Genomic DNA, 134218 nt, shown 5'->3' with positions numbered 1-134218 from the left:
AGGAAAAAAGACTTACTATACAGTGCGTGGTTGTCCGTCTCCTTGTACCCTAAGATCGTCTGGCCACCGATTCAGGATGTCCCCCGCCTCTGGCCTGGAGACAAATGGGATTGGCTCCAGCATCCCCCGCTACCCTAATGAGGATAAAGCAGTTCAGAAAATGAGATGAGGCTTACTATACATGGTCATTTTTTTTTTAAAAGCCTTACTATACTATGTCGTTTTTTTTAGGGAAAAAAGCCTTACTATACTATGTCGTTTTTTAGGAAAAAAAGCCTTACTATACTATGTCGTTTTTTGGGGAAAAAAGCCTTACTATACTATGTCGTTTTTTTAAGAAAAAAAGCCTTACTATACTATGTCGTTTTTTAGGGTAAAAACCTTACAATACTATGCTGTTTTTTTTTGGGGGGGGGGGGAAGGCTTACTATACTATGTCGTTTTTTAGGGAAAAGACCCTTTGTATACTATGTCGTTTTTTAAGAAAAAAAAGCCTTACTATACTATGTCGTTTTTTAGGGAAAAAACCCTTTGTATACTATGTCGTTTTTTGAGAAAAAAAACCCTTACTATTCTATGTCGTTTTTTAGGAAAAAAAGCCTTACTATACTATGTCGTTTTTTAGGGAAAAAAAGCCTTACTATACCATGTCGTTTTTAAGGAAAAAAGACTTACTATACAGTGCGTGGTTGTCCGTCTCCTTGTACCCTAAGATCGTCTGGCCACCGATTCAGGATGTCCCCCGCCTCTGGCCTGGAGACAAATGGGATTGGCTCCAGCATCCCCCGCTACCCTAATGAGGATAAAGCAGTTCAGAAAATGAGATGAGGCTTACTATACATGGTCATTTTTTTTTTTTAAAGCCTTACTATACTATGTCGTTTTTTTTAGGGAAAAAAGCCTTACTATACTATGTCGTTTTTTAGGAAGAAAAGCCTTACTATACTATGTCGTTTTTGGGGGAAAAAAGCCTTACTATACTATGTCGTTTTTTTAAGAAAAAAAGCCTTACTATACTATGTCGTTTTTTAGGGTAAAAACCTTACAATACTATGCTGTTTTTTTTGGGGGGGGGGGAAAGGCTTACTATACTATGTCGTTTTTTAGGGAAAAGACCCTTTGTATACTATGTCGTTTTTTAAGAAAAAAAAGCCTTACTATACTATGTCGTTTTTTAGGGAAAAAACCCTTTGTATACTATGTCGTTTTTTGAGAAAAAAACCCTTACTATTCTATGTCGTTTTTTAGGAAAAAAAGCCTTACTATACTATGTCGTTTTTTAGGGAAAAAAAGCCTTACTATACCATGTCGTTTTTAAGGAAAAAAGACTTACTATACAGTGCGTGGTTGTCCGTCTCCTTGTACCCTAAGATCGTCTGGCCACCGATTCAGGATGTCCCCCGCCTCTGGCCTGGAGACAAATGGGATTGGCTCCAGCATCCCCCGCTACCCTAATGAGGATAAAGCAGTTCAGAAAATGAGATGAGGCTTACTATACATGGTCATTTTTTTTAAAAGCCTTACTATACTATATCGTTTTTTTAAGAAAAAAAGCCTTACTATACTATGTCGTTTTTTTAAGAAAAAAAGCCTTACTATACTATGTCGTTTTTTTAAGAAAAAAAGCCTTACTATACTATGTCGTTTTTTTAAGAAAAAAGCCTTACTATACTATGTCGTTTTTTAGGGAAAAATAGCCTTACTATACTATGTCGTTTTTTTAGGGAAAAATAGCCTTACTATACTATGTCGTTTTTTAAGAAAAAAAAAAGCCTTACTATACTATGTCGTTTTTTAGGGGAAAATAGCCTTACTATACAAATGTCGTTTTTTAAGAAAAAAAGCCTTACTATACTATGTCGTTTTTTAGGGAAAAAAGCCTTACTATACTATGTCATTTTTTAGGGAAAAATAGCCTTACTGTACTATGTCGTTTTTTTAAGAAAAAAGCCTTACTATACTATGTCGTTTTTTAGGGAAAAATAGCCTTACTATACTATGTCGTTTTTTTTTTAAGAAAAGAGCCTTACTATACTATGTCGTTTTTTAGGGAAAAATAGCCTTACTATACTATGTCGTTTTTTTAAGAAAAAAAGCCTTACTATACTATGTCGTTTTTTTAAGAAAAAAGCCTTACTATACTATGTCGTTTTTTTAAGAAAAAAAGCCTTACTGTACTATGTCGTTTTTTTAAGAAAAAAGCCTTACTATACTATGTCGTTTTTTAGGGAAAAATAGCCTTACTATACTATGTCGTTTTTTTTTTAAGAAAAAAGCCTTACTATACTATGTCGTTTTTTAGGGAAAAAACCCTTTGTATACTATGTCGTTTTTAAAGAAAAAAAAGCCTTACTATACTATGTCGTTTTTTAAGAAAAAAAAAGCCTTACTATACTATGTCGTTTTTTTAGGGAAAAAACCCTTTGTATACTATGTCGTTTACTGAGAAAAAAAACCTTACTATTCTATGTCGTTTTTTAGGAAAAAAAGCCTTACTATACTATGTCGTTTTTTTAAGAAAAAAAGCCTTACTATACTATGTCGTTTTTTAGGGAAAAAACCCTTTGTATACTATGTCGTTTTTAAAGAAAAAAAAGCCTTACTATACTATGTCGTTTTCTAAGAAAAAAAAAAGCCTTACTATACTATGTCGTTTTTTAGGGAAAAGACCCTTTGTATACTATGTCGTTTTTTAAGAAAAAAAAGCCTTACTATACTATGTCGTTTTTTAGGGAAAAAACCCTTTGTATACTATGTCGTTTTTTGAGAAAAAAACCCTTACTATTTTATGTCGTTTTTTAGGGAAAAAAGCCTTACTATACTATGTCGTTTTTTAGGGAAAAAAAGCCTTACTATACCATGTCGTTTTTAAGGAAAAAAGACTTACTATACAGTGCGTGGTTGTCCGTCTCCTTGTACCCTAAGATCGTCTGGCCACCGATTCAGGATGTCCCCCGCCTCTGGCCTGGAGACAAATGGGATTGGCTCCAGCATCCCCCGCTACCCTAATGAGGATAAAGCAGTTCAGAAAATGAGATGAGGCTACTATACATGGTCATTTTTTTTAAAAGCCTTACTATACTATGTCGTTTTTTTTAGGGAAAAAAGCCTTACTATACTATGTCGTTTTTTTAAGAAAAAAAGCCTTACTATACTATGTCGTTTTTTTAAGAAAAAAGCCTTACTATACTATGTCGTTTTTTAGGGAAAAATAGCCTTACTATACTATGTCGTTTTTTTAGGGAAAAATAGCCTTACTATACTATGTCGTTTTTTAAGAAAAAAAAAAGCCTTACTATACTATGTCGTTTTTTAGGGGAAAATAGCCTTACTATACAAATGTCGTTTTTTAAGAAAAAAAGCCTTACTATACTATGTCGTTTTTTAGGGAAAAAAGCCTTACTATACTATGTCGTTTTTTTAGGGAAAAATAGCCTTACTGTACTATGTCGTTTTTTTAAGAAAAAAGCCTTACTATACTATGTCGTTTTTTAGGGAAAAATAGCCTTACTATACTATGTCGTTTTTTTTTTAAGAAAAAAGCCTTACTATACTATGTCGTTTTTTAGGGAAAAATAGCCTTACTATACTATGTCGTTTTTTTAAGAAAAAAAGCCTTACTATACTATGTCGTTTTTTTAAGAAAAAAGCCTTACTATACTATGTCGTTTTTTAGGAAAACCTTACTATACTGTGTCGTTTTTTAATTTAAAAAAGCCTTACTATCTGTCGTTTTTTAATTTTAAAAAAAAGCCTTACTATCTGTCTTTTTTTAAAGCCTTACTAAAATATGTCGTTTTTTAATTTAAAAAAAAAAAGCCTTACTATACTGTCGTTTTTTCTTAAGAAAAAAAGCCTTACTATATACTATGTCATTTTTTTAAAGAAAAAAGCCTTACTATACTATGTCGTTTCTAGGGGGAAAACGCCTTACTGTGCTATGTCCTTTTTTTAGGAAAAAAAGCCTTACTATACCATGTCGTTTTTAAAGAAAAAAGCCTTACCATACTTTGTCGTTTTTTTTAAGAAAAAAAGCCTTACTATACTATGTCGTTTTTTTAGGGAAAAATAGCCTTACTGTACTATGTCGTTTTTTTAAGAAAAAAGCCTTACTATACTATGTCGTTTTTTAGGGAAAAATAGCCTTACTATACTATGTCGTTTTTTTTTTAAGAAAAAAGCCTTACTATACTATGTCGTTTTTTAGGGAAAAATAGCCTTACTATACTATGTCGTTTTTTTAAGAAAAAAAGCCTTACTATACTATGTCGTTTTTTTAAGAAAAAAGCCTTACTATACTATGTCGTTTTTTAGGAAAACCTTACTATACTGTGTCGTTTTTTAATTTAAAAAAGCCTTACTATCTGTCGTTTTTTAATTTAAAAAAAAAGCCTTACTATCTGTCTTTTTTTAAAGCCTTACTAAAATATGTCGTTTTTTAATTTAAAAAAAAAGCCTTACTATACTGTCGTTTTTTCTTAAGAAAAAAAGCCTTACTCTATACTATGTCATTTTTTTAAAGAAAAAAGCCTTACTATACTATGTCGTTTTTAGGGGGAAAACGCCTTACTATGCTATGTCCTTTTTTAGGAAAAAAAGCCTTACTATACTATGTCGTTTTTTAAGAAAAAAGCCTTACCATACTTTGTCGTTTTTTTTAAAGAAAAAAAGCCTTACTATACTATGTCGTTTTTTTTTTTTTAAAGCCTTACTATATTATGTTATTTTTTAGGAAAAAAAGCCTTACTATATATACTATATATTTTTTTAAGAATAAAGCTTTACTATACATGGTCATTTTTAAGGCTTTTTTTTGTAAGGCTTTAAAACAAAAACAATGTATAAGGCTTTAAAAAAAAAAAAAAACGACCATCTATTGTAAGCCTTCTTTCCAAAAAAATGACTATGTATACGTTGTCATTTTTTAGGGGAAAAAAAAGCCTAACGATGGACAGATAAAAGCCTTTTTTCCCCCCGACCAAAAGCCGGCCAAATCTCTTGTGGCTACCCACCGTAACAGATGACGCAGTTCTTCACCTTCCTCAATTCAGCGGCCACGTCCCCCCACAGAACAGTGAAGACCGACTTCCCGCTCTCGTCCAGCTGAAAGCAAAGACCCGATTAAGCGGACGGACGGCCAAATTCCATCCCTGGGGGGGCGGGGCTTGCCTGCATGGGGCGACCGATGCGCACGGAACTCCATGACAGCCGCCAGCACGTCTTCCCCGTCTTGTGAATTTGAATTATTTTCTATAATATTTTTTCCAACAACCCTATCTTTTTTTTAATGTGAGTGATGCGATCAATTCCCTCAAAATCAAGAGGAAGTGGCGCAAAAATATCCCCAAAGCAACAGAAAATGAGAGATTGCTAACTGTTCAGACATGGGCTTGATCATCATCATCGAATCATCAAAAGCCTAATTGTCATCATACACAGCAGCGTATGACGAAATTGGTCGTCTCGAGATGTCCTCGGGGACATGCGGCAGGTTCGTTGGCAATCTGCTCTGATGGATTTATGGCATCTCCTCCCGAGAGCAACCAAATCCTGGCGACTGTAGAAAAGGTTTGCCTGGCAGATGTTAGCAAACAACGACAAGACTGAGGAAACAAAACACCAAACTGGAGAGCAAGAGCCAGCTGCATCCACCCGCGCCGCCATCTTGGATCACTTACCTCCTTCCAACCAAAACGTTTGAAGAATTGAGCCAATTCAGAGTGTCTGTCGTAAGATGGCCGCCAGTCACTAACACCAATGACAGGGCCTCAAGACTCCTAGTTTACACGTACCCGTGAAGCACGCTGAAAGAGAGCAAACACGGGTGGAATGGGCTCGGCTTGCGATTGGACGACGGCACGGGCCGGCGGGCGTGGCCGACTCACCGCAGTTGTCTCTGTCCCTGTCGTCCATCAGTCCGTGCCGTCCGTCCACGCCAAAAAGTCCGCAGGGGGTGGAAAGTTATAGCTTTTGGAAATTTCCAATAATTTAAGGAATTTTTTTTTGCAAAGTGTGTTGAATTTTGCACTCACCTTGATCCCTCTGTCTGTCCCTGCCGTCCGTCCCTGCCGTCCGTCCATGCCCAAAAGTCCGCAGAGGAGAAAAAAAGTTCAAGTCTTTGAACATTTTCCAATATTTTTTTTTTGGCAAAGTGTGTTGAATTTTGCACTCACCTTGATCCCTCCGTCTGTCCCTGCCGTCCGTCCCTGCCGTCCGTCCCTGCCGTCCGTCCGTCCCTGCCGTCCGTCCGTCCCTGCCGTCCATCTTTGCCGTCCGTTCATGCCCAAAAGTCCACGGGGGAAAAAAAGGTTCAAGTCTTTGAAATTTTTCCAATAAATTAATTACATTTTTTTAGCAAGGTGTGCTGAATTTTGCACTCACCTTGATCCCTCTGTCCGTCCGTGCCGTCCGTGCCGTCCGTGCCGTCCGTGCCGTCCGTGCCGTCCGTGCCGTCCGTGCCGTCCGTGCCGTCCGTGCCGTGCCGTCCGTCCGTGCCGTCCGTGCCGTCCGTCCGTGCCGTCCGTCCGTGCCGTCCGTCCGTGCCGTCCGTCCGTGCCGTCCGTCCGTGCCGTCCGTCCGTCCCTGCCGTCCGTCCCTGCCGTCCGTCCCTGCCGTCCGTCCCTGCCGTCCGTCCCTGCCGTCCGTCCCTGCCGTCCGTCCCTGCCGTCCGTCCCTGCCGTCCGTCCCCAAAACTCAGCAGGGGAGAAAAGTGTCCAAACCTCCACTGGGGAGAAAAAGTGTCCAAACCTCCACTGGGGAGAAAAAGTGTCCAAAACTCCACTGGAGAGAAAAGTGTCCAAAAACCTGCGGGGAGAAAAGTGTCCAAAACTCCACTGGGGAGAAAAGTGTCCAAAAAGTGTCCAAAACTCCACTGGGGAGAAAAAGTGTCCAAAACTCCACTGGGGAGAAAAAGTGTCCAAAACTCCACTGGGGAGAAAAAGTGTCCAAAAAGTGTCCAAAACTCCACTGGGGAGAAAAGTGTCCAAAAAGTGTCCAAAACTCCACTAGGGAGAAAAGTGTCCACAAATCAAAACTCAAAGACCAAAATACTTACCTGCACCGGTAAAAAAGTGTCCATAAATCCACGGGTAAAAAAGTGTCCAAAACTCCACTGGGGAGAAAAAGTGTCCAAAACTCCACTGGGGAGAAAAAGTGTCCAAAAAGTGTCCAAAACTCCACTGGGGAGAAAAAGTGTCCAAAAAGTGTCCAAAACTCCACTGGGGAGAAAAAGTGTCCAAAAAGTGTCCAAAACTCCACTGGGGAGAAAAAGTGTCCAAAACTCCACTGGGGAGAAAAAGTGTCCAAAACTCCACTGGGGAGAAAAAGTGTCCAAAAAGTGTCCAAAACTCCACTGGGGAGAAAAAGTGTCCAAAACTCCACTGGGGAGAAAAAGTGTCCAAAACTCCACTGGGGAGAAAAAGTGTCCAAAACTCCACTGGGGAGAAAAAGTGTCCAAAACTCCACTGGGGAGAAAAAGTGTTCAAAAAGTGTCCAAAACTCCACTGGGGAGAAAAAGTGTCCAAAAAGTGTCCAAAACTCCACTGGGGAGAAAAAGTGTCCAAAAAGTGTCCAAAACTCCACTGGGGAGAAAAAGTGTCCAAAAAGTGTCCAAAACTCCACTGGGGAGAAAAAGTGTCCAAAAAGTGTCCAAAACTCCACTGGGGAGAAAAAGTGTCCAAAAAGTGTCCAAAACTCCACTGGGGAGAAAAAGTGTCCAAAAAGTGTCCAAAACTCCACCGGGGAGAAAAAGTGTCCAAAAAGTGTCCAAAACTCCACTGGGGAGAAGTGTCCAAAAAGTGTCCAAAACTCCACTGGGGAGAAGTGTCCAAAAAGTGTCCAAAACTCCACTAGGGAGAAAAGTGTCCACAAATCAAAACTCAAAAGACCAAAATACATACCTGCACCGGTAAAAAAGTGTCCATAAATCCACGGGTAAAAAAGTGTCCATTAATCCACGGGTAAAAAAAGTGTCCAAAACTCCACTGGGGAGAAAAAGTGTCCAAAACTCCACTGGGGAGAAAAAGTGTCCAAAACTCCACTGGGGAGAAAAAAAGTGTCCAAAACTCCACTGGGGAGAAAAAGTGTCCAAAAAGTGTCCAAAACTCCACTGGGGAGAAAAGTGTCCAAAAAGTGTCCAAAACTCCACTGGGGAGAAAAAGTGTCCAAAAAGTGTCCAAAACTCCACTGGGGAGAAAAGTGTCCAAAAAGTGTCCAAAACTCCACTGGGGAGAAAAGTGTCCAAAACTCCACTAGGGAGAAAAGTGTCCACAAATCAAAACTCAAAGACCAAAATACTTACCTGCACCGGTAAAAAAGTGTCCAAAAGTCCACCGGTAAAAAAGTGTCCATAAATCCACGGGTAAAAAAGTGTCCAAAACTCCACCGGGGAGAAAAAAAGTGTCCAAAACTCCACCGGGGAGAAAAAAAGTGTCCAAAACTCCACCGGGGAGAAAAAAAGTGTCCAAAACTCCACCGGGGAGAAAAAAAGTGTCCAAAACTCCACTGGGGAGAAAAAAAGTGTCCAAAACTCCACTGGGGAGAAAAAAAGTGTCCAAAACTCCACTGGGGAGAAAAAAAGTGTCCAAAACTCCACTGGGGAGAAAAAGTGTCCAAAACTCCACTGGGGAGAAAAAGTGTCCAAAACTCCACTGGGGAGAAAAAGTGTCCAAAACTCCACTGGGGAGAAAAAGTGTCCAAAACTCCACTGGGGAGAAAAAGTGTCCAAAACTCCACTGGGGAGAAAAAGTGTCCAAAACTCCACTGGGGAGAAAAAGTGTCCAAAACTCCACTGGGGAGAAAAAGTGTCCAAAACTCCACTGGGGAGAAAAAGTGTCCAAAACTCCACTGGGGAGAAAAAGTGTCCAAAACTCCACTGGGGAGAAAAAGTGTCCAAAAAGTGTCCAAAACTCCACTGGGGAGAAAAAGTGTCCAAAACTCCACTGGGGAGAAAAAGTGTCCAAAACTCCACTGGGGAGAAAAAGTGTCCAAAACTCCACTGGGGAGAAAAAGTGTCCAAAACTCCACTGGGGAGAAAAAGTGTCCAAAACTCCACTGGGGAGAAAAAGTGTCCAAAAAGTGTCCAAAACTCCACTGGGGAGAAAAGTGTCCAAAAAGTGTCCAAAACTCCACTAGGGAGAAAAGTGTCCACAAATCAAAACTCAAAAGACCAAAATACTTACCTGCACCGGTAAAAAAAAGTGTCCAAAAGTCCACGGGTAAAAAAAGTGTCCAAAAGTCCACGGGTAAAAAAGTGTCCAAAACTCCACTGGGGAGAAAAGTGTCCAAAAAGTGTCCAAAACTCCACTGGGGAGAAAAGTGTCCAAAAAGTGTCCAAAACTCCACTGGGGAGAAAAGTGTCCAAAACTCCGCTGGGGAGAAGTGTCCATAAATCCATGGGTAAAAAAAGTGTCCAAAACTCCACTGTGAAGAAGTATCCATAAATCCGCCGTCCATCCGTCTGTGCCGTCCATCCATGCCGTCCGTCCCTGCCGTCTGTCCCTGCCGTCCGTCCCTGCCGTCCGTCCATGCCGTCCGTCCGTCCGTCCATGCCGTCCGTCCATGCCGTCCGTCCATGCCGTCCGTCCATCCATGCCGTCCAGGTTGAACTTCACTTTAGTGTCCCGGAGGTACTGAGCCAGGCCGGCGTGGTGCAGTCAGACCAGGTGGCCCCAGGCCTTTTAGAACTCAAGCCGCTGTCCAGGAAGATGTCCGTCAACTTAAAAAAGCCACACAGGGACAGAGTTTAGTCTGCTTTCTAAACAAACATTTATAGCCTTAATTCCATCGTGTACATACACTACAACAAGTGCATGCCATACAATGTGTGTCAATCAATCACATTTGCATTTAACATCATTAACCAAAACTTTGAGCCCATTCGCACCGACAAATAAGTGTATTTTTACAAACAAAATCATAGGAGTATGAACATTAGCTTAACTAACGCTCATTTAGCATCCACAATAAAGTACAGTTAGAAGTACTACGTGGACTCCCTGCTAGCGTAGCGATTAGCCATTCGCGGCTAGCGCTAGCCTCGTGCTAATCGCTCATTAGCATGATATTTCCACACAAAAAAAGACAGTTGGAATCCCGTAACAATAACCACCGCGTTAAGAACACCGCTCGGTTCTTATGAATACTTGCCCAATACATAATTTAGCAAAATAACATTAAAATTTAAGCTTGAGGTTTAACCTTAACCCATGCTTGCTTAGCGGAGCTCAACATGGCGATCTTCAGCTCAAACTAAAGGCACACTTGTTCACTATAACAAGTAAGTAACTCGTAAGACATCAAAATAAACGCACACTTGTTCATTATAACAAGCAACTAACTCGTAAGACATTAAAATAAATGTTATAATTATTGTTATACCTGACTGGCGTGCAATAGGTCTGAGATACAGTGTGCCTAGCCCCACCACCTGAAGTCATTTGAAGTTAATCAGCGTGTTTTCGTCTCAGTGCCCTGTGATTGGCTGGCAAGCCATAGTTGGCCGTGATAGGCTCCAGCATCCCTGCAACCCCTGCGAAGTAAAGCGGTGCGGAAAACTATTGAATCAATGAATGATTTATTTTGAAAAACGGAATTATATCGGCACCATAAGATGGACCAGAGCTATTTTGCATAGCTACCAAAGAGATGTGTATTCTCAAATCAATAAAACTGAATACAGTATAAACCATTATATATATATATATATATATATATATATATATATATATATATATATATATATATATATATATATATACATATATATACATATATATATATATATATATATATATATATATATATATATATATATATATATATGTGTGTGTGTAATGGTTTATTTTGAAACTGCTGTATTCAGTTTTATTGAACCCATTTATATATATATATATATATTCTCGTCCTTAAAAGCCAAAAGTCAATATGTACTTGACTATTTGACTGTGGTTTCAAAGTAAACCATTACACGCGTATCTGTGTCTGTGCGCGTGTCTGTGTCTGTGCGCGCGTGTGTCTGTGCGCACGCGCGTCTGTGTGCGCGGGTCTGTGCGCGCGTCTGTGCGCGCGTGTGTGTGTGTATGTGTGTGTGTGTGTGTGATGGTTTACTTTGAAACCGCAATCAAATAGTCAAATACATATTAACTTTTGGATTTTTAGGAAGAGAAAATGACTAGAGTCCAACCATTATGACTAATTTGTGGCATCCAGGAGCTAAAATCTGTCATCGCCGCTGGCTAAAACTGCCAGATGGATTTACAAACAGTGGAAACTCCCAGAAAACAAACACACTGTATAGTAAGGCTTTTTTTTCCTTGAAACATTTTTAAAGTTGTTTAACAATCGCCGCCAGTGTCTCCGTCAAGGCAAAAAAAATAATTTCTGCGTCATCATACATTTTTCCCTGACCATTTATTTAACCGTATGTCCGCAATATGTATGGATTGGAGATCTGTCACGTAAAGTTAAATTGAAAAAGGTCCTTGGCGGAGGCGATTGTTTTTTTTTTTTGGAAGAGGTCACTCTAAAAGTATTCATCCTGAAATGTTCCATGATATTTTTCTTCCCGGCTGGGTTTAAGTCGGGGGATAATCGTTTAGCGTTTACATAGTGCTTTTTCATTTGCCATTTTTTGGGACGGATCGTAACGATCACCTCCTCGCCGTCACCAATTAGCTGGGGGGTGGGCAAAGGGTTCGTAGAAGCAACGGGGGTTGGGCAAGAGAAGCACCTGACGGCAATCCACTGATTGCACTTGTAGGACACTAGTATTGTGGAAAGCTTGCTCTTTATGAAAACCTACATTTTGTGGAATAGTTTGAAATGAAAGCTTAGTTTTATGGGATGCTATGCCTTTACATCAAATCAAAAGCCTTTAGTGTCATCATACACCGCTGCATATAATGAAATGGGTAAAATATCATTCAACAAAGGTGCTCTTAAATGAGTCAAAATGGTCAAAAGTCTGCATTTTGATGGCCAACATTTACAATAGGTCCAGAAAAAGACTTGGACTGGCTTGGAGAGTCTGCAACAGGGGTCCTCGAGGGCCGCTGTGGGTTGGGCCAGCATTTTGTTCCGAAACATCCAGCACAGACTCGGTCGGACTCAGTTGAAGCAACGGGGGTTGGGCTGCAAGAAGCACCTGACGCCGATCCACTGATTGCACTTGTAGGACACTAGTATTGTGGAAAGCTTTGCTCTTTATGAAAACCTACATTTTGTGGAATAGTTTGAAATGAAAGCTTAGTTTTATGGGATGCTATGCCTTTAAATCAAATGAAAAGCCTTTAGTGTCATCATACACCGCTGCATATAATGAAATGGGTAAAATATCATTCAACAAAGGTGCTCTTAAATGAGTCAAAATGGTCAAAAGTCTGCATTTTGATGGCCAACGTTTACAATAGGTCCAGAAAAAGACTTGGACTGGCTTGGAGAGTCTGCAACAGGGGTCCTCGAGGGCCGCTGTGGGTTGGGCCAGCATTTTTTTTCGAAACATCCAGCACAGACTCGGTCGGACTCAGTTGAAGCAACGGGGGTTGGGCTGCAAGAAGCACCTGACGCCGATCCACTGATTGCACTTGTAGGACACTAGTATTGTGGAAAGCTTTGCTCTTTATGAAAACCTACATTTTGTGGAATAGTTTGAAATGAAAGCTTAGTTTTATGGGATGCTATGCCTTTACATCAAATCAAAAGCCTTTAGTGTCATCATACACCGCTGCATATAATGAAATGGGTAAAATATCATTCAACAAAGGTGCTCTTAAATGAGTCAAAATGGTCAAAAGTCTGCATTTTGATGGCCAACGTTTACAATAGGTCCAGAAAAAGACTTGGACTGGCTTGGAGAGTCTGCAACAGGGGTCCTCGAGGGCCGCTGTGGGTTGGGCCAGCATTTTTTTTTTCGAAACATCCAGGACAGACTCGGACTCAGTTGAAGCAACGGGGGTTGGGCTGCAAGAAGCACCTGACGCCGATCCACTGATTGCACTTGTAGGACACTAGTATTGTGGAAAGCTTTGCTCTTTATGAAAACCTACATTTTGTGGAATAGTTTGAAATGAAAGCTTAGTTTTATGGGATGCTATGCCTTTACATCAAATCAAAAGCCTTTAGTGTCATCATACACCGCTGCATATAATGAAATGGGTCAAATATCATTCAACAAAGGTGCTCTTAAATGAGTCAAAATGGTCAAAAGTCTGCATTTTGATGGCCAACATTTACAATAGGTCCAGAAAAAGACTTGGACTGGCTTGGAGAGTCTGCAACAGGGGTCCTCGAGGGCCGCTGTGGGTTGGGCCAGCATTTTGTTCCGAAACATCCAGCACAGACTCGGTCGGACTCAGTTGAAGCAACGGGGGTTGGGCTGCAAGAAGCACCTGACGCCAATCCACTGATTGCACTTGTAGGACACTAGTATTGTGGAAAGCTTGCTCTTTAGGAAAACCTACATTTTCTGGAATAGTTTGAAATGAAAGCCTAGTCTTATGGGATGCTACGCCTTTATATCAAATCAAATCAAATGTACGTATGTATCAAAAATACGACCAAGTAAGGCTTTTTTCTTTAAAAAAACAACAACAAATTATAGTAAGGCTTTTTTCTTAAAAAAACGACATAGTATAGTCAGGCTTTTTTTCTAAAAATACGACCATGTATAGTAAGGCTTTTTCTCCTAAAAAACGACCATGTATAATAAGGCTTTTTTCCTTAAAAAAACAACAACATAGTATAGTAAGGCTTTTTTTCAACAACAACAAAAAACCGAACGTGTATATATAGTAAGGCTTTTTTATTTAAAAAAATGCCCATGTTTAGTAAGACATTTTTACATTAGCACACACAGTAGAGCATATGCCTACCGTCGAATGGATGCCGGTTCGCGTCCCGCAGACGTATTCTTGGTGCCTCTCCCTACCTGCGACAAAAGACTCATTACCTTTTACTAAGAAAAACTTTAAAAATTAAATTTTCCATTTAAACATTACATAAAAATTAGTTAAAAGAATTGGCCTAAAAAAAACAAAAGACACTGGCTATTAGCTATGATTTCAAATAAGCCCCCCAAACTTTTATTGGTTGGCATTCCCAACACAACCGCCGGCTGTCGAAGAACCGCATGGTGGCGTTGCTCTGCCAGTCGCCCTCGTCCACATCCACGTCGGCCGAATGACGGAGACACAGCTCAAACCCACGGCTGTCACGGGGTGAGGCAAGCAGGACTTGACTTGTCGATCGGTCGGCTGCACCCGTTCTTCTCCTCCCGCTCCTCTTCCACGTTGTCCAATGCATCTGTCATGACACAAAGACAATTATTTCTCAACAGGGAAAAAACCCTTTGTATACTATGTCGTTTTTTGAGAAAAAAAAAACCTTACTATACTATGTCGTTTTTTAGGAAAAAAAGCCTTACTATACTATGTCGTTTTTTAGGGAAAAAAGCCTTACTATACCATGTCGTTTTTAAGGAAAAAAGACTTACTATACAGTGCGTGGTTGTCCGTCTCCTTGTACCCTAAGATCGTCTGGCCACCGATTCAGGATGTCCCCCGCCTCTGGCGTGGAGACAAATGGGATTGGCTCCAGCATCCCCCGCTACCCTAATGAGGATAAAGCAGTTCAGAAAATGAGATGAGGCTTACTATACATGGTCTTTTTTTTTTAAAAGCCTTACTATACTATGTCGTTTTTTTAGGAAAAAAAGCCTTACTATATTATGTCGTTTTTTTAGGGAAAAAAAGCCTTACTATACTATGCTGTTTTTTGGGGGGGGAAAAAGCCTTACTATACTATGTCGTTTTTTTTAAAGAAAAAAAGCCTTACTATACTATGTCGTTTTTTAGGGAAAAAAACCTTACTATACTATGCTGGTTTTTTTTTTAGGAAAAAAAGGCTTACTATACCATGTCGTTTTTTTTTGAAAAAAAGCCTTACCATACTATGTCGTTTTTTAGGGAAAAAACCCTTTGTATACTATGTCGTTTTTTGAGAAAAAAAACCCTTACTATACTATGTCGTTTTTTTAGGGAAAAAAACCTTACTATACTATGTCGTTTTTTAGGGAAAAAAAGCCTTACTATACCATGTCGTTTTTTAGGAAAAAAACCCTTTGTATACTATGTCGTTTTTTAAGAAAAAAGCCTTACTATACTATGTCGTTTTTTAGGGAAAAGACCCTTTGTATACTATGTCGTTTTTTAAGAAAAAAAAGCCTTACTATACTATGTCGTTTTTTAGGGAAAAAACCCTTTGTATACTATGTCGTTTTTTGAGAAAAAAAACCCTTACTATTCTATGTCGTTTTTTAGGAAAAAAAGCCTTACTATACTATGTCGTTTTTTAGGGAAAAAAAGCCTTACTATACCATGTCGTTTTTAAGGAAAAAAGACTTACTATACAGTGCGTGGTTGTCCGTCTCCTTGTACCCTAAGATCGTCTGGCCACCGATTCAGGATGTCCCCCGCCTCTGGCCTGGAGACAAATGGGATTGGCTCCAGCATCCCCCGCTACCCTAATGAGGATAAAGCAGTTCAGAAAATGAGATGAGGCTTACTATACATGGTCATTTTTTTTAAAAGCCTTACTATACTTTCGTTTTTTTTAGGGAAAAAAGCCTTACTATACTATGTCGTTTTTTAAGAAAAAAAGCCTTACTATACTATGTTGTTTTTTAGGGAAAAAAAGCATTACTATACTATGTCATTTTTTAAGAAAAAAAAACCCTTAATATATCATGTCATTTTTAGGGAAAAAACCTTACTATACTATGTCGTTTTTAGGGAAAAAAAGCCTTACTATACTATGTCGTTTTTTTTTGGAAAAAAAGCCTTACTATATTATGTCGTATTTTTTAGGGAAAAAAGCCTTACTATACGTTATGTGGCCCGACAGGAAAAAGTTTGGGGACCCCTGCTTTAGACAAAAGTAATCTTTCTAGATGACTGCTGTTCACATCACTTGTAGTAAAGAATGAATGGATTTTGCTGTTGCAAAACAACAAAACAACCAATGTTGTCATCAACTTCATCTCATATTCTATTGTATTTTTTTGCAATAAAATCCCCCTGATTAATGGCTAAATTGGACAAAAGAAATCAATTTCATGGCATATTTGTCTTGCTTGGGTGCTAAAACTCTCCAAATGCTCAAGCTAATCATCGGAGAAAGCCAACAGCCGACTGTTTGTTCTTCAAAAGGGAATATACTATGGTTACTTTTTAAATAAATATTTATAAACCTGAAATGATGTTTTATGTTTCTGTACATCAAAATATAACTTTTGTGCATTTTCTGCACTATAAGGTGCAACTAAAAGACCTTTTCTCAATAGTGTGCCTACACAACAACCACTACTACTACTACAAAACAACCACTACTACTACACAACCACTGATACTACTACACAACAACAACAACCACTACTACTACACAACCACTGCTACTACTACACAACAACAACAACCACTACTACACAACGACAACCACTACTACTACTACACAACATCAACAACAACCACTACTACTACTACTATACAACAACAACAACAACCACTACTACTACTACTACACAACAACAACCACTACTACTACTACTACTACACAACAACAACCACTACTACTACTACTACTATACAACAACCACTACTACTACTACTACTACTACTACTACTACTACTACTACACAACAACAACCACTACTACTACTACTACTACTACTACACAACAACAACCACTACTACTACACAACAACAACCACTACTACTACTACAACACAACAACAACCACTACTACTACTACTACACAACAACAACCACTACTACTACTACTACACAACAACAACCACTACTACTACTACTACACAACAACAACCACTACTACTACTACTACACAACAACAACCACTACTACTACACAACAACCACTACTACTACTACTACTACTACACAACAACAACAACAACAACTACTACTACACAACAACTACTACTACACAACAACAACTACTACTACTACACAACAACAACTACTACTACTACTACTACTACACAACAACTACTACTACACAACTACTACTACTACTATTACACAACAACAACAACTACTACTACACCTCCATAGAAGCCCAATCCTTTTGAATTCAAATGGTTTGGGCATTCATAAACAAATCAACAGTTAATAATAAAGAGTTCTGTCTATTTTATGAGAGTCGACAGGAATGCGATTCGGGCCGCGTTGTCATTTTAATCCACGACACCCTTCTGTCGCGCTTCCTTCCTTCCTTCCTTCCTTCCTTCCTCTGGGCCCAAAGAGTAAAACCAATGGACAAGAGAAAGATGCACGTGTGTGCGTGCCTGAGTGGGTGTGTTGGAAGGCGAAAGAAGCTCGAAAAGCAAATAGGCGTGGCGCTTTCACACAGTTTCAGTCAAGTTGCGCCACTTCAAGTCTACATTGGACTTCTCGGTGGCATGATCAACAGCGGAGGCCCGCAGAGCTGACAACGACTCATCGAAGCCAGGAAATAAGACGACACGAGGGAGTCAAAGTAAGTACGGCGCTAAGGAAGCTTTTTAGAATAGTCTTGACCGTTCTGGGTGAGAAAAAGGGCACGAAAGACAAATGATTAACAAGGCCCGTGTGCTATTACACACGAGGAAAGCACTTTGATTGTGGATTTGTTGTCATGTTCTTCGTGGGAAAAATAGCCTTTCGAACACAACCTCAACTGGCCTGACCACATTCTTGCTTTGCTATTGAACGCACTCAATACATCAGTCAAACAGAGATCCATGGCCATACATTTTTGATTACGGAACGGCCCTAAAGACAACATTTAAGAAAAATGACAACTTTAATGTATTCATTAAATATTAAGGTTTATAGACAGACCCTTCCAACTATTCCTGAAGGCAGATTTCTGTATGTTAGACTATCGCTTAGGGCAGCAGGGGGGAAAAATTAAAACAATAAAATCAACAGCTTTGTCAAGATTTTTGCTTTCGTTTTGTTCAAGCCAACTGTGGGAAATAAAGCGAATTGCAGCACTCCACTTCATCAGAACTGAAGCAAGCTGAACGTGTCGAGGCAGGTCAAATAAAATGTGGCAGGAGAAGCAGCAATGTCTGCCTGGCCATGTATAGTAAGGCTTTTTTCTTTTAAAAAAACGACATAGTATAGTAAGGCTTTTTTTCTTTAAAAAAACGACATAGTATTTCTTTTAAAAACGACATAGTATAGTAAGGCTTTTTTCTTTAAAAAAACGACATAGTATTTCTTTTAAAAATGACATAGTATAGTAAGGCTTTTTTCTTTAAAAAAAACGATATAGTATTGTAAGGCTTTTTTCTTTAAAAAACGGTATAGTATAGTAAGGCTTTTTTCTTAAAAAAAACGGCATAGTATAGTAAGGCATTTTTTCTTAAAAAATGACATAGTATAGTAAGGCTTTTTTGATTTAAAAAACGACATTGTATAGTAAGGCTTTTTTTCTTAAAAAACGACATAGTATAGTAAGGCTTTTTTTTCTTAAAAAACGACATAGTATAGTAAGGCTTTTTTTCTTAAAAAACGACACAGTATAGAAAGACTTTTTTCTTAAAAAATGACTTAGTATAGTAAAGCTTTTTTTCTTAAAAAATGACATAGTATGGTAAGGCTTTTTTGATTTAAAAAAACGACATAATATAGTAAGGCTTTTTTTTTCTTAAAAAGCGACATAAGGCTTTTTTATATCAAAAATGACAACGTATAGTAAGGCTTTTTTATCCATAAATAATGACCATGTATAGTAAGGCTTTTTTTCCATAAAAATGACCACGTATAGTAAGGCTTTTTTCCTAACTGCAAATGGGGACACCACTAATAAACGGACCGAATGTATGTTCATATCTGTTTTTGATTTAGAAACACTAAACATATGTCAATGTCTTTATTTTCTGCTCAAAGATGTCCCACTCACCTGACACTACCATTAAAGTAGACGAAGACACACCGTTGAACACCACGCCAGGCTCGGCGGAAACGCACAAAACCCAGGCGGCGAAGAAAAATGGTTGCGTTGCGACCGCCTGCTGCCAAGACCATCATCACCGGAAGCTGGCCATCGGCAGCATCATCTGTGGCATCTCCTGCTTCGGAATCATGGCGCTCATCAACTCGGTCAAGGTACGTTTTATGAAGAGAATAATGAAACACCCCCCGCCAAGCCTATTCCTGTTTATTTTGGGACATCCTGTTGATTTTGGGGGCATTTTGGTCACTTCCCGTTGATACTGGGTTACTTCCTATTGCTTTAGGAGTATGTCAAACAATGTTCCCTCTAGTTTTACATAAATCTGGGCATACAAACACCCTCCCTCAGGACATTGAAGGACCATCCGAGTAGCATCAGAAGTGCACCAGTATCACAGCTGCCATCAGCAGGTGTATTTTTACTACCCCATACCTGTCAACCTCTGCCGATAACTGCCCTTATAAATGATTGATTCCCCTTACAAACCCCCAAAAAACCTTACAAACACCGTACGACTCGTACGGTGTTTGTAAGGTTTTTGGGGGGTTTGTAAGGGGAATCATAATCATTTATAAGGGCAGTTATCGGCAGAGGTTGACAGGTATGCTACCCATAAATTAGCTGGCCATAGCATTTAGTAATTAATATCCATACATAAAACATCTTAACAAATGGCACTAGAATTTGCACAAATCTGACTTAAATTTTACCTTTTTATCCACATCTGTCCTTCTTACTTGTCGCTTGAGGCAGTTCATATTTTTCAATGGGGAAAGCCACTCACAACTTTAGCTTAGCGTCGCTGCATGTTTTGCAAAAACAGACCTTTTTCACTCGAAAAACAAAATCTGTCCTTAAGTTTGACCACTTGTTCATCCTATTTGCACAGCCATTCCAACTTAAAAGATACATAGTAGGTTTATTTTTACTCTGGTTTGGTGAGTCCACGCATCCATTCACTTTAGCACGGTGAAGCCTCTAGCCACATGCGCAAGCACTGCTGTGATTGGCTGCGCAGGATGATTACGTCATAGCCAATGTTTGGCTGCGTAGCATGATAGCACCGTCTCCAATGATTGGCTTGACACCTGTCGCTGAATGAAAGCAAAATGACACAGAATTTTTTATTTATATATTTAATTAATTTGCAGCGCGTTCACTGCGCTGGATCGCTTTTCTTGTGTGCCGAGTGTACAATTGCACAGCTTAGAGGGAACGTTGGTTACTTCCTATTGCTTTAGGGCACAGGTGTCAAAGTGGCGGCCCGTGGGCCAAATCTGGCCCACTTCATCATTTTGTGTGGCCCGAGAAAGTAAATGATGAGTGCCAACTGTCTGTTTTATGATGAAATTCAAATGAAGATTGTAGATTATTTCCTGTTTCCTCATTTTAAATCAATAATTGCAAAAAAATGTACTAATTTGAGTGTCCAAAAATGATCTATCGATTAGCACGATCGAGAAAGCGGTCAATTTATTAATTGATTAATTTTGGCAGCCTAGTTGGAAGACATAACGGCCCTCCGGATGTAATCGAAACTACCATGTGGCCCGCGACAAAAAATGAGTTTGACACCCCTGCTTTGGGGTATGTCAAGGTCACTTTGTGTTCAATTATGAGCGCTCTGACGTCACTTCCTGTTCACTCTGAAGCATTTGAGCCTCATCCTGACTGTGTTGGGATGTTTTGTCTTTCCCCAACAGGCAGAAAAGGAGTCGGACGCAGAGGAGTCGTCACGGTTTTCCCAACGGTCCAAAAGACTGGCCATCATCGCCATCCTCCTTTGGCTCGCCCTTTTGGCCCTGGCGCCGGCACTGATGGCGCTCATCTCCTACTTGATCACGTTGAAAGACTGAGCCGGCGGCGGCAAAGGAAACAAACTCCACTTCCACGTTTACAAGCTGATATTTATTTCCCAGCGCTTGCAAATCCACATGTATAAAAACCAAATACACAAAACTACATGAAAAATACAATACCAAATACTGTAGAAAACATAACTTAGCCACCATGGTTTAAAAAAAAAAAAACACATTATTGCCTTCTTACTTTATTGATGCTTTTTGTGCTTTTTATACAGAGTGAAGAAATAAAAAATAATATAAACAACTTTTGGATACAAAGCGAATACTAACAATAGGTTTAAGGCCACCTGATTCAACGACGACACGCACACAATAATAAGAGCGCCACGCCATTAAGTAGCAATAAATAAGAGCTGCCGTTACCGTTGTACGAGGGCGTTCGTCGGTCGCCGTGGCGGGCGAACTACGAGCGCCAAGGCAACGCGTTTGAGAAAAGCACAAAGTTAACTCGCGGCGGCGTCCGCCTGGTCGCCGGCGAGCCACAAGTCCAGCTGCTTCAGCTTGGCGCACAGGAGCGCGTCAGGGTCGGGCGGCGGCGGGACGGACGCGGCGGTTCCGACGCCGCCCTTGGCGAAGCGCACCCGCCGGGGGCGGGACGACACCATCCCCGCCTTTCCTCCGCCGCCCACTACCTTCTTGGGCTTCCGGACGGCGCCCGTTTCGGGGAAGACCAGGGAGCGCTTGAGGCGGCGCTGGCCGAAGAAGGACTCGGCGCCGTCGCGGCGGTTGAGCGGCAACTCTAAGATGGTCTCCAGTCGTCTGAGGCACAAAAGAATCCACATTTCAGCGCCGCTACGAGACAAAACCTTTAGCCCAAGCGTGTCAAACTCGGGTTGGTTCGCGGGTCGCATTAACGTCAACTCCATTTCATGTGGGCCGGACCATTTTTAGATCTAATATCTAGATTTTTTTGATTTTTTAAAAATGGATTAAAAGAACTGGATCAAAAGCCCTAAATAGTCAGTTTTTAGAGATCTAAAGCAATGTTTATTTGATGTTTTTTTTCTTAGTAATGGAAAATGTCTTTTAATCATGTTTTTTTTTATTTCAAATGGGAACAAAATATTTTTTAAAGTGGAAAACGGAAAATATTTGTATATTTATTTTTAGATTTTACAAAAAACGAAAAAAATGGATTAAAAAAATTCCAGTGATTGTTTTTAAAAAGGGGAAAATCAGGAAATGTAATGGACATCTATAATCATTTGAATTTGATTCTAAAACAGAAAGTCGGCACTCATGATTTACTTTCTAGGGCCGCACAAAATGATGCAGCGGGCCAGATTTGGCCCCCGGGCCGCCACTTTGACACCTGTGCTTAAGCCAATAGAAAGACTGACAGCGGGAATTTATTGAAAAGGCCAATAGTGATTTCTCGCCTATTCGCACTTTTAAGTCGTGTTTCACGTTAGTCTTCTTTGTTTTTATGTTTGATTAAAAAAATGGGAAAATACCTTTATTGTGCCTTTTTTAAATTGAATTGTATAAAGACTATTTTAATGTAATATTTTATTAAAAGAAATGAACGAATTTGAAGTTGAAGAAAATTTAAAAAAAAAACTCAATTTTTTTATTCATTCATTTATCACTTAGTGACTAAGTGATAAATGAATGAATAAATTGCCGTAAAAATTTGGATTTTGAACTCATTCCAATTAAGAAAATTTTGACAATTGGCCTCTGATCCATTTGGAGAAGAAGAATTGGCAGAAATCATTAGATCAATGCTCCCAGTAAAAATAGAATGGATGTCTAGTCTAACACAGCCTCATTCTCTGCCACTCCTCCTAGGCCAAAAGGATTGGACGCATGCATGTCCTTGCCAATTGCATTTGATCTCACCTCTCTGGGGGTGTGCTAAAGTTTTTGTTGGTGTAAATTTCCTCCAAGCTGAACTGCTTCTTCTTTAACCTGTTTAAAAAGTAGGAGAGAAAAATCAAATGAAACCAAAGAACGACATGGTCGACGGCACCCCCGTGCGTCCGCACCCACCTGACGGCTTTGGGGAGGCCCATGGGGGTCAGGTTGTTCTGAGGTTTAGGGAGCTTCCTCCGGATGCGAATGGACGACACCTTGCCACCTCGCTCGTGTTTCTGCGAGCTCTGCGACGCCAGCGTGTCCGTTAGCCTAGCTGCCGCGGAAACGGCGCCGCTGCACCCACCTTCAGCTCTGAGTCGGAGAGAGATTTTTCCTCTCGCAGCTCCGCCGCCGCTGCCGCTTTGTCAAACTCCCCACCGGACGAAACGGCGTCCTCGTCGTCATCTTCGCCACGCGTGTTTCCGTCGAGCTCGCCCCCCAACTGACTCGTTCTGTCGGGGAACGCCCATATTGAAGCATCAATTGATTTTTTGAGGGGGAGATTTTGCCATTAATGATCATGTTTTAGCATCATAGACATTCAATCTATTTTTAGACAGTGAGGGACTGGCAGCAATGGCTGCCAACCGGCCCACTCCAAATGGATTGGACATCTATCGCAGTCACTGAGTTCAATTAAAAATAATTGAAGTACATTAAGTAGGAAGGTTGCCTGTGTGTTCCCAGGGTTTGGTCATTTTGTGTTACGGATAACCCAAGAACGAATTAAGGGGTTTAACAAACTATGTTTGTAATAGGAAAGGACATGACAAAAGTTAAGGTCAAAGGTCAAAAAAGAAAATGATATCCTGAGTTTGAAATCCATTTTTTTTTCATTTTGGAGTTATCGTTGAACACCAACGTACGGAATGTTGGCTTGCCGAAAACAGGCTCCGCCTACTATTGGTAGTAATAATAATACTTAACTTATTTATCCCCATGTGGGGAAAAGCCAAGAAAAATGCTGACCTGGTGCAGGCATCCGGGACTCCGACGGGAATTTCTGTTCTTGTGAGAGGCGCAGCGGAAGAGCCGGCAGTTGCCACTCTGCCCTCATCTTTCTTGGACAAAAAAGCCAGCGGGCTGGACAGGAAGCAGGAAACTAGCGCCGACAGCGAAGAGGCGGGCCCCAGGGTGGACGACGGGTTGGGCCCGTCGCACGGGAAGGAGCGACGTGCCGGGTACACCTCCTTGCGCAGGCACGGCGGGGCGATCTCTCTCTCCACCTCCATCCCGCTCACCGTGTGACGGCGGGCGCGGTGCGAGTCTCCGCGAAGCCACACCGGGACGGACGCGGGCGGCGACTGGCGAGCGAGCGGGGAAAAGAGCGAGGGGATCTCCGGGCACGAAGAGCTGCGCGACAGGCGCGAGGCCCAAACGCCTCGGCCCGGGAGATCCTCCGCGGGGGTCGAGGTGGTCCCGTCGGGCACGGGGGGCCAACTAAAGCGGGGAACCCTACCGTGGAGTAAACTGGAGGCACTGGAACCCGGATCGCTTCTTTGGTACGGCTCGGCACATTGGGACGGATTCCCTTCGAAGGGAGACATTTCAAAATAAAGTGGTTCTGAGGACTTTTGAAGTTTGGCTTCAGTGTTATTCCCGTCTCGGCAAGCCTTCTTGGACTTCTTTGGGGGTCTCGCGCACCCAACGTCGGGGGCGCCGTCACCCTGAGCGACCGTCGGCGGGTGGACGGAAGAGGTTTTCTTCTCAGTCTCATTTTTTGGCTCGCTTTTTGCGTCCCTCTTGACGCTGCGACATTTCGCGGCAGGTCGCCGAGCGTTTTGCCCGCCCGTGAGCGCAGACGCTGCTTTCTTTTCTCGGGCTACGGGATTAGCGACATCGCTGTCCGATTTTAATCTTTTCCTCTCCACGCGGACTTTGGCGCTCGCCGTCCTTTTGGATCGTACTGAACTGGACGCAGGCTGAAGGCGAACGCTGTCGACGTGGTCGGTTTGAAGAGCGCTAGCGCCGTGAGACGCGTGAGGAAAACATTCCAGCTGCACATTGAAGGAGTACAATGGCGGGTGACTATCCACGCCGGGCATGGTTGTTAGCAGCGTTGGCACTTCTGTCTCCATAATAACGTTGTCAATACTTAAGGAGGGGTTTTGTAAATGTTGCACCTCCTGGCTTGATGACACTTGGACTTCTTCAGGCAGAGGATTATGTAATGTCTGAGAATGAGGAGAGCTGCTCCTAGGTTGGAGAACCTGGGTGCACAGAATAGGATTTTCTTCCCCGTCGCCATTTTCCCGAGGCTCCCGTTCGGTTTCCGAAGACCCGTCCGTCTCATCTGGTTCATGTCCGGGAACGGGTAGATTTTTGCCCTTGAAGATCTTAGCGGGACTCATGACTATGTCGGTGAAGCTGGCCATCTTGGATTTGAAGGACTGGATGAAGGGGCCCAGCAGCCAGCCGGGAGGGGCCAAAGTGCTTCCGTTCAGGACGTGGCTCGGCGGCTCGCGGGTCGGCGTCGGGTCCGACGAATCCAGAGGACGCTCGTCTTGCTCCTCTGCAAAGTCCTTCTCTCTGGAAAAAAATAGGAGACATGAAGCACAGCAGAGAAGCTGGCGAGCTAACTAACCTCTGACGGCACTTACGCATTTTGGGTGGGGGCGAGATCACAGCCATCCTGCAAAATGGATACGCAGTCACCTGATTAAAAAAATATTTTGTTGCCTAGAACACGCGGTTCATTTGGTCTCAATGGAAAATCCGTTAAAAAAATTACTGGCCATCTACCCATGGCAAACTCACTTAAATTCACGATAGAAGAATGAAAAGACCTCTATTATCATCAATGGCAATAATTTGAAAACAAAACGTTTCCATTGTTTTCATAAGGCTAAATTAAAATTGTCATTAGTGGGTCAAACACAAAAAAGCGTTCAATGATTGGTCCTGATGGGATGCAGCAGACCGTAAAGGAGGATTACACCCCCACATCCAACTACACTGTACGGGTCAGCCACATTGACAGGCTTAGCCGTCAAATGACAACAAAAATGTAAAAGCAGTTTAAAAAGAAGAAAAGCTAAAGCTGACCTCCTTGTGCTTGTCAGCTTCATTTGGGCATTCAACTCTCGGCTGCTTGGCCTGTGAGAATCGCACCTAAAAAAAAGAAAGCATGTTAATTACTATATTCATCACACGTCATACAGAAAAAAAGCATTTGGTGCAGCACCATGTTGTGACTCTGTGTCCTGAAGGAAGACGGCTTGTTCGTGGACGGCGTCGCCACCTTTTGCTCCACCTGAGGTACAACTGTTCGGACCCGACCTCTCTTCCGGGGGACTGAAGTTCCATCTTTCGCTCTGCAGGGGAAGATTCAGAGTTAGAGAGCCGAAAGTGTTCTCATTTGGTCGCATTGACAAGTGTAGCAAAGGAGTATATTTCATGCATTGTTGTAGAAAGTTGTTCATTGCGCCCTTATCTGTAGACATCTGATAAGAATGTATTTTTTACACTTTACCGCAGCGAGGCTAGAATGAATTTGCTCACGTGGATAAGAACAATATAAACGCTGGCTCGGTCGTGACTCGACAGGGAGAAGATTTTTTTTTTAACATTCTCCTCACAAATAAAAGCAACAAGACAAAAAGGAAGGGATGTCGTGAGGAGCGACTATACCTGGGAGTGATGGAGGGGAGGGGGAGGAGAGAAGGTAGTGGAGGTGGAGGCTCACTGTGGGGGGGTGCACTACAAAAAGGGTGAGGGGGCATTGCATCGCCATCCATCGGGATAACAAGGTGGGGGAGCAAGTCGGGGGGGAAGGTCAACATGGCCTGGATCACTCTTGCTCCACTGCAAACAACAAAAGACTTCATGTCAAATCATCTTCATTAGGTTAAAGTCTGGATATTTTTTATCATTCCAGAATGTCAATTATATTTGTGTTTTAGCCAACTTCTGACATTTCACCACTTATTATTGTACGATTTCAAATGGCTCTCGGACTTGAACTGTTTACCTTTGAATTTAAAATACAAAAAAGGGAATGCTGGTGTGTTCTAGAGAATCTCTAACATATGTCTGCAGTGTGTTTGTGACGTCATTGTATGGTTGGGGATGGTTATAGATCGCCCAAATATGGTGATAACATTTTCTCCATATGTTTTGATTGAGACTGACGATTATTATGAATAATGGTGACTAAACTAGCAAATATTCAGGATTATTTTTCCATGTTATTCAAGTGCTGCTGTGTGTCTGTTGACCCATTTGCTTTTCCAGTTGTGAATCGTGAATCACGAATGTTCAGACATAAATGCAACAATAGACCAGTCTTCGCATACCTTTGCCAAATTGTATATGTTGTGGTATTGGTTATCTCTAATTTAAACACCCAATATTGTTTACATAACGAATCTGCGGCGCGTCGCTAATAGAAGAGACCCGTCTATTTGCTGGAATGGACCCCGTGTCAAATCGAAACTTTGAAGGTCGAAGCGAGCCTTTGAGGTCTTGCTTAGTTCAGCGTGGAAAGGGAAATAAAATCCGGTATACACTTGAAACAGACCCGTATTTGGGTTTAGTCAGAAATGCATTTTTTCGATTACATTACGATCTCGACCAGAGAATAGCTGCATCCGGGAGCGGTCGGTATGTATGTATGTTTACTCCGTGACGAGGAACCACAACACCTTTTACGATTTGCACAGATTGCCCAATAGACTTGCATTTAAAATGAAACAAAATCTTACCAAAAATGTCGAGCGCGACCACGGCGGACAAGGCTTAAAACCTCATCGTAAACAAGACGCACCGGAGGGTGACCAGCGACTACAGCGAATCAAATCTTTTTCTTTTTTTTAATAAACAACACACACGTTTCGGCCAATCCGAGTCGAGCTTGTAGGTCGGCCGGAAAGCGCCACTTGCGTCGAGCCAATAGGAGTTCTTGATACATGCTTCGGTGCAGGGTGACCAATTAACATTTGGATGTGACTCGTATTGAATACGTGTATTTTCGTAAATAAATAGTGTAATTTGTAGCAGTGATAAATATAGTAATGTTTGTACATATACTCATACATATATAAATGCATTAGTGATATTGTGAGAAAAAAAATGACCACGTATATAAACAAAAAAATGTTTTATTCTGCAAAATGGATGGCCAAGCTAATGCATGAATTATGTTCAAGAAATACACAACAATACAGTATATATGGGATTTATTTAAAAACAGTGGGAAAACAAGAAAAGACCCACTATTGTCGGGTGCCTGTTTGCGATCACGTGTAGAGCTCGAAGTCTAGTCGCTTGGAGTTGTAGAATTGCGATCCTTCCTGGTCCAAGCGTCTGCAGTAAACACCACTGCTGAAGTAGCCTTCGTCCACCCAGTCCTGACCACAAAACCAGTGCCATAGCATATGAGAAAGGTGAGCAAATAACCATGTTTCATTGTCGTCATAGGGTTAATATAAATATAAAAAAGGTGACAATTTAAACGCTTCTATTTTGTTTTGCTGTGTCATTTTCATTTGCAATTACCAGCAGCATTTTATCAGTAGTATACTAGTAGTAGTGCAGCATTAATCCAATTATAATGTATTCTTATGGGGAAATCTGTCTCAACATACAAACCAGGTCCTGGAGTGAAATAAATTTGTATGTAGAGGTACTATTGGCATTGTTATGCTGCGTCTACCTGCATCTGCTGACTGGTGAACGGTCCGTAGACCTCCGACTTGTCCTCGTTCTCCCATCTGTACTCCCACATGACTTCCTCAGTCACTGCCGAGACGAGAGGAGATTAAATAAGAGGGTCACGCACACACGACCTCGCCGACCCAAGCGAGCGAGCATCAAACCTCTTTTGTCCTCATCGTCCTTCTCTTGGTCTCCGGTGGCGTGCTTCTCGTCAAACTCCTCTCCGAACATGTCCAGCTCGTCTTTGTCCCCCTCTTCTCCCTGCTTCTTCTTAGCGGGTGGCTTGCCGCTGGCGCTCTTGAGCGTGTAGGCCAGCTTCTCTTTGCTTTGCTGGTAGATGCCGTACATGCCCGACGCCACCAGCCGGTCGGCGATGGACGTGAGGCGGTCCAGCTTCTCCGTGTCGCGCTGGTTCTCCACTGCCTGCTGGCCGCCGTCTCGCAGTTTCCCTCTCTTGCGACCGCCGAGGCCCCCCAGCCGCCGCAGCGCCGCCGTGACCGTCTCCCCCGGCAACAAGAGTTCCAGCAGGGCTTCTGTCAGCTGCTGCTGCGTGAGCGAGGCCAAGGGGTCCTCGGCGGGTTCGGCCTCCTCTTCTTCCCCGTCCTCGTCTTCGCCGCCTTCCTTGTTTTCCCGTTGCTCCTCTCGCTTCTTCTCCTCCTCTGCCTCGTCTTCATCGCCTACCCTGCGCTTGCGTTTGGCGCCGAGTCCTTTCTTCTTTTGTTTGAATGGTTGCTCTTTGATTCTCACCTGAAAAATAAGGCGAATTATAATATTATAGTATCATGGCAGCACGATGAGAGTGGAAAAAAAGGCTCCTTGAAACAGTTACCCAGTCGATGTTGTCGAGCCAGTTATCTCGGATCAACTCTTCCTTTTTGATAAAATAGTTGCCTTCCGAGTCAAAGTGTCCCTCCTGCATCTCCTCCTCCAGGTTGAAGGGCGTGATGGAAACACCCTCATCGTAGTCGATGGTGGCGTTCTCTTGGCCTGGGAAGCGACACTTAGACTGATGGAGCAAACAATTGGCGATCCCGCAGTTAGCAGGCAACACGAAAGACTAACCGTCCACGTCGTCGCTGGCCAAAATGTCGTATTTGCTATTCTGGGTTTCCTCCCCTTCGTCCTCCTCGTCACTGTCGAGAGAATGCTTTCCCTTGAACCTTGACCCTGGGCCACTCGCCACCTCATTGGTCGGCTAAAAGTACACACATAAATTCATATTTATTTTTTCATTCAAATATTAATGATGAAAAACATTCCTTAAATAAAACAAATACACCCCTACAGCCAACTGAATATTGCAAAATGATCATTTTGAAATAGAATCAAATGCAATTATTATAATTCTAATCTGTTTACAAACACAAAAAGAAAACAAGTGGACCTTTTTCTCTGGAATCTCGTCGTCCAGATCCATGTTTCCACCGTCACCATCCGCAAACGTGACTTTCCTTTTAGACATTTTGATGCTTGGGAAAACAACCCTTTTATTCCCCAAAACAGAAGAGTAGTGGTGTAAGGGGGAAAAGTGCGTGGATGATGGCACAACAATCACGTTAGCGCGGTTGCTAACATGTTAGCTCGCAGCAGCAAGTAGCACATGCACAAACATAAAGTATTGTGAGCTTATTGGCGTTAAGCTCAAGCCTTGTTCGACTAATGAGTAAAATACAGACGTCTTTTAGTCGCTTTGGAGTTTTAAATAGTTGTGTAAAACCACAAAAGCTACGAAATGTAACCTGATAACAATTTAAACGACGTTCGTCTTTGGCCTGTTCTTCTTCCTCTATGCAGACGTTAAGCTTTCCCAAATGCACAGCGACACCAGGTGTACGGAGGGCGAATTTTTGCGCAAAATTTATTTTGTTTAGTGTTACAAAGGGTGGAAGAAATAAAAATATTTTTCGTCTATGTGACAAATAAAAACATTATGAGTCATCTTGTGCTTTACTGAAATGTTCCTGTTAGATAAAACGGATCAGCAAACAAAAAAAGAAGCAATAAACCAAAAAACAAGAAAGGCAAGCAAGGTAACGTCTACATGGTTGTTGTTCATTGTTATTAAACACTGAGGGATCAAACCCTCGACCCCAGAACTGCGAGGCAGACGCACTAACCACTTAACCACCGGACTGTTTTGCACCGCTTCCAGGTGATGCTTTATTGCTGGGCGATGACTCCGCGAGAGCATCTGTGACACCGCGGCGAACACAATGTGTCTGGTTTCTGTTACAAAGAAGTGGGTCGAGTTATTTATATTTCAGCACTCGCCCTCGAGGTCCTGCACTCTCAGGAAGTAACCTGAAACTTTGAGATTCAAACATTTTTAGATTGCCCATGTCTCAGCCTACGCGGGAAGAAGAAGAGGAGAGACAAGAAAATATATTGAAATGTTAAAAAACAAAGAGCTATGAGAAGAAAGTTGGATGGTGAGCGATTCAGCATTGGCAGAGGTGAGTGAGTCACTTATGTCATTGTCATTGTATCCTATCAAAACCAAAGGATGTTCTCTTCCATTCAGGTTTATTATGAAGCTGCACAAGAAGATTTTGACTCGTTACCAATCCTGCACATCACCGGTTGACAAAGAAGGCTATCTCTACAAAAAGGTTCCCAACCTAACACATGATATTAAGATAAACGCGCAGCCAAACACTCCCGTAATTCTTGCAGAAACAGATAAACGACTCTTACCATCGGCGCTGGTTCGTCTTGAAAGCCAACCTGCTCTTCTACCAGGAGCGGCCCGGGGACCGTCACTTATTGGGTGTCATCGTTTTGGAAGGGTGCGCGGTGCGAAGAGTCGACGCGGACGGACGCTTCTGCTTCTGTTTGGTCTTCAAGTGCCCTCAGGCGAAAAGCTACCGCTTTGCGGCGGGGGACGAGGACACGCTGGAAAGCTGGGTGCGGACTTTGTTGTCGGCCAGCCACTGCTATCTCTCGCTGCTCCTACGAGACCTGCAAATGCAGTACCAAGGTAGCAAAATCCCATAACTGCAATTTGCTGGTTACAATTAAAAATAAATACAAATTCTAATGAGCCCATTTGTCGTTTTTTTTTTGCAGTGGTAAAGCAGGATCAGGGTTCTGGTCAGTCGCCCCCCAGCACGTTAAACTTTGGACCATCACCGTTTTCGTATGTATTCGTATCAGGCGTAGGCGTCCAAAAATCACGGAAGCCGTGGCAGAGGTGGAACACTCAGGTGACCCCCTTGAATGGGCCGACACCCCCATTGTACGCCGAGTGGCCCCTGGTGGGTTCCGATCCGCGGGATGGATTCTGTAAGCTGCACGAGTATTTCGGCCAAGAGGTCAAGAAGGCCCGCGAAGAGTGGCTGGCGAGACGACAACCTCCGGAAATGATCGTGCGAGATCTCGTCGATCTGGGTGAAAATTAAATGACTCTTTAAGAGGAACTGAGAAATAAGAACTTGCCGTGGTATCTAGTATATAAAAAATTAAGTTTAGGTCACATAATAACGATAAGACTGAGAAAACAAAACACCAAACTGGAGAGCAAAGAGCCACTGCACCCGTGCGTGGCGCCATCTTGGATCTCAGAGGCCATGCTAAAATCCCCAATTTTGTTATACGCAGCTATGTATGATGACAATAGAGGCTTTTGATTTGACATAATAGTGTTAATGGTAGGTCATAGGCAGGTGGAATTTGAAAAAAAAACATAAACATGTATCTAGGATGATAAATTTAATTATCTAATAACATTGCATTCTAATTCTCCTCATTTTATTTCTTATATTCAATTTCCTGTAATTATTGTTTGTTGTATCAAAGGATTAGCCACAGCAAAAAAAAACAGGGGTCGTCTATTTTTTAACCAACAGAGGGCGCCAGAGACTATCTACTCAACTCAAGTGAAATACGTATTTAGGAAGTACACATTGCAAGAGATCAAAACAAATAAATAACAAGTTCAGGATCCATATCAAGTTAGATATAGTGTATTGGCGGCCCAAACTCAACTTACAGTGGCAACAATATGACTTTATATCTATATTCTATTGCTTTATGGCTATATTTTAAGGCTTTGATTATATATACTATACACAGCTAGACAGGCAGGCAGGAATGCCAATCAAATTTTGGCAGACGCATGCCAAAAGCTGGCGTCAGCTTGCATATGGCAACATGCACACGTGTGTCATCACAAGTATGATGTGCCGGGTGAGCAAGGTCAGTAAAAGGAGACCGTTTATTGTTATATTCCCAGCCATCATAATCTAAGATGGCTGCTGCCTGTTTCAAACCAAAATAGCAGACTTACTCTGATGAACATGGACACTACTATACTACTACTACTATGTCTTCAATGCTTTTTTTTGGGACATCTTCTGTTCCTCTGCTATGTGGGCCCAGCCAAACATGAGCCAGTGGCCAGCAACGGGCCCCCCAGCCACACTTTGCATAGCCTATGCTTCAGCAGCGTAAAGAACTAAAGTTCTATAATGAGCAAATCTTAGTGTATCGTCGCAAATCAATCGCCCGACAAGGTGGGGACAGTTTCCTATGGCCAGGGTCAAAGGTCAACCGAGACAGGGTCAGGGGAGGCTAAGGACAAGGACGCGACGCCGTACGATAAATAAACGCTCTTCGACGGTAAGTGCTTACGAACGAGCACAGCAGGTGAGAAAAGATCAGCGGAAACATAAACAGTCAATAATAGCTCCCGGCCACGTTTGGTTTATTAATGAAATGAGAGCGGATTAAGGATGGGTAAATTTGGACGCAAAAACACAAACACGGGCGGGCAAACGTTTTGTGAGGGTTGGAGCTCCCCACCCCCCTCGGGGTCTTTATTTTGCTATTTTGGTCACCCCCAGCTGTCCCCCTTTCCCCGCGAACGTCTGCTGCCGTCACCAGCGACATGCCGAGTAATCCCCTTATGTTTCGGCTAGGGGAGGGGCCTGAGACTGAGGGGGGGGTTCAAAAGTGGCGGTGGTCCAGATTGGCAAACAGGTGCAAAAAAATGGCCGGCAGCAAAGTCAAATCTTTAACGGTGTGTTCATGTATCTGACACATTGTCGTTCATTTTCACACGCCGATAAAGGGTCATAAATTTTATAATGATAGATACGTTAGACAGACAGACAATATTTCGACAAATTAGCAATATTAGCCCTTAGCGGCAGACCGGACAGGCATTCACTTCTTTCAAATTAAACAGGAATGAGATACGTTTTGTATGTAAAATAACCAAATCAGTTTGGCTTAAGAGCTACCGCTAGCTTAATGCTAACAAACAAAATAGAAAACGCTATAGATTAGTACCTTTCTTACAACCCACTGTCTGAACACAAATGGTGGTGCACCCCTTATAGACAGGCGATAATCACGCGCATATTCTTTATCCTCAGCAAAAAAATGGTGATTATTATCGAGTCACCAAAACAAGTGATAACTCTTTTCCGCTTTATGTTATATTGCCTCCTCGTGGCTCAAAATGAATTGAACTCCTTCATTCTCTGTACCGCTTATCCTCACAAGAGTCGCGGGGGGTGCTGGAGCCTATCCCAGCTGACCCTGAATCAGTTTCCAGCCAATCGCAGGGCACGAAAAGACGGACAACCATTAAGAAAATACTGTAAACTACTTTTCGTTCGATTTAATCCTGTTATTTTTCATCATTGAAACCAATAACGGACCATTTCCTTTTCAGTGTAACTTCATTAAAGAAGTACATACTACCGTCCAATAATTTGCCGATCGTCATTGAATGCGACACGATCCCGTCAAGAGACCCGGGAGCCGTGCACATACACGGTCAAGGCAGCTCGGATGGCACATTCGCCACGATCTCCTCGCCAGTGGCCAAAAATAAAGGCCTCCACCGTCGGCGTGCAACACAAGGAGCGAGAATGGGAGTGCTCGGACCTCCGGTCCTCGGAGCATCCGTGTCCTCAATGTCCTTATTAGTCCACGTGGGGCGGAGGACCCGCTCCCGGGTCCCTCCAATTTAATTCCAAGACTCGCCGCGGCTATTTCGGCCCTCCTGTAAGCGGATACGGCGCGGCCGCCGTTCTGTCTCATCGGCTATTGCCATCCGCTCGTCGCTAAGCATCCTCCCCTCCCGCGCTCTTTTTTATCCCCCATCCAAACTTGAGGCTGTGGCTAAAGTTAGACGAGGGGGCCAGGGGCTATATAAGCCCCCCGGGGGCAAAGGACTAACGCGGTTTCACCCTCTCCTCTCTTTCTTCATCGTCCCAAACCTCTGCTCTCAGCATCTCGAGATGGTGAGTAGCTGCTCAGCCGACGTGGACTCGCTGGCTTCGGCCCGCATTCTGGAATTATTTGGTTTTTTTCCTTGTTGTCGCTTACCTGGGAACAAGACCCCCCCTTTGAGGACGCAAAATATGTCATTAATGTGACCGTATTGTGGCGGACTAATGGGGATTAGGACCGTAATTGAATTAGTCTGAGTTAGCATGAGAAAGTAAATTATAGGTAGGGAGTTAAGAAATGGAATTTGATCACAACTTGGCAAAGTAGATTGTTCATTATTGAGGTATGCAAAAGTACGGTAAAAAGCTACTTTATGTGGAAGTTGGGAAAAAGAAACAAAGTATAGAATAATTGTTCCTTGGCAAACAAGGCGGTGCATGTAAAAATGAAGGGAGAATGTAGTATTATGTTAAAGTAAGTCATTATTTAAAAGTAAAAGGAAGAAGTAAAAGACGGTCAGTTGGTCAAGCAAGCAAAAGCCTAAGAGTAAAAAAGTAAATAAGTCTGAAATTAGATAGGCAAGTTGGGTGTAGCATTAAAAGTTTGCTCAGCATTTATATTTGTGTTTGGCTGAATTTTTTAATTCAAGTGAGAGCCAGCCTAACAACACCATAAGAATGTAAACAGCAAAAAAATGCTATTGGGGAAAGGCAATTGCTAAAAAGTATACTTGACTGGAAAAAGTGACCTAAGTGAGATTGTGGCTGAGCATGAAAGTGAGCGACTAAGTATTAAAGAAGTTAGAAAGTGTGCATGTAAGCAAAAGTAAGTGAAACAAAGCAAATACTCGGAAGAATTGTTTGTTAAAGACAGTAACGACGTAACTTTTCCCCTGAATTTGCCTGGCAGGCACCCAAGAAGGCCAAGAGGAGGCAGGCAGCCGGAGATGGCGGCTCCTCCAACGTCTTCTCCATGTTTGAGCAGAGTCAGATTCAGGAGTACAAAGAGGTGAGACCCCAGCACCCCCCAAAAAAAAATTCAACGGCTTGTTGGACCCACTTGCACTTGACTTCCTCCACGCCTGCACCTCCTAAACACCAGCAAACCACTCACTCACATCGTTTGAACCCAACTAAAATATCCGACGCCTCCTTCACGTTTAACTGACCCTTGACCTCCGGCATCCAGCTGTCCCCCCCAATCCTCGAATTACACACCACCCCTCAACGCCGCAACATAAATCCTCCCCAGATAAGGGCCGTCGCATACACGGCTATCTTTAATCATGAGGCCATCTTGCGGGAAACCAAGATCCAAATCAAAGATCTTAAGTTTCAGCCGAGGGGAGTAATCACGCAGCTGCTCCGCGCCGTCCCAATTTAACCGTAAGGAAAGCCGGCGCGGGCGCTCTTAGGAATGCGACGACTGTACTGCAAGGACTTTGCTCAGTAAGGGGAAACTCTTATTGACAAGGATATAGAAAGTTTTACCTTGTAAATGGAGGAGGCAATTTTGCTTGGGCGTCCTTCACGTCTTAATCCATTTTTTTCTTCTGGCAGGCCTTCACAATCATCGACCAGAACAGAGACGGCATCATCAGCAAAGATGATCTCAGGGACGTTCTGGCCTCTTTGGGTAAGGTTTAAAAAAAAATGTTTTAACAAAACTTATTTAGCAAGCCCTTAAACACAAAAGTTAAAAGGCAGTTCATAAAAATCAACACCAACAACATAAAGGCACGTGAAAAAAAAGTTGTTAAAACAACCAAAAGACTTGATTTAGAAATAACACTGCTAGCTTAACGCTAAGATAAAATGGACCACACCATAGAGAGGCTGACAAATAACATTGGTTATACCTCCTGGCAGCAACTGATATTTGAACAAAAACTGTGGGGCAATTCTGGGTATTTATGACTGACTACAAGGCCATCTTTTATCCTGGTTTCAGGCCAGCTGAATGTGAAGAACGAAGAGCTGGAGGCCATGATCAAGGAGGCCAGTGGCCCCATCAACTTCACCGTCTTCCTCACCATGTTCGGCGAGAAGCTGAAGGGTAGCTTATTATTTTCAATTAAAAATAATAATAATTTTAGGAATTTGATTCCTAGATGACTTGGAATTCCACCTTGATTGACACTAAATTCTTTTCACAGGCGCTGACCCCGAGGACGTCATCCTCAGCGCCTTCAAGGTCCTGGACCCCGAGGGTACCGGATCCATCAAGAAGCAGTTGTGAGTTTGACCTTCCAATGGTTTAAACGGAGATGACCACCATTGAATGCTCATCTTTGTCCTTTTATGCCCTCAGCTTGGAGGAGCTCCTGACCACCCAGTGTGACAGGTTCTCCAAGGAGGAGGTAAAACAGTCTATTTCTACTCGATGATTGGTCCTCAAAAGGTGCTACACCAAAATGAGGACTGTCCTATAACTATCTTCTTGCCGCCGCCCTCAGATCAAGAACATGTGGGCCGCCTTCCCCCCCGACGTCGCGGGCAACGTTGACTACAAGAACATCTGCTACGTCATCACACACGGAGAGGAGAAAGAAGAGTAAGAAGACCGACGGGAAGAAAGACGACAAATCCCTTCGCTTTTTCCTGCCTACCTTCTCCTTCCTTCTCCCCCCCGCCTGCTTCCCCTCCCTCCGTGTGTACCCGTGGGGTCACCCCCTCTCGCCCCATCTCCCCTTTTCTATCGCGGGGTTTCACGGGACGTATGTGTGGGCTTACCGGGGACTGGGGGACGCTTTTCGATAAAATGCCACGTCATCATTGGCATACGCCGGCCATCTTCTTTCCACGCGTCCTGTTGAGACGACCTGGGGCCGCCCTCATTCCCATTGCGAAGAGGGGCTCTGGGGTGGGGAGGGGATGACACGTAAAGAGGGGAGGAGGGACGTCAACGAAAGAAAACATTCAAATCTTCGGCGATGTTTTCACCTCTGCTCTCGGCGGCGTAGTCGACGGCCTCCTCGTTCTTTGTAAAATTGCTCCGCAACGCCCCAATTCATTTCGCCTTTCCTCTGTACTGAATAAAAAGGGACAAACTGTGAATAAAACCTCTTTCCTTTTGTACAAGAGTGTCTGTGTTCAGTGGATCTTTTTTCTGGAGGGGGTTTCATATGCAGGGATTCTGAATATGAAGATGTCTGCAGTCTTTTTACAAACGCACTTAAAAAACTAACGGGGAATCTGACAATACGTGTTTGGCGACACCCAGTGGCCTATTATGTAACTGCACGACAAACCCAATACGTACATACACAACCCTACAATCAATTGGGGAAAATCCCCTAAGAGAATGAGCGAGAAAACATGGAAAAAAAGTTACAATATTAAATAAAATAAAAAGAACGCAAGGATAATTTAATATATTACGGTTTATTACTCATCACAAATGTCATCACCGTGATCATTATCAAGGAAACACATCACTTGTCGATGTTAGGGAATGAATTCAATTAGCTATAATATCAATTAACTCCACCCGAGCGATAGGGAGACTTGTAAACTCAAAAATACACTTAAAAAAAAGACAAACATCAACCTTGTGAATCTATTTTGGTAGAACACGAGCAATGTTTTCCCTACCAGAAATGCACAAAGGACTTCTTTTGAGTCTGCGCCAGGTAACCGTGGCGACATATTGCAAAATTGGCGTCCAGTTATATTTTTGCATAGAGACGTTCAGATCGACGCTACGCGCGTTTGGGAGTGTTTTGACGTGGGCGAACACGCCGTATACCCGAAAATCTTTCACCACGAAGACGACAAGACAACAAGGGGAGGAGAATGGAGGAGTCTGTGTCGCTTGATGGGACGTTGCCACGGCAACAGCTAAACAGTCCATAGTTACAACACATGAGGCAGAAAGTTAATATTTAGCTTCACTCCCAAACTTTTCCGGAACACGACGCGGAATAACGAGGTGCAACAAGCGTCCAGTCAATCAGGCGTCCAATTACTCTCATAGAAAAATAATAACAATAATGTTAATAATCATTATATTCTATATTTGATTAAATTAACCAATTTGTACATAAATACATCAAAAGGTGAGCGGTTAATGCTACATGGGCACACCGGGCACCACACGCTCAAATGGGTTCTTTAAAAATAAAAATAAAAATAAAAAAAGGTCAACAGCCTGCTTTGTTAACAAGCGTAACAGCAAACGATTTTTTTTCTTCTTTTTCAATACTAGAAGTGCAATAATTTTCCTTCATCGTCTTCGGATTACATTCCAATATTTTGATAAATTAAACAGATATTAGCGGTTTTGGAGTAATACTCGTTGGATGAGGGACACACAAACAAAATAATAATATTGAATAAAATCGTTTTAGGTTGACATTTACATGAAATTTTGTCATTATTAATATTGTCAGAGGGAGGGGGAAAACATTACAAGAATAAATCAATTAATTTTTAAAAAAAAAGTATTTTTGTTTGACAAAAAGTTGTTTTTCATAATCGTGTGTCCCTAATCCATCTTTAGTGCACATCCAACACTAGCCATTAACAATGAATGCACTGATTAAATGTCTACTTCAAGTGTCTTAAACTTAATAACGTTAGATTGGATTTCTTTTTAAAAGTCCCACTCGCTTGTTTTCGTTAACTAAAAGCAGGCAAAAGCACCGCCACGTAGTTGGAGTACTCCCTACACCCAGCAGGGGGCCCGCTGCCATTATGCTACACTATGAAGGCACGCACCACAACATCCAATAAATAGCTTGGGTACGGACCTCAAGTTTTCCCGTTGGTGACTCGGCGCGATGATCAAAACCCAATCAAACGCCTGTGGAGGCGGGGCTTTCATTTCTCTTACTATTTACATCTTTTGCGGTTTCTCGTGTTCCAAATATTATGGGCGTAATCGAATGGGGGTGGCGCCACCTTGTGAACATGATCTCACATCCTCGTTTGTTTAAAAAAAACAAAAGTCCGATTTTTGTCTTAATAGCGTCGTCGCTGAAGTCTTTTTCAACTTACTGTCGCAGTAGTCGTAACGGAACACTTGATGTGCTTGCGGAAAACGGTGAAAACTTTTCAGTCCGTGTGGCTTTTCAAGTCTTCCCGGTCTCTGGGAAACCACAAAATGCGGGGTGCTTCAAGTTTTTTGGATGTGTTGTGAAAATGCTGAAAAAAAAGACTCAGATTGGAGCGTTTTGATCCAAAATGGCGTCTCTTGGGAGAATCCAAATTGTCATTTCTCACTGGGCCTCCTTTTTCATTCCGCGCTCCAACGAGGCGGAATCCCTTGCCGCCCCGTTTTTGTCGTGGTCGGGCCCCGGTGCCGCGCCCACTTTATCTTTCTTCTTCCCCGCCTTCTTCTTTTCTTTCTCCAGACGCTCTTTGTCCTTCTTCAGTCTCTCCTTTTCCGCCTTGTCCTTCTCCTTCTTCTCCTTCAGCCTCTTTTTCTCGTCCTCGCGCTCTTTCTTCTTGTCCTCCTTGCTCTTTTTCTTCCTGCGCCCGTCCTCCTCCACGGGGGGCGGTGTGGCCGGCGGGGAATCCGGCGCCCCCTTCGCGCCGATGTCGCCGCCGGGTAAAAGGGGGGCGTTGTTGGCCGTGGGCGAGGGGATGACCGGCGTGATCTGCTCCGAGACGATCCTCGGGGCGGGGGTCATCGCGTCGGGCGCCTGCGCGCTTTGACCGCCTCGCGGTCCGGCCCCCACCAGGGGGCTCTGGACTTGCAGCGCCCTCTGCGCCGCCCCGGGAGGAATCGGCGGCTTCTGGGCGGCCGGGGGGGACTGGGGCCGTCCGCCGTCGGAAAAGGAGGGCCCCGAGAAGGAGCCCTTCTTGGCGTTCGAGTGAAACGGCGTCCTGGACTTGCGGAAGCCCGGCAGCGAGAGCAGGGAGGACGAAGCCCGCAGCGGTCCCGGCGGGGGGACGGAGCTGGCCAGGAAGGAGAAGCTGCCGCCCGAGCTGATGGCGGACGCCCGGCGTTTCTGCTCGTAAATGGCTCGGGTACCGTGCAGGCGGCGGCCTGATTGGTGAGTCAGCTCCCCGCGGGACTCGCGCCATTTCCTCACTTGGACGGTGCATTCACGCTCGATCAGAGCCTCGGTCACCTGGAGGAGGATTACCTGAAGAACCAAGAGAAGGTTGTGAGATGAAGACAGAGGGAAAAAAAGCTTTAGTGATGTTTTCATATTTTCCTTAAAACACTAAAAAGTTATTTTCGAGCTCAAACATAGGATACGCAAATAGTTCCTACCCCGCCTAGTGAGCATCTCTAAAAACGTCCAATTCCTGTTTTCAGTGGTACCTCTACATATGAGCACCCCTACATACGAGCATTTTGAGATACGAGTAAAATTTCGAGCAAATAATTATCTCTAGATACGAGAAAAATTTCACGATACGAGAAAGCCAGGTGGCCAAAAACATGAGAGGCTGTTTATCATTGTAGCGCACTATGTGAGGGTCAAAATATCTGGATCAGAAAATATAGGAACAAATTGTATCATGTTTCTCAATGAGCTGGGTTTTTCATCATGTCCAGATATAATGAACTTTGCTCTTGGCTCTTTTAGTTTACATTTCAAAATCCACTGTAATACACCTAATGCTTCACGATTAAAGCCGCACCCCTAATCTGTACATTAATGTGACAACAGATTCTCTTTTGATAAACAACTGAGCACATTTCGAGCAAATAATTATCTCTAGATACGAGAAAAATTTCGAGATACGAGAAAGCCAGGTGGCCAAGACATGAGAGGCTCTTTATCATTGTAGCTCACCTCCTTTTTAACGCATCTCTTTCGTGTATAACAGATGTCTACGAGCACTGGGCGGAGCGTTGCAATTTTTTCAGTGTTTTTTTCCCGTCACTCAGCGCGAATGCCCGAGCGATCGCTAATACGAGGTATATATTACTTCTCATTGGCTGTGAGGGTGGAGGCGGGGCAAACAGCCAACCCGGGCCAGGAGAAAGTATAAAAATTTAAAACAAAATTAGAATTAAGTTTAGTGTAAGGTTAGATTAAACTTATTTTTGAGTGTGTCTGCAACTTAATCCAAGTTCATTTAAATTTGTTTATGTTATATTACGATTCACCGGTGCAAAAAGTCTCCCCCGCTCAAGAAAGTGTTTTCATGCTATGTTTGCACAGCGGCGTCTCAGTTGGAGTCAAGAAAAACAGCGAGTCAAGGACTATCACACCTCCTGGACCAAGTTGTCCTCTCTAATGGTTTCCGGTGAGATGCCCCTCAGCCGCTCCATGGTCTCATACATGCCCTGCACCTCCCGCAGTTTATCCACCGAGCCCAGCATCTGCTTGAGCAGCACCAGGCCGACGCGGAACACTATCTTCACCCCTAGTGAGACAAAAACACCATTAAAAAAAATCCACCTAGTCAACCATCATCACGACTTGTGGACTAGAAAATGATTTCTGAAAAGCTGACTGGTATTTGGCACCTTCGCAGAAGAACATGTCCCACACGCGCAGCACGCAGGCCCACGGCAGCGTGCGTGAGAAGATGCACATGAACCATTCTGTCATGTAGAGAATGGGGTCGATCTTGAACTTCTTCAGATGTCTGTAGGCCATGGGACACGAGCGCCGCAGCAGGGAGAAAAATATCTCGCCGTCCAGCTGGATGGCTTCCTGGAGCGGCGAGTGGGGCAATAAGACATGAGTCAGCAAAAAAAAGGGACAAAGTGCACTGTTGAGATATTCAGTGGATTTACCAAGCCGGCGCTGTAGTATCCCGGAAGGTACTTCTCGCATATCTGCACCAGGCACCAGAAGGCTTGCTGGGGATGGAAAAAGCACACAAGTGTTACTGTTTTTGTATTTTTTTAAATAAATAAAAAACTATTTTAGGCCAGGGGTGTCAAACTTGTTTCACATCGCGGGCCACATACGACCCCTGGGTAGACTTCGCGGGCCGGACCATTAAAATTATAGCACACTTAGCTATGAATAACCAAAATATCACGTTTTTCCTTTGTTTTGGTGCAAAGAAGCACAGGAACATTGTGATATTTGAAATTTAATGTATTTTCTCGCAAATAAGCCGCCCTGCGTATGAGCTGCACCCTTAAAAGTGCCATTTTTGATATAATACTTACTTTTTTTTTTTAAACGGATTAAAAGAACTTAATCAAAAGCCCTAAATATTCAGTTTGTCTAGATGTGAAACAATGTTTGTTTGAGCTTTTTTTTTTCCTTAGTAAGGGAAATTGTCTTTTAATCATTTGTTTTTCAAAACAAAATGTTTTAAAATAGAAAATATTTTATATATTTATTTTCAGATTTGACAAAATACTTTTTGAACTAAAAAAAAAAGAAGATTGGATTAAAAAAAATCTCAATTATTGATTTTAAAAGGGGAAAAATAGAAAATATAATATACATCTATAATCTTCATTTGAATTTGATCCTAAAACAGAAAGTCGGCACTCATGATTTACTTTCTCGGGCCGCACAAAATAATGTGGCGGGCCAGATTTGGCCCCCGGGCCGCCACTTTGACACTATGTTTTAGGCCATATCGCCCAATTCTAGATTCATAGTAGACTTTGAAATTCTTTGTTATTCAAAGACTAAATATAACATCATATTGTCATCTACTAAAGTCCACAACTCTAAAATGTCATTAAAAAATAACCTAACGAATGGCTAATGCTTACCTCAGCGGGCATGTGCATCAGGAGCACGGCAGCCACGGGAGCCTGTGCCTGGCAGTAGCCTTCGTCCGGCCGATAGATGGTGTACGCCTTCAAGATGCGGTACAGATCCTGTTGCCTGTGGACCCATAGCACCAGACACAACTGCCATTATGTTTCTAGTCATTCAAAGTAAGAGTGCTAGTGTGAAAACTGATGTACAGTATGAAAGGAACTTTGAGTACACATGCAAAAACCACAAAAAAAATGGGATTTGATTCTGACCCGTGGCCACCACGTGCGGCAAACATCTCATGGAAGGGAAACTGCCTGTGGAGATCCTTCTCGATGATGTCCAACCACTTGGCCTCTCCCGGTTCCCTTTCCAGTTCCTAGGGGGCGGGACCAAATCTCTTAGTCACTTATGAGCACAAGTATTGAACGTGAGTGAAATGTGAGAACAACAGGAAGTGAGTAGCACAAAGGAAGGCCTCCTCCCTCGAGTAGCGAGACGACTCAGGCGGGATTAGGTGGCGTCTTAAGAGGCTTATGGTTTCCGGCACCCCGCAGACACCTTGGCCGCAACTTCACTTTGCCAGATTGCCATTACGTCAATACGGAGGGCCAACCTGGTGGAACCATTTTTTTTCCTCTTCTCATACATTCAGTTTGCACTTTGAGCAGTCACTTCCGGCATGCGGTACACTTTAATTTTACAGTTAATTTACCACCAGTGGTCAGTGGGGCGGATATAATTGAGCCGCAACACAAGAAACAAGTACTGACCTGACCAAGAAAACTTTTGGCTTCACTCACTTATTTGAAATGATTTGTTTTTATGTTATGTGAACTATTCCAGTCCAAGCCATTGGCGTCACTTTTCCAACAAAATGTCCACACTCCACACTAACAAATTTGTAATGTTAAATGTTGGTGAAGACCTGAACAAAATGCATCCACCCACTAGAGGAAGGAGTACAATTTGTGCTTTTTCCTTCCTTATGGTCTGGTCAAAGTCATTAGAAAGTGATTTTTCTGTTGTTTGGATTGAGTGAACTCATTGAGTGTGAAACATGTCCAATCCAATTGAACTGAAATTCTATTTCTACTATGCAGTCTTAATGATTCTATCGACAGGTCATTCTTAGTAATACACTAGAAAAACAGTCTCCCCTGGGGTCTCTCATGAAAAAAAGATTTTTAAAATTGAGTTTTTATAGCATTATACCTCAAATTTGCCAGGGTTGGTGTCCAGCAGTTCCTGGCTGTTGGACAACAGCTGCCAGGCTTTGGAGCGCAGCGACGACGGGATCCCTTTCCGGCAACGGATTTTGACCTGTCACGCGACAAACGTAGCGTTATCAACAATTTTCTGCTTGAAGTGTTTTCATGGCTGTTAAGCAGTATGTGATGTACCTTCTGGAAACGATGTTTAATCCACTTGTCCCAGTGGTTGAACATTTCAAGCCATTTCACTTCCCTCTGACGGGACACCTCCACTCCCACTTCTTTGTCACTGCGGTAATGAACCATACAAAAATGTTACAATGGCAGATCTAAATAAATTATTTGAGAAGCACTGCTGTTTAATCGAATTTATGATAATGTTGGAAAACGACTGACCTCGCGTCGCTGAATTGATTGCCGGCCAGGAAGCCGTATTTGTCGGTGCGCCTCACCGCCAAGCCGTTGATCTCGGAGTCGGAGCCGAACGAGCTGGCGTCGTCCCCGAGGCCGGACAGTGACTCCAGTGTCCCGGACATCATGCTGGCAGACTCCAGGTAGCTGAGAGTGTCGGGGGCCGGCCGTTGGGCACCGGGCGGGGGGAGGCTGGGCTCTTGGATAATGGGCACTGTGGGGCTGGGTTGGCCTGCCCGTGGAGGAGGGGTGACGTTGGTTTCGGGTTGTTGGATGAGTGGCACCGTGGGGCTGGGTTGGCCCGCCCTTGGAGGAGGGGTGAAGTTGGTTTCAGGTTCTTGGATGAGTGGCACCGTGGGGTTGGGGTGTGACGCCGTGGGACTGGGTTGGGCTGCCCTGGGAGGAGGGGTGAGGTCGGTTTCGGGTTGTTGGATGAGTGGCACCGTGGGGTTGGGGTGTGACGCCGTGGGACTGGGTTGGCCTGCCCTTGGAGGAGGGCTGAGGTCGGTTTCGGGTTGTTGGATGAGTGGCACTGTGGGGCTGGGGTTTGATGCCGTGGGGCTGGGTTGGCCCGCCCTTGGAGGAAGGGTGAGGTCGGTTTCGGGTTGTTGGATGAGTGGCACCGTGGGGTGTGATGCCGTGGGGCTGCTTTGCCCCGCTGTTGGAAAGGGGGTGAGGTTGGAGCCAGGTTCCTGTTTGAGTGGTACTGTGGCTATGGGGGTTGACACTGTAGGGCTGGCTTGCCCCACTTTTGAAGGAGTGGTGAGGTGGGAAGCCGGATCCTGGATGAGTGCCACCGTGGGACTGGGGTCCCCCGTCTGGGGAGGTGGGATGCTGAATGGTGCTGCTTTAATGGGACTCTGCGGCTTGGGAGACACGGGCGGTGGAGGACTTTTGGGAGCTTGCCGACGTTTGCTCTCCACGGGGGGTACAGGAGGTATTACGGAGGGCGCCACAGTAATATTGGCTGCAGCAGGAGGATTTTGGGTGACGTGGACGCTGGGGTACAGGTTAGGACCTGGGGTGAGATCAGGAGAAGGGGATTCTGGTTGCGGCATATTTGCTTCCACGAGAGAACCAGGCTCGGCCGCTTCCTCTTTCTGAGGGGCCGCTGTATGATTGTTGCCCACGGGAGTCTCGGCAGGAATCGTCGGCGGTGGAGGCGTCAACGGCGAAGTGGGTGTGATTCCGCTGAAATGGACGTCATTGCAAAGGGACGATTTAGGCGCCACGGGCGAGGGCGAAGGGCCAGAGGGAGTTGTGTGGGGGTCGGCCGGTGGCGATGAGGACAAGGCGGAAAGTTCAGCCATTTTGCGACAAAAGATGTCCTGTAACATGGAACAAAATTGACGAATCAACATCGACAGGTCGTACCAATTGTCTTACAATTAAGAAATGATTACACTGTGATAATACGTGTTCATTTGTAATGTTTTGTTGCATTGTCAACTGGCAACATTCAAAACCGTGACAGATGATAAATTCATCAAGACACACCCACGTGTTATCAAGCATACTTTGGAATCATTTTTCCATGCTGTGGATTTTGAGACAATTAAAAAAGACCGCAATGTTCACTTAGAATACGTTAGTCATCACGAATACTTGAGATTGAGAAATTGGCAAGAAGCCACTGAGTGAAACATAATGCCAATGGCTATATTAAATGATGACAATACTAACCGATTATGCTGTATACTCTCAAAACGGCATCAGATTGCTTATAATTACATTTTGAACAGCGAGGCTTTAATATGGCAGCACAATTTTTGGTGCATGCATTTTTTTATTGACGTACTTAGGATGAGCACCTGCGATATCAATAAACGGCTTATTTTTTTCTCAAGCTTTTTAACGCATAGCGTTCAACCAAAACAATACAACAATGCGTGCCAGGCTACATTTCCTCTTATGCAAGCACGGACCTTATAAATAGAAAAGGATGTGATGAGTAATTGCACTTTGTAGTAGCCAGACTGCCCTGTCGCATGACCAGAGTAGCATCTTTCGCACGAGTCACTAATTAATCATGCGTATCAAGAGCTTGAAAATAACAACACGCTGCTAAAAAAACAGCGCTTATCCGCTATTCTGCTGACCGAGCAGCGTGGAAGCTGAAGGCGGCTACATGCTAAGCTAACCACCCTCATCACTGATCCGCCACCTCCCAGAGGGAAGTCTGGCCGCCCAAGCAAGGACGCTTTACGCGCGGCTAATTAGCTCACTTGACGAGTCAGGAGGCCCCAGACCAGGCCTCGGCCTCGGGCACTCGGTTTGCCCCGGTTAGTGGCCCTCCTTCTCCCCCCCCCCCTCGTCAACAAGATGAACTCACCCACACCCGGCGTTGTCACTGCGACGCGTCTACCCGGGTGTCCAAGGGGGTCCTGGAAGCGCGTTGGCCCGCCACAGCGACGCGTCCTACCCAAAGCTCCTCAGCGGAGAGGACGGGAAGCCGCAGGGAAAGCGACGGTGCTCGGCGCCGCTGCGGGTGCTGGTAGCCAGCTAGCCTAGCAGCTAGTTGTTAGCTTCTTCGCCTGTGGAAGCGTAGCTCGCAAAAGCCGCGCTATCCCGTCGATCATTTCAGTGGGGCAACCGGCTCAACGGTTCTTTTCTTTCCCACATCCCCCAAATCCTAAACGAACTACTTCTTTTGTTTATTTCATCCGAGCGTGGCGGCGCGGTTACATCCTCGGCCAGCAGACTGCATTTCCGATTGACAGCTCGGTTCGTACGTGCGCGCGTCCGTGGCGTTGTGGACGCGGACGTAGCCAGACGGTGGTGGCACCGTTAAATCATTTACAAAGTCACTTTTTCTCATCTCAAATCACAAACAATTAAATAATTTAAACAAAAAACATTGCAATGCGCTAATATTTGCACTCTAGTTTAGGGAGGGCACTGATTACGTAATTATATTTTTTAAAATGTTGCACTTGGTGTATCTGATCGATAGACGGCACCAGAGTTTACTTTTTTCAACTACTGGAACAAGCACTGTTTATTTTGGCAGCATAAAGGCAAATAATGAGTAATTGCTTAGGTAATTTGGAGTGACCACTCTTGGAAAAAGTGAATAAGTTCATTCTTTATAAGTTCATTTTTTAGCATGTATAAATAATTGATTATAACGAAACTAATGAGGATGCCCTTACAAGCATTGTCTATCCCGCTACTTTTTGGATGGTAATGTTCTGTAAATAAGGGTATTTTCAATTTTTATTTAAATGTTTGTTTTTATTCTTTTAACTCAGTCCTGCCAAATGTTAAATACCTAACTGGTTTTCATTGCAACGGTGTCAGTAAAGACTAAAGTTCTGAATAACTTCCATAAAACTAAAAATAGTCACTTACCATCAAACAAATTCGGAGTAACAACCCTCTTATTTACATTATGGTTCCACTTTAGCTGGTGTTTATCCACCGTTGAATAAACATGTAAATATTGTGTCTGTCTCCATGGAAAACAGAATGAAACCACAGAGAAAAAAAACTCAGTGGGATTCCCCAATTATATCCATGAGGGAACTCCAGCTGGATCCAAAATCAAAGAATTCTAAATTAAAAGAGACACATGGACCACAACAATGTGAAATACACAATAAATCATTTTAATCAAAACTGTTAACATTTTGTATTTCAAGCTGTCATTTAAGTGCAGTGCAAAACATTCACATAACAATATCAATATGCATCCCATTACAGCTGTCATTACAATTAATTTGTTACCACATAAATTTGTTACCACACAAATTTCCGTGTTATGTTACCCCCTGAAGTTTTTGAATGAGATCTTTCTTCAAATGGTAGACAAATTTCAAGTGTTTCCTGTTCCCTGTAGGTCTGTAGTTCATATATTTGACATAGTTTGTGCCAAATAGAAAAAGGCAATGCATTACTTCTGAAGTATATTTAGGCAATGATCCACGCATGGTGTCCTTGAAATGTTTTTTTGATTGGGTGTCAAGTAGTCCTGTAGTTAAGATACACCTAGACTGGTTCTAAGTGTTCTGGACTCACTTTTTAAAGATGCAACCTTTAGTTTTTGGTCCTTGTATGTTCAGTTCTGTAGACACCGCCTAAAGGACAACCCTAAAACAGAGTTGTTGTTTTTTTTTAAATGGAGGTCATTTAAATCTAAACAAAAACGAGTTCCAGGAACTTAGGTATGGTCCAGGAACAACATTTTCAAACAAATTCCAATCATTATGTTTCGCACGTCATTCCCCACCACAAAAGTGTTTCCTGGACATCTTGAAGTCATCTTCATTTGGTAATGAGGAATCCAAGGCTAGCGGTCACTTGGTTTCCAACACACAAATGTACAGTAGAAACCTGCTTTAACCTCCTAAGACCCAAACTCTTGCAAAGCATGCATTTGTATTTAGGCAAATTGGGATTTGATGAGTGTAAAAACAAAGAATGATCTTTTCTGAGCAAAATGATGACCACATTATAAGTGGACGCCAGGCTCTGATAGTCCAAAATTTAACATCGTAGTCTTGTGACAGCCAAAAATGTGATGTGCACACATGTGGACGCCCTGTCCTAGCAGGATAAATTAGTTTTTATATGCAGGTCTCTCACCCTTGTTTAAAGTAATAACGGAATAGCAGCGCAGAAGGTCTACGCAATTCCCCCGTTAAGTGCTTTTGGAGTCCTCCATTGGGAAGGTGTTCACCCATTCCTGGGTTCGCTCCCGACACCGTTCCCAGTCGTACAGCGGGCGATACTGAAAATGTCGCAGGGCTTTGTCCGTCTTTACGGTGAAAGACGTGATGGCCACGGCCAGGGTGTAGCTGTTCAGAAGGGGCGTAAAGTTGCAAAAAGGCGTCAGGATCCAGCGTAGGACGTCGTTGAGCATGGCCAGGAACCACAGCAGCAGCAGCGGCATGCGCACACGGCGGAACCGGAACGTCGACAGGAATAGCATGTTGAAGTCCTCGTAGCTTTTGTAGGGCGAGTCGTCGTAGCAGAAGAAGGCCTCGCCGCCTACGGTGTCTGGATGCTCGCGTAGGGCCCGGGCAGCCAGCACGTGCATCCACGCCACGTTGCCTGTCCAAAAAACGGGACGCCAGTAAATGGACACGTACAACAAACACAAATTCTGTCAATGTTCTATTGAGCTAGCAATCACAGTTGAAGGATCGCTAAAGCTACTAAAAAAGAAACGAATGCCAGCCACTCACCGTATTTTCTCGCATATAGGCCGTATTTGGCGCTCGGAAAAATTATGACTCAATCGAGGGTGCGGCTTATATGCGCACGTATTAGATGGTCATTAAAAACAAAAAAAGTATCTTGCATAATACGTGAAAATACTCATCTGCCATTGCTGGCTGAGGGCGCTACCATCTTACCTAGGGATGGCAAACTATACCGCTACGGACACACTTCCTGGTTGTACTGCTCACATGACTTACTTTTTGAGTTTGTCTACGTGCAGGCAACACCCTTTAGGAATGTGCAATCCAGCAGACAATCCTTTCAATTCATACAGAGTCTCAGAAATAGCACGTGTGATGATTTTTCTTAAGGTTTTCCCTTCACAATAATACCAACTATTAAAACCATGAATATGGAGGTGAAAATTGTGACCCAGGGAGACTCTTAACGAGAGAAATTGTAAAATTCAATGATTTTAAGGCAATTTTGAGGGTACGGTTTATACGTGGAGGCGACTAATATGCAAGAAAATACGGTATTTGTCTTTTTTAGGTAGTACACAAAAAGTCATTTGAATCACTGGCAGGCATAGTGACTCATTGGTCTTTGTATAGGTTACTAAGGAAAGAGGAAGAGAAGTTGCACATGCCCAACTTCTGCTTCGTGGCCACCATGCTAAAAGTTCTCTGCGCCCCCTGGCGTCTATTCTGGGACTTACCGGCGTAGACCCGCCCGTGTTCGGTGCTGTCGGGGACCCCTCCGATGACCAGACCTCCCCTCTTGACGGCCAGTTTGTAAAAATCTTTGATGAGCTCGTGGCCCTCGCCGTAGATGCCTGTCGGCCTCAGCGAGCAGGTGTGCAAACGTTGGCCGTTCTGCACCTGAAGATGAGTGGGAAGTCAATTCGGGGGGAAAATAATCTACAAAAATGTGACACATTTCCGGTGGGAAATAAAAAAAAAATGGCACAAAAAGTCCATCATCTTCTTTAATGTGGTTACCTTTGTGCCGTTAGCTTCCAGAATGATCTTCTCAGCCTTGGCCTTGGTCTTCGGGTAGGCCATTGTGTGCTTCACCAAGTACGGGGTGTCTTCATTGCCCCTGCAGACATAGCCAATGATTAAGTAATGCATAATTGCCTAATTTATTCACATTTGCTCTTATTTGGTGACTTGGTTCATCTTGAATTGTAAACACAGTGAACACCTGTTTGACCAGATGAAGTCATTCCTACCACCTTGAATCATGTGCTTGCAACATGTCACTTCTGAAATAAAATGCTTAACCTGCCATACAATTATGTCATGTTTGTAAAAGAATGCTCTTTTATTGCTTGAGCAAGATGCTCTTAAAAATGGGCCAAAATACCATCTATCAAACTTGGGGAAAATTTCATCGAATTAAAAAAACATTCATTTATCTGGAAACACAATATTAATTTGATATATTTCTGAATCCGTGCCTGAAAAGAAACAGAGATTCTCCCATTTTGGATTGACCTTATTTTAGGTTTAGATAAGATTAGATAACTTTATTCCTCCCGTATTCGGGAAATTTCACTGTAACAGGAGCAAGAAGGTGAAAATACAGACACAGGAAAGGACATTTTAGACATAAATAAATAGGTAATAAATAAACGCACGCCCGCACGCATACGCATACGCATACGCATACGCATACGCATACGCATACGCATACGCATACGCATACGCATACGCATACGCATACGCATACGCATACGCATACGCATACGCATACGCATACGCATACGCATACGCATACGCATACGCATACGCATACGCATACGCATACGCATACGCATACGCATACGCATACGCATACGCATACGCATACGCATACGCATACGCATACGCATACGCATACACACATACACATACACATACACATACACATACACATACACATATACACATACACATACACACACATACATACATATACATATACATATACATTCCTGGGGTATTTCAAATGTAGACCTCTTTAGAGAATTTAGTCAGGACCAAACAACCATTTTAAAATTCTGCCCGATTATCTGGACACGGTATGGCAGGAATATTTGAAGGCTCAACTCCCAAAGCCACTAACATTTTATTGGAAGTCGCAGAATTTCGTTTGTTAAACGAACCGTTTATAATGAGTCATCACTTAGTCTTGTGTTTTATTTGCTTTTGGCTTGTTATCGTTTACACCCAGGAGGATTATTTAAGTGTCTTAAGGGTTATGAAGCGTGCTCTCAGTTGTCTGTTGTATAACGCAACTGACTTGCCAGACTCACTCCAAGGAGAAAGTATGCTGGAAAAAATCTGTCAGTTGAATAGCTGGCTTGTGTAATAATAAACTGCGCCCCCCCCCCAAAAATGGATCTGGAACATAAGTTAGCACTCCTCTGTAAAAGTAAAAGACTGATGATACAAAATGGTAGTTTGGCATTCTTGTTTTGAAGACAAGATTTTTTAAAGAATAAATAGAGCATGGAGATGAGCTTAATGTATTCGCAGGGTGATTGGCTGAAGAGTTTTACCTGACAAAGGCTTCCCTGTTCATGTTGGGGCCAATCACTTCCATGCTGCTGGTGTACAGCAGACTGCAAATGTTGTTCTCCACACACGCGTTAATCACATTTTCCGTTCCTGACAGAAGGTTAAAAAAAAAATCAGAACTAGAATCCGTGATTGTAGTCGTCTGAGGGTGTAGTGCAGGGGTTGGCAACCTTTTTGACAGAGAGAGTCAGAAACAATTCATATTTACTCATGTTATTTCTTGTGAGCCATTCTCAGAATTGAAAAGTAAAAATACATGAAAGTGTGATTTTTTTTGGTCATTTCACCACTTTTAAAGTACAAAAAGTCTCAGAATTTGTTTGACAACATTGTTATGCTGTTGCTAGTCAATGAGATTATGAAGAGTGAATAGAAAGAGTATGAAAAACTAAATTAAGTTTAAAGTGGTGCTAGAGGTAGTGTCAACGCCAACGTGACGCTCCTATTGGTGCGTTCGGGACTCAGCTCTCTCACCAGTGATTTCCATATTTTACCTCACAGGTTAGTGGAGAGCCATATGCACCCATGGAAAGAGCTACATATGGCTCTCGAGCCATAGGTTCCCTTCCCCGACTTGGCTGCAGACGCTCCTATTTCACATTTTTTGTTCGTTCGTCAGTCAAAGTTTAATTGGCCGAATGACAGCTGGATTCTCATATCTTAAGGCATCATCGTATGTATTAAATGTATACTTAGTGTGCATTGCTTTGTGATTCCTTTTCTAACTTTCCATTAAAATCGAGTCTGATGGCAAACATTCTAGACGCATCCAGCAGTCTGATTTGATTCCTTTCCTAAATTGAATTTGTGTTTTGGCAAACCATCCTGATGGAAGTAAAGATAACCTCATCACCCTGCACACCAGGAATTCCCGGAATCGTGAGGAGGCTGTCACCAAGCTGTCATTGAGGCAAGAAAAAAAAAAAGCCCCGCACCAGCTGAAGCCCAGACGAACGAAAAGGAACGACAGAAGTTTTCAATAGCAAATGTCTCACTACTACTGAATGATGCCCTGTGGCTTTTTTCGCGTTCTTCAATGATGTGTCAGATTGAACAAATATGGACATGCAAATAAATGGAAACTCACCTGTGACATTGACGGCATAAATAAGGGCTTCTGGGACCTTGTGCCAAACGTCCACCAGGCTAGCAGTGTGGATGACGACGTGGGCGCCGCGGGATGCCTCCAGCACGCTGTCGTAGATGGTGATGTCACCCTGGATGACCGTCACCTTGGTCCGCTCTTAGGGAAATCAAATTAAAAAAACAAAAGATGAAATATGGTCACCTTCAGAAAAGAGACATCACTTGTAATAGGGACTTTAGTTAGTAAATGAGTTGAACAGAACAAAATTGTAACTGTCTATGCTTCTATGTCAAATGAAATAAGCATATTGAAATTAAATTTAAAAAAGTGAAGTAAAATAAATTGTGATCTGGTCTCCCAATAGACAAGAACAATGGACTTTTCCATGTCAAGTTATCAAAGTTCCTATTTTTGTGTTTTCTGCAATGCAGCATTCGTATGTCACTTGCTAAAGTGATTTACCGTATTTTCTGGATTATAAATCGCACCAGCCAAAAAATGCATAATTAAGAAGGGAAAAAACATATATAAGTCACACTGGAGTATAAGTCGCATTTTTGGGGGAAATTTATTTTACTAAAATCCAACACCAAAAACAAACTGAAAAAAACTGCGATTTATAATCCAAAAAATACGGTAATTACTTTTGGAATATACTTCAAAAATACGGAACTGCACAGAATTGAGTGATAATCACGCAGCTGGCCTCTCTCTTTTATCTTTTTAAAGCGTCCTTGAACCTTCCCCAGAGATAAAAGTCATTGCCGGTCAGTGACGACGACATTTTTAAGGGCCAAATTTGGAGTCAAACCTTAGTGGTTCCAGCTTCTAATGAAAACTCCCATTTTTTTGTTTGTTTAAAAACAATGTTGAAATATGCATCCTTTTTACAATACATTGCATTTTTGTTCAAGTTGACAATCATGAGGCCCAGGATGGGTGCGGCTGTTGTGATCTGAACTCTGGTTACAGCGGTGTTGGGTTTCTGGAACTCCACACAATGAAAACCCAAACAAAGCTGTTTTTTTCCTCCCCACATCGGTGCATTCCTAATACCGTTAACGCCACCCTGATGGGGAAATGCCACTCATTGATGGATTTGGCCTTAAGCAGGGCTTTTTGGTCAGGCGACAAAAGACACTCATATCCCGTTGACACAGGTTGCAGGTGGGGACAAGCCAACAGGAAATGTATGGGAGTGGGACATCCTGACAAAGATGTTGCCTAGGAACACGTTGTTTTGCTCATATTTAAAACAACCATCAAAAGTTTTCTTATTCACAAGCGTTGTGTCAATGTTAGTAATATTCCATTTTAAGAATGCTAATATTACATTAGTAGTATTGTGCTTGATTCATACCTGTCAACCTCTGCCGATAACTGCCCTTATAAATGATTATGATTCCCCTTACAAATCCCCCAAAAACCTTACAAACACCGTACGAGTCGTACGGTGTTTGTAAGGTTTTTTGGGGGTATGTAAGGGGAATCATAATCATTTATAAGGGCAGTTATCGGCAGAGGTTGACAGGTATGTTGATTGGCTGCTAGCCAAAAGGTAAAAAAAGGTCAAGTGCAAAGTGCAAAACTGACAAGCCTGTTTCTTAAATCATTAATGAGGGAAATTGGTTCAATGTACTTTTTAACTTGGCCCAACCGAGGAATTTAAAAACAAAATAAGTACATTTTAGTGCACAAAGTTGAAGTACAGACACTCAAATTAGTTTTTTTGAAGACGGTAGTTATCGAAATTATGTTTCATCCTCTCACCCCACAAAACAAACATCTTTCAAGTCATTTTTAAAGTTAAATAGGACTCTTAAATACGTTCGATAATTGTGTATTTGTCATTAGAATGTAAGGAATTTAAATGTTTCTTTAAAAAAAAGAGTTAATTAAACATTTTTCTTACCGTTTCCAAGCCGGCTGAGTTCAGGCAGCGTATGCTTATCGAAAATTCGAACCTCAGCCACGGCGTCTGCTTCCTTTTCCAGCAGGACTCGGAGCAGGTGCCGACCCAGGAAGCCGCAGCCCCCCGTGATAAGGTAAACGAGCCCCGAGCGGTGCTCCGACATGGTGACGTGCGGTTCGGTTGAGGAAGACCCAATGGGGCAAACTGACGGTGGACGGCCGCAGTCTGCTTTGTCGGTGCCGCTCGACCGCGCTGCGTTTAAAGACCTCAGGAAAGCCGGGTGCTCCCACCCCTTCCCACTCCAAAATCATAAAACCTTATTGAAACAGTCAGTACATGAGTACGTAATGGTTTTGTACCACATGGCAACAGTTTCCAGCAACTTTGTGGGGAATGAAGTGTTTTTTGAAGATGTTTCAATCAACAATACAAATTTAAAAAGGAAACAATGGATTAAAACTTCAAAATAACAAATACACAGTGCAAAATAGTATCCAGCCTGACTCAAAAGTTTTGAGACACTTTTCTATTCAGTAGGATGACAAAGTGTCCCAAAACTTTAGGTAATTTATTGAAAATTTTCCAAAGTTTATAATCAAAATGTTGAACAAAGTAAAAGTAATGCAAAAAAAGAAGAAGAAAAAAGCAGATGAATGAGTTGTAAGGATATTATTCACAAATGCTTTGCTTCCTCCCTGCCGGTTTCAATGAATAAACTCAATTAATTTCATAGAAAAATGATGAAAAGAACCACATGGTTGGACGTCTATTATCGTCAATGGCAGTGAAAGAGTGGGGAGACAGTCCATTGCAGTTTTTGTGCTCATACAGCCCTAGTGTGGTATGTGTGATTTATTTTTACACGCCGCTGTGACCAGGATCTAAACATAGTAGGCATGAGACACATGTTGAAATAAATCACAGGTTCTACTGAGACTGAGGTCTATTTAAAAAAAAAAAGAAAAAAAGACCTTATTCAATTCATATTTTCTTAAAAAAAAGGAATTAAGGGGTATCACACACCCAACAATTATATGTATGACTCTTAAACTTTGTTTTGATGTTATTTACTAAAATATGCATATAGCATATACTATTAAAAGTATCCTATATTTTTCTTAGTATAGAGTATGAGGATATGAAAACAAAGAATTATGAATCAGACACCCCAAATTGAATATAATACGTTACAGCTGGTATACATATGTACTAAATGCATGTTTTTGCTGTTGTTGTGGTCATAAGCGGTAGTAAAACAGCTATATTTGTTTGAAAAATGTACTTTAAGCGTCAGCGTGTCCAACTGTTCCCTCACAGTAAGGCGAATTGGCCCAATGATAGCAATTGATGGCGACCAATCCATTTTGACTTTTGCGTGTTAACTGTGAAATGAAGTTATCAACTTAAAAACCGCCCCTGACAGGAAAATGAAATAATCTTTCTCACCCGCATGAGGTCACGTTGCAAGACTTCCTGTTGAGTATCTGCACGCAGGTGCGTCACGACGAGGCAGGAAGTGGTCATGTTGGCATTGACCTACTTCGGTAGACAAAACAGGTGAGTTTTTCTTTAAAAAATATTTTAATGCACCATTAATAAAGGGTTCAACGCATTAATACAAGATTGCAAATAATATTAAAACAAGAGGAAGAACCATAAAAAATAAAATGAGCTGAAGGTATGTACATGTGTCCTGGTGTGGAGAAAGAATGAGGGGAGAGAGGGAGTGAAAGTAAAGGGAGGGAGGGAACTCTATTTACACGTCAGTGTGTTTCTACGAGAAACAAACACTTTTATGTACATCCATTTTGTGTTTTTTTCACCATTTCGTTCTGGAAAGCAGAAAAAGACTTTGTTATTGTCTTTTTTTTCTACTCGACAGATAAACTTTGGAAAGCGCCCGTCGCCTTTTTTTGTTGTTGTATTTTGAAATATCCCCTTCGGTAAAAAATAACCTCTCGATACAACCCCGTTTTTTTTGTTTTTATGACCCAATGCAAAAAAAAAAGTGCCTGTTAAGAACACACTTGTGCAAACATGGGGCGGCGACGTTTGGTAGAAATAATTTGGGATTAAAAAGGAAACGAAGACGTGGAAACGCCGCCTCAATGGAAGGAGAACGGCTTGGAACTGGTTCACGGCAACTTGAAACACTTTCGGAAGAGTAACATTAGATCATCTTCTCCACCCCAAAAAAACAAAAAATTTGGGAAACAAGGCGAAGGCATGGAAACCGCAGAGGAACGTGTCGGATTAAAAGTCTTAAAACCCTGAATTTGTGTTCGACTTTCTTGTGCGCGGATTTGAACGAACGTCCCGAGTCGAGGCCCCGCCTATTCTCGACGCTTCTATAACAGTGACAAGTAGTGGAAACTAAATGGCCACCAAAGTGCTAGGCGCAGAGACAATGTTTTTTGGGGGTGGGGGAGGGGGGTGGATGGCGACAGGAGTTTTTAGTTGAGCGTTCCACGACAATTTTCGGTGCCACACAGGCACGGGATCTTATTCTCCTCTAGCGGGAACTTGTAGTCGTAAGTGATCTCCTCGTTGACGGCGATGGCCTGCTTGGAGTAGATGACGATTTTCTTCTGGGACTCGATGGTGATCACCTTGGCGTAACAGTTGGGCTGAAAAAATATGCAAGGTGAAGATGGCAAAATAGCAAATGACATAACAACAACAAGTCAACTAAATGTGATTAATTGTATGCACTTACAGTGCAGCAATGGTTGATAAACCGTGCCAAGTTTCCACATTTAGTGGCATCGATGATGGTATCGTGGTCCACCCGGAACAAGTAACTGCTGCCGATGCCTTGCTGGGCGTAGCGCTTCTCGCGATTGTCTGCCACCATCTGTACACGGGCGTGCGTTACACCAAGGCCGGTGGGTAGCCGAAACAACTGAAATTCAAGCGTTGGCCGCGGCTCACCTGTCGTATGTTCTGACCCACGTACTCGATGACCATCTCATCGGCAGCGATGGCCTCCATGGCGAAGAGGCCCCACTCGTGGATTCTGCTGCGACCGAATCGAAGCTTCTTCTTGCGGAACTGTACACAAACAAACAAAAAATATATGTATATTTATAAGTGGTGATGAAGGGGGGCTGCTGATACAACTCTGAAATATGTCCGTGTTCTTTTGTTTTTATATTTCACAAACATTTGGAGTGGTAATGCATTCTTTGTTGTTGTCATCGTTCATTTTTTGAATAGAATTTTGAATATCTTTAAAAAAAAAACTGGCGTCCACATTTATGGACATCACATTTTGGGTCATGTAGGCTAAAATATTAATATTTTGTTGTGCCCTACATGACTCACTGTGTCAAGTCCATATGCATTGAAGCTACCTGTTAATTATAGTAAAATTACTTTTTTTATTTAAAAAATCATTATTGTATTTTGATATCATTTAGGGGTATTTTAGGAATAAACACGTTTATACATAAATCTATTTTCAAGAGAAAAACAAAACCAGTAGAACAATTACGCTCTGATTATGTCAGAACTGGGTTTTGCAACCTGAAGTTGCCCAAGTGACACATTAATGACGTCATGGTGGTTTAAGCGATTTCTGCAAATGGAACAACCTGTGCTCGTCAGCCGTACCTTGAGCTGGTTGAGCTTGAGCAGGTCAGAGTCCATGACTGCCGGCGTGCCAATGACGGTCAAGAGTCGCCGCTGCTCTGAGCGTCGCTCCGACAGCACCCGGTTGGTCCCCTTGAGAGAGAAAAAAAATGGACTGTAAATAAATGGCGTTATCAGGTGGCCTCAAAGTGAGGTGAAGCCAAACAACCTTGACCTTCATCTATAGAATGACATAAACTAGATAGGACATTGACGACAAAGCAGATACGATCATGGATGCATTTCAAAATAAGATACATCGCTTTGGGTTAACTTACCGAGCTGTCGACGTTCTCCACCTCGCGAATAACCTGCTCTGGCAGGTCCAAATCCAGGTAGACATCCTTCTCCTTGCGGCTGATGGCGTAGTAGCCTTCGCTCCTGGCGCAGCCCGTCACGTGCTCGCGCAGCTGCCCGTCCACGTTTCTCTTCTTGCGCCGAGGGTTGGGCAAATTGGTCAGTGCGGTTGGGCGTTAAGGGCGACAAGCAGCGACGTGAACCCGACATTAAGCGCACACTCATGTAAACAACGTGTTAAGGATATCGGTGTGCTGCACCCAGTGGGTGTCGTTGAGCCAGTCGGAGTTGTGGTCGTCCTGCAACAGCTTCTCGTACGTGCTCTTGAGGAGCATCAGGTCTTCGCCGTCCAGGCCGGAGTTCCAGATGTCGTACAGGATGGTCATCTGCTCAAATTTGCTGCGGTTCTCGTACTTGATGGGGGGCAGCTCGGGGACTGGGGCCGGTTTGGCGTATGCGGTGACGCCGGAATCCTGCAGGAAGAGGCGCTCGCTCTTCCTCACGTCCTCCATGGCCACTGGCGATTCGCCCTCGGAGTCGGTGCTGGTCAACTCGCCGGACTCCAGTTCTTCCACATCCACATCCTCATCTGCGTCAGAGTCCTGCACAAAGCAAGGCAAATTCACGAGTCTGCTTCTAATACTTTTTTACGGACATGGTCGTGGGATACTTTTGAACGTGTCAATATGTATTTGCAACAAATAAAATGCTTGGATGCAAACATACCAATCTCATTAGACCAACCCGACATAAGCAAATTAGATATTTGATATCGTATGGCTGCAAGGTTGAAGCTGTTTGGTTGCTTAAGTCACATAGTCCCCATTAACCTTATACTTTGTTCCAGGAGTTTTGGGAATGGGATTTATAATGGACCTATTTTTAAATTTTGGTTCTAATTATGCGGAAGGCACACACCTCTAGTTTGCGTTTCTTGTGTTTTGAGCCCGGCTTCTCCTTCTGTGGCTTGGTGGGAACCACCTCCAGATTCTCCTTTGCTTTATTTTTCCTCTTTTTGTTCTTCTCCAGCTCCAGTGCTTTACCCGCTGGCGACTTTTTGTTTGGGAGAAGTGGCGCCGAGGCCTGGCTGGACTCCTCGGACAGCAAACCCAAGTATTCTCCCGCGTCACCTCTCGAGGGAAGCGCTTCCCCGACGACCTCCTCGGGCGCCTCCAGCACCCCGGAAATGGTGTTGAGGTCGGTCGGGTGCAGGACGGAGGACTCCTGCTTGGAGGAGGTCTTCTTAGGAGGAGGTGGTGCCGCCAGGACAGGCGGTCTGCAGTAGTTGTGCTCCATGAAGACCACCATGCTCTCCAAGTTCATCACACGCAGCAAAGCTTCCTCGGAGAAGAGTCCGCCTTCCATCTTCTGTTCCTCAGCTTCATCTGACGTCTCCGTCTCCTCCGAGTCACCCGCATCGGGGTCCATCTTTAGGGCCACGTCGGCCAGCACCGACAGGTCGGCGGCGGAGGCCGAAGCCAGCTGCAGCAAGCTGGACGCTCCCAGCTGCTCCCGGAGTCTCAGCCTCTGTTCCGTTTCCTGGTCCTCGTCTTCTTCTCGGAGGGAAGTGGGGATGACGGCGGTCCGGGACTTTCCCCGGGGTCGCTTGCCGTGGGGGGATGCGGGGCTTGCCTCCTCGAAGGCCATCCTGCACATGGAGGCGTGGTCCAGAGGGAGGTTCTGTACAGTGCGGCACACCATGACAGTGGGGGTGGAAGGTTTAGGGGAGTCTTTGCCCGCGCCCCGTTTTCCGGGCGCCTTGGGGGGAGTCGTCTGAGGCGGGGTCCTTTTGTGCTCCTCCGAATCTGGAGACCGCCCACACGGCGGGACGATGAGAGCGTTGCCTTCTCCCGGTTTGGAAGCAAAGGGGAGAAGTTGTATGCCGTGAGCGGGACGCGGGCTGGCGGCGGCGGGGACGCGATTGTCCGAGGGTCTGACGGGCGAGAGCGGCGGGGCGTCGCCCGCCGTTTGCGAGGGAGGCGAAGACAGCGACGGCGGCAGATCTTTGCCATCGTTCTCCTCTGTGGAAAACGAGACGGTCTTTCGGCGCTTTTTGAGTGGGGGCACCAGGATGACCGGGGACGGGGGTCGAGGGTACGGCGGAGACGGCGGGCGCTTGGAGGGAGGTCCTGATTTGCTGTCTTTGGCGTCGCCTGGAAGACATTAAAAGTTTGGGGGGAGTTGCAATACATGCCATTTTGCTTTGTATATATGCATGTGTGCATATATATATAGTATATGTGTGTATGTATATATACACACATACATATATATAGATATATAGACATACAATTACATATACATACATACTATACATATACATTCACTCACCAATTTTGAGCTCTTCTTTTGTAAATCTCTTCTCCCTGGCAAAAGCACGTCGTTAGAAATGTTTGGACCAAAACAAAAAAGAGAAAGGTTTCCTTTTTATGAGGAAGATTAGAAACGTACTGCTCGCTTTTTTCCAGCGTGCTGTCCATGGTGTCCGACCCATCACTGTCGCGTCTTTCCCCTTCCTCTTCTTCGTCCTCAGAGGAAGACGAGGACGAGGACAGTGAGGAGGAAGAGCCCTCGGAGGACGAAGAGAGGCTCTCGTCGTCACTGTCGGCGCTAAGGACGTCATCTAAAAATAATAATAATACGTTTTGAGTCTAGTTTCTATTAACTGATTGTGTTCATTTTTATGTTGCAGGCACCATGTAGTTAAAAAATGATGCTGGTGTTATTTACCATCAGACTTGTCACTTGCGTCCAATTCACCATCATCCTAAAAAAGAAAATTCCAATGAAAACTTGGGCCAAAATGCTGCCCTCTAGCGATTAAAGCAGACAGCGCCACATCAAACCTTTTCAGAGGAAGAACCGTCAGACGTCTCTTCGCCCTCGCTGTCCAACTCCCAGGGTTTTCGACTCCTGGGCTTCTTTTTCCTCCTCTTGTTGTCCCGTCCTGCTCGACCCGCATCCTGCCGCCTATCGTCAGCAGCTGAGAACAAGACAAGAATGAGTTGACCTGCCTGTCACGTTCCCCGACTTAAAACTCAAACCTTCATCGTCCTCGTCGGGTGGCGTCGACGGTCGTGGCCTTTTCATGTCTCCTTCCGTGAGTTCTTGAGGCTCTTTCCTCTTCACCTGCACAAAAAAAGACACCATTATAGATCTTATTTTATTGTTTGTATGGTGTTGTTGCCTACCTTAAAGGAGGGGAGTCTTAGTGCTCCTCGCAGAGAGAACCCTTCCACGCCGCCGCTCTTGGCCCAGTCGACCAGAGATGTCAAGGGCTCTCGAGGACGGTTCACCTTCTCCTCCTTTTTCTCCTCCTCACGGAAGGCAGCCATTGTCTGGAATGGCTGATGAAAGGATAATAAAGTTAGATAAAAAAAAAAAAAAACTAATTCATACCACCTACATTGGGTTTCTTCACAATATTGCATTGTATTTTTGTATGTTTGCATACCTGTCAACCTCTGCCGATAACTGCCCTTATAAATGATTATGATTCCCCTTACAAACCCCCAAAAAACCTTACAAACACCGTACGAGTCGTGCCTGGTTCTGCTGAGATAGTAGTCCACTTTTTCGCTTTGAGAGTTTGTCTGCTCGTATTTGCCCTAACAATCTATCGTACTTGTCTTTGTGACGGGATTCATAGTATGGATTGGAGATCTGTCATGTAAAGTTAAATTGAAAAAGGTCCTTGGCGGAGGCGATTGTTGTTGTTTTTTTTGTAAGAGGTCACTCTAAAAGTATTCATCCTGAAATGTTCCATGATATTTTTCTTCCCGGCTGGGTTTAAGTCGGGGGATAATCGTTTAGCGTTTACATAGTGCTTTTTCATTTGCCATTTTTTGGGACGGATCGTAACGATCACCTCCTCGCCGTCACCAATTAGCTGGGGGGTGGGCAAAGGGTTTGTAGAAGCAACGGGGGTTGGGCAAGAGAAGCACCTGACGGCAATCCACTGATTGCACTTGTAGGACACTAGTATTGTGGAAAGCTTTGCTCTTTATGAAAACCTACATTTTGTGGAATAGTTTGAAATGAAAGCTTAGTTTTATGGGATGCTATGCCTTTACATCAAATCAAAAGCCTTTAGTGTCATCATACACCGCTGCATATAATGAAATGGGTGAAATATTCAACAAAGGTGCTCTTAAATGAGTCAAAATGGTCAAAAGTCTGCATTTTGATGGCCAACGTTTACAATAGGTCCAGAAAAAGACTTGGACTGGCTTGGAGAGTCTGCAACAGGGGTCCTCGAGGGCCGCTGTGGGTTGGGCCAGCATTTTGTTCCGAAACATCCAGCACAGACTCGGTCGGACTCAGTTGAAGCAACGGGGGTTGGGCTGCAAGAAGCACCTGATGCCGATCCACTGATTGCACTTGTAGGACACTAGTATTGTGGAAAGCTTTGCTCTTTATGAAAACCTAGATTTTGTGGAATAGTTTGAAATGAAAGCTTAGTTTTATGGGATGCTATGCCTTTACATCAAATGAAAAGCCTTTAGTGTCATCATACACCGCTGCATATAATGAAATGGGTGAAATATCATTCAACAAAGGTGCTCTTAAATGAGTCAAAATGGTCAAAAGTCTGCATTTTGATGGCCAACGTTTACAATAGGTCCAGAAAAAGACTTGGACTGGCTTGGAGAGTCTGCAACAGGGGTCCTCGAGGGCCGCTGTGGGTTGGGCCAGCATTTTTTTTTCGAAACATCCAGCACAGACTCGGACTCAGTTGAAGCAACGGGGGTTGGGCTGCAAGAAGCACCTGACGGCAATCCACTGATTGCACTTGTAGGACACTAGTATTGTGGAAAGCTTTGCTCTTTATGAAAACCTACATTTTGTGGAATAGTTTGAAATGAAAGCTTAGTTTTATGGGATGCTATACCTTTACATCAAATCAAAAGCCTTTAGTGTCATCATCATACCTGTCAACCTCTGCCGATAACTGCCCTTATAAATGATTATGATTCCCCTTACAAACCCCCAAAAAACCTTACAAACACCGTACGAGTCGTACGGTGTTTGTAAGGTTTTTTGGGGCTTTGTAAGGGGAATCATAATCATTTATAAGGGCAGTTATCGGCAGAGGTTGACAGGTATGTAGATTGTTACAACTCCATTACAACCCATGGCTTTCATCATGGAGATTTCTTTTACAGTTAAATTTTAATATTAGTATTTTTTTTTCAACAACAAAAAATGGGATTCTCTACCATCAGAGTTCAGAAATTTTCTTTTGCAAACCCTGTACTGTGCGAGGGGATGGCGAAACAATCACCAAAGACGCCCTTAAGTGAGGATAAGTGAAAAAATGGAAGAGAAAAAAAATGAAATTGATGATCCTTCCTTACCTTAGCCTTGGTCTCCTTCCTGTCCCACCACTCATCGAAGGTGGCGAAGGCAATGTTCTCTACCATCTTGCGGTTCAGGTCTCTCTGCATGATGTTCTTCATTTCCTGGATGAGTGTCGTCAACGCCATCTGCACCGTGACTTCGTGGGGATTTTCCGGGGACAACGCTGCCACCTCCTCGGTGGGGGCCTGGTACTCCCCGCCCTCGCCGGGTGGCATAGTGCCAAAAGCGGGTGGCGGCATGTACGAGGGGTAGTGCGCGGCGGCTAACATGTGCGGCGGCCACGCCGTGTGCGGAGGCGGGAGGTGCGAAGGAGGCGGTATTTGGGTACTGAGCGGGTCTGTGTAAGGGTAGGGAGGCATGTGGGGGGGCATGTAGCGAGGATCCTGCTCGTAGTGGGTGGCCGCCCCGCTGCCCTCTTGTTCCATGTACGAGTGGGGCGGTGGCGGTAGCGAGTGCAGATGGTATGCGGAGTAGTCTCCCGTGGCGGCTTCGCCCGGCGTACCGCCAGGTGACGACATGCGCAGCTGGTGCAGGCGGCTGAGCATGTGCGTTTGCATCTGGAAGGACATGGGGGTGCCACCAGTGTATTGATTCATGAGTTCCATAGAGCTGGCATAGTCGTACATGTGGGGCGGCATGGGTGGCGGGTACTCGGGGTGGAGCTCCATATGCGGAGGCGGGGGGATCCCGGGAGGTGGCGGCGGCTGTAAGGAGTAGCCCGGTGGGGGCGGCGGAGGCAGGTGGGGCGGGTAGGAGGGAATAGGGGGGTGGATGGAGGCGCCAAAGTGCTCCGAGGTGGGCGAGGACGACGGTTCCGCTGCCGTCTGCGACGGCATGGCGGCCTGGGAGGAGGACGGCGAGGAGCAGGAAGTGATGGAGGGCTGGTGTGTGGTCACGGTCGTGATGGACACTTCGCCCTCTTCCTCTTCTGAGATCTCCATGTCTTCGCCTGACGAATGTGGCGACGACTGAAAGGAAAGGGAGAGATTTAACAGGAGGAACGTTGCCATCTGCATTATTTACGCTGTATATTGTGTTATCATTAGTATGTATTGCATTAGCCACATATTTTATTTGACAACCAAAATGTTGCCATAAATCTGCCTCTTAATAAGGTAATTGGTCCACAAAACCGATTGAAGCCAGGCCAGTATTTAGCTGCCCGTGATTTCGCCCGCTATCTATTCACGTCTTCACTGCCCGCCATCATGTTAGCGACTGCGAATGCATAGAAAATACTATTACCTGACTCTGCCCATTGTAAGGTGGCGTGTGCGCCCCCGTCCTGCTCTGCGCGTCAATATTCCCGTCCAGCGTCGACTCCTCCGGAACGCCGTCTGTCCCAGGAGGGCCAACCTGCGGCAAGGGTTCATCGGGCGGCGGCACGTGAGGCGAGTATGTGGAGGACGACGGCGTGCTGGCCGCCGGCTCGGGGGGAGTCTTTCGACCGTCGGTTCTATTCTCCCGTTTCCTGAGGCCGTCTCTGTCACGCTCCACTTTGCTCCTCTCGTTGTCCCCGCCATTGATTGGTTGGCCCCTGTGCTCGCCCACGCCGGCTCGCCCTCTTTTTGTTGCGTCTTCTGACCTCGCACCTTTCTGCTTCTCCTCCTCGTTTTCCTCGTCGGAGGCGAGGAAGGAGAACTTGGCCTTTTGCTCCTTCAGGAGCATCTCGATACGGGAGTCCAAGCTGCTGCCGTGGTAGGCGAACGGTAAGCTTTCGTTGGTGGACTCCGGTTCCGGGGAGGCGGAGCCACGTCGGCGGCCGGGCGGAGGGCTGCCGGAGCCAGGGAGGTTCTGGGAGAGGGAAGTGGAAGAAGGGGAAGTGGCCGAGGAAGCTATGGAGGAACGCGAGGGGGACAAAGGCGGCGGTGTCTTTGGCGGGACCGGTGGCGTGCTGGGACGGCGTTTCGGCTTGGTCCACTGCTCCTCTTGGGTAGGGCTACTCCGATCGAAGTCCACCGCTTCCAACGTCTCGGCCACGGCGGCGGCGATCTCCGACGCCGGCGGTAAGGGCGGTGGAGGCGGAGGAGGGGGCGGCGGCGGAGCACTTGTCGAGGGCGCGGGGCCCTTCTCCGAAAGGCCGGTCCCCCCTACGCGAGCAGACGCGTCCGATCCCTGAGGAGGCGGCGGGGTGGGATCTTTGGAGGCTGAATACGCCGAGTACGACGAGGGCGGCGGGGACATGCTGTTGGAGGAAGAGCGGTACGAGTTGTATCTAGGGTCCGAGTTGCCCGAATGGTCGCCGTCCCGCTCCCGGTCTCGATCCCGGTCCCTGTCGCGGTCGTGGCTGCTCCTCCTGCGGCTGCTGTGGTGGTTGTGCGAGTGGTGGTGGTGGTGGTTGCGGTGCCTTTGGTGCCCGTGGTCGCCCGAGCGCGAGCCCGCGCTGTCCCGCCGGTAGCCGCGCTCGTCCCGTCGGTCCGAATGGTGGTGAGAGTGATGGGAATGGTATTTGGAGGAGGAGTTGGTATCGTGTTGGTGATGGTACGACCCCCGCCTGGAAGCACCCACCATCGCCCCGTAGCGCCCTCCCGAGTCTCTGTCCCGCTCGGGCATGGGAGGCTGCTCATACTGCGACCCGAGAGGCGGGGGCGGCATGGCGGAGTGGTGCACCGCGTGGGGGCCGGGTCCTCCTGCATTGGGGTATTGCGGATAGCAAGGCGGCTCGTTTGGACGGAAGGAGGCGGCCGGGGGGTACCCGGGGCGACCTCGGTGGTATGAAGAATGTTCGTGAGCGTCCTCGGAGTATCGCGACACTTTGAATCCACCACCTGCTGTGGATGAAACTGCAGAAGAAGAGGTGGAGGAGGGCAGCATGTCCTGAGGGGGGTAACCGCTTCCCAAAGTGCCTGTGTTGTAACTACTGTGCCTGCTGGCAAGAAAAACAAAGTGTGGATTACAGGTTAACCAAGACAGAGTCTTTTATTCCTAATTCTTTCAAATGCTAAACCAACGTTAATACCGTAGTTCAACCCGAGAAGAAAAGTGTTATCCACTGAACCGACAACCCACCTGCCTCCAGAGTAACTGGACTCCTGAGAGAACGGCGTCCCGGATCTGGAGCTGTATGGTGTCCCGCTCTGAGAGGACGCCGTAGACCCCGAGGTGTAGGCACCGGTCAGGGAGGAGGAGGGTGGCGTGTCCAACCGCGGCTCGCCAAAAGTAGTGTCCGCCGAGCCGGGGGTGACGTTCCCAGACTTGAGGGCTTGCTGGACGCCCGCCGCCAACATGGCCAGCTCGCTGGAGAGCCGGCGCCGGATATCCGCGGACTGTGCGTAGGTGTCAACTCTGAATTAGCGTTTTCAAATCAAACAAAATGGATATTCTATTCATGACGGTTACCACTTCAGGCTGTTGCTGTGTGGGAGTCTGCGGCGTCAGGCAGTCCACTAAGGCCTTGCCTCCCAGGGGGACTGTCTGGGGCGTGTAGGACCCATTCACAATTAGGTCATAATACTTCTGCCTCTGCTGACCTGAAGAACAAGAAGTCCAAATCTACTTATTTCTCCGTTAAATACAGAAATGTTGTGGCGCATAAGGCAACAACAGTTTCCCTGCTCACCTTTGATATCCAACTGCGCGTGGATAATGTTGCCCATGACAGAGGTGTTGTGCAGCTGCTTGACCGTGTCCTTGGCACCGCGTGTGCTGGTAAAGAGCACCCTGGCAAGGCCCAAGTGCTTTCTGGTCTTTGGGTGGAACAGGATCTCCATCTCCTCCACTTCCCCAAACTTGGCGCACATTTCAGCCAAAAATGGCTCCTTGACGTTATCGTTCAGCCGGGCAAAGGTCACTTCTTTGAGGGGGATCGGACCCACGTAGAACTCATCCAGCTGAGTGTCAGGAACAGAAAGCATAAGAGGATCACAAATCGATGACAACAAATGGATGGAAGTTTAGCTAGCGGACGAGTTGTGATTTTCCCCACCTTGAACTTTGGCACTGGCAGGACCATCTCTGCATACCTGGACCATAATCTGCGGGGTCTGGGGTCCCGCAGTTCACCCACAGGGGGGAATCCAGAGTCCTGGTGACAGTTTTAGTAGAAGGCATTTAAGAGAACTGGTTTCGGAAGCATGCGGAATGCGCTGTGCAGATTTATGGAGTGAAATGTATAAAATACTCACGGGCACGCTAAAATGCACGCCATCATATCTGTAAATCTTCTGTGCCACCCGTCTGGTGGCCGGATCCTGGACCAGCTTGAAGCTCTTCCACTGCAAACTCACAGCTTTTTGTGTGTCTGCACCGCTGTCTGGATCCATCCTACAGCTGCCAAAACACGTTTGTTGACATGGCGTGCCGGGAATGAAACAACCTAAACTGTCAGTGCACACGCTCAGACCTGTTAAAAATGTACAGCTCGCGCTTGGATACAAATACAAACAAACCCAAGAGCGCCAATCTTGAATACTAACTATTTTTGCATCGTACATAAATACGGCAATATGTATTGAAGACTAAAGTTGGTTCATGTTGGCCGTTTAGGGTGAGACACTGTCAAAACAATGAGCGCGTTACGTCACAGAGCACTAGTTTACTTGAGCTACATATGCTAACGTGCTAACAGCGACAAAACGCCACCAGGGTGAGCTATTCACCGAAGATTTGGGTTTAAAATGACCAAATCTCGAACCGGGTTCATATTTGAGGCACAAATACAACATGGTTTACGATTCAAATGCAACAAAACGACGGCAATTTTGTTAGCTTTTTTGGGCTAATGCTAAGGCAAGTTATCCCGAACGTCAGCTAATGCTAATTTAGCATGAGCATCAACTTGCGAAGCCGATTGCTCATATAAGGCAAACTCTGCGGTAGATAACACATCATAAACAGTAACCGCGTTAGTTGGGACTTTCCAGGATTCTAGGGGTTTGTTTCAGTCCTAAAATGCAAGACCACCACCTCCACAAAAGTCCTAGAGCGCGCACAACCCAGAGTCGGAGCCCGCCCGCCACCAGGCCCGCCCGGACAACAAGAAAAACAGTCCACCCACCAAAACACAAACCGGACAGCTCCAAGCACCGTTCTCAATCGAAAGTAGCAGGCGTAAACGATGCCGCTTACATTCCGGTTGATAGTCGATGCAAACGCGAGCCCCCACGGAAGACAGAGGAGTTGTTTTTAGCCCCTAAAAGCCCAATATTGTGGAGTGAGCCGCCATCGCGCAACAAACCTGAGAGCCTCGCCTGTTCTCCATCAGGCTGTGCGAAGGCAGCCGACAAGCTCCTCACGCGCACTTTCCACTGAAAATAGGAATATCAAAGAACAACATTTATGAAATAAAATGATATGTAATTATATGTTCATAAAAATATTTTTCTATTTAAAGTACTCAAATATTTTTGGGGTAGTTTGTATGTCCCCACGAAAAAATATAATATTGTAATGTAGTCGAATCTGCGTCTTCTGGTCAAACAAGCGTTTGGACCGCAGTCACAATTTATGAACCAGTTATTTAGTTTTATTCTTACCAATAACGTTATTGATGACGACATGTTTATAAATTAAAGACTGAAATATTATTTACATATTTTTCCACGTCAGTTGTAGGATTTTAATTTACGATCGAATCTGCGTTTTTAAATCTAACAGGCTCAGCGTCCTCTGGTGGCTATCTAATAGAAAACAGCCCTAACAAATTTACTCCATTGTAATTGACTAGTATTTATAAATGAGTAAGTTTTACTATTATTTGGATGACATTTTCATACAATTGTTACACTTGAAACGTGCTGAGGTCAAACTCCATCAATCATTTGAACGTTATGGGCTTTGTGCAAATTATGTTCTGCACATATTTCATCAACACTAACAATTTTCAATGAAATTTACCACCTAAATTAATTTAGAATTGAGCAAAATATGAATTCACACCCCCTCCATATTTTTTGTAAACAACTTAAATGACAGCCTTTTGTTGACCATAATAATGCCTATTTGTTGCATAATGTCCAGTGTTAGTAATATAGACATATTACTATACATAGATAGAAATACTAATGCAATATGATCATGTTAACGTGGCAGGGTTGTGCAGTATTGACGCCTAATTTAGTGCAGCATGCTGACACAAAAGTTAAATTTAGCATCCCACCACACCCGTTCTAGTCCCCCTTCCTTACAGAGCAGATGTCTCCCTTTCAATAACAACAAAGCAAATTCCAGTGTATTTTATTATTTATTTTCAGCTATATATTCAATAGATACAGCCTGCATGAACTCGGCTGCACAGAAGATATAATTTAAAATGTCATTAAAAATTATATTAATGCTTTAATTAAGAATCAGAAAGTCCCTTAATGATGCTTTAAATTTAACAGCAGGAGCTGATTGAAATGTTTACAACAACAAAATTGTCACAGATTTGGAGAAGCGGTTTGAAGCATCGCCAAAATGTTCCTTGTGGCCTGTGATGATGTTGCTGGGCAAACTTCACATGGCCTTCACTTTGATCTGCTTCATCTTCATCTGCTTCTTCTCAATTTTCTTCTGTTCTCGTCTCTGTGCCGCTTCCTAAAGGGGTCAAAAGGATCCAAAGTGAATTGTGAATGTAAAGAACATTTGAAAACTGCTGTGGGTTTGCTCGACGTGGGACCTCCAAACGGCGCTGTCTCTCAGGATCCTCTTCGTTCATGATCCTCTCCTTCTCAGCTCGCTTCTTCTCCTCGCGTCTGGTTTGGGCGGCTTCCTGGCGTTGAGCGTGTGTCTGTTTCAGGAAGTTTTCCTCAACGCGGGACCGATTGCGGTCTGCCTTCATTTTCCCCTGCAAATGAAAAGAGGGAATCCAGGAGTCTAAATTGCACTTCAACCATTACTTGCGGTAAATTTCTGTACATGTATATGTAGGCTCATTTAAGTGTTTGCCATGTGTGTTTGGTTACTTCTCTATTGAGACGTAGCTTCTTCACTTTATCAATGCTGTAAATGACCATGTTCATGAGAGGCAACAAAGAATCCATGTCTTTGGGAGAAGTGTTACCCATTCCAGGCACTACACAACACCCACAAAAACAAACAAACGGGATCGACCATGTCAATGAAACCAAATAAAATATATCCTTAACGAATGCATGGATCAAGACAAAATATTTACCATTAAATGTAAACATCAAAGTCTTCTTGGTTTCAGGTAGCTTCAAGGGCTGACCCTCCCTGAAAAAAAACATTACAGAATGACACAACCCATTTCCAGCTCTAAATGATATAAGGAATATTTGAAGAAAAAATGAGATACTCACTCTTGCATAATTTTTGGACCAGAAAATTGGTCCGAAAAATGGATGGACTCGATCTTGTCAGCGTGGTGAGTTATATAATGAACCATCTATGAAACAATCACAAAGGATTAGGTAGGAAAGAGTGAACATAGTCCTATTTTTCCAGTTTTAACCTTGTTGTCCATCACACCATCTGTGACCTCGCCCATCTCTGTAAGAATAGTCAAAGAGTCTGGAAGGCCAAACTTGGCCCCCGACTTTGGCTTGTCACCGCAGAACTCGCTCTGCACAAAAACAAAAACGCAATCTTTCTGTACTGTCTCAATTTTTAACAAGACGACACCCTGCGACTAAACTGGGTATTTACCAAGTCCTGCATCTCCTTCTGGAGGCGGGCCATTGCCTTCTTGGTGCCCACAGCAAACACAAATGTGTCCATATCCTCATCATTCAGAGTCACTTTAATTTGCTAATGGTAAGACATCACAATTGTGAACACTTAACAACTACACAAACAATAAGTGAAGCCTCCTTGTTAAGCTAATGCTATGATACCAACCACTTGGTCACAGGTGGGCCTCATCATCCTGGCCAGAACATTGAGCAGGTCCTGTCTCTTGAGGAACTGCAATCACAAAAACATGTACCACAACCAACCGTAAGTATGTAAACACACAAACAAATCACACCACAACACAAACTGGATACACTACTGCATACCACAATAACCACCAAACACCCTAAATGAGTGCATCAATTACCTTATTTTCATACATACCTGTCAACCCTATATATGCTGTATTTGTCGCTAAAAAAAATGATGACTAAATCGAGGGTATGGCTTATATGTACACAAATTAGATTTAACATGCACGAAACTGCAAGATGACAAAAACGAAGCGCCGTAACGCAAGACAATGCGCCCGATATGGTCATTTATTTCAAAATAGAGAAAAGATAAACAGATAAAACTAATTTTGACATCCAGCAGACGATCCTTTTGATTCATTAACTATCTCAGAAATAGCACCTGCGATTATTTTTCTTAAGATTTTCTCTTCAAAGTAACACATTTGTACTCCCTATTAAAACCATGAATATGGAGGTGAAAACTGTGGATCGGGGGGCGTCTTATACGAGAGAAATTGTAAAATTCAACCATTTTAAGTCCATTTTAAGGGTACGGCTTATACACGGAGGTGGCTAATATGCGAGAAAATACGGTACTTCTTGTTACGCCCCCACAGAAAGTGGAAAGTTGTATGCATGTATATCATACTTGCTACAATTGTGCGCTAATCTATTGACAAAAGCACGTCCTTTACCTTGAGTTGTATGAGCATACCCTCGCAGCAAACGCGTCCAGAGCACCATAGGTTGTAGATGTGTTCATTTTCCTGATTGAGCTTCCCCGTGCTCACCGCATCTTTGCTCGTGCCGTCGTCACCTGCGTGCACAAAGCACAGCTCTCTTGTTCATTTGTCGTAAAACGAAAAAGTGGATATAGGCAACTCACCCACAAGAGCAAAGTTGCTCTCCAGCAGCTCCCTGTGAGAATTAAACCAGGTCTGAGCCAGGCGGCCGTTCTTATTCTTGCCTATGATGTAATTCATAATGTAGGCCAGCAGGCCTGTCACCATCAGGATCTCCATGTAGTAGCTCTCCCAGCTGTTCTGGAGATGGGATGGAACCTGAATAGAAATAAAAAAATGAGTTTCTGTTAGGGAGTCAACGGATTGAGTGATTTAAATGAATGTGATTGTAGCTTTGCCTTGAAGAAACTGTGTTGGATGTTTTGTTTTTGTTTGTTTGTTTTTAAGAGGAAAAACAAATATTCTATTACATAAGGACATTGGTTAATGAAAACCTACTTGTGTGGAATGATGTTGAATATGTTTTTTTCTTCTTCACAGTTTCAGAAGGTGAAATCAGAGGGTTGTTTATTTATTTTTTGACATTTTGAATATGATTGGAAAAACATTAGGAAGGATAAAACGTTACATCTTTTCATTTTCTTTGGACCTGGCTAAAATCTCGACTATATCCTGCATCTTTATTTATCTTCCCTTTGGATAATCTCCTTTTTTTGGAGCATGATAGAATTAAAAATATTTTTTTTTCATTAGGATTTCTATATTCAGAAAGCATTTGATAAGTACAATGTACAGCAGAGAAAAGAAAGCGATAATCTGATTTCAGACTTTAATGAGATTTACCGTGTGGATTATGAGGGGGTCTTTCATAGGGTGGCCTGTCTTCTCCATGTCTCCAATCCCTTCAAACTCCTCCTGGTCATATTTACTGTAAATGTCTTGATCCTGGGGAAATATTTACAAAAAAATTAAATAAAAATCATGAGCACATTAAAAACTCACACTACGATTACTATACTACGCGCAAATCCCACCTGCCCATCGGAGTCGTCAAAACCGTCTTGGCCGTCCTCCATCTCCACCGTAGCCTCGTCTTCATCTTCTTCGTCGTTAGGCTGCGAGGAAGGGCCGCCTCGCACAGGTATCGGTGGGTCGGTGCCCGTCTCGGACATCGAGTCGTCATTCATGTCCTCGAACTCAGCAAAGTCGTTATCGTCGAAGTCGGCCAGGTCTTCGCTGTCATCAAACTCATCGTTGTAGCGCCCCCTGGTGACCGGGAGTGCCAGGAGTAGAAAGAGCAGGGGGGCAAGCAGGACAGTCAAACGTTGTTGTTGCATGGTGGTGCCTGAGCAGGGATGTTGACAAAACAAGAAAAGGGAAAAGTTATTTAGTCATCAAATAGTTACCCCTTTTCTTCTGTAGAACTTGCCTAAACATTAAAATGAATTGAAAAAGCTCAAAATGGTAGTACATTATGTACATTACACGGGACCACCCCTTCACCTCAATTACCTATATGGCAGATTATCTGATGTCAATGTATGGACAGTTTAAATCGTATTTTCAAATCTGACACACGGGACAATTATTCCTTTTTCTTTTTAATCGATCCAGCTCATTACAAACCTATAACCAATTCAAATCAATTAACTTCCACCAGAAGTAGTTTCTGTAGTAACCGCCTAACGACTCTAAGGGAAAAAAACTAAAATATCGCATGAAACAGTGGTCAAAGTATTCATCTTCAACTGTTTTCTTTTCCACCTTAAAATAGAAACATGAATATGACACTTAGAAAACCAAATGTGTCGCAAGCGCTACTTTAGCAGAACGCATTACACACCAAGTTACTGCAAAAATAAAAGCAGCATAAGTGTAACAATGTTACTACGTGTAGTTCTATCCTGCAAACTTGAAAATGTATGCGAAATGACACCCACCAGACTCCCCAAGTAATCCCTCCCCAGTGCAGTAGTACCATCCCCCCGATCACTTTCTTGTAAACCACCTCTGACACAAGCTTGCTAAGTAGCTAGCACGACCAACGCTGAAGTGACAGATTGTATGATTTTTAAACTAACAAACAAAAACAATAATCTAGTCTCACCCCGGCAGTATCAGTGGGTTCAGGTTACAGTATTTAGTCTCAAGTAGCCTCCGAAATATCCTGATTTACAACTGACTGTAGGAAGCTTCTTCTTCTTGAGGCTTTACGGCAGTTGGCAGCTAAACTACTGGAGAATTGCCGCCTCCTACCGTCTTAATTCTGCATAGCACCTACTTATTCCTAATCTTGTCATCTAGTAGTGCTTTCATTCATTCATTATCTGAATCGTTCATCCTAACAAGGTGCACGTGGGGTGCTGGAGCCTAGTCCACCTAACTACGGGCACCAGGTGGGGGTTACCCAAAGCACCATATTAGATTCGGTAATATAGACGATTATCATTTATTATATATATTTAAAAAAAATAAAACAAAATGTAAAATCTGTAATGTTTTTTAGAGCTATGACTACATTTCTATTTGTTTTTACCAAACGTTAGAGTGACTTTTGCAAAAAGTACATTAAACAGGAACATGCGATATAGGTAAAAAGGTCATTAAGTAAAAAGCTGACAATTACATGTTAAATTGATTGTTGCTGTGATGAAAACGGAAGTTTCCCAAAATAAATATGTTTTTGTTTGAGGGCACAACCGGAAGTTGACGAGTCGTCCGCTAACTTAACCGTTTTGTCGTTGTAAACGAACGATGGCTGACATTCTTTGTTGACACAAGTGGACGGCAGATTGCATTACAAATCGTTTCGGCGGCGTGAAGGCGACCATTATTTTCATTTATCTTAGTTATTCTCAACCTGGGTACAAAATTGGCCCCGTTCGCTTTCATAAGGGGACTTAATTCGCGGTTAGCTAACGCGAGCGTGTTAGCTTCGCTCCGCTAGGATGTCGCTGCACGGCAAGAGAAAAGAAATCTACAAATACGAGGCGCCATGGACGGTGTACGCCATGAATTGGAGTGTTCGACCGGACAAACGTTTTCGTTTGGCGCTGGGAAGCTTCGTGGAAGAATACAACAATAAGGTGTGTGCATTAAAAAAATGGATTGAGATCGTTTAACAAACCCGGGCTAAAGATAGTAACCCCGAAAAATGCTTATGCTAGTTTTGTGCAGCGTAGCACCGACGCGGGATAAAACCATGACATTTAGGCATCTCCTAAGCATTACTTTTCACCTTAATTTTAAACTTACTAACGCAATTCCTGTAATGGTCGTGTAAATACACTTTATAGAGCTGTCCAAATGTATTGCATATCATGTTTAAGGAGCTTTATTGTGACGTATGAATATGGGGAGCAAGTAAAGTTACAAATGCCTATTTTTGATATGAAAATGGGATGAAACCCCGTTTTTTAATCCTAAGTTTTATTGTTATAAATATAATGACAGTATACTGTGGGTCTCGAGACAAAATGTTCAAAGATACATGGTTCGAAATATTTCAGGTTGTTTAAAATGATGCTTTGCTTAAAGTATTTTGAGATGTTCCAAAACATGCTTTTTTTGCATTGTATTTTGTTTTGTTTATAATGATCAGGTAGGGAATAATGACTTGTCTTATCCGATTAAGCAATATTTTAAGCAATTTTTATTTGTGTTAGTGTGGATATCAACTGTATATTGTTCCTTTGGGGTCAGGTCCAGTTGGTGGGGCTGGAAGAAGAGAGTTCGGAGTTCGTGTGCCGGAACACCTTTGACCACCCGTACCCCACCACCAAGATTATGTGGATCCCAGACACTAAGGGAGTCTACCCAGACCTGCTGGCCACCAGCGGAGACTACCTGCGGATCTGGAGGGTACGCCTCATCTATTAAAACACGTTTCTAGTCAATACACGTCAATTCCGAGATATAAATTGCCATTTCAAGAGATGTTTGTATCATAATAGAGGCTAAAAAACATTTTTTTTCCAAAGTGTATGACAAATAGGGCCATACAAAAGCCAAGGTAGCTTGATCAAATCATCCCATTGCAGGTCAGTGACACAGAAACACGCCTGGAATGTTTGCTGAACAACAACAAGAACTCCGATTTCTGTGCACCGCTCACATCCTTTGACTGGAACGAGGTGGACCCCAACCTGCTCGGTAAGAACAAGAAAGAAAATACCAGAAGCTGGCTCTTGTAGCCTAACAATCTTCTTGTGCAGGCACATCCAGCATCGACACCACCTGCACCATTTGGGGTCTGGAGACGGGTCAGGTTCTAGGCCGCGTCAACCTGGTGTCGGGACATGTCAAGACGCAGCTCATCGCCCACGACAAAGAGGTAAGCACCATCTCCACCTAGGCGGTTAATACGTTGAATTCCCTTTTAGAATAATGTCATCCTCTTTCCCGTAGGTCTACGACATCGCCTTCAGTCGGGCCGGTGGCGGTCGCGACATGTTTGCGTCGGTGGGCGCTGACGGCTCGGTGCGTATGTTTGACTTGCGGCATTTGGAGCACAGCACCATCATCTATGAAGACCCTCAGCATCACCCCCTGCTGCGCCTCTGCTGGAACAAGCAGGACCCCAACTACTTGGCCACCATGGCCATGGACGGCATGGAGGTCAGTCACACACTGCGAAACAATGAAAAGAGATTTTGCTAAAATACCATCACTTGTTCAGTTTCTTCTACGAGAGCTTTTTAGCCACCAGTATGCCTCCAATAAATTATTATTCTGTTTTTGCACGTCAAAGGTTGTGATTCTGGATGTCCGTGTGCCATGCACACCCGTTGCTCGTCTCAACAACCATCGCGCCTGCGTCAATGGCATCGCCTGGGCGCCGCATTCCTCATGTCATATCTGCACCGCTGGTAAGTCAAATATCTGCATGTTTTTTTGGGGGGGACACCAATGAATACATTCTAGCTAGATTTGTTGTAAAATATTGTTGTTGTTTTTTTGCAAGTGTCTTTAAGTGGAAGAATGTGAGAGTATTTTTTTTTGTTTACAGTTACCAAATACTCATTTACCAAGTCACACAAATGTGGACTTGCGGTTAAAACAAGACACATTTTCTACCTCTCGTTTCTTTTTTGTCTTCCTCCCGCGGTAGCCGATGACCACCAGGCTCTGATCTGGGACATCCAGCAGATGCCGCGCGCCATCGAGGACCCCATCCTAGCGTACACCGCCGAGGGCGAGATCAACAACGTGCAGTGGGCGTCCACGCAGCCCGACTGGATCGCCATCTGCTACAACAACTGCCTGGAGATTCTGCGTGTCTGATGGGAAAGAAGGGTTTTTTTCTCCCTCTTCTTTTGCGGACTCAGAACGAACTGTTTGGAGTGGACGTACTCCGCAATAAGCCTGGCTTTTTTTTGTCTTTGATGCCTTTTCTCCTCTTCTTCTATGACTTTTTTTGTGTTCTAGCTCTTTATTTATTCTAGTACCGAAGCGCTTCAGTTCCACACTGACAAAAAAAATAAAATAATAGTAATTGTACCACAAGATATGGGCGTTAAGATTATTTTGGCGTTCAGAGTCTATTTTCTTTTTTAACTACATTTTAATGATTTAAAATGTATTTTCTTGAAAAAATCCTTATCAATATTCTTTCATTTTTGAGGGGAGTGATAACTGACTAATTTGGCTTCTGTCCTCATTTTAAAAAAGTTTTAAATGTGTTTTTCTGCCAAAAAACTGCCTTCTAAATTGACATTATCCCCAGAAGATATATGACTAGAATCTGGTACTTTTTAAAAAGGTGTCCATGATATTCCTCGGTCTCGTAGTGGTTGGAACTGAATATTTTGACGATATTTGTGGATCTACATTATTTTGCTTGTGCTTGTTGTGAGATTCCGCTGTGTTCTTTAACCGGTGGTACAAAGATCTCGACTTTTCACTCCAATGTACAGCAGCATTTTCAGACTTTGTTCAATTCTTTGTAAACTATCGCCCTTTTATGTCTCGCTGTGCCAGAAAAATTGACTAGTTCTTTCGTCTCGTTCTGCATATTGAGGTCGTGTCCTTGTAGCATGCCATTACAAGGCGAGGAAAAAAATTGTACATAAATATAAATATATCCATTTAAAGATGTCGAATAGCAAAGTGATCAAGTTGTAGCCTTTTTTTTGCATTAGGTTTCATGGAATTTTCTCTTATAATAAATTGTATTCCTCCACGTGACTCATTTTGTCTTTATTATTGGGGAAAATGACTTATTTCTTTGTATTCAAAATAATTTAATCAGCATTGTTTTTAAGCGTATATTTATAACAATGGATGTCTTTTGTCACTATATAGCCAATCAGGACACGTGAGTCAAAAAAGTGGTATAAACAAAAACAACAAAAATTCAAGTTGTATAAATTTAAGTCTATCATCAAATTAAATAAGTGTACGTTGTCGTTGTGCTTTCTTAATGATTTAAAACGTTTCCAGCAAGTTAAATCGAGTTTATACGAAGGATTGCGCCTCATCAACAACTGGACGCATTCATTTTACGTCATTAATCTTTTTTCAATGGGAACAAAACACGGAAGTGGGCGGGGAAACCTCTGCTTGACGTGTCGATGGTAAAGTATACAGCAGAATTTGCAGTTGAATTACTATGCAATAGAACTACTGTACGTACATTTATATAAATTTATGTCATAATAGCAGAAATGGAGCCCCACGTGGAGCTTTTAGCCACGGAGAGGTACGGCAGTGGCGAGCCGTGGAGGTATCTAGCAAAGGATGGACGCATGGAGAGGAGAAGGGACAGCAGGGAAGCTGAATCGAGGGGGAACACATTGATTGCTGTTTTTAAAGTAAGAACGCCAACGAGAACTTAAGTTTCATTAAAATTGTTTTGACGTCTCGCTTGGTGTACTCTAGAGCGTTTTCCTACCACAAGGCTATCCGGAGAGTGTGAGTGGAGACTACTTGCAATATCAATTTTGGGACACTGTGCAGGTACTTTGAGTTTGAATTAAACCTACATTCCTTAAACTCAGGAAAAACGATTCCTTGAAAATCTATCATCTCTTTTTTGAATTATTGATGTATTCTCAAATTGGAATACTATCTATTTGCCATTTTTGGTAAAACTTGTATAATTGATGTGGTTCACTTGATTTCTCCATGTTGGCTAAGCACACATCTTGTTTCTGTTTTTATAAGATTTTACACTTTAATTAAAAAATTGGGGCCCCCTGGCTAGAAAAAAATCTGGCAAATTAGCTGCCCCAAAATGCCAGCACAAAACAACACAAGCATCAATGAAGTTTGTTGATGCTATCTAATGGTGGCATGTCTGAATCTCATATATCAACCATAATTCTACCTGCAAAAAAAAAACAAAATACTTGAATTTTTTTATTAAAAAAAATATTATTTATACTAAAATCCTCCGTGGGATCAACATCTTTCTCCTCAGGCCTTCTCCAGCTCTCTGTCAGGAACGCTGGCCACGCAGGCATCACTCAAGGGTGTTGGTGTGGGAAACAAGGAAGCCACGGTTGCTGCTGCCACAGTTACTTGGCTGCTAAGGGGTAAATAAAACGGTAATTACAATGTCCATGTTATGTTTATAGCCTTTAAGCTTCATGTGTTTCTTCTTAGATGGAACCAGCATGTTGGGGAGGATCGTCTTCGCCTGGCTTAAAGGGTAAACTCAGCTGTTTGACTTTCAAACTGAGCCACAAATGTTTCCAAAAGGCTCGCTCCGGAGTTGTTTTGTTATTAATCCTATTTCTCGATTTAGGAACAAGCTAGACTCTGAAGCCAAAAAATGGAGGTACTGTATTTTAAGCACCCAAATATTTTTTCCATCCTCATTTATTTTATTTCTTTTTTTTAATTAACTAAATGTTGTTTGTGAAGACTTGTTGCCGACATTCTCAACGACGTCGCCATGTTCATGGAAATCCTGGCCCCATTCTACCCTTCTTGTTTCACCTGGATCGTATGCACGTCAGGGATATTCAAGGTATATGGGATATAATTCTGAATATCAACATTTCACCATTACTTTGATAAATTAGATTGGTCGGTGTGAAAATGTTATTTGCTTTATTTTTCCTTTTTAAATAATAAATATCTAACCTATTTCTATAAATGACACACAATCTTCATTATACAATACAAAAAGTTGCTAAAAATGTCATTACTGATATTATATATATAGTTAATAGTCAAAATATGTCCTCTATAGTCTGTGGTTGGCGTGGCGGGCGGAGCCACCAGAGCCGCCTTAACCGTCCATCAAGCTCGCAGAGACAACATGGCCGACATCTCCGCCAAAGATGGCAGCCAGGTCCTTTTAAGGTTTCAAAATATTCCTCAGTGGTTTCATGAGTACCATTTTATTTTAAAAAATTAGTACAAAAGCTAAAGATGAAACTTTTGTTAAAAACGCAGACCATAACATTGACATTGCACTGTGACAGTTTCCATTAAAAAAATATCACAGAATCCTAAATAATAGACCATTGTTGATGTCATTCCAGGAGACTTTGGTCAATTTGGCTGGACTCCTGGTTAGTTTGATCCTAATTCCACTTGTCACTGACAACCCAGCGTAAGTGTGAAACAATGAAATCTTAATCCCAATCAAAATATTTTTGCTTAATATTTCCACTCTCTTACCTGACAGTCTGACCCTCATCCTGTTCTTCCTCTTCACCGCCCTCCACCTCTTCGCCAACTTCAAGGCGGTACGTTCGGTGGTCATGGAAACGCTGAACGAAGCCCGGCTCGCCATCCTGCTGCGCCAATTTCTGCGAGATGGGCGTGTCCTTACACCACTGGAAGCCAATCGGAAGGAACCTGTTTTTTTGGGTAAAATATTGATTGATGATTGTATAGTTTTGTATGAGGTGTGTGTGTATCAATGTTTACTTCTATTTTATCCAGAATTTAGAAAAACATTGTCTATCAGACTTGGCGTGAGGCTTCAAGAAGTTGTCCAAAGGTAATCCTCCTTCAAATTTGTTTTAATTTTCAGGAATGATAAAATTTCACACATTTTGATATCATTTTTAACAGCCCAGAGGAGTTACGGTTGGCTATGAAAAAGGATGCACCCTTCTTACTGGGAATCAGAAATGGTAATAATAAGTTTGCTTTAAAATGGGCCCTATTTCAATCTGGATGAAATCTTTGTGTCATTTAGGTTGCGTAGGAGTGTGTTTGGCAGTTGACGCGCACACACGAGATGAAATTAAAGCAATGTGTCAAGCTATTTGGCTAAGTGATTGGTTGAGCGCGACAGGACAGAATGAAGGTTTTGAGGAAACGCTACACGAAAGTTACAAGTTAATGGATGCTAAGTTTGCCCAATTTTACAAAGGTGAGCCACATTGTCAACAACATCTGTTTATACAGGTTGTGTTTAATAACTGGTTGGGTGTGATTGACAGGCGTGGAAGCTGCCGGATGGGATTTGACGAGAACAATGCTGGACTGGGATGAGTGGAGGCTTGAGTGGAATCCCAAATTCAGATGAAAACAACTACAAGTCCCATAATGGGTGTCAAACAAAAAGTAAATCTCACATTCTGTCAATCAACTTTACAGCATTCTGGATGGTTGTCTTTTGAGTACAAGAATAAATGTTGTTTTTATTTTTTGTCAAAGTCGTTGTTATAAAAAAAATACAAAAAGGAATAATTGTCCAACATATCACATGCTATTTTTTCTTTGTGCAATTGAGGCAGCAGTACAAATAACGTTTGGTCATACATTTTAGGTTCTTACCTTTTTACAAAACAACAAAGGTGAATAAAAAATAAATATTTCACTAGATTTGTCTTTGAATATAGTATAGTACTTATATACATATACATGCATACTATCGAGCAATGCTTGCAATCATGATTTATCCTATAAGGGGCGTTTTAGATCCTAAACAACCTTAAATAAGATAACGAAGAAGAAAAACATCCGCCAATGAACGCTTTCCGTCAAGCTAGGATATTCCACTCAAAGCAGAGATGGGTATATGCTGACTTTTCAAAATATAATATAGAATTACAATGTTCTGGCCAATGTTACTGGCTTATAACCAAATTTACTTTTAAAAAAATACGACATAATGTTTAAAATTATGGATATTTTGAATGCATAGACTTCTATTCCAGAGATTCCAATAGTCTTATTTTGAAAAGCGGATACTTTTGCCACTTGCCAGGCAGTAAACTTGACAGATGTACTCCAAAACAAATTCAATTTACTACACGTTTCTTGTTGTAAAGTGAAGCTCCAAATGGGTCGTTACAAGTGTGTTTACGAGTGCGAAAGTTCCGAAGACGCCGACGAGAAGTATTTCAAGTAAGCCCAAAATACGCCCTTTTCCGTTTGCATTGGGGAGAAATTAGAGAATGTTTATTTTGCAGGTTCCCGCTGTGCAATGAGCGACGTCTGAAAAAATGGCTGGCCAACATGAAGTGGAAAGACTGGACTCCTTCTCGCTTCTCTGTCCTGTGTAGCAAACACTTTGAGGAGCAACACCTTGACCGAACTGGCAAGTGTGTCCAGCTTCGGGAAGATGCAATACCCACCCTATTTCTGCCCCAAGACGAGGCCAGCAAAAGCAAGGTTTGTTAGATATCTAACATTTTAATTTCAATACGAAATATTTTCAAAGAATAAATACTGTGACTTGTTTCATTATAGACGCCCAGCACTCCAAGAGGAAGAAAAAAGGTGACGTTTAATGTGACATGTGTCAGAATGACTGTCCCTGCTGGACTGTTAATAAATCTTTTTATTTCATTTTGGGTTTGGCAGTAGATCACCACCACGGACTCTCAGATAGGGTCGACCACAGCCTCGATGACCACAAAGCAAGATGTCCCGGATGAAAAAGAGGTGGCGGACGTGAAGCTGGAAATGCAGTCAGGCAGGTGGATGATCATCATGGACAAAAGCCTTGTGAAGATCACGTCCTTCCCGCACTTCTTTCACGGAGATTACTGCACTAAACAGGTCACCAGAAATGAGGATAATGTCATCATATCCATTTAAAGCATTGTTTCGATTCTATTAGAGTATATTAAAGGCAGTATTGCAAGTACTACAAGTAGCAATAGTTTTACACTCATTTGTTTTGCTATCAACAGGATGTTCAGTGGGCGCCTGACACAGATGTGGTGATGACTTCAACTAAGGAGGTTTGTGATTGGTCATCGGCAAGGGATGGAGGAAAATCTTAGCAGGACATTTTATCTGATATTTTGATGTCTCCTCCACAGACGGATGGCCTAAATCCTGCAAATGTGATTGAGGTGATTATTAATCTTTTCATTCGTTTAATAATATCCAGAAATCCTAAAGTGACTGGGGGGTATCAGGTGACTTCGGCATGGCAGTGGCTGGGCCTGGATGTGCGCGGGCCTCTACCGACAACGCAAAATGGGCACAAGTACTTGGTGACTCTATGTGACTATTACTCAAAATGGGTGGAGGCGGCGGCCGTGCCGTCTTTTCTAGCCGTGCACGTCGCCCGGCATGTGGCCGAGGCTCTTGACCACTTCGGCTTACCGCTGAAGATCCTCTCGAGGCTGCCGGGCGATATCATTGGCCAGGTATGTGATGGAAACATCTTGAAGGTGAACTGAGTAAGGACATCGTGCATCACATCAGATCAATCGAGAACTCGCCAAACAGCTGATGACGGATGTGGAACTCGTGGTCCAGCATCCGCAAACGGGTGCCGCCGATCTAAGCACGCAAAACATGATTGACAGGTTTGTATTAGTAGGGATCACTATTAATACTACTTTTATGCTGGGTTTTTACACTTGGAGAGGAATTATGTTTGAATTTGGGGTATGAAGTTTTGTTTTTAAGCGAGAAGAACATTTTTGGGGATATTTTATTTTCAACAAGGATGGTGAAAGAGCTGGCAGATGAGCATGAGACCGACTGGGATGTGTTCCTTCCAGCTAAGGTGTTCGCTTTATGCTTTCAAGAACATTCCCAAAGCAAGAAGAGACCATTTGAGCTCCTTTGCTGCCGTGAATCAGAATTACTCCAGTCTCCACCTCCACCACATGTAAGTTTTTATATCTAAACTTAAAAAAAATGATTCTAAAATGCCCTTCTCCTTTTCCCCAGTACACAGACACGCAGATCCAAGAGAGTGCTCTCCTGGTCCGATATGTTTAAGTATTATTCATCCATGTAATTATTAATGTCTGAAATTTTTCCTTGGTATGAAATAAAATAAATAAATCTGAAATAAATGGAGTGATAATGTCCATACAAATTAAATGTTCTGGCAAGCACAGCCATTGTGTGCCTAGTGATCTGGATAGTTACACCTGCTGATCAAAGTTGTAACTGCACGTTTGTCAAACACGGTTTGAGAAAAAGCTTCACTTAAAAAAAACAGTAATATAAATTTCCCAATGATTTTTTTGTTATCGACATATTGTTTTTACGTTTAGCTACGTGAGACGTCACTTCACGCACTCAACGCTGACGTCACAGAATGAAATCTCCACGAAGGACGCGTATTTTGTGCATGAATGTACAGGGTGCGTTCAGGACGAGGCGGACTAAGTATAATCTCGCTTTTTTAAAATCTGCATTTCTCCCAAATTACATATCATTAGCACGTAATCGTATTAGCGTTAACTGAAAACTGAAATTTAACGGCTGCCAAGGTTTAAACGTGCGTAGTTTATGAGGAAGCCCCGCGGCCATAAGGGCTAACGTGGAATTTTCGACGTTGAAATCTAGGATTTAAACGCCACATCAGCTGTCGCTGTGCAGTTGAGGCGATTTTTACCCTTTTTCCCATCACTGTGCATTCGACCACAAGACATGGTGAGTGCACGAAACACTGATTGCCTTATATAGCTTGGACAACGTGAAAGAAACTATTTTGGTTTGATGCAGAATCGGTTTAAAATAATATGGTTTTTAAAATAACAGCAAAGAAGGAAAGACTGTCGCCAAAAGCCGACGACCATAAGAAGGCTGGCTTTGTTTAGCAACCAGGAACGATAGCTTGTCACCCTTTTATAGTTGATTAAAACATTAGCCAATATTACTTTATAAATCCTTCCTACGTGGTAATATTACACAATAAAAGCGACGGGTTTCCTGTTGTTTTTAGATGAACATGTAGTCAATACACTACCCGGAGACAGACAAAACTAGCTGAAGTTGTCAGTTTAAGAACGCCTCTCTTTAATTAAAGGTTATTTGAATAGACGTGGTGTTTGTGTTGTTACTATAAACCTTTTTGAGGTTTTAAGAAACAGTTTGTAAAAATAATTTGGAGATTACGGCTGCTTTAAAGTTGCCGCTGTCTGTGTGTATGTGTGTTAACCTTTGGCTAAGCTAAATGTAGCTCGTCACGATCCCCCATTTAAACATTTTGGGCCACAAAGCATTCCCCAAAGAGGGTTATTTTTCACGACCAACAACCCTTAGTTGTTGATTCAGCTAACGCTTTGAATGTTAAATGACATAACAGCTGTCGTTGCTCAAGTTTTCCCTGCCGTGTGTGCCGACTGCGCAATGTTAGCTATATGCTAAGCTAATTAGCATGAACTTCGGTACTGCCTTAAACACTAAGCTTTCCCTTAAGATTGTTGTTGTGCTTTTACTTTCATTCAAATAATGTATGAGACCAAGTTAATTGCATGACTGTTTTCTAAGTAATTATATGGACTCTTGATTAGGATCTTTTTTTTATACAGAGATTCAAATATTGCCATGTTGAATTATTTAGGTCTATTTTAGTTAAGTGAAATATTTTAAAAGTAAAGCTACTCACCAAATGACTTAAGGCTAAGCTATCAAGTTAGTTCATGGTAAAATTACAAGCATTTCAGGCCACTATCAGTAAGACGTTTTTTGTTTAAAAAAATGGTTTTATAGTCCAGCTCAGTATTGTTCAACGATTAACGACTATACTTGGTTTTCACTAGGTTTCAAACAAAATTGCTACTTGTAGAACCGCTTAAAACTTAACAAGGCCACTTGCATTTTTTTTTTAAATGTACTCAAAAATGTGTGTCATGCAATCCCCATATTGTGCTCGACAGGATGTGTTCTTAATGATCCGGCGCAACAAGACAACCATCTTTACCGACGCCAAAGAGTCCACATCTGTGTATGAGTTGAAGCGCATCGTGGAAGGCATCCTCAAGAGGCCACCTGAGGATCAGAGGCTTTATAAGGTGAACTGAGCAAGAGTGAAGACTTTCAATCTTCAGCCATTCATGTTTACAAACCGATCGACTGCAAACCACTTAGATAGATTCACCTAACAGAAGGGTGACAATGTTATTTCGCATGGCCAGGATGAAACGGTACTGGACGACACTCAAACGCTTGGAAACTGCGGCTTCACCAACCAGACGGCCCGGCCTCAGTCCCCTGGAATTGTGGGCTTAGCCTTCCGACTCGGTGGTAAAACAAACTTTTTTTTTTTGCCAGAGCGTGCACGTGTGCGGCAAGCGATCTTAAGTTCCCCCACTTGTCTTCTCCTCAGATGATTCATTCGAGCAGCTGAGGATGGAGTCCTTCTCCACTCCCCCGGAGCTCCCGGACGTCATGAAGCCACAGGACTCGGGCAGCACAGCTAACGAACCGGCCGTTCAGTGAGAAGGGGGCGGGATGCGGGAAAATCCACAGGAGCGATTTGGGGGGGGGGGTAATTAGGGAAAGCGGACGACGAGATCTCCACCTGGACAGAAGCAAAAAAAAAAAACGGGTTGTTGTTGTTATGTGAGCGAGCGAGCAAGCGGTGCGTTTGTGTGCATGCTAGAAAACGTCACAGCCCAGACTGGTCGCAACACCTGCTCAACTCCAAGCATTGTACCTCCTATTTAATTAATTATTTACTTTAGAGCAATCGTTAAGCCGCCTTATGTTATTGTTTGCATTTTTTTTGGTTTTTTTTGGGGAGGGGGGGTACCTAAATGGCTTCAATGACGGCACCGAGCAGGAGAGACCTTTTTATGCTTGTTAGTATTGGTTAAACTCTTAGTAGGATTTTACTCCTTTCTTTGGCCCAGAAAGTTTAAGAATACATCAATTGTGATCATTATTAACAGTTATAGACCATTTTTATCCCATCAAACAAACAAATGTTTCATACCAAGGCGAGATATTTAGGATGAAAGGTGTGTGTGCTTATTTTTCCCCTTTTGAGTCCCACTGTTTACCCTTCAATCTTACCAGATCAAAGTTTTTTTTGGCTTGTATTCTATTTATACATTCATGCAGATTTTTTTTTTCCTCAAATAAAAATTAAAAAGTCCAAAGTGTTATTTATGGCTAACACATTTGGTGCAGCAACAAAAAGCTAGGATGAAAAAATGCAGCTAATGTCATAAGAATGAATTCAATAATTTGTTTTTCTTGTTCTTTTTTTCTTGCAACATATAGCAAGCCCTCTTTATTCTTTTTTCCCCCCCCAAAACAAAAAAATCACAAGAAAACCCATAGACAATTTTACCCCAAAGATGTTTTTTTGTATTTATACAAGGAGAGCAGTCAATAGCATCATAAAATAGTTGCAACAGTCCCCTACAAAACAAATATGTACACAATAAAGCCATAGTACTTATGTCATACTACAGTGGTAGCTTGAGATATGAGTTTATTTGACCCACTTAAATCTTATAGAAATAGGCTACTATAACCTCATTAAAAAAATAAGATACACTATTTATCTAAATATGCTGCTATTAAATAACATTACTTTCATGGTAATGAATGCCACTGGGTGGCAGTCTTAGTTATATATGTAGATAAAAAGAGTATATATACACTGTACTCACAATTACATTCTGTAACTCAATAGGATGCAGTAAAATCAGCATATTTTTCCCAGAATATATACCACAGAAAAAATTGTGTTGACTATGATTTTTCATATATGTGTTCCTAAAATCATAACAGCATCTTCACATAACTTCTCACAATACAGTGTTGTTCTTTGGGACCAAATACTTTCATTTGGAACTGGCCTGGCCACGAAAACGGAAAATATGCTTCCAAATATTGAAATTCCCAGTTCAGATAAACACCAAATACCACAGCAGTCTTTTCCTGCTTAATTTTGCAATTAAAAAAAACCTTTCCCTTTCCCCTCATTGATATCAATACTATAATAAATTATATACCTATAACATCAAGGTGCAATCACCTATTTTTTGCCTTTATGTTGTGTTTTCAATAATAAGAGCACTATATCCTTTTTCTAACGGGAAAAAAGCATGTCTAGTTAACATCAGGTGACAAATTTCTCAGTATTTAAATGAGGTGGTAAGACGGGAAGACATACAGATGCATTTCCTGATGTCGCTTTAGACCTCAGATGATGTCTTTTGCATCCTTAGGCTTCATCAGCATCCTGTGTTGCTTCTACACAACTCAGGCTGAAAATGGTAAGACTGACACGGCGAGAAAAAAAATTAAAAATCCCCAATTTTACAAATGGAAATGAGACAGTATCATTTTGTGTCTTCCACAGTGGAAAACAAGGAGGTGTTATGGAGAATTGTTGGCGAATCGGCGTCCATCCACTGTAGACATGGTCGACTGAATTCAACCATGACTTTGTCTCGAGGCCTCAAGAAGGACTTTCTGGTCCTCAATATACATGAGAGTCAAAAGGTAACCATTCATGAGGACTTCAGCGGCAGGCTCCGTGTGGATAGAGACCCCCACACCGTGACTGTCCACATGTCAAACTTGACAAAAGAAGACACAGGGCCGTATTGGTGCGGCTACGAATGGTTTGACGATGTCAATTTGGTACAACGCAAAGCTGCAGGAGAAGGGTCGGTGCTCCTGGTCATTACAGGTGGGCGTTTTTCCACTTGACAATATGAATTTTATGCCTAGCCAGAAGTCGCAAAAATATACTGGGACAAAGTGGTGGTCTTTTTATATCAGATATTTTGAAGGGGTGGCCTGCAAATCATGATTTATTATCAATATTCATATACAGAGTTCTTTGTTTTATTAACTACTGACAGTTATTTGTTTGTGGAGAATAGATAAATAGAATAAATACAAAAAAAATCATGTTTTGAGGGAATAGTTCATGAAAATATTGTATTGTACAGTACTTTTCTATTTTAAAGGTGTTTCAAAAATGTTTTTATTTAGCTTTCCTGAACATGTTTGATCAGTTTGGATTAATGATAAAAATGATTGTTTACTTGTTTTTATGTAGAGTTGGTGTGCTTTCAAGTTAGCGATTAGGGAAATGGATATTTATAGTCACCTGTTGCTAGGCAGAGTTCATGGGATTTATGAAATCACCCATAAGGCGATAAAAAACATAAAACATCACTTGATTCTGAGCAGAATTCATTCTTTTCTTTTCAAATTCTTACATCAGAATTAGCTAAAGATAAATGTGACAAAAGCATTCTCCTGGCGACCATCGGGATTTTGGCTGCTGTGCTAATTGGAGTCTCCATTGCCTTTCTTCGGTGGATCATACCCAAGGTACGTATGTCTTATTATTTATTCATCCGGAACTAGCAATCAGTGGTGTCATTTTGTTTAGTTTTTCATTTTGAATTCAAGTTTAACAAAATTGACACTTAGGGCACAACCTTGGATATTGTCAATTAAGGCTGCACTATTCACTATTGTGAGATACTCTGTATTTATGTAATAATGACCCTTTATGTCATTGCCAGATCCGAAAGAGGCACGAGAATTACAAGACAAATAATAGCGTGTCCAATGAGCTTTATGAAGACATGCGTGGAAGACGGCGACCTTAAAGACGCCCCTGTTAAGCCTACATTTGCTTTGTGTTGTTTACATGACTATTGAGAATTTCATTTGGCTAAATAATATACGCTATTAACATAGGTTTCGTTTCAAATATATAGTAGATGAGGTTTAGTGTGTAACAATTACAGGCTGACTGAAACAAACTTCAGCAAAATGTATGGAACAAAAACACAAAAAGTTTATTTTACAGCATGTAGGCGGCAGAGAAAGCTTGTTATTAATTCTAAAAATGACCTAGTTTATAAATAATACAATGCTGTACTGGCCAAAAGTAGGAATACAACCTTGACATTTTTTTAATGATGTACAAGAAATCATAAATCATAAATCAGGGCCTGTCAAATGCAAAAAAAAGAAAAAAATGTTGTAAATGAAAATATATAGGATAAATAATAAGGATAAATGTGACAAAATATTAAAGGTGCAAATGAATTTCATTGTTCCCATAGTTTTATTTTATTTTTATATACACGTGTATTTTTTTAATATATATAAATATGTGGAAGTCAAGTGGAACAATTGGGAAAGAAAACAATTTCTCATCATTAAACACGCGCAGTGCATTGCATAAACTAGTATAATCCATTAAATGTATAATTCCTAATCAAAATTGAGCAATATTCTCTGAAGAAAAACACCTTTCATTTAAAAGTACAGGTTTGTGTAGACTCATAAGATGTAAACAGTCAGCTTCTTGAACACTTACAGTAATATAATATAATATAAGACTGCGCACATCTGCTTTGAGGTGCAAAATATTCTTCCCAGCGCTAAAAAAACACAGGCTAGTTTTTGACTCAACGCGTAAATGTCACGAACTAATTTTGCAAGCGTGCATGGAAAAAGATGTGCTTTTGATTCTGGTGCATTTGTGGCCACAAAGTGTGATTTCCTAAACGTGGCTATGACATAAAAGCTTTGAAGCTTGTGGGCAAAGTGTCAAAACAACATGTAACAAGTCATCTTTAGGCAGAAAAGCGACATGAAAGATGCGCGCTTGACAGCCGAAGGCCTAAAAACATCATTACCGCAATGTTTTTTTGTATGTGTGTTGAGGTGGGCGCCTTGATGCATGCAGCAACTTGCAACAGGAAATGGCAAATGATAATGCTTATGTCAATTTGAGGGAAATATACTTTATGTGAGTGATAATCATCAGTCGAAATAAAAAAGGAGGACAATTGGAAGTTGTTTTCATGCCAGATACAGTCTTAAGTGTGTAATAAAATAACAACACATATTAATGAACATATACATGTAGGGGGTGCTGGAGCTTATCCCAGCCAACTATGGGCACCAGACAGAGAAATTATATGGTATTCATAGTATACTAGTAATTGAATAGATCACTCTTACAGGTGCAGAAACTGTAGAATAAATTAAAAATGATGTTGTACTACCATCATATTTTATACAGTAAAGTTACAAGATAATGTAATAGTCAAGTGCTGAGCTTTACTATTAAAAGGGTATGTTTAAATAAGTCTTAACTAATAACCATTTGACAAACAACAGTTGTTGTGTTCTGTGAGGCTGTTCCAACTACAACCACAAGAGGGCAGTGAAATTTATACGGAGCTCCCAAAGAAGAAGACTAACGCAAATTAACTGCAGCTTGTATTGGCTTACTTTGTTTGACCTTATGGCATTAATATTTACTTTTGTTTTGAAACCTTGACGAAAAAAACAGAATAATCTAAAATAAGCCGCAAATTGAGAACATTTAACATCATGCAATCCATTAGGCATGTTTGCTATTCAAGTCATTTTAGTAGCCATCCCCTTTATACCAGGGGTCAACAACGGGGGTCCTCGGGGTCATCTATCCAGTCCAAAGACAACAGACATCATTTTGTACCTTATCTGTCTTAGGTAAGGCTCCAAATGTTGAATAGTACAGTTTAAGAGCCAAACCACTCCCGCACATGCCGTATGGGCGTGCGTCATGACTCAGGAGTGCAGGTGTGATTGTCTGTATAGTGTCGTTTCCCCCCCGCTGTCCCTCCAAAGAGGTCCACGGTCCACTGGGATACACCCTCAAACTTAACATAGTGCAAGTGACGAAAAAAGACAACAGAGGAAAGACATTTTCAAGAAAAAATATTCAAATAAACTATTTTTAAAGTCAGTGACCAAAGGACAAAACAGCTGCTGCCATGAAAAAAGCATCATACACAGGTAAGTGTGTTGTGGATATGTTCAAAAGGTGTGTGAGATGTTAGATTATTGAGAAGATGATAGCATTTTTGATTCAAAATCGATATTTTGGGGAGAAGGTTCCAAGCATGGGTGTGGTTACAACCCCTCACTTGCATGGGGTGGGCTCCAATTGAATGACATCATACTAAATCATTAGGTACACTGATATGATATAAATATGCTAAAGATAGTGCTCACTTCTGAAATGTTCATAAATGCTATTTGATTGTTTTCCTTGTTTTTTTCCCTTAAAACTTTACTGTAAACGTCAGATTTACCGATGGCTTGATTCGTATGCGGTAAATATGTTATTATCGATAATCATGGTAATTAGAGCCACTAAATGGTGCTTTATTGGAAGTGAGGGATTTTTTTGTAACACACCACAAAAATGAACAGAAATGAGCTGTTTACTTTTGTTCAGTGCTCATCTTAGATTTTCCGCAATCCTACAAATTTCCCAATGTTGACAACCATTTTATGAGGAATAGAGTACAATTCTGATTATTCCGTTTTAAAACTTTGGAGACATTTTACTACGATGCTACATGAGCAGAGAAGTTTTTTCATGTAAATTGTGAATGTATGATAAATGTAACTGTGGTAGTTCTAGTTCAAAAAGCAGTGGAAAAAATTGACAGGCTTAAAAAGAAAGGAATCTCCAAATAAAGACGGTCATGTCCCTCATTAGCCCCTTGCTAATTGTGTATGTCCATCTTCCTCCCCTTTTCCTCTCTTTGCTATAGCACCTGTGCACCTCCTCTTTTTTTTTCCTGTACTGCCTAATCTGTCTCGCATCCGCCGAGCCTGCTCGACTTCCTCTTTCTCCATCTAAGCTCCGGCTCAGTCCAATGTACACAAGGTCTATCCTGCGGAATGCCTGGTTTCCCGGGTCCTCTTTCCAGTCTTTTCCATTGGATCCCAGTGCAAGTTGGATCATGCCACCTCTCGTGGATGCGCGTGCGGGTGTCACATTCCTTTTATGGAATCGTATAATAACAGTGTGTGCATGCATGTGTATTGCTTCTTTCTATTCCCTTGGTATGTGTTTTTTTTTTACATACAAGTGACCTGACATATTTTCGACCCAACCGCCACTCGCGCTATTTTTTTAAATATATTTTTTCTATTGACACAGAAACAAAAGTGCTCTATTGTGGCAGTGAACTTAATGAACAAGAAGTAGTTTCTTCAAATCTTCAAATAAGATGAGGAGATAGACTCAGCATGGCCACCAAAATAGAAAACAACAACAAAAAACATTTTTTAGGGGAGTCTATTTTTGTTCATTTTTTGCAAAAGTTCAACATTTCTCATCAGAACTCTCTGCATAGCCCAAAAAATGCGAATAATAATAATAATAAACCCCTCCTGCACTTTTCTATGGTAATTTTTATACATTTTCTTCTGGTCTCACAATGTTAAAACGAGGTTGCACAAAAAAAAAACATAATTAGGCCATTCAGCAAAGGGGGAAAACTTCCAAATAAGCATCAGTACACCCCTAAATGTAGAAAAAAAATCAATCTTAATTACACCAATTGCTTATTTTTGAAAAATATTGTGAGGCTCATATACACAAAAAACAATGACAACATGTTTTAGAGTTGCGCAATAAATATTTTGAGGTCATGGGGCATTTTGGGTCTTTTTTTGTTCTTTTTTTAAAGTCTCTCCTTCCTGTGTTCTTTGTGTCATTCTCTTCCTAACAACCGCTACAACAGTATTCGCTTCTTATATGAATAAAAGAAAATCAGAAGGTCCTTTCTTTAACTCGCAATTGCATTGTTAAAATGCAGCATTTTCTTCATCTGGCCTGCATTATTCCATATTTGTGACAGCACTCCCTCCACCGCTCTGGATGAATGAGTAACCTGAATGAATAACAGTCTTAAGACACGCGAGAACAGAGTCCCGATTTTCCACGTCGCCCTCTTGGCAAATGCCTTTCCGTTCAAACAAAATCCACCTTCTTCTTCAATGGCAACACTGTAAATGGCCGTCAAGCTATTTGTATACGGTAAGATAAAAGTCAAGGTTTAAATGATGTGTTGAGACATATTTACCTTGTCATCAAGCCCGACATGCCGATGGACGGCCTAACCTTCAATTTGACTTCCTCCAAGCCGTTGAGTAATAGGATAACATGGGAGGGGGGAACGGGGTTGGTAGTCAGTGAAATGAGTACCTAAGAATTGTCGTTTATTTGTTACAAGGAAGCTTAATATTTTGAGATTCTGACAATTAACCCGGCTCCTATTTTTTTTAATTTTTTTTTTACACTTAGTATAACGTTCAGTTGTCTTTTTCGTGCTCTAACTGCAAAAAAGGACCCTTAACAAGTCAAAAGCATGTCGACACACCTCTTCAAAGCAGGCACATAAAAGGATATCCGTGAATACGTGTATGACACACGCTAAATACATGCTTCCCGAGGGAGGTTTCCAGTCATAAAACACGACAGACGTCTAAAATGACTTGAAGAGGAAGTCTGATCCTTATCTTTCTTATTGATGTTGTTTTATTGGATGTTTTTTTTTAAACTTGTGGTTCCCTTGATTCATGTGTACTCGTGTATATTTGGATTGCAGAAATGTGGGTGTGTGCAGCCGTGTAGTTGAGGGTCAAGACTGAAATCCTTCGTCAATGAGTGCGAGCGAGTGTGTTGTGGGTTTGTTTTGGTGCGGTCCTCACTCATTTGGAATGTATGTGGCGGGTAAAGCGCTTACCCGGCTAGGAAAACAATGTTGGAAAAAAGGGCCGTTCATGGGAGACTTCTGCGTGTCTTGCTTGGTTTCCCGCCCGTTCATCGTCTGCACTCGCTTTTCTCCTTCAATCTCTTTTCCCTTATCTTTATCTGTCTGTCACTCGCCTCATTTGCTATATATATATATATATATATATATATATATATATATATATATATATATATATATATATATATATATATATATATATATATATATATATATATAAACTTATTTATTAAATATTTATTTATGTCTTTTCTGTGTCTGTATTCTTACCCTCTTGCTACTGTGACAATGAAATTTCGGGAAATACGGGATGAATAAAGTTATCTAATCTAATTAAATCTAATAGATGACAACAAAGAAATAGACTGTAAATGCCTCGGCAGTAGGTACAAAATAGTTTTGTTAGCGCATTATTGAAGACACACATACACAGATTTTATTGCGGGCCAAGCACATAAAGACATATCGACAAAATAACTAACTGTCCGATGGAAGTAGACTTTGGCATGTGTGGCAGCGTTGTTTGTTCAGTGTGTGAATCGGTTTGATTGCTTTTGTATTTCAAGTACACAACTAAGTGCTGAAGCCACCTGGCCCCCATCACTTAGCAGGTGACATGTTTGTCCAGGCCATGCACTTGACCGCTCATGTTCTGCAAATACCCTCGCGCACGCACGCCTAGGCAAAGTACGTATAGCAAAACACACACTTTTTTGCTTGCCAAAACTGGATGAAGCGCTTCCCCTCACTTCAACATAGTTTGTAGGCACCAAGATTCACAAGCAAAAATGCTTAATTAATTCGCTTTCTGGACCGCTTACCCACACAATGGTCGCGGGGGTGCTGGAGCCTATCCCAGCCAAATATGGACATTTTAAATCGGACAAAGCTATTGAATAGGAGAATAAATATTTAGGAGATGAAATCATTTTTGGTGAAAACTATGCCACTTTATTATGTAATTTAAACATAATATTTGGACATTAGTATAAAATTCAATGCACAACATGTTAAAGATGAGCATAAATGGATGGAGGAGCTGGAAAAATAAAAAAAAGTATTTATAATTATAGAATAGATTATAAAATAATTTTATAAAAATATAATAAAATCTCATAATTAACATGATACACTAATTCTGGGCGACTTTTCACAAAATTTTTAAGGTCCATTTCAGTATTCAGGCTTGATTTATATGTTTCTCAATCTGTGCTCGTTATTGACGATATGAATTTCAAGCTAACGCTGAATTAAAAAGTTTCACCTGACAACCACAGGTGTGCGGTCATTGAAAATATGAATGATTTTTCTTCCATACACATAAATCCTGCCTTTTATTCTTCTTAATCGTGTACTTCCGCTGACCTGGGCTATACGTGACGTTGTCTTAAGGCAAACATAACCGTGTTGTTTTGCAAATCCCCCTTCAAGAGAAAAGAGCCATAGACTTTTATAACCCATTGAAGTTGCGCAAAAAGTGTGTTTTGTGCCGGGATGTATGTTTTTGTGACTTCAGACAAGACCGAGCAGGTGTGCATAGTCTTCTCACAGAAATACATACCAGGCTAATACTGCAGATGTACCTCTTTAACTTTGTCTTTTTGACTTTTGACTGACAGAAACACATTAGCGCCTTGTCACTCAGTACTTTGCCCTCCGTTTAAACCAGAGAAACGCAGGCGGCGGTGTCTTACATCACCCCTGTTCCAAACAATACCTTATCGCCAGAGTGTTTTAATTCCAGATGCCGACGACACCGGTTGCTTTGATGCACCATTAATTGTAGCCAGGAGCAAGAAATAGCAATAAAATATTGCCGTGTTTTCTTCTGGCTGCACCTGCATCCTGTCAAACCCTGCCTGGTGAATTATACAAGTGAACGATTGAAGTTTATTGTTGACAGTTTCCATATTTCTGGGAATTGTTTCAGTCAATGGAGGATTTTTTGGGGGAATTTTTTGGCTTATAGATGACAGTACTATCACAAAATTTAAAACATAGAATTCTGTGGTGGTGAATATGACAAATTGTGTGTTTACAGCAAGGTCGTCCAGCGCACGGTCAAGAAGGACGGAGAAAGATGGCTCCAGTATCCTCAATTCTGGTGAGTACAGAGTTACTGACTGTTGACATTTACAGCCTTTTTCTTAGCGGTGATGTCATCTTATGCCAGTCTCGGTCCTCACTGATTGTCCCTTTCATTTTTTTACGTAAGTCACTGTCGATGACCTTTAGCGGCAGTAAGTTAAAAGCCCGGAACCGTCTTCTGCGTAGATAAGAGACAACAGATAAGTCTTTGTCGGTAGCTAGATAGCTAGATAAATGAAGTGTAGCTGCTCGTAGTGTACACACAAAGGGCTAACACATTTACTACTTTTAAAGATTTCTAAGCGTTTAGACGACGGTCAAGTTAAATAAGAATAAGAATGTCAAGCGACAGCTATTTAACCACAATTGGTGCAGCATCATTTGTAGACCATCATCCAAAGCAATATGCGAGGTCAATCCTCTTCTAAAAAGACTAACAATACTGCCGCCTATTGATTCAATCGTAATATTCTTGTTCTTATTTGTCTCTATGACTATATTATACTGCCCTCAGGTGGTCTAGGTGCACGCACCAGAGGGTCTCCTCAGTAGTGATGTGAATCATGTATTGGAATTTTGAGTGTCATGAAATCATCAGTTATTGCCAATACAGTGAATGTGCGTTATTCTCAAACATTTATTTTTTGTGCAGAGAGAATCTTTTTCAACTACAAAGAAATGCACATGTAAACATTTACAGATTATTACCGTACATGAAGATTATGGCAGTGTGCAATTCAGGATGTGAACTCATCCCATAAACACTGAGGCTGATGGGACAGCATGCTCATAAAGTTGTTTTTTGTTGGGGGGTTTTATGCATTGTGGGTGTCATCAGTTTCTTTGAAGTGTTTGAAAATTACATCACCGGAATTAGCAGGTCATGTTGTGTTTATTGGCTTCGTAGTTTAGATTACTTTGGTAATGAATTGGTTTGTTGTTATTATTGGTTTATTTTGGATTAATGGCAATGAAGGCTCATGGAAAATGACATTGACATGACAACACGTAGAAAGTGAAATGTGATTGGATGGTGGGGAAAAGAAATCTAACAAATTTGGTACTTTTTATTTTTTTTCAAATATTTTTATTTATTTTTTCATCTACTGTTTGTGGAGGAAAATGAACAACTCACCAATGACTATGTCCCTTCCCTTCTTATTTTGATGCCCCATATTTGCATGCACTCATAGGTTTTGACCACACAAGGCCAGTATAATGCATTTTTTTTGCTGTTGTTCAAAACTGCAAATTGGAAAAGGATATTCAACAGCACATAATTTTGCAACTTATGAACATTCACTTCTGAAAAAAATATTGTACTTGAATCGAGAAAAGATTGACTTTTATTCAATTGTGCTTAACAAATTAATATATTGATCCACATTGATTATGTTACATCAAGATCTCATAAGGGAGAGCGAAGCAACAACTTATCTATTACTATTTTGGCCTTTTTCCCCCACAAAAACTGTTTTTCAACAAATAAAATATTAGTTTGTCTACAAGAAAAATCTGCGATTAGTGTGTAAAAACTGCAAGATACTGGCAAAAGATTAAATTTTTATTAATTGGGCCTAAATGAAGCTTTATTATTGTTACCTGCCATTGAGATCCTTCAAGATGGAGCCAAGGAACAACTTTTCTATTAAAACGGGATTTTGTTACTGCAACAACAGCGTCTTTTTCAACAAAAAAAATCTGTAACTGTAATGGCAGCTGTTAATTTGGGAATTCCAGGAAGATGACACAAAGCTATCCCAATAAATGACATCAGTCCGCCAACACAGTGGGAAGGATGCGCCAAGGGGTCAAAGGTCATGTGTATATTCATTACCTAAGAGACCAGCGTGCTCACTTTCACGTTGTTTACACACCGAAATAAACGTGCGCCGCTCATCGAAAGGAAGCGTGGCTTGACGGAAAGCTTAAAAAACAGCCCATCACATGCTTACGGCGGAAACAATGGCGCTTCAGTCCACGCAGAGGAAGCAACATATGACCTGCACATGGGCCGTGTCGTCACACTGAAGGAATCAAAGTGGGGAGCGAAAGGAGAAGTGGGGGTGAGGGAGAGAAGCCAGAGAGGGAGGGAAGTCCAAAAAAAGACAGGGAGGGAACGAGAGAGAGCGAGAGAGCGAGAGAGAAAGTGGAGTCAAACGGCAGACGCTACATGTGGCTCTGGAGGGAGCGATTTGGTTATGGAGGGGGACAAATTCTCAGGTAGGCCACATGTTTCTTCACTCTAGTTATACACTCTACGGGCTCTTCAACGAGAGCCGTCGAGCCCCTCTTTGTGCTTTTCTACTTGACTCTCCGCATTTTCCATGCTCTCATTTTGTCCTCTGCTCTTGGGGGACACCCGCAGAAGACGGAGGAACATCCCCCCCCAAACCGTTCCTCGGGTTCTTCTCGTGCCTCCCGTCGTCAAAGTTTGAATAGGACCACTCTCGTCCCCCTTGTGGGACGTTGGCTCTCGCGGCCGACAGGATGTAGAAAGTCTGAGTCAGCCCGCGTTGAAGCGAAGAAGAAGCGCAGGCGCGCATGGACGCGGAGGGTGTTGGTCATGTGTTAGTTAGTGGTCAAGGGAGATGTGAAATCAATGAGTCCAAGTGGGAATTGTTCAAGTGTCTTTTGCAGCATCGGGCGGTTGTTTTGTACACTCAGGGTCATATCATTAGGTACACCCGTGCCAAGTTTATGGCAGCTAATTAGTTGTGGGAAGTTTTTTTAATAGTAGTAGTGGTAATAATGATAATATTTGTCAATTATGGACCATTTATAAGATTGGCTGCATTTCATGGCACCAAACGGGGAGTGGGTGTCATTGCTGCCAGACCTCTCAGTCAAATGGATTGGACAGATATTGCGGCGAATGGCATTGAAACAGCTAATTTAAATCAATTGGACATCTGTCATTATCAAACAATTTGATTATATTCATAATAACCAGAAAGACTATAAAAATATGCAAGTCATGATGAATTTAATGATTAGGGTTGTTTTTTTGACATGTTACTACAATAATAATAAAATAAACTTAAAATTCAAAATGATAAAAATGTCAAAAAGTTGGTTTTACATTCTAAATCGGTCAAATTCCATAAAAATAAGTATAGCAACAATACCAAATAAGTAGTCTGTTATTAATAATGTGATTTAAGTAGGGAAACATCAACATTAATAATAATAGAAAACAAGTTGAAAATTATTATGATAAACAGTAAGTTCAATGTACTAATTCCCATTCATATTAGTGATATAATTATGTATATCATTGAAAGCATCAATGCTTGGCTTTTTAACATCTAGCATCCAAAACAAAAAGTATTTTATCTCGTTTAGAAATATTTCCCAATACACCAAAAATGACTCCTGTTGCTATTAAACAGTTTAACAATGTTACAAACAGCAACCATCTTTAATATTTTTAATGTTCCCTTTGTGTATGAATATAAAGGCCTCTGTATCTTTAGCTGTTTACATCACCATCTTGGCGTCTGGCTTGAATATATTATTTAAAGCCGCAGTCATTTACGCTGTCACTTTATAATGGAGGAAAAATGGAAAGGATTTGAAGAGCCAGACTTGCCAAAGATGAAAAAAAAACAGGAGGAAAGAAGATTTATTTCACCACACGGGCAGAAATGTGACCCCAAATGACTGCTCGCGTTGCTCCAAGTTGGACTTAAAGCCGATAATATGTCAGCCTCGTATCCACATCTTTCCATTCCATCAAGCCGGACAAATCCTCACACTTGGCTCGTATTATTTCAGCGTATCCTGCGGCGTGTAATCAGTTCACGTGTCTTCCCGCTAATCTGCGCCCGTCATGGAAGTGACGCCGATGGGCAAAGCCTGCTTTGTTTGCACACCAGTCGACGGCTGAATGGAGGCTAAAAGGCCATCGGCCAATGAGTGGCCATTCTTTGCAGTCGCTGCGAGGTCAGCTGATGACCGTCAGCACACAGTGAGACATTCACTGACGGTTAAATGCGGGGTGAAATGTCGCTCGTCTGACGGGGGTTTGACGTTGGGGGAAAAGATGCAACTCATGTCTGGCTATTTGAAGGGGAAAAACGAAAAATGGCTGTCATTGGCTGCTATAGAAAGTCATGGACGACTCATTTATTTGGATCTTGTCATTCCTGGTTCAACATTTTCAACTTGAACTTTGGGAATTTGCTGTGATTAATGGCTGTGTGAATACATTTTCAAATGGCCATAAAAAAATTATGATGTAACGTGTATTTATTAGCATCTTTTCGGGTCGTTTTGTGGCTTCTCTATAACAGATACCAGATATAATGTTCTCTTGTGTGTTTGTTTGTTTTTTATTTGATTTGATATCCGTCTCAATTACAACGTCAGCCATAAATTAGCATCCCACCAAGTAATTGAACTCTCTTCCTTTCCATAGCTCTGGGATGTGTGTTTTGGTGATCGCCATGGCAACTGGCTGAGTAGAACAATATGTGAGCGCAGCAAAGCTAACAAATTGCAGCACTTTGTCAACCAAAATCCATGAAGTTATTCCACAATAAAGACGTGGAGGTGGGAAAAAGGAAGAAAATGACTATCAATATCATTTCCATAGAGGCTTAATTCCAAAATTAAGGCATACATTTAAGATATGTTGCCAACAGCTGCTGTGCTTGAGTCAGTCACACAAAGTTTGCGTGGATGCTGCTATTCCACTTCCATTAAAAAGAAAAAAAAATGAAAACAGCTGCTGTCACTACAGCTGTGCATGTACTCATGCGGTGGCGGTGCACAATGCGGGACAGTCGGCATTTGTCATCGCAATACTTTCCATTGACATTCATCATCAGAGGTGGTAAAAGTACACATGCTCTGTAAGTAGAAGTGCAGGTTATTAGATGATGTATTTTGCTATAGCAGTAATATGATTCATCGTAGTTGTACTTTTGGAGAGTCAAAGCCACGCCGCCATCTTGGCAGTCGAACGTGCTGACTACCGAGCTAACACAGACCGGTTAAAGCAGGGGTGTCAAACTCAGTTTGGTTTGCGGGCCACATTCATGCCAACTCGATCTCCCACGGACCGGACCAGTTTATTCGTGCATCGCAGTGGAATGGATGCTTATTAATCTCTAAAACAAGGGTGTCAAACTCGGGTTTGTTCGCTGGCCGCAATAACATCAACTCGATTTTATGTGGGCCGGACCATTTTAGATATAATATTTTGATTTTTTTAAAAATTGGATTATCAGAACTGGATCAAAAGCCCTACATATTCCGTTTTTTAATAGATATAAAATTGTTTATTTGAACTTTTTTTTTCTTAGTAAGGGAAAACATCTAATAATCATTTGTTTTTCATTTGGAAATGGAAACAATTTTTTTAAATTATATTCAATATTAAAGTGGAAAACCGAAAATATGTTTTTACTTTTATGAGTCATACTATGGTTATCGCAGCAATAGGTGGAAGTAGTAGTTGTTGAAATAGTAGTAGTAGTGGTAAAAGTATGTAATGGTGTGTTAATGTCATGTTTTCCTTTGCGTCCCTCCCATGGGGGCCATTTATCTTTCCTCTCCCGTCTTCCTCCTCCTTATTAACGCTTTGTGAAAGCTAGCCAGGTAGTGCAGGGCCTTTATTATGTGTGTTACCATGAAAACAGAGTATACTCAATCCCATGTGTCCAAAGCGAAACTCATACTGCTGACTTGTGCGTATGCTGGTGTTGGATTCATTTCATTGCCATCTGTTTGATACTGTAGCATTCATTCTTGGAAGGAAAGGCTTTGCTTGCTGGGCTCTATTTGCGTGTGCATGGCCATTTCTGCAATCGCAAGCCGTTGTCGCCCCGGCGCTAATATCGCAACAGCTGTTCTCAGGCTGGTATTCTTTCCATATATTTATCCTGGTCTCTTTCTTAAAGTGTCGCTGGTGGTCCGGAAGTACTACATTCAGATGTCGCTTTCGTCATTTGGAGCGTCACTGTGCAATTTAACACTAACAGCTGTACATTGGAATATTCTATAGGACGAAATTGTTAGCCTATTATATATAGAGTTTATTAAATTTGCTTTTGTTGACAGCAACGGACGTCAAATCCAAAGGCAAAATGCTGAGGTTTAAGGTACCTGTGTCAAAGTGGCGGCCCGGGGGCCAAATCTGGCCCGCCGCATCATTTTGTGTGGCCCGGGAAAGTAAATTCTGAGTGCCGACTTTCTGTTTTAGGATTAAATTAAAATGAAGAGTATAGATGTATATTAAATTTCCTGATTTCCCCCTTTTAAATCAAGAATTGTAATTTTTTAATCCATTTTTTTCTGTGTTTTAGTTCAAAAATCATTTCGTCAAATCTAAAAAAATATATAAAAAAGCTAAAATAAACATTGTTTTAGATCTATAAAAAACTGAATATTCAGGGCTTTTATTCCAGTTATTTTAATCCGTTTATTAAAAAAAATATCTAAATATTATATCTAAAATGGTCTGGCCCACATGACATCGAGTTGACGTTAACACGGCCCGCGAACCAACCCGAGTCTGAAACCCTTGGTTTAAGGGAAGAAAACAGTCTAAGGACTTTGTTAAATGGTGTTTACCTTTGAAAAAGATCTTAAATATTTGAATATAAACAGAACTTTAAGATTAAATGTGAAGCTTTTACAATAAATTGAATCTAACGGCACTGTAGTGGATTAAAATGGACCCTGACAAGGATAAGTGATGTAAATGAATGAAGGAAACTTTAATTCAGTGAGGCTTTTGAAAATTATGAATGGCTTCTTTCTATCGGAGCGGAAAAGGGCCTGGTGTTCCAATGTGACAGTTGTCGCAGTCGATTGGATTAGCACCGTTTGGGCTTGCAAGAACAGGCAGTGGAAGGAAGTGGACTTGTCATCAACTCGCAAGTGTGTGTGATTTAAAAATTGCGAATGTGTGTTTTGTCCCGAATGTGTCAGTGTATCTGGACGTGCATCTGCTGGGGGCCACATGCGTTGTCACTGAGTTTCGGAGTGGGTGTGCTCGCTCAGTATATGCCAGGAATTGCTCTGCTGGGACGAGGGTGTGTCCCACACTGGGATTCTTCACATGGCCCCATTTTTTAATAACGCTGGGGATCACTTTACAGTAGTTGTGGGGATGGTGCTGACCTCTGCTGGAGTAATGTAAGTCAACTTGCAAAGTATTAATGTGTTTCAGGTCAACAAGTTCCACAGGATTGCTTATATTGTGGGAATACAGAAGCTGTTTTAGTTGTGGTCACTCCCAACTTCTCAATCAATTCAGGCCAAAGAATTTATTCCTGGCCTACTGAATATCCCTTTGGAGAAATATTAGCGTTCATAACCTCTGTATTTAAGCTTAATAAATGTCTTTAAATCAAGCCAGACGACACATTGCTCTTCCAATGTAAGCATTATGTTGGCAGTGAGGTCGAGGATCATGAAATGCATTAATTCCAGACATAAAACCGTTGCTTTTGGAAAGCTAAAAGGTTGGTGGGAAGTTTTTTTATTTTTGAAAACCAAGCCTCAAATGCAGTCGCTATAGTGGTATATTTCCAACAACAGTAAAATGTTGAGCAACAGGCTAATAAATAGGTTTGTTACATCAATTTAGAGATATCATATAACTGTAGCCTAAACCAAACACATGATCTGACTCCAACTCAATCGCAAATCTATTAAAGCACGTGTCAAAGTGGCAGCCCGGGGGCCAAATCTGGCCCGCCGCATCATTTTGTGTGGCCCGAGAAAGCAAATCATGAGTGCCGACTTTCTGTTTTAGGATCAAATTAAAATGAAGAGTATAGATGTATATTAAATTTCCTGATTTCCCCCCTTTTAAATCAATAATTGTAATTTTTAATCCATTTTTTTCAGTTTTTAGTTCAAAAATCATTTTGTAAAATCTAAAAATATATTTAAAAAAGCTAAAATAAACATACTTTTAGATCTATAAAAAAAACTGAATATTCTGGGCCTTTAATGCAGTTCTTTTAATCCATTTATGGAAAAAAATCTAAATATTATATCTAAAATGGTCCAGCCCACATGAAATCGAGTTGACGTTAAAGCAATCTGAGTCTGACACCCTTGTGTAACCGGACTGTGTTAGCTCGGTAGTCAGCGCGTTCGACTGCCAAGATGGCGGCGTGGCTTTGACTCTACAAAAGTACAACTTTGATTAATCATATTACTGCTATAACAAAATACATCATCTAATAAGCTGCACTTCTACTCAACCAACCCGAGTCTGACACCCCTGCATTAAAGTCTTCATCTTCAGTATCGCTTCATTCCAACTACATCAACTCTGGAAGTAGTTCTACTTCAAGTACACGTATCAAAATGGATTAGACGACTATCACCGTCAACGAATTATCGTTGCCATCAACGGTACATGAAAATAGCACCCGATTGCGGAAGAACATTTCCAAGAACGAAAGAAGATGTGATTGGTCGACACCACGTTTGCTGAAAATGACCTTTGGTCACCTCAAGTATTAGAAGCTGATGTCATTGATGAAGATCTCCCGATCAATATCTGCTCCATCAATGGACAAGAGTAGCTTTTAGTCATGTGACTGAGGCCACAGGAAGCAGGCCCTGGAAGTGGGAGGGAAGCATGGATGTACGTGAGGAGGGGGAGGGAAACCAGTACGAGAGAGAGAGAGCGAGAGAGAGGGAGAGGAAGTAGAAGGGAGGCTGAAAAAATTGTCCAAAAAAAAAGTGGACAGAGTGAGAGCAGAGAAACTTTAACTTCTTTTCTTACCCTCCCTCCTCGCGTTGTTTCTCCCCCGTGCCGGACTCCTAATTTGGGATTTGTTTAAAATCTGGACTGCTCCTCTGGACGACGTTTCCTTGCTGGTTGGAAGGAAAACCCGTCACATGATAAACACACTCGTCCCCTCCTGGCAAAAAAAATAAAATGTCTGATTCCACAGTCAACGCTCATTTGGAGGGGATCATATCAGACTTTGAAGGTTAGTTGCGTCGTTTTTGTCTCTCGACGGCTTTTCTTGCTCTTGTCAGTAACTACGTAGTAACCCTCTGTTATGAGGACAGCAGTCTTAGATGTTTTCCACATGTCTGATTGGGACTGGACGCCATCTGGGAAGAAAAACAAAAAAAACCGAGAGGTCTTTCTTGACATCTGTGGTTGTGGTTGAAGGGAAAATGCAGGCTAAAAGTGTTCTTAAGTCTTGTTTGTTAATGCTGTTAAAGCCAGAAAAGGGTGAAATCAGCCTTTCTTCTTGGGAAGATGACTCACAACCCCAAAAAAGAGACGAGTACATGGAAAAGTAGTGTATTATTTTATTATTGTAACCATAATACTTGATTACTAATGTGTGGAAATGGCATTTTGACCTTGTGAAGGGTTAGAAACTCTTCAACTATGTAGACTATTGTGGGTTAATGCGTCACTTGGCTTTGACTTGAGTCACTGATAATGTAGTGGTACACTTAACTTGGGGACAGGGAACGTATAGCTTAGGTGAGGCAAGCTCAGGTCAAGTTGCAAATATTGGCAACACACGTTCTGTTTTTGTTCGTTCATTTAGATCAAGGGTGTCAGATTCGGGTTGGTTCGCGGGCCGCTTTAACGTCAACTTGATTTCACGTGGGCCGGACCATTTTAGATATAATATCTAGATATTTTTTTTAATAAATGGATTAAAAGAACTGGATTAAAAGCCCTGTATATTCAGTTTTTTATAGATCTAAAACAATGTTTATTTGAGCTTTTTTAAAATATATTTTACAAAATGATTTTTGAACTAAAAACTCAGAAAAAAAATTGATTGAAAAATGACAATTATTAATTTAAAAGGGGGAAAATCAGGAAATTTAATATACATCTATACTCTTCATTTTAATTTGATCCTAAAACAGAAAGTCGGCACTCATCATTTACTTTCCCGGGCCACACAAAATGATGCGGTGGGCCAAATTTGGCCCCCGGGCCGCCACTTTGACACGTGCTCTAGATACATACTGTACGCAAAGTTTGGTTGATTTTTATGTCATGATAGAGGCCTTTTCACTACTGTACTAATAAGGAAATGCAGTGTGTGTATATGTAGCTGTAGTTTTGTTTTGATTTTTGGTTGCTTGTGAGGGTCTGAGCGGTGATAGGAGGCAACATAACTTGTCACCAGTCATTTAAATTCAATAGTTGTTGACATGTAGCAGTTTGGATTCGTGCTTATTTATTTATTTTTGTTCTCTTTTGTCTTTGAAGTCAGATCTCAGATGTTGTCAAGTTGTTTGAGAGCAGCATTTGTTCAGGTGGAGTCCATTGTTTGTAGCGTTTGATTTCCTGTCAGGAGACTGAATGGAAATGCAAAATGCAAACCCTTGAAACTTGCACCATTGGAAATGAGGAAGACTTGCAATCTTTCAACACTTTTAGGTTTCTTTTGGATGCGAGTCATGATAAATGTATTACTAGAATATGCGTCACTGGATTAAAAAAAACCCCGACAGTTTTCCTTCTTTACTTTGGATACATCATAGTGTAGGGAACACCTGGCCTGCAGCCACTCCCTTGTCATGGCTCCTCATCCTTTTCATCACTCAGCCCCTCACCCACACACTCACCCTTCCTCCACTTTTCATCCTTTCATTCTTTCTCATCAGCTTGTCCATCCTCAGGCCCTTTCACCCTCTTGTTGTCCATTCTGGCGGGTGAAGCAACACGTGGACTTGCACCATAGCATCGTACCATAGCATCGGTGACACCGCCGGCCAATCTTTCTCCTCTCTTTTATGGCAAGGCAGCCATTAAGAAACGCATCCGCACTTGTCCAGGGCTGCATTTCTGTCAACGGCAGTTTTCTGGCGGTATGCACATCGACTCTCCCGTTGGCTCGTTAGGCCTTTAAATAAACGGCCTTCTGGTAAAAACAACGAGGGGGCGATTGGGGGGAGGCGTGTCCGCCATGTGGTTTGAAATCATGCTTTTAGTCCCGTGTGTAACACATAATGGGCCACTATTCTCGTCAGTGAAGTGTGTACTTCCCCTGGATGGGTTTGTGCGTGTTGATGCATTCATGTCACTCGTGTCAGACTACTACCACAACAGCTCCATCTAGTGGAGGTATAACGCAAACCCCTACTACTACTATTACTACTACATCCTCATCTAGTGAATCTATAACACAACCCACTTCTACCACTTCTTCTACTAGTACAGCTCCATCAAGTGGATGTGTAATAGTATAATCCACCACTACTACTACTCTTACTACTACTACTACTACTACAACTACTAGTACTACTACCACCACCACTAGTACTACCGCTACCATTACCACTACTACCACTACTACTAACACCTCCACTACCACCACTACTACTACTACCATTACTACTACCACCACCACTACCACCACCACGACCACCACCACCACTACTACCACCACCACTACTACCACCACTACCACTACTATCACCACCACTACCACTTCTACTACCACTACCACCACCACTACTACCACTACTACTACCACTTCTACTACCACTACTGCCACCACTACTACCACTACAACTACCACCACCACTACCACTACTACTACCACTACTACTACCACTACTACCACTTCTACCACCACCACCACCACCACCACCACTACTACCACCACTACTACCACCACTACTACCACTACCACTACCACCACTACTACTACCACCACCACTACCACTACTACTACCACTTCAGTTACCACTGCTACTACTACTACTACCACCACCACTACCACCACCACTACCACCACCACCACCACCACCACCACCACCACCACTACCACTACTACAACAACGATTTTTGGCTTTATAGCAACAAAAAAATAAATAAATAGATGCCAAGCTGCTCGGCCTTCCGTTTAGCCGATACACTTAACATTATCTTGTTCCTGTTGTTCTTAAAGGATGGGTTCATTTTAAAAACAGGATCTTTGCACGCAGTGTAAACACACCTCTGATAAACTATCAAGCAGACATCTGGCTTGTATTGATTTCTTTAGTCATGCAGCTGCCACTTATCTCCTCTCTCTCAGTTGACCCCTTTCCTCCTTGCGTTTTCCTTCGGACCGCCAGGGAGACTCGCTGGCTCGGGGAGAGGAAATTCCACTGGAGCTGGATTTCTGTCGTGGCTGACCAGGCTATAACACAAATGCTCAGTGTCAGAGGAGAGTCATCATCTGCACAATTGGGTTACTAATAACCACTGGAAAACACCCTTAACTTGCGCACTTGACGCCCTCTTTCACTTCTTTTTGCTTTCGACTAGATACAGTAAAAGTAAATTAAACGCATAACAAAAATAGATATGAAATTTAAAAAAAAACTAAATATTTTTTGTACTTACAAAGGCTTGTGATGCAAAAATAAAGGCTGGCTAGCAGTTTGACAATCTCAAACACTTATACTTCTTCATTTTTTACAAAATGAAGAAGTATAATCGTTTGTTATTAATGCTAAGCAGAAGTATTGGCATAAATTCAACTTGGCAACGGAGACAAAATAAACATAAATATGTCATCAAACTTCCATGTACAAAATAGAAGTGCAAACTGAACGTGAAATGTTACATGGTGCAGCCATGAGGGAAGTCTGTTTATTACCGTTTCCTTGTTTTGGAATTATTATCGTGAAAAAAAACCGTACATGAGTTCAACAAAGATAAGCGTGTTGAAGTACGATTTGGTGAGGCATAGATGGAAATATTTGCAGTGGATCCATCAGAAGTATGCCGTCAACTATTGATCTATAACAGCGTCTGTGGCGAAACCGCCAGGGAGGAAAAGGAGGTATGTTTCCGTAAGCGATGCCGTTGACAGCCTTCATCTGCTCTCTCCATTCTTATCCGTGTTATCACGTTACATTACACTTGCCAGCTAAACACGCGTTTCCTGTCCAGGACGCCTATTCTATGGATGTTTTTTTTCTTCTTTTCATCCAGGGATAGCCTTCATTGAAAATGTCATTAAATGGGATGTCTTTTTAATTGACCCATTCAATGCCATTAACGGTGATAGACATCTAAGTAAATGACTAATTTGAGTGGATCTAAATGCTTGATTTTGAACATATGAACAATGCCCTATGACGAATACTCATCAAAATCTACTGACATCATCATTTCTCCTCATTAATATATTCACTCATTCATTTTCTGAACCGCTTATCTTCACAAAGGTTGCGGGGGGTGCTGGGGCCTATCCCAGCAGACTTAGTCAGGGGAGACTATGAATCTGTGGGCAGCCAATCGCAGGGCACGATGAGACAGACAACCATTCACGCTCGCACCTATCCTGCATGTTTGTGGAATGTGGGAGCAAACCGGAGTACCCGGAGAAAACCCGCACAAGCTATTTTAGGCCAGGGGATGGGAACCTTTTTAACAGAGACAACCATGAATAATTAATATTTTAAAAGGGCCATACTCTGAATTTAAAAGTAAAAATACATGAAAATGTGTGCAATTTTTTTGTCATTTCACCACTTTTAAAACACAAAAAGTCTCTGGATTCTTTTGACAACATTGTTACGCTATTGCTAATCAATGAGTATGGATAAATATGCATGCAGAAAATCTAATGACAAAATAAAACAATGGTTAAAGCGGCCCTAGTTGTAATGTTAACGCATATTTTCCCTCACAGATTAGAGCAGAGCCACATATGGCTCTCGAGCCTTTGGTTCCCTGCCTTTGGTTCCCTACCCCTGCTTTAGGCGAATATTGCCTTGTGTTTATAATGAACATTTTGACATGGCTGCGCCTGTTTCCAATAAGAGCGTAACAAACTCCGAATGTGCGAGACAAAAAACAAGAACTTAACAAAGCCAGCGTGAACCGTTAAACGACACGACTTGACGAACAAAGAACGGTTTGTCGTCGCGGATGGATTAAATAATATGAGAAGACGGCCTGGCAACAACTTGTCTTTTTTCTCCGGTATCCAATTTCCAAAAGCCACTTGAGGACTGAAAGTTACCGAATGACCTCAGGCCCTGACATGCATATCGACGGATAGGCAGTGCGGGAATAAAGTAAGATTTGGATCAAGAAGAAAATAAAGTGAGTGAACAATTGTGCCTTTAATGAGGGTATACAGTAGAACATCTCCAAAGTGGGAAGCAAGGTTTTGAATCCCCATTTTCCCAGTTGCGAAATACATCACACAATCTCAGTACACACCTAATGCAGTCTCGTCACATATTGTCAATTTTTTGGAGTGATTACATGATTAACGTGCATTATTTCTGTAATCTGGTAATCCTTCGTGTGAATAAGTACCAGTACCAAAGAGGTAGTTTTCAGTTTCTTAAAAGATTAGCCACTCCGGTTCACATATTTGCTTGATAAAGCATGTAATTTGGGGAGTTTTGATTGACGACTCAAGTGAAAGTATTTTCTGAGACTCTATATTTAGCATTTTACCAAGGAAAGTTGGGATTTTGATTCACACATTGCATGGAGAGAGTATTGCGAGCCAGCTGCTTCTCTGCTGACTCACTCGCTCACTACCATTGGCCACAGAAAGACCGTGAAAAACAGCAAGTATTCCAGGAAGGGCCTTTTCTCCCATATTGGTGCCGGGGCCTAAAAGTGGGCCAGATGCCTGTGTAGAATGGCTATTTATTTAGGACAGAGACTGATTGCTGTGATCCAGGTGTCACTCTCGCAAATGGTGGCCAAGGAGAGAATGTTCTTGACACAATAAGGGGTTTTGCTTTTGAACCTTTTGCAGAAAATTGCCATTTCTTCATTTCACAGTTGGTTTGTTATTCTGACTTCAGCAGTTTTCAGTGGGGTTCAAATGCAATGCTTCATGCCAACGCATTCATCATTTCAAAAATTCCTAATGAAACAAGTGCACGCAGCTGAAAAAATTGAGAAAAAATTGTTGACTACCTATTATTTCCACTAATTTAGCTATAGTTCTTCAGTAGTAGCATGAAGACCTTGAATATTTTTTTCTATCATGCAGTTGCTCTATTGCTATGCCCTAATTGTTCCATCATCAGAAAAATTATTAAAAATGACACGGTGAGGATTTCAAAATAGTGTGCCCGAGTTGTTTTATACATGTCCAAGTAATGGATGAGTTAAAGAGCATTCTAGTAGATAGATGATTCACTCAAGTACCAATAGAATTCCAGCCCAATCCCATTTTATTTAAAAAAAATACATCCTGCAAGTTAGATAATAATCACTTGACTTGCTCTTAAACTATCATGAAAACAAACACACATACGTGACCCCCACCTGGAACTGAATCCCTACTGTAACTAAACTGTAGATTTAATCTACTGGAGAATGTAAAAAATACAACAAACAGCTCATTATTATTCTGTTGATTTCAATCCCACTGAAAATTGTCTAAACCAAATACATTTTTCCAATCTAAGGGGCTTAAAACATCCACTCATAATTACACCTATTGCCAATCTGCTCTATAATAACCAAAACAAAACATTTTTTTCTAAACCCTAAAGACTGGACAGATGCCCTCGCGGTGACGTCTGCGCATGCGCTAACTAGGAACCAGGTGTTCATCCACGTCAAATCTCCGTGTTCAAGTCTTCCTCTTCTATTTATGCACGTGGATCTTAAATTCGATGTTTGAACTGACTGATTGACGCTCCTCCGTATCCGTTCTTTGTTATTTTTTCGATCTAATTTCAACGCACAATGTTATCGAACTACGTCAAGCGCGTCAAGACAGGTGAGTTGCGTGTGTTTAAACGCGTGCAAAAACGCTTTTGTTGCAACTGGATAATGATTTGTGTGTGCGGGTTTCAAACTTTAGGGGTAAATGTCTATTTTCCACGCAGTCTTATTATGAAGCATCTTGTGGCTGTCACAGTTTAAAGTTGCATATTTGTCTTCTTTCTCTATATGCCACTGAAGAAGCTTGTTTTTCTTTGAAAAAAAATGCCTGTTTATTCTGAAAATGACACGACAAACAGAAGGATAATGCATTCTCTCTCTGTTAGAGGGCCTTAAAGACCAATTGTCATTTATAAATCATGTTTGTTTTGTTTTTGCATACTTTTGGCAGCGTGGCTTCCGCAACAAAAGAGCCAATGTCAGTTTTTTGTTTGTTTGTGGCTAAACTAAGCAGAAATATGTTGTTTTCCAGCTCTGAAACGCTCATTTGAAGTGGAGGAGACGGATTCAACCACGCAACCGTCGCCCCTGACCCGTCGGACCAACAATCCCATTCGCTCGTCGCTCTCCTCGACTTCCAGCCAGAGGAGTTACGACCTGAGCTCGCGCAACTCCGACTACTACTCCGCCAAATCTTCCCCGTCCGACTCGTCCAATCCACGTTCCCCCAAAACCGGCATGAGGCGCATCGATATGCCCGGGGGCCGCCACCCCGACGCGGCATCTTCACGCCGCACGGAAATCTCCATCGAGGTCTCCTCCAAGCAGATCGATAACTCGCCCAGCGCCGGGATCACCCGCTTCGGCCTCAAGCGACCCGAGGTGAGCCTGGGAAGTCGGATGACCCCGCCCGACGGCTCGGCCAATCCCAGGAGGGCAGAACTTGGCACGGGACGGCCGAGCGAGGCGCCCGCGCCTCCCAAGAGGATGGACGCCCAGCTATCTTCCGCGCCGGTCTCTCGAATCCCCGAGCCGCCTCAGAGAAGGGCCGACCTCCCGTCCGCCGAAGTGGCCCGCAGGCCGGAGATTCCGAGCTTCAGACAAGCGGACGCTTTGGCGCCGGGCGTGGCGGCGGAGAACAACAACAACAACCACCTGCCGCCTCCCGTACCCAGTGCGCCTCTGCCCTGCCTGGCCGACAGCAGGTTGGAGTGGGAGTCGCCCACCGTCGCCGAGACCCCCACGGCTCGATCCACAGAACGTGAGTAACTAAAAATCACTTGTATGATGTTTTCCTATAGATCAAGGGTGTCATGTGGGCCGGACCATTTTAGATATAATATTTAGATTTTTTTTTTTTTTTATAAATAGATTAAATGAACTGGATCAAAAGTCCTGAATATTCCGTTTTTTATAGACCTAAAAAAATATTTTCCATATTAATATTCCATATGTATTTTTAGATTTTACAAAATGATTTTTGAACTAAAAACTGAAAAAAATGATTAAAAAATTACAATTATTGATTTCAAAAGGGGGAAAATAAGGAAATATAATATACAGCTATATCTATCACTTTAATTTGATCCTAAAACAGAAAGTCGGCACTCATGATTTACTTTGTCGGGCCACACAAAATGACGCTGCGGGCCAGATTTGGCCCCCGGGCCGCCACTTTTCTATAGATGACTAGTATTTTACACGGGAGGGAATATGCTCAAATTTTGCTCAATTTAGTGCATTCAATTAATTTAGTTGATTTTACCACATTTAATGCTGTGCTCCTTGTCAAACATAATTGTATTGACTGACAAGTGCAAATATGGACACCAAATAGCCTAATTAATGTCTTAAGGACACAATAGATTGATCAGTATTGACTCTTGCTAATCATCCAGCCAATTAGATTGGTACAATTCTAATTGGCTCGATTGGAAAAGTTTAAAAGTATCCAAAAACAAGTCCAAAAGTTCACATATTTAATAATTTTGAAATGCAGTGTTCTGTGGGTGATTTGAATTGTGGGAGGATTTAGGATTTTAGCAAAGAACACATATGCTATCATCATGAAAATCAATAAATCATCGATACAATCATTGGTTAAGCAATGATCCAATTGAATTTGTCAAAATATGCAAACATTCATCAATATTGTAATTTCTTTTAGATACTGTCTTGTCAAAATGATTTTTTGCTGCATTTTTTTAGAGAAATTACAGGAACAAAAATGCAAAGGCATCAAAATGACTTAACTTTTCCTTGTTTTGTAAAATATAGTTATTATATTTAATGTGCACATAATATACAATTCAATTGATGGCAGGCACTTGAACTAAAATGAAATGGTGGTATATGTAAATATAATACTGGTATAAAAAAATATAGTACTGATTTAAGCACCTGAAATCTTGTCACCATGAAGTTTTAACACTTCTATTTAATAAAAGGAGTATTTTGTAAAATACAAAATCGAACAAAACACTTATTATATGCTGACTACAGAGAAAGAAAGAAAAAGAAAGGCTGAGAGCACAAATGTAGGTCAAGCGGCTGATGATGAGAATCACAGGTCTGCTCCCGCAACGCCAGGAAATTAAGTCAAGAAAATAAATATTCAAGCCAGGGAATTTTGCTGTTTCACAATTATTAATCCCGCCTGGATTTGAATGATGGTTTTCACTAAATAGTTCGACTTGACAACCGTAAATTTGATGCATATTTTGTTGGGAGGAGCAACTTGAAATCAAAACTAAACCCACTGCTTTGGGATTTTAGTTCAACACTATAAGTTGCCTTACTATATTTGACTTTTTATTTACTATATTTTAATTTTGCTCCTTTTGGTTTTGGAGAGCTGGAGTTTTGAAAAGTTGGAAAATCACCCTCATCCATATAATCACTGCTTTGTAGATAAATATTGCCATTTTTAGTATCATTTCATCTGCTTTTTAGCACCATCATCTGGACAAAATTTTCACTTTGATGCTACACTCCTTTCCTTTGAATAATTTATAGGTAGAGATTGCATTCTTATGAGCAGGGCTCGTATATGTATGTATTTATGAATATCAGAAAAACAAGCATATACATTTTTAGAATGCGTGCATACCCATTACATTTCCTTAAGCATTTTCCGTAAGAGATTTTACTTTCATTTCTCCCCTTTCTATCCCATACCTGTCAACCTCTGCCGATAACTGCCCTTATAAATGATTATGATTCCCCTTACAAACCCCCCCAAAACCTTACAAACACCGTACGACGAGTCGTACGGTGTTTGTAAGGTTTTGGGGGGGTTTGTAAGGGGAATCATAATCATTTATAAGGGCAGTTATCGGCAGAGGTTGACAGGTATGCTATCCTTTTACTCTATTTAAATAATTCATCCTCGTGGGCCTATTCGCAGACAGCCGTAGCTCACTCGTTGTTTTGTGGCCAGGAGGCGCTACATTCCAAATCTGGAAGCCATAAAAACATCCTTAACGCCTCCACTTTACATTGTTAAGCATTGTTCCTTTCAGTTTATTAAGCGAAGAAGACAACAGCGTATAAATAGATTTTCTTAATATGTGAAACGTGGCTATGTGGGAGAATAGAAACAGAAACTTTGACTCATCATACTTCCTGCTTGGTTGTGCATGGGAAGGGAAAGAAAACAGTTTGTCAGAGAAGGGAAAAGGAAAATAAAGTGGGAAAAGCATGTGGCTGTGTGTGATAGTAAAAGAAAGGACACACTTTTCAGTGTTTGCTGTATTTTCCTCAACAAGCAGAATGAATACATTCACTCTAAATGCTATGAAATACATCTACATTGCATGAAAAACTGACATAACATGAGCAATATTTCATCATTTCATTCATAGTCTTATCACATTTTAACCGGATCACATTCAAATGTTGAGTTTCGTTACAATATCTGATTTCGGAGGAAAACAAAAAATAGGCCCCGGCGACGAAATGTTTGATCTTTGCTGGCAAATGATAAGCAGATAAAAATAAAAAAATTCTGTTTTTGCGCAACGCCTCTAGAGGAAGTGATCTTATTTTACTGGCGATAATATCTGAGTTTGTATATTTTGGTCCTTTTGTTGTTCTCACCTTGGCTTGTGTAGTAGTTCAGATCTGGTTTGATAAGATGCTATTTTGAGCACTTTTTACAGTGCAAGAGTAGGCAAGACGTCAGTCTTTTTTTTTTTTAATGCCAGTTCTATTTTGGCCAATCAAATTGGAGTATCTGAGATTGTCGTCCCACGTACTGTTCACGTATTGGCTACACACTGTGTTATTGAAACAGAAACTTCTTGTTATGTTTCTTGGTCTCGTGATTGTTTAAATACTACAGTCATGCAAAACAAACATGTTGAAATAAGGCTTATGGAAAAATAAGATCAAAAAGCCCTAATTTTTTATCTGCTTTTGTTTGCCAGTGGCTTTCATAACTAGGTTATTACGGCAAAGTTAATGATGACTCATTGTCATATGACTTTGTGGGTGATGTACCGGCTTGCCCAGTTTACCCAAAAAAAATTAAGGCTCCATCTCTTTTGAAAAAAATCTCAACACAAGAGTTGTTATTGGTACTTTTGATTCAGTGTCGTAAGACTATCAGCAGTTGCTTTTTCAGTGGTTTCTGAAGCATGAGATGAGATATGACACTTTCACATTTCTATTCTATACAAATATTCCTAAACTCTTTCAATGCCATTGATGTTGACAGACAAAACTTTTTTTTTTTTTTTATTCTTTTCTTTTTTTTTTTACTTTTTACACCATACCAATTCACAAAATGAAAATGTGTACCACAGATGATTGTCGCAATGGAGGGCCGGCTGGCCAAACGATGTCACATTTGGTCCAACTTAAGTCAGGGGTTCATTTTTTTTGAACCCCCTTGAAAGTATGATTCATTGGTTGATCCATTTTTTTTTCTTTTGTTCAATTTTATTTTGTACAGGTGAAAAATGAGTGTTTGTTGGCGCTATAAATGTACGGAATCTGGGATCACCTCCAGCTTGTTTCAGCTAAAACAATGTCATCCCTGAGAATGAATCTCGCTTGGACTCCAGCTTCGATCTTCATACCAGATTGATACTCATAAACATCATGGAATTGGTTAGCAGTTGTGGTGACCGGTTGAAATTTCTTGGCCCACTGCCATTGCCACCATTCATATTCTCGAGTAGATTTCTGTCCATTTTTGTAAAAGGCCACCCAGGACTTGTTGAACTCTGACCTCCAGTTTGTAAACATCTTGTCCACAAATAAGCGAGCACCAACCTTACCGTCTTTGGCGAAGAGTTGTAAGGTGGCGTTGTGGCCGTATATGTTGACTTTTACTGGGTTCTCAAACTCATTCCCCCTGCATATCTCCTCAGCCACTACTGTAAAGAAACAGTACTTTACCCTTGTTTTATGGAGGCGGGCCTGCAGGCCCACGTTCAGTGGTACTGAGGTGCTGACGGTGCCATAACTGCGGTTAATGACCTTGGAAAACATTGCTTCCTGGGCATTGTTGTCCTTGTACAGCCGCACCATCAGTGGTTGGGTTAGCCGTTCTTCAGGAATATATCGCCAATGAATCCAAGCTTTTCCACTAGGCCCAGTGGTCACTTCCAGAAGAATCTCATTCTGGACATATGTCTCCCTGAAACTTCTTGGAGAAACGTGGCCATTGTCTCTTTCGTCTGGAAGGTTGATGACACAATGAGGCGGCTTAGGGCGGGGCGGTGCTTTCCTTTTCCCCGCGGGTGTGACGTTGTTGTGTTGTTTGTATTTTTCCTCCAAGATCATAAACATCAGCAGTCCCAGGCAAGCGAGCTCGCCCCATATGGTTTTGAGGTTTTGCAGTTCCCCATCGCTTATGTTGCTTCCAAAGTCCTCTCGGAGCTCCGTCAACGAGTTTTGATTTTCTTCCACCGGAAACTCTCGTAGTTGCCTCAGGAGGTGGGTGGTGATCCGGTACGTGTAGGAGGGGTCGTAACGCGTTCCCTCGTTTGAGTTTGGGTAATGCTGCGTGATGTAAACTTCGTCTACCGTCTCGCCGGCGCTCCATCCCGTGTTTTGCTCCCGCACTCGGAAGATGATCCTGTCCCGGTTTCTTCCCCGATACTCATGACGCGGTGGATTTTGGACGTAACCGGGAAGATCGTTTTGGCCCTGGTAGAGATTGCCAACAGTGTAATAGCGGTATCTGACGTTGCCAACGGGAAGTTGCGGCAGAACCCCCTCGTAGTTGCCGTAGTGATGCGACCCGTAATCTCTGAGGTTGGGGTCAAATGTCAGTCGTATGACGTCGTTGTTGTCGATGTCAACGGTGTTGGCGAACCAGTGGAGCAGAAGTATGCTGTGTTTGGGAACCGATCGGGCAAAGTCCATCTTTTTCAAATCGTTGATGGTGTTCAGACTCGTGAAACCGCCGACGAGAGTGAGGGAAAGAAACAGAGAAGCGCAGCAAAGCGCCAGCCCACCTGACAGCTTCATCCTGAAAATATGTTTTAAATGTTATTAATTGAATTGTTTGCGCTCTAAAGTCATTTAAGTTGGCTTTGATTTTTGAATTGCCCTCCGGGAAAAAGTCAAACGGTTGAAACAAGCCGTAGCAACGGAATGGAAACCTGAGCTATGCCAAACAAAGTCGTTATGTCGCGCTCTCTCACTGCAACAAAAACATCAACAATCCGAAGCCCCGTCATTAAAAATGAATTGTAACTCCAAAGAGAATGTTGCCGTAGTTGGAATGTTGATTGAAAAAGAAAAGACAAACCTTCAGAAGTTGTCTCTTCTGCGTCCCTCTCTGAGCTTTGTCGTCTGTGAGCATGTGAGCAGCTTTAAAGCTTTCAATATCCCTTTAGGAAACGAAACTTGCCATTTGGCCACATCACAGTTTACTTTCACTTTACTTTCTCAAAAACACGGAAACTAGCGTCATTTCATTTTTGTGTGTGTACATGGCACAACCATTTCTGGGTTTAGGCACCTTGGACTATGTACTCTGCCCCGAGGAAACAACACAATTACCCTGAATGATATGAACCATAAATACTTATGATGGAGCAAAAAAAACCTTGCAACACTTTTTGTAAATAGCTGTGAAATAGGATTTTACTTTCTTAGATCTAGGTTGTGGTTAGGGTGTAGATATATCTTTGTGGATAGCATAACGCTGTTTATTACTGGGAGTGGAAAAATAATCAATAGTTTCAGTGTGGTTCCTAAAACACCTCAAATGTTCTTTTTTCTGTAATGCATTTTTTTTAACTCAGTTGATAAAGTGTGGAGCTATAAGGTCGCAGTATTAGTTCAATGCTTATACCAATAATAACATTTAAAGCGTAAACGTTAAGGTTTAACATTTTAAATGTTCTTTTATTGTGGTAATTCTTCCAACAACCAGCAGAACGCAGTCTTTCCCCACTCAATTGAACTCAACATGGTTTATATACTATAGTAGCCTTGGGACTTGAAAGTCTGTACTACCCAAGGTCATGTTATTCAATTGTGGAATTTCTCAAAAACTTTGGTTTGCAGTGTTATTGTCAATGCAGCAGTTGGAACACTCTTAAAACTTTTTTTTTGCATTTGAGGAGTTAGTATGCTTCTCACCATCTAAAAAAATAATAATAATAGAACCTTTTTGGGCTGTTTTTTTAATCCTCTAAATCTCAGAAGTAAATCCGTTTTTCTTGAAACAGATGAACACACAAATAAAACCTTCCAATCACACAGACTATTATACATATCTCCAAATATCCCGCGCAGTGGCTTTCCAATCCCCTTTGGCATGGCACACTTTGTTTTTCCCTGTGGTCGCCTCCCCCATCTTTCACATGGGAAGTTGTAAAAGTATCTCATATGCTAACCCGCATCCCGCTCATTTGAATTTCATAACCACACTATGACCTTAAGGCAGTTAAATGGAACTTAAATATTAGATAGAGGAACTCAACCTACCTCATTTGTGCTCCAAAATGTCTCCACTTTTTGCGCTTTAGTGTTATTTCATCCATTCACTCCACCCTTGCCAAAGATGAGACCTATCAGCCGCCAGTGGACTGTGATGCAAAGGACGCATCATGGTGCGTGTCATTAACATGTTTTTTTTTTTCAAAAAGAGGGGGACGGACCAGGTCCCCACCCACAAGTCCCGAGGTCAGTGGTTCTTAACCTTGTCGGAGCTGCCCAACCCCACCAGAAATGTATGCTTGGGCCACATTAGTTTTTTGATTTTTTTGGGGAATGGACTCTTGCTTTTTTTAATAATGGTAGGGCTAGAATGTAGTAATGGACTTTGGTGTACTCGTGTGGCCGTATGTTTGCATTGAAGGCCGTGCTTCAAAAGTGCGTAATTACACTTCCTGTCAGGCTGCAGACAGCTGTTTCCTCTCCTCTCTAATAACACGTGCATGCAAGCGCCATAAGAACTGTAATCAGTCAAAGTAATTGTTTTGCTTGTAGATTTCATGAGTGGGAATGATCCTTTGCTTTTTTTTTTTCATTCGAGTAACTTTGGTGTATTTTTGTGTGTTTTTTTTTAGACTTGTGTTCCAGTTCCAGGCCAATTGGGGCTTTATTATGAGCGGTTGCCTTTGTCTGGATTGCTTTGAAATGATCTGTCGATTGGTGTTTTTTTTTTTCTCAGCAGAATTCACAACTGCTACACAAATCAAAAGCTGTTTGATTACATTTTGTGCGCTTTGAATTATTGATATTGAACGTTTCAAAGGTGTTGAAGTTAGTTAAGCGTTACATCGTTCATTTGTCGTTGCATTCAAAGTTTGCACTTTGATTCAAAGTATTTTGACGTGAAAGGAATGGAGGACGTTTGATGAATGTTGAGGCCTGGGACGGCACTTCAGAGCTCGGACAATTGGGTTGTAAATTCTACCCGAGAGAGTCCGAAACTGCAGTCTGTTAATCCATCCACTTTCTCTACCGGTTTGCCCATCAGGAAATCCAAGATAGTACTCCTTTTTAAAAGGTCTTTGATCCTACCCAGTTCAAGTTTGTCCTTCGAGGATTGGGGGCTTAGGAAAAAGTGGGTGTCTCCTGTTGCTTTCGAGTCCCAGTTCACATGACAAGCCAGGGTGGGCGGGGCCAGCAGGGGCGCTTTCAGAGGCAAAGAGTTCGGCCTCGCTTACAAGCACGTTGCACTACAGCCTGGGACAACGCTATCACACTCACTACACACACTGTACGGTAAGTCATCTGCACGTCACTAAGTGTGGCTTTTGTTACTTAGATTAGCTCAGATGATGAAGTTTAAAAAAAAATTGAGCTGATATCAGGCTTAACATGCAGGAATGTTATCAGCGCATGGACATTTTGGGGCGGTTTAGTGTCCGTTGTGACTATCTCAGGGTTTGCGTAATTCTGTCTTGTAAATGTGTGTGTTTTGTGGAAGCGTCTGCATGAGGACAGAAGGATTCTATTGTGCTTGTAGTATTAGCTACGTGCGGTTCTCATGGTGATCTATTACCAGATCACTTATCAAATGCTCATAGCAGAATAGGGGTGTGTGCTGAGCCGTGTGTGTGCGTGTATATGTGTCAGTCAGAACATTGAAACATGTTTCAATTTTTTTTTCATAGCTTTCAATCTTGCAGAATATTTTTTTTTAATTGTGTTGGAAGAGTTGGTGCCTTTACACAAAAATATGTAGTATATTTTCTCAACATTAAGTCACTGTCAAATAGTGCAATCTCTTGCTAGAAGACAATCTTCATCAATTTTAATGTTAAAGTTAATGCATTTTTAATTACTAGTCATACAAGGAATCAAGTATTCAATCTTTATTATTACTGCTTGCCCACACAAAACTGCATTTTTTCTTGGTGATGAACATGGCTGTTTTGCAGCCAAGGAAGTAATACTTGGAACAGAATTGTTTTTAAACTTCATTTTTTTTGCATCAAGTTGCCCCATTGGCAGACTTGTCTGATAATCAAGTGATGTAAAATAGTAAGCATTATTCACTCTTTATTTAAAAAAAAAAGTCCCCATTCTCCGGTTTGCTTTCCAAGCCTGCATGCAGCAGCACACATTCTTGCGGACACGCAGAGCTGTTGAAGGGCGCCCCGGTGCACTGGCAGGCGAGAACAGACGCCGGCCTTTCACCAATGTTTGATGGCGACTCTGAAAAGGTCATCGTTACCTTGTGTATCTTGTGAGCCTTTTGTGTACGCCTGTGCTGTATCAGCCCACGCTGACATGTGAGACGCTCCTAAAACGGATCGTAACTCCACAAAATTCAGTGTCTGACCTGCGTGACCTATTGACCCCTGGATTGTTAGGCTTATCTGTATTTCAATGTCATCACCTGTTGGGCAGGGGTTGCGATAAGGTCAATTAAGTAAGATAGTGATGTTTTTTTTAAGTACAGTATAATAGCAAATGGTTGATTTGATTTTGATGAATATGTTAGTGAATCATGATTAACAAAAAGGACTTTTTTTAGTTTATTTTTTTACGAGTGCCTGTAAGAACTGTTGGAATGTACTAGGACAGAGGTTAGATTCCAAGTGGCTCCAGCACTTGTTGTCAGTCAACCATTCAACTGATACTCTTTGACCTTTCCACTCTGGCTCACTACAGGTCAATGAAATCGCCCTTACAGTTCGAGTGAGTTAGTGACTTTGCTTAAATGGCTAGATTACTTATTCTTTTGTGACTTTGTCAAGGCAGCGGGGAATACTTTTGAAGGGATTCTTAGCCATTGGCTTAAATCCCGTTAGGATCTTTTTCTAAAACGTAGCATTCACGATCAGTTGCAGCAACGCGTGTGCGGAATTTTGTCGGCCATATTATTTCTGACCTAACTGAAACTCTACATTGATGAGTTATACCAGGGGTCAGGAACCTTTTTGACGAAGAGAGCCACAAACAATTCATATTTTCAAATGTTATTCCTTGTGAGCCATACTACGAATTTAAAAGTCAAAATACATACCGTATTTTCACTACTATAAGGCGCACTTAAAAGTCTTAAATTTTCTCTAAAATAGACAGGGCACCTTATAATCCAGTGTGCTTTATATATGGAAAAAAAATTAAAATGTGTCATTCATTGAGGGTGCGCCTTATAATGCGGTGCGCCTTATAATTGTGAAAATACGGTACATGTAAACGAGTGCCTTTTCAATTTTTTTTTGTAATTTCACCACTTTTAAAGTGGAAAAAACTGAATATTTTTTAAAAGATTCTTATGCTGTTGCTAATCAATGAGAGGGTGCATTCCAGAAGAGTCTACTGCAAAAAAAGGAAGATTAAAGCAGTTCTAAATGTAATATCTCAGTTCTGTCAACAGCGATTTCCATATTTTAGCTCACAGGTTAGCAAAGAGCCAGATGCACCCATCAAAAGAGCCACATGTGGCTCCCGAGCCATAGGTTCCCTACCCTTGAGTTATACGAATAATGGTGAAATGGAAAAATGATGACTATTGGTGATGAGTTCGTGTACTCAGTTCTCGAGACGGAGAAGACCACAGCTCGCACAATGCATTCCTTTGGAACTCTAAATTGACAGACTACGCATGTCCTTTTTGTCAAGCATTTATCAACACGCTTCTCCGATATGATAGAAGTTGTCATGGATACAACTTTGGCACGGCGTTGTTAAAAATACCAGGCACGCAGTACCTCGATAACCACAATCCGATGACCGTTACTTATCAACGTACTGTATTCAATGGCTGCTGCTATGTTTTGTTTATTTGTGCTTCTTTATTCGCTTATCACTTGTTTGACCACAGACCAAACCTTCCTGTTTACATTCTTATGGCCAACAAAAGCAGCCTGTGGCATTTTTGAAGGTGGTGGGGGGGTTGTTTCGTGCAACTTGGGTTACTTGGAATGGGGAAGATATTGATTTAGACCAGAGAAAGTGAATGGAAAATGAACCAAAAGGACCAGGAATAATCAAAACAGAACAGGCATACACTAGATTTTGCCCAATTTGCTAGTTTTCAATTTGTCATAACTAAACTGTCAACCACAGTGTGATATTTTTTTCAGTTGTGTTTGATGCTGGCTTGCAGAAGCAGGTTCCAGATTCACTGGAAAAGGCGCCACCCGCATATTTGCTCAATCCAAACACATTTAGCCATGTTAAGATGAGACCAGGGCTTTTTTGTCCGGCCTGGGAATATAAATAAAGGACAAAAGGAGACAATGTTTAGAAAAAGAGCTCATAAAAAACATTTTAGTGCAGGGCAAAGATCTAAACGACCCGTGAAAGTGGCTTTGTCCACTCTTTTAAATGGCTCTGCATTGGAGGGGACACCTCGACCACCCCTATTTGAAAGATTTGTGCAAAGCAGCCATGCTGAGTATAATCAGCTCCTAAGATAACTTATCAAGGGAGTTGAAGAATTCTTGTCTGATTTGAATCCTGACGCGAGTGTTGCATGTTTTCTTTTGTCTCATGTTCTCCTTTCCGATGTATTTTGTGGAAGAGGTCAACCAGCTGTTAGCCACCAGAGGAAATAACTCACTCAACATGACTCACGTTAGCTCTAAAGTGGGAACACAACCTTTGATCTGCTCACCAATCGCTGTCAAGATGAACACGTTGGGGAGCTGGTACATTGCTTAGTGACTTTTACCACATTAGCACTAAATATACAGAGACCCCTTTCCTATTTCTTTGTTTTTACAGGACTTTGCAATGGAAAATAAATATTTGTATGCTGGTTATTTACTTCTACTCTGTTTTCCACATTCATATTTGACCTTTTAAAAAAAATCTTTAATACCCCTGTGCTCAAAGGCTCTTTTCCATTTCATTTCTTTATCCATCGTTTAGCCTCTGAACAACAGTTGGATCCCCCCCCCACACACAGAATCCTTTTGCGGTGCAGAAGACGACTATTTGCAAAATGCAAGGCAACCCAATACTGCTGCAAGCAAAATTCTTTGGTGGCTCTAATTGAAAACAGCATTGCCGATGACTCATTCTATTTTTCTCAACTGTTATTATTCTGTTGTTTTATAATGGAAACAAAGGAAACATGTCATCCTATAACTGAATATGACACAGGGGAAATCCCTACAGAAACTGAAGCTGAGTGGGATGACAATGAAGTTATATGCGAGTAAAAAAAGAAGAAGCTATAATTGGTGTAAGGCAGATGACAGTATTTGGAGGGGAGAAAATATAATACTATGACTAAATGCTTTTAATCTTAATCCAAATCACACATTCAAAATGATTATGTGGCCACACTATCAATATTAGTGCTAGGAAAGAATCATTAAAACACTGAATTAACAACCTATCATTTGTTTACATCTGTTTTGTGTTTGTTTTTTGTTTATTTTAAGATTATCTTACATTTTTGCTTTAAAAAATGCAGCTATTCATCCTCCTTTTCATTAAACAGCTGTTAAAAGAAGAAGGGATGCAGATGCAACTATAGTGGACCATCACAGATTAAATACAACATAATGGTAGCTCCCTAAGAGAGAAAGTTTGAAGGAAGTAAAAAAAAAAAAAACATTGTTTTTGTAACCATCTGACATCACAGCCATCAAAGCTCAAAGTTACAGTTAAAGAAGAGGGCATTCCATTCTGTGGTGGGGTTAGATTAGATTAGAACTTTATTTCATCCCGTATTCCTTGGTTGCAATAGTAAGACAGTAGCAAGCACAGACACAGAAGACATTGTAGACCTAGGTAAAAAAAACTGGAGCCACACACAGGGAGTCCACAAGGTGGGGACCTTCTGCAGAATCACTCTTTCAAGATGACCCGCACAGTCCCTCAGTAGTCTGTATGTGAATACAATTTTATATATAGTATGTATGTCTGGAGGAAGGCCCTTTTTGTAGTAGTCTTTAGGTTTATCTGCACTTGAAAGACAGGACCGGAATGCAAGAGGTGTGGCACAGAGGAGGAGGGTAGAAAGTCAGTCACAATAAATTGCTGAGCGACTGTTGTTGGAACAGGATATGGAAGTGGTATTGGGGGGGCCATGAAAAGCTCCTTCCACCATTGAAGTGGCAGACACACAAAGGAAGACCTCATAAAAGACTATTGTTGATCTTGAATTCTCCCTCAATTTTCCACAGCAGCCTCATTTGACTCCCTACCTTTTTTTTTGTCATCAATGCGGTGCCAAGATTGAAGTGCTCTGACCCTCGTGCACTACCGTTGATGTAAACTCCCCGAGTGATGGAGAATTGAGCGGTTTGTTGCGCTGTCGCAGGGGAGGCAGTCCCAAAACAGACTGGGACGAGGACGTGTGCCTCACTGGAATCTAGCGACTGATAAATCCTTCTTTGCTCAGACGTGTGTGCCTACGGGGCGGCTCAGCGTGATAAGGAGGCCAGGCTGTGATAGTATGCGCCAGTATACGTCTCGGGTTTCCGTCTCGGTAATTTCCTTTCCACTTTGACCTCAAGGGACAGTAGCAAGACTTGGGTTTGAGGATCTGGGGGGGAGTTGCTATATTTAGACGTAGACTCTGAAAATGTGTTTTTTTGCGGATGCTTGACAATCTTATCCATACCTGTCAACCTCTGCCGATAACTGCCCTTATAAATGATTATGATTCCCCTTACAAACCCCCAAAAAACCTTACAAACACCGTACGACTCATACGAGTCGTACGGTGTTTGTAAGGTTTTTGGGGGGTTTGTAAGGGGAATCATAATCATTTATAAGGGCAGTTATCGGTACGAGTCGTACGGTGTTTGTAAGGTTTTTGGGGGGTTTGTAAGGGGAATCCTAATCATTTATAAGGGCAGTTATCGGCAGAGGTTGACAGGTATGCTTATCTGTTTAGTTTTCCCAAATTTCAACATGGGCAATTGAACATCAAAAACTCGACTCAATCCCCGGTTACTGCCTTTTTATCTAACGAACCTTTTGCCAAATTCAATTCACCCCCGACCCCACGTCAAGATATCTCTGAACACCTCTCTTGTCTGCCCCGTCGTATCAGGGTCAGAGCTGATTTCTAGCTACAGCGGCAGCGCCATGACCGACCTGGGTGTGCCTGACGCGATGCCGCCGTGCGGCGACAGACCCACGGCCCCAGTCATGGACTTCAGTTACGTGGGCATCGACGCCATCTTGGAACAAATGAGGAGGAAGGCCATGAAGCAGGGATTCGAGCTGAACATCATGGTTGTGGGTAAGACAGCTTGATGACACGAGTAAAGGCTTAACTGTTAAATATTTGGCTTGTCAGAAAAAAAACAGTCCTATTCAGAATTCGGAACAATTAGTTCTAACGTACGTCTGAGCATGGTAATCCTTTTAAATGTCAGTTTTGCTCTTAGAGTAGGCTTTTATGATGAGCCATGATATTTTTCTCTCTAATCAAGCGCTGACAGAAAATTGGGGTTCTTAAAATGAACGCTAATCAACATTCAGACACGGCAGACTTGATGTAACGCTTCAGTCGCATCATTACTGTGATCACGCGGTAATCACGTGCACTAAAAGCACGAGTGCTTTGAATTTCCTACTGTCTGAAGCAACATCATGCAAGATTGCAATTTCCTTACCGTGAAGGTTTCAACTTGTTTACTTTAGAAAGGGAATACCCTTTTTCTTTTTTCTTTTTTTGTGGCATTCCTTTTTGAAACTCATTCTATTTCCACTGTGTTGTCATTTTTTATAGGACAGAGTGGCCTGGGCAAATCCACTCTGATGAACACGTTGTTCAAATCAAAAGTTAGTCGCAAATCTGTCATGGCAACTTCCCAGGAAAAGATCCCCAAGACAATTGAAATTAAATCTGTCAGTCACGGTATGGTCTCTTCCTCCATTGCTTATTTGACACTTAATGTATTCTTAGTCGCAGAAAATGTAGCACTACGCGACTGACCTTGCTTTGTTTTTGTGCAGATATTGAGGAAAAGGGAGTGAGAATGAAGCTGACCGTTATTGACACACCTGGCTTTGGAGACCAGATAAACAATGAGAACTGGTACATTTGAACTCTTTACGTTACATCGGCAGTACTGCAAGTTCTTGCTATGATTGGTACCATACCCATCTTTGCTTCCTTTTCCCACCATCCTGCTGTTCCCCTCCATTGACCAGCTGGCAGCCCATCATGAAATTTATTAACGACCAATACGAGGCGTACCTGCAGGAGGAGATAAACATTAACAGGAAGAAGAGGATCCCCGACTCCAGAGTCCATTGCTGCATATATTTCATCCCACCCACCGGACACTGGTAAGGGCACATTCCAAGCAAAAAAAAACACGTTCACGCATGTTTTAGACATGAAAACCCAGACGCACAATACAACCTACGCGCCTGGAGCTCTGCCCGAGCGTCAGCATTTTTTATTTAAATTAGCGTGAAACATCAGCGTTCCTTTTGAGCACACACAGATTTCCTCTCGGTATTTAGTGACATATCCCAGAAGAAAGGCTCGCCAGGCCCTGCAGCAGCAAATCGCAACGTTTTGCTTTCCGGATGCCTTTGTAGCAAGACGCATCTGGTTTTGATCGCAGAATAAATTGGTTTGATGGCGCTCAGTCTTGCCATTTTTTTGTTTAGTTATATACCACATATGAGCTTTGCAAAATGTGGGTTGTCAAATGTTACGCTAGACTCCGGGTGGCAAAGTTAGACACAAAGAGCAAAAAAATTTTAACTGTAGGATTCAAATAGCTAGACCACATAGTGACCTGCCAAAACACACACAATTAAAACCATATTATTCACCATAACACTTTCTTCCCCTTGCGAAACATAATACATAATTTATTTGTTTATAATGGGCCCTGATGAATTTGAATGTTTTTTTTTACGAGAGAATAAAAACAAGACAAAGAGCTACGGAATATAGAAAATATGATGAAGCATACAGTCCTATTAATTTTGGCCGGGAGCCGCATCCGGCTCTAGAGCCACATGATTGATAGACACCCCCTGCACTAGTCGAACTATTATATGCGGTTTTGTGGCTTCGTTTTAGTCGCGTGTGGGGGGAACGGCAATGTGTGTGGGTGGGTGGGTTATTAGCCAGAACTGTGGCAGCACCTTAACGTGTCTCAATTCTCCAAACTTGCACAAAGCATTACAAGAGAAAAAAAGTAGGTCATGAATGCATCTGACCTCTGGCGGAGCGTTTGTGTACTGCAAAGCCAGTTCTTTTGTTTTCTTACCACGAATGTTCTTGTTTGCCATTTCTACACAGTCTGCGGCCTCTGGATGTGGAGTTCATGAGGCGTCTGAGTAAGGTTGTCAATATAGTTCCAGTTATTGCTAAAGCGGATACACTCACCCTAGAGGAGAGGGACTTCTTTAAACAGAAGGTAACGACAACAAGAGGCTAAAACCATCATATTCTTCCTTAAAGCTGAACCATCTGTGTAATATAGCCCTTTTTTTATGATTCAATGCTTCACTAATTCGTTTGCTTAAGCAAAGCGCTCATTAATTTCAGACCACTGCTTTTTCTTAACTGGTGTTTTGTTATTGTTGGACTCGAGCAGATCAGGGAAGAGCTGTTTACCAACGGGATCAACATCTACCCTCAGAAAGAGTTTGACGAAGACGCCGAGGACAGAATGATCAACGAGAAGATCAGGGTGAGGAGATGAATTTTTTTGTGCCTCACCCCAAATTGTGCAAGTGGCCTTATTTATTTTTCCGTTTGGCAGGAAATGATCCCTTTTGCTGTTGTGGGCAGCGATCAGGAATACCAAGTCAATGGCAGGAGGTTGCTGGGAAGAAAAACTAAATGGGGAACAATTGAAGGTACAATTTTATATTATGTCCTCTTTTTTTTTGGGTCATTAAACATGGATAAACTTCATTTGTGTACCGTGAAGCACATTAATGCAAAAAAATGTTAGTTCCTATTCTTATTTGGAGGTACTTCTGTTTTACTATATTCTACTCCAATATAGTTGTGATAGAAGGAAAAGATAATCTGAAAGAAATATTTGATCGTTTTATAAGACAATGCCATTTCCTGCACACAAGCAACGATGCTGTCGTCAATAAGTTAATAATAGTTTTGCTGTTTAACAGCAATTTTAACTTGTGTACTTAATTATATTATCATTCCAGACAAGAGGCAGTGTCTCATAAAGGAAGTTTCATTTCCTGCTGTGTCCATACATGCGTCCTTATCTCTACATAGAGGTGCCATATAAATTAAATTAGCAGATTAATTTAATGAGAAAACTCGCTTTTCAAAATATTTTTTGTATGCAATTTTGCCCAAAAATAATTTGCAACGTAGCCCTATTTTAAAAGTCCATTTATGTTTGTTGGATTCATTTAAAAATGATTTTTTCAGTTTTTCAAGTTGTTATTAAGATGTGTACTTGTTAAGAAAGCTACACAATCTTAAAAAGTACACTTGGTTTTATATTAATATATTTGTAAAATTGCAACATCCAAATGGAAACTACACAAACCTTGTATACACAAATGTTATTTGATTGCATCTTATTCACTTTTTTAGTTATGGGCGCCTATCATAACTGACATATTTTTAATCTTGTCTTCTCTTTATCAGTTGAAAACACAGCTCACTGCGAGTTTGCCTTTTTACGGGATCTCCTTATCAGGTCAGCAAATTTTCCATACCGTCAACCCTCCCTCCACTTCTACGTCACATTCTTACCCACATACACACGTTTGTTTACCTTCCCAGAACCCATATGCAGAACATAAAGGACATCACCAGCAGCATCCACTACGAAATGTACCGCGTGAGGCGCCTCAACGAGAACAACACGGCGGTAACCCAAGCCAACGGCGTCCCCGAACATCATTTAACTGCCCACGAGATGTAGAAACCACCTGATCCTCCACGCCCTTATTTGTTAAAAAAAACCTCGAAGCCTTCCCATAGTGGTGAGTTAGAAGCAAAAAAAGCCTGAGAATTAGTGACGGTCTAATGTGTCCTTTCAATGACTTTCGCCATGTCCTGGACGACAAGAGTGAAGACATTTTTTTTTTGTCTTTTCCCATGATCTCCTTGCAGGTGTTAGTTTAACCAACAATCCTGGTGCCAAAAAAAGGACCTGACATCCCACTTTTTTGCCATGTTTTTATCTTGTTCACATTTTATGCTCTTTCCAGTTTGCAAGGATGCTTTTGCAGGGTTCCCAGGGAGATAAGTAGTGGTCCACGGTCATGGGCCACCTGCAAATATCTGTGTGGACTGCATCGTGCGAATGTGTTTGTGCGGCAAAGTCGGCGTCCAGCACACGGAAACGGTCACGGGGAAGGGAAAGGGTTCAAAATGGCGCAGGAAAAAAGTATGTCTGAGTGACTCTCACTTAGCGACAAAGTGCTTTTCTGTTGGGGTCACATTTGCGTAAATAACATCAAGATTTTTCCTCATTTTAGTAATGGATGCCACTGTTTGTATTCAAAGATCAGAGTTGATTTAATAAGTATTTATGCACCATATCAAATGTGAATATTGCTTGACCTAATTTCCAAGACAATCCTTTTAGGCTCACTCAAGAGTGCCTTATTTATTGGCGAATGTTGTGGAAGCCGTGTTGCCTGCATTTAAAGCATTTTTTTCCATCATCTCCCATTGTTTCAAAGGATATCAAGCCCCCCTGTATTGGAATGACCAGCAATATGCCAGTTTTAAATCCTGTTTAAATCCGCAAGCATATTCTTGTGTATTCTTTCCATTTGTTTTGTTTTGTACCTTTTTATTATTGATAACAAATTTCCTTTATCCTATTTTAAGAAATAAAGATGGTTGTTGTTGTAAATACTTTTTATTTATTTATTTATTTATTTTTCCAAGCTGACCAGGTGATTTCATTTGGTTTGATTGCTAGCCACATGGTCACAGTGGAGTGTTTGAAAGGCCACATTCATTGTAGCTCTTACTAGATGAGTCTTTTAAAGTGATAGAGATGTCCACAAGGTCAGCACTGGCCTGATTAACACTTATTACATGTTTGGTTCCTCAGTGGGAGACAATTGGAAGTCAGGACGGACGCGTAGACATCAACATCCTCAGGTAATTACCCTCTGCTGGAGGTTTGCGTTCTAATTGCTTCAACATTGCACACAGTAGTACACATCTCTGGGGGCATTCTTGTCTTCTGTTAATTGTAAATGTAAAAAAAAACATTTAAATTTAACCCATTTGTGCACAAATTGACTGTTTTAACCCTTGCAATGCATTCACTAAAATAGATTGGATGCTTAGTGCTGTCAATGGCATAAAGATAAGCAATCGTGTTGAATTCTTGTCTTGTTTTAATTGTAAATTAAAAAAAAAACATTTAAATTCAACCCTTTTGTGCACAAATAGACTTTTTTAACCCTTGCAATGCACTCACTAAAATAGATTGGACGCTTAGTGCTGTCGATGGCATAAAGATAACCAATCATGGTGAATTCTTGTCTTCTGTTC

The 134218-nt window shown here is 42.1% G+C and overlaps 18 protein-coding genes across 66 annotated transcripts in view; 9 read left to right on the top strand and 9 right to left on the bottom strand.

Annotated features, from left to right (window-relative positions):
* The window catches only part of LOC144088672 (uncharacterized), a 25884-nt gene extending 5856 nt beyond the window's left edge, over nt 1–20028 (bottom strand). For 5 of the 32 annotated variants that reach the window (XM_077619224.1, XM_077619225.1, XM_077619223.1 and 2 more), the window contains exons 1-17: nt 19724–20028; nt 18960–19128; nt 15400–15517; nt 14489–14606; nt 13869–14298; nt 9502–9715; nt 6382–6480; nt 6175–6316; nt 6033–6091; nt 5886–5967; nt 5793–5804; nt 5679–5724; nt 5013–5603; nt 2888–3005; nt 1334–1451; nt 676–793; nt 17–134 (exon numbers count right to left, since the gene is read on the bottom strand). In XM_077619224.1, coding sequence (XP_077475350.1) covers nt 5430–5603; nt 5679–5724; nt 5793–5804; nt 5886–5967; nt 6033–6091; nt 6175–6316; nt 6382–6480; nt 9502–9586 — 699 coding nt within the window. In that variant the 5' untranslated portion in view covers nt 9587–9715; nt 13869–14298; nt 14489–14606; ... (1 more) ...; nt 18960–19128; nt 19724–20028 and the 3' untranslated portion in view covers nt 17–134; nt 676–793; nt 1334–1451; nt 2888–3005; nt 5013–5429. The other 27 variants (XM_077619237.1, XM_077619241.1, XM_077619250.1 and 24 more) reach the window with 26 other exon arrangements.
* On the top strand, nt 17390–22408 carry LOC144088676 (transmembrane protein 265-like). Its single transcript, XM_077619253.1, has 3 exons — nt 17390–17546; nt 18947–19165; nt 20717–22408. Exons 2-3 carry the CDS (start codon nt 18947–18949, stop codon nt 20867–20869), a joined length of 372 nt encoding a protein of 123 aa, XP_077475379.1. The 5' UTR covers nt 17390–17546; the 3' UTR covers nt 20870–22408.
* prr14 (proline rich 14) lies at nt 20900–25200 on the bottom strand. Its single transcript, XM_077619195.1, has 5 exons — nt 23705–25200; nt 23040–23187; nt 22871–22980; nt 22721–22789; nt 20900–21637 (listed from the first exon to the last, which is right to left on the bottom strand). The coding sequence occupies exons 1-5, from the start codon at nt 25108–25110 to the stop codon at nt 21322–21324; spliced, it is 2049 nt and encodes a 682-aa protein (XP_077475321.1). The 5' UTR covers nt 25111–25200; the 3' UTR covers nt 20900–21321.
* A 91-nt stretch (nt 25201–25291) lies between these two features.
* Nucleotides 25292–27587, bottom strand: LOC144088665 (uncharacterized). Its single transcript, XM_077619192.1, has 5 exons — nt 27439–27587; nt 26366–26539; nt 25920–26049; nt 25781–25846; nt 25292–25367 (listed from the first exon to the last, which is right to left on the bottom strand). Exons 2-5 carry the CDS (start codon nt 26515–26517, stop codon nt 25332–25334), a joined length of 384 nt encoding a protein of 127 aa, XP_077475318.1. The 5' UTR covers nt 26518–26539; nt 27439–27587; the 3' UTR covers nt 25292–25331.
* Nucleotides 27588–27895: 308 nt separating this feature from the next.
* On the bottom strand, nt 27896–30463 carry cd2bp2 (CD2 (cytoplasmic tail) binding protein 2). Its single transcript, XM_077618849.1, has 6 exons — nt 29775–30463; nt 29453–29585; nt 29220–29377; nt 28552–29137; nt 28389–28474; nt 27896–28083 (listed from the first exon to the last, which is right to left on the bottom strand). Exons 1-6 carry the CDS (start codon nt 29850–29852, stop codon nt 27973–27975), a joined length of 1152 nt encoding a protein of 383 aa, XP_077474975.1. The 5' UTR covers nt 29853–30463; the 3' UTR covers nt 27896–27972.
* Nucleotides 30464–30918: 455 nt separating this feature from the next.
* On the top strand, nt 30919–32035 carry pheta2 (PH domain containing endocytic trafficking adaptor 2). The gene is made up of 3 exons (XM_077618851.1): nt 30919–30999; nt 31064–31367; nt 31457–32035. Exons 1-3 carry the CDS (start codon nt 30919–30921, stop codon nt 31786–31788), a joined length of 717 nt encoding a protein of 238 aa, XP_077474977.1. The 3' UTR covers nt 31789–32035.
* A 2524-nt stretch (nt 32036–34559) lies between these two features.
* On the top strand, nt 34560–37652 carry mylpfa (myosin light chain, phosphorylatable, fast skeletal muscle a). Its single transcript, XM_077618850.1, has 7 exons — nt 34560–34641; nt 35480–35578; nt 36130–36205; nt 36521–36625; nt 36726–36804; nt 36881–36929; nt 37026–37652. The coding sequence occupies exons 1-7, from the start codon at nt 34639–34641 to the stop codon at nt 37125–37127; spliced, it is 513 nt and encodes a 170-aa protein (XP_077474976.1). The 5' UTR covers nt 34560–34638; the 3' UTR covers nt 37128–37652.
* A 282-nt stretch (nt 37653–37934) lies between these two features.
* tbc1d10b (TBC1 domain family, member 10b) lies at nt 37935–46156 on the bottom strand. Its single transcript, XM_077619430.1, has 9 exons — nt 44819–46156; nt 44612–44711; nt 44424–44531; nt 43481–43587; nt 43220–43334; nt 42275–42340; nt 42002–42191; nt 41744–41898; nt 37935–40661 (listed from the first exon to the last, which is right to left on the bottom strand). Exons 1-9 carry the CDS (start codon nt 46141–46143, stop codon nt 39789–39791), a joined length of 3039 nt encoding a protein of 1012 aa, XP_077475556.1. The 5' UTR covers nt 46144–46156; the 3' UTR covers nt 37935–39788.
* Nucleotides 46157–48420: 2264 nt separating this feature from the next.
* On the bottom strand, nt 48421–55809 carry hsd3b7 (hydroxy-delta-5-steroid dehydrogenase, 3 beta- and steroid delta-isomerase). The gene is made up of 6 exons (XM_077619435.1): nt 55560–55809; nt 53648–53803; nt 52542–52650; nt 50998–51097; nt 50715–50877; nt 48421–49885 (listed from the first exon to the last, which is right to left on the bottom strand). The coding sequence occupies exons 1-6, from the start codon at nt 55720–55722 to the stop codon at nt 49473–49475; spliced, it is 1104 nt and encodes a 367-aa protein (XP_077475561.1). The 5' UTR covers nt 55723–55809; the 3' UTR covers nt 48421–49472.
* A 243-nt stretch (nt 55810–56052) lies between these two features.
* setd1a (SET domain containing 1A, histone lysine methyltransferase) lies at nt 56053–70114 on the bottom strand. Of its 8 annotated transcripts, XR_013304884.1 has the most exons (22): nt 69844–70017; nt 68972–69116; nt 68773–68871; nt 68407–68677; nt 68187–68317; nt 67857–68113; nt 66093–67716; nt 64844–65815; nt 62678–62833; nt 62531–62615; nt 62333–62469; nt 62217–62253; nt 61938–62109; nt 61818–61852; nt 60405–61639; nt 59734–60088; nt 59468–59649; nt 59172–59282; nt 58491–58610; nt 58276–58413; nt 57006–58186; nt 56053–56941 (listed from the first exon to the last, which is right to left on the bottom strand). XR_013304884.1 is itself a non-coding variant. In XM_077618829.1 (21 exons), exons 2-21 carry the CDS (start codon nt 69107–69109, stop codon nt 58013–58015), a joined length of 6429 nt encoding a protein of 2142 aa, XP_077474955.1. In that variant the 5' UTR covers nt 69110–69116; nt 70024–70114; the 3' UTR covers nt 56053–58012. The 8 variants fall into 8 exon arrangements, 7 of the variants coding, with proteins under 7 accessions (XP_077474955.1, XP_077474954.1, XP_077474958.1 ...); XM_077618829.1 differs by lacking the exon at nt 69844–70017 and adding an exon at nt 70024–70114 and having other exon boundaries at nt 56053–58186; XM_077618828.1 differs by having other exon boundaries at nt 56053–58186.
* Nucleotides 70115–71009: 895 nt separating this feature from the next.
* On the bottom strand, nt 71010–75708 carry ccdc47 (coiled-coil domain containing 47). Its single transcript, XM_077618954.1, has 13 exons — nt 75548–75708; nt 74475–74785; nt 74284–74385; nt 73584–73758; nt 73393–73514; nt 72627–72692; nt 72435–72536; nt 72241–72351; nt 72089–72174; nt 71944–72002; nt 71732–71841; nt 71446–71613; nt 71010–71363 (listed from the first exon to the last, which is right to left on the bottom strand). Exons 2-13 carry the CDS (start codon nt 74775–74777, stop codon nt 71283–71285), a joined length of 1485 nt encoding a protein of 494 aa, XP_077475080.1. The 5' UTR covers nt 74778–74785; nt 75548–75708; the 3' UTR covers nt 71010–71282.
* A 426-nt stretch (nt 75709–76134) lies between these two features.
* dcaf7 (ddb1 and cul4 associated factor 7) lies at nt 76135–79626 on the top strand. Of its 2 annotated transcripts, none has more exons than XM_077619844.1 (7): nt 76135–76526; nt 77143–77301; nt 77481–77592; nt 77655–77773; nt 77848–78057; nt 78191–78308; nt 78548–79626. In XM_077619844.1, exons 1-7 carry the CDS (start codon nt 76389–76391, stop codon nt 78721–78723), a joined length of 1032 nt encoding a protein of 343 aa, XP_077475970.1. In that variant the 5' UTR covers nt 76135–76388; the 3' UTR covers nt 78724–79626. The 2 variants fall into 2 exon arrangements, with proteins under 2 accessions (XP_077475970.1, XP_077475971.1); XM_077619845.1 differs by having other exon boundaries at nt 76136–76526; nt 78551–79626.
* Nucleotides 79627–79936: 310 nt separating this feature from the next.
* rusf1 (RUS family member 1) lies at nt 79937–83104 on the top strand. Of its 3 annotated transcripts, none has more exons than XM_077619107.1 (14): nt 79937–80015; nt 80104–80252; nt 80320–80397; nt 80861–80975; nt 81046–81091; nt 81188–81220; nt 81307–81412; nt 81638–81739; nt 81933–82003; nt 82079–82263; nt 82339–82396; nt 82471–82532; nt 82598–82774; nt 82845–83104. In XM_077619107.1, the coding sequence occupies exons 2-14, from the start codon at nt 80106–80108 to the stop codon at nt 82928–82930; spliced, it is 1266 nt and encodes a 421-aa protein (XP_077475233.1). In that variant the 5' UTR covers nt 79937–80015; nt 80104–80105; the 3' UTR covers nt 82931–83104. The 3 variants fall into 3 exon arrangements, with proteins under 3 accessions (XP_077475233.1, XP_077475231.1, XP_077475232.1); XM_077619105.1 differs by having other exon boundaries at nt 79944–80015; nt 80101–80252; XM_077619106.1 differs by lacking the exon at nt 79937–80015 and having other exon boundaries at nt 80022–80252.
* Nucleotides 83105–83376: 272 nt separating this feature from the next.
* On the top strand, nt 83377–85674 carry LOC144088605 (uncharacterized). The gene is made up of 10 exons (XM_077619116.1): nt 83377–83754; nt 83820–84021; nt 84100–84129; nt 84217–84411; nt 84546–84596; nt 84678–84710; nt 84777–85010; nt 85069–85172; nt 85315–85480; nt 85543–85674. Exons 1-10 carry the CDS (start codon nt 83690–83692, stop codon nt 85591–85593), a joined length of 1131 nt encoding a protein of 376 aa, XP_077475242.1. The 5' UTR covers nt 83377–83689; the 3' UTR covers nt 85594–85674.
* Nucleotides 85675–85936: 262 nt separating this feature from the next.
* On the top strand, nt 85937–88709 carry LOC144089122 (elongin-B-like). Its single transcript, XM_077619998.1, has 4 exons — nt 85937–86256; nt 87486–87620; nt 87744–87852; nt 87935–88709. The coding sequence occupies exons 1-4, from the start codon at nt 86254–86256 to the stop codon at nt 88045–88047; spliced, it is 360 nt and encodes a 119-aa protein (XP_077476124.1). The 5' UTR covers nt 85937–86253; the 3' UTR covers nt 88048–88709.
* Nucleotides 88710–89749: 1040 nt separating this feature from the next.
* On the top strand, nt 89750–91310 carry LOC144088764 (uncharacterized). The gene is made up of 4 exons (XM_077619417.1): nt 89750–89837; nt 89924–90256; nt 90800–90909; nt 91107–91310. The coding sequence occupies exons 1-4, from the start codon at nt 89768–89770 to the stop codon at nt 91191–91193; spliced, it is 600 nt and encodes a 199-aa protein (XP_077475543.1). The 5' UTR covers nt 89750–89767; the 3' UTR covers nt 91194–91310.
* Nucleotides 91311–92830: 1520 nt separating this feature from the next.
* Nucleotides 92831–133854, top strand: LOC144088209 (septin-9-like). Of its 6 annotated transcripts, XR_013304831.1 has the most exons (13): nt 92831–93384; nt 98203–98265; nt 114383–115111; nt 128792–128983; nt 129476–129604; nt 129703–129784; nt 129901–130038; nt 131012–131129; nt 131310–131405; nt 131478–131574; nt 132344–132395; nt 132482–132684; nt 133770–133854. XR_013304831.1 is itself a non-coding variant. In XM_077618522.1 (12 exons), the coding sequence occupies exons 1-12, from the start codon at nt 93363–93365 to the stop codon at nt 132621–132623; spliced, it is 1860 nt and encodes a 619-aa protein (XP_077474648.1). In that variant the 5' UTR covers nt 92831–93362; the 3' UTR covers nt 132624–133565. The 6 variants fall into 6 exon arrangements, 5 of the variants coding, with proteins under 5 accessions (XP_077474648.1, XP_077474651.1, XP_077474649.1 ...); XM_077618522.1 differs by lacking the exon at nt 133770–133854 and having other exon boundaries at nt 132482–133565; XM_077618525.1 differs by lacking the exons at nt 92831–93384; nt 98203–98265; nt 133770–133854 and adding an exon at nt 100387–100472 and having other exon boundaries at nt 132482–133565.
* Nucleotides 106464–121907, bottom strand: LOC144088211 (uncharacterized). 3 transcript variants are annotated; one of them, XR_013304832.1, is made up of 4 exons: nt 121801–121875; nt 110210–110395; nt 107005–107342; nt 106464–106838 (listed from the first exon to the last, which is right to left on the bottom strand). XR_013304832.1 is itself a non-coding variant. In XM_077618527.1 (2 exons), the coding sequence occupies exons 1-2, from the start codon at nt 121854–121856 to the stop codon at nt 118852–118854; spliced, it is 1536 nt and encodes a 511-aa protein (XP_077474653.1). In that variant the 5' UTR covers nt 121857–121907; the 3' UTR covers nt 117848–118851. The 3 variants fall into 3 exon arrangements, 2 of the variants coding, with proteins under 2 accessions (XP_077474653.1, XP_077474654.1); XM_077618527.1 differs by lacking the exons at nt 106464–106838; nt 107005–107342; nt 110210–110395 and adding an exon at nt 117848–120331 and having other exon boundaries at nt 121801–121907; XM_077618528.1 differs by lacking the exons at nt 106464–106838; nt 107005–107342; nt 110210–110395; nt 121801–121875 and adding exons at nt 117848–120331; nt 120614–120946.
* Nucleotides 133855–134218: the final 364 nt, after the last annotated feature.

This window comes from Stigmatopora argus, chromosome 14 (genome assembly GCF_051989625.1).
Source record: "Stigmatopora argus isolate UIUO_Sarg chromosome 14, RoL_Sarg_1.0, whole genome shotgun sequence".
Taxonomy (NCBI): Eukaryota; Metazoa; Chordata; class Actinopteri; order Syngnathiformes; family Syngnathidae; genus Stigmatopora; species Stigmatopora argus.
Note: the sequence above shows the minus strand (reverse complement) of the source record. Positions and strands in the feature narration are given on the sequence as shown.

What these genes read in the sequence shown, in the direction of transcription:
- LOC144088676 (XM_077619253.1), top strand. Translation starts at nt 18,947, where the DNA reads ATGTCCCACTCACCTGACACTACCATTAAAGTAGACGAAGACACACCG. An exon ending in CGCTCATCAACTCGGTCAAG is followed by an intron (nt 19,166 to 20,716) that starts GTACGTTTTATG and finishes TTTCCCCAACAG; the next exon opens with GCAGAAAAGGAGTCGGACGC.
- prr14 (XM_077619195.1), bottom strand. Translation starts at nt 25,110, where the DNA reads ATGGCCAGCTTCACCGACATAGTCATGAGTCCCGCTAAGATCTTCAAG. An exon ending in GTCCCGGATGCCTGCACCAG is followed by an intron (nt 23,188 to 23,704) that starts GTCAGCATTTTT and finishes GTTCCCCGACAG; the next exon opens with AACGAGTCAGTTGGGGGGCG. An exon ending in TTTAGCACACCCCCAGAGAG is followed by an intron (nt 21,638 to 22,720) that starts GTGAGATCAAAT and finishes TTTGTGCCTCAG; the next exon opens with ACGACTGGAGACCATCTTAG.
- LOC144088665 (XM_077619192.1), bottom strand. Translation starts at nt 26,517, where the DNA reads ATGTTGACCTTCCCCCCCGACTTGCTCCCCCACCTTGTTATCCCGATG. An exon ending in CTCCCCTCCATCACTCCCAG is followed by an intron (nt 26,050 to 26,365) that starts GTATAGTCGCTC and finishes CTTCCCCTGCAG; the next exon opens with AGCGAAAGATGGAACTTCAG. An exon ending in AAGCTGACAAGCACAAGGAG is followed by an intron (nt 25,368 to 25,780) that starts GTCAGCTTTAGC and finishes TCCATTTTGCAG; the next exon opens with GATGGCTGTGATCTCGCCCC.
- cd2bp2 (XM_077618849.1), bottom strand. Translation starts at nt 29,852, where the DNA reads ATGTCTAAAAGGAAAGTCACGTTTGCGGATGGTGACGGTGGAAACATG. An exon ending in ACGAGATTCCAGAGAAAAAG is followed by an intron (nt 29,586 to 29,774) that starts GTCCACTTGTTT and finishes GTGTACTTTTAG; the next exon opens with CCGACCAATGAGGTGGCGAG. An exon ending in TCACCAGTCAGCAGATGCAG is followed by an intron (nt 28,084 to 28,388) that starts GTAGACGCAGCA and finishes TTTTGTGGTCAG; the next exon opens with GACTGGGTGGACGAAGGCTA.
- pheta2 (XM_077618851.1), top strand. Translation starts at nt 30,919, where the DNA reads ATGAAGCTGCACAAGAAGATTTTGACTCGTTACCAATCCTGCACATCA. An exon ending in AAGGCTATCTCTACAAAAAG is followed by an intron (nt 31,000 to 31,063) that starts GTTCCCAACCTA and finishes TAATTCTTGCAG; the next exon opens with AAACAGATAAACGACTCTTA. An exon ending in CCTGCAAATGCAGTACCAAG is followed by an intron (nt 31,368 to 31,456) that starts GTAGCAAAATCC and finishes TTTTTTTTGCAG; the next exon opens with TGGTAAAGCAGGATCAGGGT.
- mylpfa (XM_077618850.1), top strand. An exon ending in GTTCGGCGAGAAGCTGAAGG is followed by an intron (nt 36,626 to 36,725) that starts GTAGCTTATTAT and finishes TTCTTTTCACAG; the next exon opens with GCGCTGACCCCGAGGACGTC. An exon ending in ACAGGTTCTCCAAGGAGGAG is followed by an intron (nt 36,930 to 37,025) that starts GTAAAACAGTCT and finishes CGCCGCCCTCAG; the next exon opens with ATCAAGAACATGTGGGCCGC.
- tbc1d10b (XM_077619430.1), bottom strand. Translation starts at nt 46,143, where the DNA reads ATGGCTGAACTTTCCGCCTTGTCCTCATCGCCACCGGCCGACCCCCAC. An exon ending in AATCAATTCAGCGACGCGAG is followed by an intron (nt 44,712 to 44,818) that starts GTCAGTCGTTTT and finishes TCATTACCGCAG; the next exon opens with TGACAAAGAAGTGGGAGTGG. An exon ending in GATACTACAGCGCCGGCTTG is followed by an intron (nt 42,192 to 42,274) that starts GTAAATCCACTG and finishes TCGCCGCTCCAG; the next exon opens with GAAGCCATCCAGCTGGACGG.
- hsd3b7 (XM_077619435.1), bottom strand. Translation starts at nt 55,722, where the DNA reads ATGTCGGAGCACCGCTCGGGGCTCGTTTACCTTATCACGGGGGGCTGC. An exon ending in ACTCAGCCGGCTTGGAAACG is followed by an intron (nt 53,804 to 55,559) that starts GTAAGAAAAATG and finishes GATTTCCCTAAG; the next exon opens with AGCGGACCAAGGTGACGGTC. An exon ending in AACAGGGAAGCCTTTGTCAG is followed by an intron (nt 51,098 to 52,541) that starts GTAAAACTCTTC and finishes CTATGTCTGCAG; the next exon opens with GGGCAATGAAGACACCCCGT.
- setd1a (XM_077618829.1), bottom strand. Translation starts at nt 69,109, where the DNA reads ATGGATCCAGACAGCGGTGCAGACACACAAAAAGCTGTGAGTTTGCAG. An exon ending in TGCCAGTGCCAAAGTTCAAG is followed by an intron (nt 68,678 to 68,772) that starts GTGGGGAAAATC and finishes CCTGACACTCAG; the next exon opens with CTGGATGAGTTCTACGTGGG. An exon ending in TAAGACTCCCCTCCTTTAAG is followed by an intron (nt 62,616 to 62,677) that starts GTAGGCAACAAC and finishes TTTTTTGTGCAG; the next exon opens with GTGAAGAGGAAAGAGCCTCA.
- ccdc47 (XM_077618954.1), bottom strand. Translation starts at nt 74,777, where the DNA reads ATGCAACAACAACGTTTGACTGTCCTGCTTGCCCCCCTGCTCTTTCTA. An exon ending in GAGCAACTTTGCTCTTGTGG is followed by an intron (nt 73,515 to 73,583) that starts GTGAGTTGCCTA and finishes TTGTGCACGCAG; the next exon opens with GTGACGACGGCACGAGCAAA. An exon ending in GTATGCTCATACAACTCAAG is followed by an intron (nt 72,693 to 73,392) that starts GTAAAGGACGTG and finishes TTGTGATTGCAG; the next exon opens with TTCCTCAAGAGACAGGACCT.
- dcaf7 (XM_077619844.1), top strand. Translation starts at nt 76,389, where the DNA reads ATGTCGCTGCACGGCAAGAGAAAAGAAATCTACAAATACGAGGCGCCA. An exon ending in ACTACCTGCGGATCTGGAGG is followed by an intron (nt 77,302 to 77,480) that starts GTACGCCTCATC and finishes ATCCCATTGCAG; the next exon opens with GTCAGTGACACAGAAACACG. An exon ending in TGGCCATGGACGGCATGGAG is followed by an intron (nt 78,058 to 78,190) that starts GTCAGTCACACA and finishes TGCACGTCAAAG; the next exon opens with GTTGTGATTCTGGATGTCCG.
- rusf1 (XM_077619107.1), top strand. Translation starts at nt 80,106, where the DNA reads ATGGAGCCCCACGTGGAGCTTTTAGCCACGGAGAGGTACGGCAGTGGC. An exon ending in GAAGGAACCTGTTTTTTTGG is followed by an intron (nt 82,264 to 82,338) that starts GTAAAATATTGA and finishes TATTTTATCCAG; the next exon opens with AATTTAGAAAAACATTGTCT. An exon ending in CTTACTGGGAATCAGAAATG is followed by an intron (nt 82,533 to 82,597) that starts GTAATAATAAGT and finishes TGTGTCATTTAG; the next exon opens with GTTGCGTAGGAGTGTGTTTG.
- LOC144088605 (XM_077619116.1), top strand. Translation starts at nt 83,690, where the DNA reads ATGGGTCGTTACAAGTGTGTTTACGAGTGCGAAAGTTCCGAAGACGCC. An exon ending in TGATGACTTCAACTAAGGAG is followed by an intron (nt 84,597 to 84,677) that starts GTTTGTGATTGG and finishes TCTCCTCCACAG; the next exon opens with ACGGATGGCCTAAATCCTGC. An exon ending in ATCCTGCAAATGTGATTGAG is followed by an intron (nt 84,711 to 84,776) that starts GTGATTATTAAT and finishes GGGGGGTATCAG; the next exon opens with GTGACTTCGGCATGGCAGTG.
- LOC144089122 (XM_077619998.1), top strand. An exon ending in AGGATCAGAGGCTTTATAAG is followed by an intron (nt 87,621 to 87,743) that starts GTGAACTGAGCA and finishes TCGCATGGCCAG; the next exon opens with GATGAAACGGTACTGGACGA. An exon ending in CTTAGCCTTCCGACTCGGTG is followed by an intron (nt 87,853 to 87,934) that starts GTAAAACAAACT and finishes TCTTCTCCTCAG; the next exon opens with ATGATTCATTCGAGCAGCTG.
- LOC144088764 (XM_077619417.1), top strand. Translation starts at nt 89,768, where the DNA reads ATGATGTCTTTTGCATCCTTAGGCTTCATCAGCATCCTGTGTTGCTTC. An exon ending in CACAACTCAGGCTGAAAATG is followed by an intron (nt 89,838 to 89,923) that starts GTAAGACTGACA and finishes TGTCTTCCACAG; the next exon opens with TGGAAAACAAGGAGGTGTTA. An exon ending in TTCGGTGGATCATACCCAAG is followed by an intron (nt 90,910 to 91,106) that starts GTACGTATGTCT and finishes TGTCATTGCCAG; the next exon opens with ATCCGAAAGAGGCACGAGAA.
- LOC144088209 (XM_077618522.1), top strand. Translation starts at nt 93,363, where the DNA reads ATGAAAAAAGCATCATACACAG. An exon ending in GGGACTTCTTTAAACAGAAG is followed by an intron (nt 131,130 to 131,309) that starts GTAACGACAACA and finishes GGACTCGAGCAG; the next exon opens with ATCAGGGAAGAGCTGTTTAC. An exon ending in TAAATGGGGAACAATTGAAG is followed by an intron (nt 131,575 to 132,343) that starts GTACAATTTTAT and finishes TCTCTTTATCAG; the next exon opens with TTGAAAACACAGCTCACTGC.
- LOC144088211 (XM_077618527.1), bottom strand. Translation starts at nt 121,856, where the DNA reads ATGGATGAAATAACACTAAAGCGCAAAAAGTGGAGACATTTTGGAGCA. An exon ending in CATTTTGGAGCACAAATGAG is followed by an intron (nt 120,332 to 121,800) that starts GTAGGTTGAGTT and finishes ACATATTTTCAG; the next exon opens with GATGAAGCTGTCAGGTGGGC.